This window comes from Oryza brachyantha, chromosome 3 (genome assembly GCF_000231095.2).
Source record: "Oryza brachyantha chromosome 3, ObraRS2, whole genome shotgun sequence".
In the NCBI taxonomy this organism is placed as follows: domain Eukaryota; kingdom Viridiplantae; phylum Streptophyta; class Magnoliopsida; order Poales; family Poaceae; genus Oryza; species Oryza brachyantha.
In genome coordinates, this window is record NC_023165.2 from 24,385,883 (window position 1) to 24,523,241 (window position 137,359).

At 42.7% G+C, this 137,359-nt stretch overlaps 19 protein-coding genes across 26 annotated transcripts; 10 read left to right on the top strand and 9 right to left on the bottom strand.

The window, feature by feature from the left end:
* The first annotated feature begins 461 nt into the window (after positions 1-461).
* On the top strand, positions 462-2,196 carry LOC102701430. Its single transcript, XM_040522561.1, has one exon. The coding sequence runs from the start codon at positions 584-586 to the stop codon at positions 1,946-1,948; it is 1,365 nt and encodes a 454-aa protein (XP_040378495.1). The 5' UTR covers positions 462-583; the 3' UTR covers positions 1,949-2,196.
* Positions 2,197-6,720: 4,524 nt separating this feature from the next.
* On the bottom strand, positions 6,721-16,324 carry LOC102722665 (GTP-binding protein At3g49725, chloroplastic). Of its 2 annotated transcripts, none has more exons than XM_040522833.1 (14): positions 15,821-16,324; positions 14,070-14,134; positions 13,110-13,172; positions 12,903-12,992; positions 12,672-12,784; positions 11,813-11,881; positions 11,578-11,722; positions 11,392-11,447; positions 11,258-11,308; positions 11,101-11,155; positions 9,953-10,009; positions 9,637-9,756; positions 9,027-9,539; positions 6,721-7,191 (listed from the first exon to the last, which is right to left on the bottom strand). In XM_040522833.1, exons 1-13 carry the CDS (start codon positions 16,224-16,226, stop codon positions 9,027-9,029), a joined length of 1,803 nt encoding a protein of 600 aa, XP_040378767.1. In that variant the 5' UTR covers positions 16,227-16,324; the 3' UTR covers positions 6,721-7,191. The 2 variants fall into 2 exon arrangements, with proteins under 2 accessions (XP_040378767.1, XP_015690048.2); XM_015834562.2 differs by having other exon boundaries at positions 6,721-7,199.
* A 1,543-nt stretch (positions 16,325-17,867) lies between these two features.
* LOC102701709 lies at positions 17,868-23,332 on the top strand. The gene is made up of 7 exons (XM_040522430.1): positions 17,868-18,425; positions 19,026-19,067; positions 20,152-20,283; positions 20,556-20,791; positions 21,790-21,826; positions 22,569-22,626; positions 22,731-23,332. Exons 1-7 carry the CDS (start codon positions 18,294-18,296, stop codon positions 22,808-22,810), a joined length of 717 nt encoding a protein of 238 aa, XP_040378364.1. The 5' UTR covers positions 17,868-18,293; the 3' UTR covers positions 22,811-23,332.
* A 3,149-nt stretch (positions 23,333-26,481) lies between these two features.
* LOC102701989 (pentatricopeptide repeat-containing protein At3g49730) lies at positions 26,482-29,074 on the top strand. Its single transcript, XM_006650470.3, has one exon. It carries the CDS (start codon positions 27,026-27,028, stop codon positions 28,826-28,828), a length of 1,803 nt encoding a protein of 600 aa, XP_006650533.1. The 5' UTR covers positions 26,482-27,025; the 3' UTR covers positions 28,829-29,074.
* A 3,842-nt stretch (positions 29,075-32,916) lies between these two features.
* On the top strand, positions 32,917-35,928 carry LOC102702267 (ABC transporter F family member 4-like). 2 transcript variants are annotated; one of them, XR_005811408.1, is made up of 3 exons: positions 32,917-34,358; positions 35,394-35,493; positions 35,576-35,928. XR_005811408.1 is itself a non-coding variant. In XM_040522488.1 (2 exons), exon 1 carries the CDS (start codon positions 32,945-32,947, stop codon positions 34,331-34,333), a length of 1,389 nt encoding a protein of 462 aa, XP_040378422.1. In that variant the 5' UTR covers positions 32,917-32,944; the 3' UTR covers positions 34,334-34,358; positions 35,576-35,928. The 2 variants fall into 2 exon arrangements, 1 of the variants encoding a protein (XP_040378422.1); XM_040522488.1 differs by lacking the exon at positions 35,394-35,493.
* Positions 35,929-38,333: 2,405 nt separating this feature from the next.
* LOC102722948 lies at positions 38,334-40,680 on the bottom strand. The gene is made up of 4 exons (XM_006651708.3): positions 40,396-40,680; positions 39,734-39,929; positions 39,555-39,641; positions 38,334-38,725 (listed from the first exon to the last, which is right to left on the bottom strand). The coding sequence occupies exons 1-4, from the start codon at positions 40,623-40,625 to the stop codon at positions 38,579-38,581; spliced, it is 660 nt and encodes a 219-aa protein (XP_006651771.1). The 5' UTR covers positions 40,626-40,680; the 3' UTR covers positions 38,334-38,578.
* An 880-nt stretch (positions 40,681-41,560) lies between these two features.
* Positions 41,561-50,604, top strand: LOC102699392 (DEAD-box ATP-dependent RNA helicase 16). The gene is made up of 15 exons (XM_040521989.1): positions 41,561-42,003; positions 42,199-42,363; positions 42,620-42,709; positions 42,796-42,924; positions 44,236-44,336; positions 44,835-44,949; positions 45,206-45,337; positions 45,950-46,015; positions 46,530-46,709; positions 46,940-47,035; positions 47,148-47,285; positions 48,245-48,327; positions 48,620-48,657; positions 48,743-48,963; positions 50,205-50,604. Exons 1-15 carry the CDS (start codon positions 41,629-41,631, stop codon positions 50,280-50,282), a joined length of 2,007 nt encoding a protein of 668 aa, XP_040377923.1. The 5' UTR covers positions 41,561-41,628; the 3' UTR covers positions 50,283-50,604.
* A 180-nt stretch (positions 50,605-50,784) lies between these two features.
* On the bottom strand, positions 50,785-54,520 carry LOC102702544 (transcription factor bHLH74-like). Of its 2 annotated transcripts, XM_006650471.3 has the most exons (11): positions 54,444-54,520; positions 54,268-54,320; positions 52,917-53,134; positions 52,707-52,822; positions 52,403-52,594; positions 52,239-52,304; positions 52,092-52,160; positions 51,932-52,003; positions 51,672-51,845; positions 51,500-51,587; positions 50,785-51,404 (listed from the first exon to the last, which is right to left on the bottom strand). In XM_006650471.3, exons 3-11 carry the CDS (start codon positions 53,095-53,097, stop codon positions 51,382-51,384), a joined length of 981 nt encoding a protein of 326 aa, XP_006650534.1. In that variant the 5' UTR covers positions 53,098-53,134; positions 54,268-54,320; positions 54,444-54,520; the 3' UTR covers positions 50,785-51,381. The 2 variants fall into 2 exon arrangements, with proteins under 2 accessions (XP_006650534.1, XP_015691086.1); XM_015835600.2 differs by having other exon boundaries at positions 52,092-52,304.
* A 10,076-nt stretch (positions 54,521-64,596) lies between these two features.
* Positions 64,597-67,097, bottom strand: LOC102702830 (probable zinc metalloprotease EGY3, chloroplastic). Its single transcript, XM_006650472.3, has 5 exons — positions 66,315-67,097; positions 65,977-66,174; positions 65,639-65,863; positions 65,290-65,528; positions 64,597-65,201 (listed from the first exon to the last, which is right to left on the bottom strand). The coding sequence occupies exons 1-5, from the start codon at positions 66,858-66,860 to the stop codon at positions 64,691-64,693; spliced, it is 1,719 nt and encodes a 572-aa protein (XP_006650535.1). The 5' UTR covers positions 66,861-67,097; the 3' UTR covers positions 64,597-64,690.
* A 2,023-nt stretch (positions 67,098-69,120) lies between these two features.
* LOC102699675 lies at positions 69,121-72,786 on the bottom strand. The gene is made up of 5 exons (XM_015834564.2): positions 72,349-72,786; positions 72,141-72,268; positions 71,938-72,050; positions 70,118-70,303; positions 69,121-69,441 (listed from the first exon to the last, which is right to left on the bottom strand). Exons 1-5 carry the CDS (start codon positions 72,684-72,686, stop codon positions 69,412-69,414), a joined length of 795 nt encoding a protein of 264 aa, XP_015690050.2. The 5' UTR covers positions 72,687-72,786; the 3' UTR covers positions 69,121-69,411.
* Positions 72,787-75,817: 3,031 nt separating this feature from the next.
* On the bottom strand, positions 75,818-78,870 carry LOC102703106 (thioredoxin-like protein AAED1, chloroplastic). The gene is made up of 8 exons (XM_006650473.3): positions 78,472-78,870; positions 78,135-78,181; positions 77,883-77,997; positions 77,533-77,577; positions 76,800-76,859; positions 76,606-76,701; positions 76,342-76,501; positions 75,818-76,093 (listed from the first exon to the last, which is right to left on the bottom strand). The coding sequence occupies exons 1-7, from the start codon at positions 78,754-78,756 to the stop codon at positions 76,382-76,384; spliced, it is 768 nt and encodes a 255-aa protein (XP_006650536.1). The 5' UTR covers positions 78,757-78,870; the 3' UTR covers positions 75,818-76,093; positions 76,342-76,381.
* A 1,069-nt stretch (positions 78,871-79,939) lies between these two features.
* Positions 79,940-81,558, bottom strand: LOC102703380 (prostamide/prostaglandin F synthase-like). Its single transcript, XM_006650474.3, has 7 exons — positions 81,216-81,558; positions 81,053-81,099; positions 80,836-80,950; positions 80,681-80,725; positions 80,535-80,594; positions 80,351-80,446; positions 79,940-80,234 (listed from the first exon to the last, which is right to left on the bottom strand). The coding sequence occupies exons 1-7, from the start codon at positions 81,510-81,512 to the stop codon at positions 80,115-80,117; spliced, it is 780 nt and encodes a 259-aa protein (XP_006650537.3). The 5' UTR covers positions 81,513-81,558; the 3' UTR covers positions 79,940-80,114.
* Positions 81,559-104,052: 22,494 nt separating this feature from the next.
* Positions 104,053-107,925, top strand: LOC102699949 (growth-regulating factor 6). Its single transcript, XM_040521564.1, has 4 exons — positions 104,053-104,671; positions 105,653-105,865; positions 106,008-106,371; positions 106,785-107,925. Exons 1-4 carry the CDS (start codon positions 104,293-104,295, stop codon positions 107,608-107,610), a joined length of 1,782 nt encoding a protein of 593 aa, XP_040377498.1. The 5' UTR covers positions 104,053-104,292; the 3' UTR covers positions 107,611-107,925.
* A 2,917-nt stretch (positions 107,926-110,842) lies between these two features.
* On the top strand, positions 110,843-111,900 carry LOC121053961. The gene has a single exon (XM_040522667.1). It carries the CDS (start codon positions 110,890-110,892, stop codon positions 111,637-111,639), a length of 750 nt encoding a protein of 249 aa, XP_040378601.1. The 5' UTR covers positions 110,843-110,889; the 3' UTR covers positions 111,640-111,900.
* A 286-nt stretch (positions 111,901-112,186) lies between these two features.
* Positions 112,187-115,806, top strand: LOC102700229 (ribosomal RNA small subunit methyltransferase E). The gene is made up of 8 exons (XM_006651712.3): positions 112,187-112,426; positions 112,748-112,821; positions 113,138-113,280; positions 113,370-113,416; positions 113,500-113,608; positions 113,686-113,747; positions 114,059-114,173; positions 114,936-115,806. The coding sequence occupies exons 1-8, from the start codon at positions 112,265-112,267 to the stop codon at positions 115,094-115,096; spliced, it is 873 nt and encodes a 290-aa protein (XP_006651775.1). The 5' UTR covers positions 112,187-112,264; the 3' UTR covers positions 115,097-115,806.
* Positions 115,807-118,771: 2,965 nt separating this feature from the next.
* Positions 118,772-121,486, top strand: LOC102700515 (ACT domain-containing protein ACR3-like). 5 transcript variants are annotated; one of them, XM_040522292.1, is made up of 8 exons: positions 118,772-118,968; positions 119,092-119,238; positions 119,376-119,508; positions 119,599-119,644; positions 119,728-119,842; positions 119,938-120,692; positions 120,802-120,906; positions 120,988-121,486. In XM_040522292.1, the coding sequence occupies exons 3-8, from the start codon at positions 119,438-119,440 to the stop codon at positions 121,408-121,410; spliced, it is 1,515 nt and encodes a 504-aa protein (XP_040378226.1). In that variant the 5' UTR covers positions 118,772-118,968; positions 119,092-119,238; positions 119,376-119,437; the 3' UTR covers positions 121,411-121,486. The 5 variants fall into 5 exon arrangements, with proteins under 5 accessions (XP_040378226.1, XP_040378224.1, XP_040378228.1 ...); XM_040522290.1 differs by lacking the exon at positions 119,092-119,238; XM_040522294.1 differs by lacking the exon at positions 119,092-119,238 and having other exon boundaries at positions 118,773-118,968; positions 119,376-119,442; positions 119,556-119,644.
* A 146-nt stretch (positions 121,487-121,632) lies between these two features.
* Positions 121,633-125,987, bottom strand: LOC102700791. The gene is made up of 3 exons (XM_006651714.3): positions 125,000-125,987; positions 123,844-124,031; positions 121,633-122,369 (listed from the first exon to the last, which is right to left on the bottom strand). The coding sequence occupies exons 1-3, from the start codon at positions 125,895-125,897 to the stop codon at positions 121,950-121,952; spliced, it is 1,506 nt and encodes a 501-aa protein (XP_006651777.2). The 5' UTR covers positions 125,898-125,987; the 3' UTR covers positions 121,633-121,949.
* Positions 125,988-129,657: 3,670 nt separating this feature from the next.
* Positions 129,658-131,563, bottom strand: LOC102703665 (lecithin-cholesterol acyltransferase-like 1). The gene is made up of 2 exons (XM_006650475.3): positions 130,904-131,563; positions 129,658-130,816 (listed from the first exon to the last, which is right to left on the bottom strand). The coding sequence occupies exons 1-2, from the start codon at positions 131,362-131,364 to the stop codon at positions 129,874-129,876; spliced, it is 1,404 nt and encodes a 467-aa protein (XP_006650538.3). The 5' UTR covers positions 131,365-131,563; the 3' UTR covers positions 129,658-129,873.
* A 4,251-nt stretch (positions 131,564-135,814) lies between these two features.
* Positions 135,815-136,851, top strand: LOC107303803. The gene has a single exon (XM_040522666.1). It carries the CDS (start codon positions 135,863-135,865, stop codon positions 136,319-136,321), a length of 459 nt encoding a protein of 152 aa, XP_040378600.1. The 5' UTR covers positions 135,815-135,862; the 3' UTR covers positions 136,322-136,851.
* The last annotated feature ends 508 nt before the right edge of the window (positions 136,852-137,359 follow it).

Here is a 137,359-nt window from a genome sequence, read left to right on the forward strand (position 1 = left end):
GGCCCATTACCTGCCATGTCCGCGGGAGAAAAAAAAACCCAAACCACGAATTCGAAACCCAGCTCAAAACTCCCGCGGCGCGGGGCAACGCGAAAAAAAAAAAAACCCACCCCACGAAACGAATGAAATCCACTTTCCCGCTGATGTCGCCTCGTTTTGTCCCCCCCCCCCCCCCCCCCACCCCCCTCGAACCCACCCCACGAAACGAATGAAACGCGAAAATCGCCGCAACGAAGCCACCACCCCCCGCGCGCGGGCGCGGCTGGTCGCGGAAAGCTGGGCAAAAACATAGCAATTGCAGTACGCGGAGAGAAACCCCAACCGCGAACCGCGCGCGGGGCGCGGCCGAAAAGGCGAAAAACCAAACAAACGTACGCGCGCAGCGCCGCGCCGCACCGCGGCCGAAATCTCAAACGCGCCCACGCCCACGCCCCCAAAATTTTCGCTGCCGCCTCCTCGCCTCCGTTAAAACGAGCCCGGGCCCCTCAACTCTCCCCCACGTCCCTCGCCGCCGCGCCGCATCGCCTGCCTCTCTACCACGCGGACATCGCGCCGCCGCCGCCGCAGCATTTAGTACTGGGCTATGCCGTCAGCCGTCGTGGTCCGCCGCATGCGCGAACGGTCGCAGTCGCCGCCGCCGCCGGCAGGGGAGTTCGATTCCGCGCGGCGCACGAGGCCGCGGCTGGAGGAGGAGGGGGAGCGCGGCCGCGGCGGGAAGGGTCGGGCGGCTAAGCCGTCGTCGCCAGGAGGAGGGTCCGGTTCCGCGTCGCGCGAGTGGGTGCGGATCGCGGAGGGGGAGGAGGACCGCGGTCGAGGTCGCGGCGGGATGGAGGGGCGGGAGGGGACGGCGGCGGCGCTGCCCGATGATTTGCTGCTCGAGGTGTTCAAGAGGTTGCCGCCCGTGACCGACATCGTCCGCTGCGCGGCGGTGTGTCGCCGCTGGCGGCTGCTCGTATCCGGCGCCGGCGGGCTCCCCGCGCCGCCTCCGTACTTCGGGTTCTTCCGCAACTACGGCCCGTCCCCGCTGCCCCCGTTCGTCCCTACAGCCGGCGTCGGCCTCTACCTCGGCGCGCTCCCGGTGTCGCGGGCTTGCGGTGCCCTCCTTGTCGACTGCCGCGGCCGGCGCCTCCTCCTCCGCGAACTCGGCGCCGGGTCGGCGAGAGAGCTCAAGCTCCTCGTCTGCGATCCGCTGAGGAAGACGTCCGTGCTCCTGCCCTCCCGCTTCGTCGCCGGGCACCAGGTGGCCTGCTGCGCGCTCCTACCTGGGGAAGGCACCGCGTTCCGCGTCGTCGTAGTGCTCTTCGGCGCTGCTCCCGCCCATTTCGACATCCTGGTTTACTCTTCCGCCGCCTCCGCATGGGAGCCGGCCACCGGAGTTCTCGGCAAGTCCCTGAACCCTCGGCAAGGCCCGACGGTCGTCATCGGCGACGTCGTGTACAAGCTTCAGAGCGATGACAAGTACATCATGGCGGTCGACGCGGCCGAGATGACGCTCTCGGCGGTGCCATTGCCCAACACCGGGATGCTCCTGTACTCCGGGAACCACTGGATCGGTAAGACAGGGGAAGGCCGCCTCTGCTTCTTCGCTCTCCGGGAGCAGCTCGTTCTTGCGAAGTGGGTCCTCGAATCGCCGGGGAAATGGGTGGAGCGGCCGGCTGTGGACCTGCGGGTGCTGATGGAGCCAGCCACCGTCGGCGACCTCTCCCTCATGAAGCTTTCGGCGAAAATCTCCGACCAGCTGCGCGGTTGCAAGCTCGTGAGCTTCGGTGGCTTCTGCGAGGGCACCGGCGCGCTGTTCTTCGTCATGGCCGACTGGGTTGTGGCGCTGGACCTCACGACGCGGAAGTTTGTGAGGCTATGGCGCAACACCGACGAGTTGAGGCCGCTCGGCGACGTTTTCCCGGTCGAGATGATGGTTTGGCCGCCGGCGCGCCTCAACGATCTTTAGCAAGATGGAACGAGGCAGAAGGTGTTCGACGAAATGTCAGATTGGTGATCGGTTGGATAGAAGGTGCTTTTGCTGTAGGCCTGTAGCGATGGAAGGATCACAAATTCACATCTCCGTTTTCTCATTTGTTAATTGCCACAATTATTATTCAAAAAGTGATTAACAGTGTGAAGCATTTCACCTGATCATATGGAATCTTCTCAAGATTTTTTTTTGTTTCACTTAGCTTTGGGACTTCTCGTTGTTGAAAGAACATTACCTTGCATGATTTTGTTACATCATCGAAATGTGATAGCTCTGGTGACGATTTAGCTACTGTGGCATCTTAAACATCATGATTCATTATGTGAATAAACCTTATTGATGGTAGGACCATAGGAGTGAAGCTGACCGTTTCTGCCAACTTTTTTTTTTCATTTACTAGTGACGCATTCTTTGCCTGCATTTACCACTGAACCATAATGTAAAACTTGAATTTTAAAAAAGAATGTCGAAACTGCCTCCTTTTTCCATTCAAAAGAAAAGGGAAGGTAAGCTTGTTTAGTTCAGGAGAAGTACAACCTCATTTTTTTTCACTTCTACCTAAAATTTAAATATTCAATTTTAAATTTAGATTATATTTTAAAGTTTTTATTATATTAGTTTTTATTTAAAAATATACCGTCATCTCTTATATGACGATGGTAAAGCAGAATTCGCTAGTGTAACTAGAATTGTAATTGACTTTGACCTTTTGTAATTGCCATGGTCATAACCAAGGTGTACTCATTACACTCAATCTGTAGCGGGAAAGAATTTTGTTACTCGTTATGTAATAAAAAACTTTATTTTTATCAAACAAAAGAAGATAAATATAAAGTCCTTTTGGATAGACATAGGACTACTCCAAGTACAACAGTACGGAGTATGCTTTTATGTCCGCAGTAGTCTTAAAATATTGACATGACCAAGCTGTCATCTCAGATTATTAGGCAGTGTGGAGATAGCCTGGGTATAAATGACTAAATTAAATTAAATGACTTTAGAAATGCTCTATAAGAAACTTTTATATGAAAAGAACTCTACACAAACGCACCATTTAAGAACTTGAACTGCATGCTACAAAAATCCAAAAGTGGAAATGAACGCAACAGCCTTCATCACCTGGTAAAATAATTATGTAGTTTGATCAGAAATAAGTATAGTGTTCTAAAGTAGTAGTAACCGTTTAAAGCGACAATAATAAATAGTGGAATGCCTATGGTTGCATGTGTCAGCATTGCACTTTCAATCATCAAATGCCCTCTCTATCCTATAAAGACAACTGTATACCAGTATACATTAACTAACACATATTTTTTCCTCTAAATTTAATTTATTTTAAAATTTTCACCATTAAAAATCTAACCATATTATACGCATGCATATATGTACTTAGGTAATCCAAATGATGGTTATAACTTTTTCTTTGTCTTTTAGCGGTAGTTACGTCTTACTTCCTTTGTCCCATAAAAGACCAATTTTTCGGTTTTTGTGTTAAGCATTTGACCTTCCGTCTTATTTGAAAATTTTTTAAGAAATTTAAAAAAATTAGTCATTCAAATTTTTAAGAAATTTTAAAAAAATTAGTCATATATAAAATACTATTCATGTTTTTATCATCTAATAAAAATAAAGTTATTAATCATAATTTTTTTAATAAGACGAAGAGTTAAACATTGCATCTAAAAATTGAAAATTTGATTTGTTTTGGACGGTGGGAGTAGATAACGTGAGTAACATTTATGTTCAACCGGACTTCAAAGCTATAGTTAAAACTTGTGTTCATTAATTTCGGTAGGTGGGAATATTCTCTATTAAAATATCCCATATTAATAAGAAATTAGAAATGGTTGGTGGATAGGTAAAAGGCATTAAAAGAAGAAATTTTCTCTATTCATAAATAAATGATACTTAAGAATATAGAAAAGTAAGTTTGTGAATGGAGAGATTCTATTCTTACGTATGCTTGACTCGTAAATTGAGAAGTTTTATCCCTTCAATATTTCTTATCTACCCACCCATCCATATAATTTGCTTTCTATTAGTAAGCAACTAAGCAACACCTTAGAGTGTGTTTGGTTTGAAGGTTGGAATGGAATGGAACAGAACCAACCCATTCTTGCATGTGTTTGGTTTGAGAGCCAAATGGAATGGGATAAACCCACCTAGAAATATTCTGGTTAGATTCGGGACAAGTTGGTCCGCCAAAATCGGCCGGACCGCGCCGTCCCACCTCAGCCTGCGCAAGTTAAGCCATCGCATTTAGCTCAAATCCAAATCGGCGTGCATGTGGCGACTCCGTTCGGCGGCGGCTGCGGCGACTCTGTACGGCGGTTGCGGTGACAGCTCCTGGATCTGGCTAATCCCCCGCCTCCGCCCCCCCTCCTTGATTGCCTAGCATGGCGACGGCACGAGCGGCACAAGCCTGGCACGACAACGACGCGAGCAGCGGGGGCCTCCCTCCTCACTCGCGAGTAGCTCAGGCCGGTGCCTCATCCATTCTTGCCTGCGTAGCCGGGCTTCATTCATCCTCGTTTGCACTAATAGTGAGTTTATAAGATAATGATACAAGTCATGCAGCGTGCTGAATTTTTCATCTTTAGCCCTCATGTATTCAGAACTGCAACTCTGATAGAAGCTTCAGAATTTTGCAGCTCTTTTCATGTAGTATTTGAGTGAGAAGAACATAATTTGTAACAGACTGATCATTGTTCCTGATACTTTTGTATTATACTTCTTTATCCGTAGTTTCTAGTTTTTGAAACATGATTAACAGTTAAGGGAAGATTTCTGAAATATGATTAGCACTTAACAGAAGGTTTAGGCGGTTCACATCTAGCCATCCTACCTTCACCCCTTGAATCAAACATGTCACAGGTTCACCCTATTCCATCTTATTCCTCCAACCAAACAGAAAACATGGTCCAATCTATCCTTTCAACCAAACAGAAAAATGGAACCAACCTATCCTGTAATCCAGGAATAGAACCGACCCATCCTACCTCGTCCACGAAACAAACACATCCTTAGCTATTTCCCTTTATTAAAGTTGCTTTGAATACGATGGGTGCTTTTATTTTGAGACACATAGAGCATGTGTTTGTGTGTAATTTGGTGTATTTTACAATACTTGAGTCAATGCACAAAATGTACTTTATCCGTGTCAAAATATAAACATTTATAAAATTATTCATAATATTATTTATCATATCAATCATGTCCCATGAATTTTTTTCCTATCTTACCACCGGTACCATTCTCGCCATATATCCCTCTATTTATTATGTGACATCAAGTTGTTTACTAAATTTATACTCTCATAAACAATCTAGAAATGTTTACATTTTAGAAAAAACAAGAAAATATATATACTACATATACAAGTTCATATAGGGTGTGTGATAAGTATATTGATATGATGGTGGTCATGGATGCATGATTCTATCCATTACAATGATTGTGATAATAAATATTACATATACGTAAGTGTGCTCTTAATATTAATCTAGTGAATCATGTATTTACCTTGATTAGGTCTCTCTGAGAACGTGTTAGGAGGTGATCTTTGAGCATGTGTTACAAAGACACATAGGTGTGCGCAACATGTCTTTAGTGTGATATATATGCGTGTCTTCTGCGTAGTTATAAAAAGTGTTTTCGTTTGTTCTATAATACAATGCTAATAAATCTATCTAGGTATATATATATATATATATAAAACATATATTGGTATGTACCTGAATATATAGGCACAAGTGTTACCATATGAAACGAAAAGAGGATACACTTGCACGTAAAAATCCCTAGTGAATTGACTCAAAGTTGTTTATAACCGTGGGGGTTCAAGAGTACTATCACAGCATTTTTACTCTTCGCTTTTTAGCTCAATATAAAAGGCTGATTTGTTACTTTGTATCACTATAATATATTCAATGGTGAATGTGAAACTAATTTGATATTATAAATGTTGCTACATTTTCTTAAGATTGACTTAGGCCACGTTCGGCACATGGGTATAAGTTAACTTATCACTGACACGGAAAACGTAGTAATAGATTAGTACATGATTAATTAATTATTAAAAAAATATAAAATAGATTAATATGATTTTTTAAAACAACTTTACTATAGAAATTTTTTTAAAAAACACAGTTTAGCAGCTTGAAAAACATGCGCATAAAAAGAGAAAGATAAGTTATCTGAGGAGGGCTGCCGAACACTGCCTTAGAACATACCAAAAATGACGTGTAATAATAAGGCACTGGAGGGAGTACTGCTTACCGATTGAGTGAAATCATGTTTACTATAGAGATAAACTGCTATTAGTCAATTAGCTGAAATTTAGGGCCCAAGAGACAACATATTATATTGAAAGAGCTCATTGATGCATAAGAGCAGATACAATAGCAAGCTATAAGCTGATTATAAACATATTTTAATTAGATAAGAAAATAGAGAGGAGCATCAGGCTACTAATTTATAGCCAGCTGCAGCACAGCCTTCAAGACGCAGTGTATGTATGACAGGTGGATGTGTGTATGACAGGTGTAACATAGTAGTATATGTTTTGTAGATAAAATTAACTATTAGATTGACTATAGATGAATTGGAGCCAGTAGTTAGCTATATATTAAACTTGCTCTAACAATCTAAATCTCGATTACATCATGTAACAGGCCACAAACAGATGGCCAGCAAAGTATTACCTGTTGGAGGAGCTAGATTTCCTTAGCCATTCGCTTTGGCCAATATACTCCTGTAAGCACAAGATTACAGACATGCCGAAATAAGCCTTTCAAGTAATGTCTTCGGCTAAACTTTTATCTTGGGAATTTTCAAGCTACCGATGACTGCTCTGCGTATCATACATACACAACAGCTTTATTATATCCGCATCATACAACCAAACCCTCCAGCAAGTGAGCAAAAAGCCTTGTAAAGTAGAACCTTGAATACTGGAGTGATATTTATAGACAAACGATTACAAGTGCTCTTCCGAACTTAGAAATTTCACAGGATTTTCACGAGAACCATTTCAATTCCTGTAGGCACACAGAAAAAAATCCCACATTCCAAAGAGCGCTAACTTCTGCAAAAACTGTTTCTCGTATATGGCAACATGTCATGGACATTGCCTTGATGGGACAATTCAGGTGGCAAGCTTCCGGCCTGAAATGTCAGGCACATGGAGCGAGAAGAAACCAGCAGGGATGTGCCTCGTACTGTGCCCCTTGCCATAAGAACCAAATACTGAAACGTTAGCGTGCAAACTCCATAAAGAATATAACGGTAACATGTCAAAATACATTGAGAACTTAAAATTTTAGCCTACTGAGTAAGGCGCCACTAAATGCCATTTGATATAAACTTTTGTTAGATAATATGCTAATCCAAATCAGAGTTATGTCACATATACACAGCTTTCGTTTCAGGAGATGGGCACAGCAATGGGGCTTTATTATGAGTGTTTTGCATCGATCCTAGTCCATAATTGAATTAAGAACATCAATATTTTTATGAGAAAACCAGAGTTTTCCTCACATATGTCCGAGTCATACTAATCCAAAGGATACTTAATGAAACCTGCAAACGTTATTTACTGGTGGAGGCCGTGATCTGGTTAAGGCTAACCCCTTGCGTAGGCCCACATATAGGAGGTTGTTCGGTTAAGTACCATAGATTAACACACCACATCTTAACCATGCCACAGTTCATTAGTCTAGAGTTTGGTTGCTTGTTTTAATTGTATTGTTTCACTGAAATTAAGCATAAGCAAAACAACTTATTAACAATTAAAAAATAATTTATGAGTAAAACTTTTATATTCATGTTCTTAGATATCTAAAAGCAAGGGGGTGGAAACTAAACTATGATGAAAAAGAAAACTAAAATTAACTTCAAATTTAAGTTTTAAAATTTAAATTTTTGCTTATAAGCATAAGCAAAAAGACATTTGCCTTTGTTGTTCCATCGGCCCTACATGACATACAATCATTTATAGCCAAACATTGTCACACTTGTGGCCAATAAATTGTTGGCCGCACTTGGGTGTTTGGCTGCATGCCTTAAATTGCCAAGCCAAACCTTCAGCATACCACACTTTCTTAATCAGCTGTTGACATAGTTGTGGCTAGTCACACTCTTTAATCCACATGACCCCACATGTCAGACATTTCTTTAGCCAAACATGCCTAAGGTGTGGTCATCATTTTGCTAGCCACACCTTTTGTGTCAAGCCATACTTTGCCTAAGGTGAGATTTTGGCAAAGTTAGCCATGAACCAAATGTGCGTTATGCCAAACTTGTGGTAAGTTGAGTTGTGATAATGTTAGGAATCAACCAAACTGGCCTACACTAGTTCATTGCCAAATATATGATGATGAATTAACTAATCTTAAGGGTTGTTTGATTCATTGCCAAACATTGCCTATGGTTACCACTCCTCATGTTAGGCACGTTTGACCAAGTTAGCACCTTGTTTGGTACATAGCCACGCTTATGGCAAGATTCTCTCCCAATTCTCATGGTCCCACATGTCACACCTCAACAAATTGTAGTGTAATCTTATTTTTGCTAGCTAAAGTGTGGCTCACTTTTTTGTTGGCCACAATGTAGACAAGTATGGCACAAAAGCATGGCAAATGGTGGCAAAAGTATAACGTCCAAACAACCCTAAAGTAATTTGGGATGTCATGTCATCTGAGCTATACTATGTAAATTTAGTCTGTTTTTGTGACCCTAAAGTTCATTTACAGAGGGAACATGATAATAATCCCTCGGTCTCAAAATATTTCATCTCAAAAAATATATACTCCATCTAACTCCTCATCTCAACCAATTACAGCCATCCCCTATTGAAGTCCACCTTTCTTAATCTCTGTGTAAAATCTTAGAGGTAGCAGTATTTTGAGACAGAGGCAGTATTATTGTGCAGAACTAACATCTAACATTTCTCAATCTGTTTAGACAGAACTGAAAAGAAAACACCCAAATTGCATATCCATTGCATGTAAAACCCGAAAAGGATGGCCATATTTAGAAGAAGGCAAGAGCATACCTACTGTTCTGCGGCCTTTTCACCATCCATAGAACAAGATGGTCTCCATTTTCTATCAAAAGGCCCATAGTTTCTCTCCACAATAGTTTGCCGCTTGGTTAATTTCTCATCTATTAGTGACAGTAACTCTTGCAATCCTGTCCCTGTCACAGCAGAAGTTTTCACATGACAAGTAGACATGGGTTGTGTTGAACTGCAGCCATCTGTACTAGTAGCTTCTGGACCACGAAGTTCTCCAAAACAATCTTTTGATGATGATTGTTCTGAGTTCATTGCTTTCATCTCGGTAGGCTCAAGGGGGGACTCTTTGTATGATACTTCACCATTGTTGTCCAAATTTTCTTCTGATAAATATTCTGAGTCTGTCCCATCATCCAAGGATTCAAATGATGATTCTTCTGCAGGCACACCATTTTCAGAAAATAATTCTTCCTCTTCCTCGCCTTCAGTCAGGAAAATCTCATCTTCAATCCCATCAGATACATCATTATCATTATTGTCCACAATATCAATCTGAAGAAACCCCATAAAAAGCCACTTTACATGAAAACTCATTTTACCAGCAATTCATCATACAAGTGGAACAGTCAAATCAAATTTCACTACTTACCTTATTCCAAACTTCAATCATACTGTTGATTTTATTCTGTGGAACGCCAATCTGTTGCAATACTTGCAGAACAGTAGAACGATGCTCCTCAATATTAGGAGCACTAGAATCCAGCACATGCTGCACCAATGCAAGTAAAGCCACATGAAATCAACTCACTTTCTAAAATATTTTATCTTAAAACGAATTCTGGAAAGAAAAATGCACATGGCAAAGAACTATTTGTTATTAACTAGCAATGGAAATATCGTAAAAACCATCTACAACCTATGAGTGTCAAGCAAAAATGAATGGGAGACAAGTTAATTAAACCTACCACTAACATATCTGCTTCAACAACTTCTTCCAGAGTAGCATGAAATGCTTCCACTAGCTGCACAGGAAAGGTAAATATATTAGATAACTGTCACAGCGATGGCTGAGATAGGCAACGTCATTTAGGTTCCCATAGAGGCCCAACTGGCATAATGGCGCTGTGATTGGCAGCAACACCATCAAGGGTAGGGATTGATGGAGCAAGGAATCTATGTTGACTCTTGTTTGACACTTTATGAGATATGACCACACTTTAAATAGTGCTTTCCTACGATAATGCAATCTAAGAGATATAAGATAATAGAGAAATGCATGCAACTAACAGAAGGATCGTTTGGCAGCACATTTACTTTCTTTTCCTGAGGGCTTTGGCAGAACATTTGCTGGTTGTTGCTGCATGCTTATCTAATTCCCAATACCCATAAAGCCAAATGGCAGCGAGGGATATGCAGGAATGCTACTGTTGTGACTTGTAACATAACATTCGGCCCACATGGTTTATAAGTAAAGTGTCTGCAGATAACAATAGAAAACTTGACATGGTACAGTCTACATTCTACAAATCAGTAAAAGAATAAAATAAAATGCTGCTTTGTGATTTTTTAAAGAAGGCTCAAATGTTTGCAAGTAGAGAAGTTGTTTCAAATTTTAAAATTGTTATAAGTTCTAGTCAAATACACATCATCCAAAGATGCAGCATATAAAGTTATGCAGAAGAGATGAAAGCTAAATAAGCACAACTGAACCAAATGTAGGTGAAACCAATATATAACAGATTACAGACAAATGCATATGGAAGTCAACGTTAGTGTATTATGATTGCAGTGAGTTCTCCTCTATTCTATTGTCAACTCTGACAGGTCTAACCATATTAATCACATGGTGTAATACAAGATTATAATCCCCTCCAGCATTATTTTCAAATGTCAAAACATGTATTAAACTAAGAGTTATAATAAGGTGAATGTTGGGTTTAGTGGAGGTCAAGACAATAGCTGGTTTCTCTTTAAATCATACTAGCTGTGATGTTGACAGAGTATACAACTGTGCAAAATTAATTACTAACCTCTATGTGAAATGATACAACAATAAAACCACCTTTTGTACCAAAACGATCTGCAAAGGAAAAATTAAATCAAGAAAGATTACCTGCACAGGTAAATCTGAGATGAAGCCAACAGTGTCGCTAAGAAGTGCTTTTCTCCTGAATAGCATTTTGGCGAACAAAAGATTATGTGGCGAACAAGCACTAATCACAAATCAAATCTACTGACATGATAGACTGGTGAAAAATCTACTATGGTACCCTGATGGCAGGATCACACTGCGTAACCGGGGATCTACTGTAGCAAATAGTCTGCATGGAAACATTAAAATGAGTTGGCTACAAAGTGCATATTCAGATTAGTAGAGTTATACAGGGAGAAATTCTCAACATACCTATTGTCACTGTATAGATCAGTTTCAGAAAGTGCACTCACTAGAGTGGATTTTCCCTGTAAAAGATAGCATCAACGGAAGGAGTTTGTAGAAAGCTCAGATATGTTTTTTCTGTATTTCTAGAAGAACATGGAAAATGGTGGTCCAAGATTAAAGTGCAAGAACTGCAGCGGTAGATCAACGTACTGCATTCGTGTAGCCAACAACAGCAACAGTTACAAGCTCTTGACCAAATGAGTCACCATGCCTTTTTCGATTTGAACGTTGTATCGCTCTAGTTCGACGTACGTCTTCAATTTGAGCTAACAATTTGATACGGCGTTCCTGGATTCTACACGAGATGTGGTGAAAAGAAAAAAAAGCTATGAGAAATCATTGGTAGAATGCAAGTGCAAATAAGATTTTATCAACTGTTAGGCACCTCCTCCGCTGTAGTTGAAGTTCTGTTTCACCAGCACCACTCATGGAGCCACGTCCCCCACTTCCTCTCCTAAAGAACACAGCAGTGAATTAGTCAAGATCAGGACAGTAAACACAAGAAAAAACACATTTTAACAATGGCGTGTTTAAGATGGTCACAAGCCACAACAACAAGAAGATCAGCACAGTGATGACAAAAGGAAACGTACGTCAACTTCTCTTTTTATACAGTACCTTCATTTTTTTCCATGTGAATTCAAAACATGAAACTGTGTATGGTAATAACAAACAAAACAAATAATAATCCATGAAGAATGACATGAAACTATGCCCATTTCCTTCATGTTACCAAATACACGCAGCAAATTTATGAATTCAACTAGCAAGTCACACGATACACACATCAAAACGAGCATGCAACAGCTGACAGAGTGCGAAAATAGCAATCCTTCTCTGATAGTGTGAATTTTATATTCTGCAGTTTCAACCATACCAGGAAAATGCATGGTTTCACAATAGTGCATGACAACAAAAACGAGCAGATAATTACAAATGATGTAAATCCATCAGACTCCTTGCAGGAATTACTGAGAGAACCTATCCCTTTCCTCATGAAGAGCAATACCAATGTCAATATAAAATGTATAAGTACAATAAAAAGTTCCAAGTATTCAACATCTTACAGGTTGAAATCAACTACAAACACATGTAAGTCTACCATGTTTCAAAATGCAGAGCAGCAGAAGTGGAAGTTCATGCTTGACATTACGATCTCAGCGTACCAAAGATGGCATCCACATTAAATTTTGACAATCAAATGATGCTTTACCACTGCTGGCTGCAATAAAGAGAAGACATACCCTCTTGCACTTACAACTTCAGCTTCCCCACTCAAACCGAAAGTTAGTCGTCCACCTGGACCACGAACACGGACAAGCCTAGTCTTCATATACATAAGAGCTGCTAACTCCGACTGTGCCAAGCAAAACAAAAATAGAACAATTAAACAAATATCCAAATGTTAGCATATTTCCATGAATATTAAGATCTGACAAAAGCGACATTTCGGTCATCTATCAACTAGAATGAACCTGTAATTTTGCTTCTTTTGTTTCAGCATGAGCATTAAATATCTCAATTATAAGCCCAACACGGTCTAAAACCGGCTTACCCCAGGCAACCTGGAAAATAAGATATCATCACGAACAAAATGGGCAGGAAGCTCAGCACTGAATATGAATGAGCGGTATTTGAGAAATTTGAATAAAATCTAATAAAAAATCAGCAGGATCACTTGCCTCCAAGTTCCTTTGTTGGATGCCAGAGAGAGTTGCATTAACAAAAACTGCATCGACTCCTTCCTGTTAAAATCAAAGGGAATCAAAACGGAAAAGGGAATATATAAAGCCAATTCCCTGTGTGCCTATGAAATACCACGCGATCCCTTCTACACCTCTGAAATTTGCTTTATCCCTTGTATACCCCTAAGTTTTTATTTGGATCCTTACTTGGATCCTTACATGGCTATTCCGTTAGTTGACCATTAGTTTGACATTTTGTTTGTGTAGAAATGTCCTTATTGCCCTTGGTATATTGCTAAAAGTTAGATAGTTTCACGTATGAATTATTTGGGTTGTGGAAAGAAATAAGGGATAAACTACTGAATATTCTTTAAATTTGAAAAGTACTTTTTGAACGAATATGTTGTGAAAAAAAGATTCATTGTAAAAAACAAAGGGGTGGAATTATTGGAACAAAAATTGGAAAAAAGATGAAATCAAATTTGATGATTCCGTACATCTTCCCCCAACATTTAAACCCAAATGACAAACAGTTTTTGAAAATTAATGTATGGATTTAATCACAACTTTATTTTTTCAACAATTAAAATTTTGTTTTCTAATTTGGCTTTAAATGATTCTATCAAATTTATTTTATTATAGGTTATTTTTTCATATGCGGATTTATGGAGTAGGTAGCACATAAGTATGAGAGGGGGTAATGTAGTCATTTTTAAAAAAAAAATAACAGTCAACTGATGATCAACTAAAGGAATCAGCATAGAGGGGATCAATATGAAATTTTAGTGGTATGTAAGGGATAAGGTAAAATTCAAGGGTATAGAAGAGATTGAGTAAATTATCAGGGGTATGTAGGGATTTTTTTCTCAATAGATATTGGGTCATGCAGGGTGTAAAACTACAAATGAGCTTACACCGTGATAATATTTATGTGCAAGAGGCAAATGAAGAGTGCACCTCTGATTCTGATGCCCTCAGATAACACTTGACATTATCCACAGTTCCAGGCCCAAAAAATTTATCTGGATGAGAAGTTGTCAAATAAGGTTAAACTTTATAATGCAAAAGAAGCTGAGTAAAAACTATACTAGGTGGACAGAACTATATAAATGATGGCAAAAGGTTCTAACAAATACAGTTACTTGACAGGACAGCTGCAAATTCCAGAATATTCAGTCTGGGTTATGAAGTTCAAACATCGGAAACTACACATACTTTGCAAGAAGAAAGTGGTTAACCACCCCAAGAGAAAATCATTTTGTTATTTGGAAGGATCAAAGATTCAAATGTACAAAATAACTTCACTTCTAAAAAAATGTACTGGAACCACATCTTCAGAACAAGGGACTTTGGATGATTTGCCATCCTCCCGGGAGGGGCATTCCCAAATGCCACTTTCTTCATCAACTTTAACTATTTGCCACTGGCCCCACAGGTTTTATTAATTCAGTGCCACTTTTGCTTAGTTTTGTAGGATTATAGCTATATAGGATCTCTTATCTTGATAATAATTATTATTTTTAATTGTTAATTTGAATTTAAAATTTTCTAAATTATATTTTTACGTGGAACCCATTTACCTATATTCTAAGTTGTACTTGTTCATAAAATCTTTTCTACATAATATTTAATTTATAATTCAAATTCTAGATGCTTCTAAATTGTATTTATAAATTGACCTTTTCTCTTAATTTACACATGGACCCTTTTTTATTTTGAAATCTTAAATTGTATTTCTAATTTGATTATTTTTAACTGAAATTTTAGTTGCTTACAAATTGTATTTATAGATAGACTCTTCCCTCAATATCAATTTCAATATCAATTGTTTTATTTGTAATAATTTTCAATATATAAATACAATTTAGAAATATCTAGAATTTGAATTATAAATTAAATATTATGTAGAAAAAAGTTTATGAACCAGTACAGTTTAGAATATAGGTAAATGAGTTCCATGTAAAAATATAATTTAGAAAATTTTAAATTCAAATTAACAATTAAAAAATAATTATTATCAAGATAAGAGATCCTATATAGCTATAATCCTACAAAACTAAGCAAAAGTGACACTGAATCAGCAAAACCTGTGGGGCTAGTGGCAAATAATCAAAGTTGACGAAGAAAGTGGCATTTGGGAATACCTCTCCCGGGAGGATGACAAATCATCCAAAGTCCCTCAGAACAACATAGAATGCCAATAGGTGTCTTTCACAGAAACATGGGCATGTTTTATACCATTTCAAGTAACAACTAGAATGTCTATATAGAGCATTACATACTAAGTGTATTATAACCTTAACAAATGCAATTAGGAATAACCTCAAGTCAATCTAAACAACCATATTCCACAGTTTCTCAAGACAGAAAAATAAGTATAGCATATTCCACAGTTTCTCAAGACAGAAAAATAAGTATAGTAACACCGTAAAGGCGTATACACAGGCCCCCAGTATGTGGAATCCAAAAATATCCGTCCGCAAGTCAATCCAAGCAATCAATCCAAGCTTTGCGATTCGTCCTTCTAAAAGGTGCTAAACTGCTAATCATAAGAATCTTATCGCAAGAGAAACCAGACATGCTCGATGTGTGACCTAAACCTTCGAAATACAACTGCGATCAAATTAACCTTGACTCCAACATAGCCCAAAGGCCAAAACACTCCAGTTAGTTAACCACCGGAAATGAAACAACAGATTGTCGGATACCGGCATAGGAGCGGCCGCGGGATGACGGGTTCTGGACGACGAGGTGGGGCGGCGGGCCCCTGGCAGCGAAACCGCCCGGGTAGAAGCCGTCGCGAGGCTCCTCGAGAGAGTTGGCGAGGTTGAGGGCCTCGGCGAGCTTGGAGTCGAGGAGCGAGCCCGGGCGGAGGCGCGGCTGCACCACCACCAGCCGCGGCGGTCGCTCGGGGTCGCGGGAGAGCAGGAAGAGGCCGCGCAGGGGGCCCTCGTCGTCGGAGTCGGCGGGCGACGCGGTCGGGGAGGAGCGCTTGCCGCGGCGGGTGGAGAGGGCGCGGAGAGGAGCGAATGCCACGGATGGTAGGCCGCCGTGTGGGGCGTGAGGGCGGGGGTGGAAGTGCGCGCGCAGGCGGGAGGCGGCGGCGCGGAGCATCGCGGCGGCGGCGGCGATGACGGCGCCCGGAGGGAGGTGTGGTCCACCGCCAGTCGGGTGCGGTGATGAGATGAGAGAGCGGTTGGATCCACGATCCGTGGCCGTGGGACGATTGGGTGCGGACGATGCGACGATCCGTGCGAGGGAAACAGATCCTGCTTCCGGTCTGACCCTGATTGGCTGGGCTAGTTTAGTTCGTAAAAAAATTTGGATTGGGTGTCATATTCTAATAAATATTATTTCAATGTCTAATTTAAAAACTAATTATACGAGGTGAGATGTTAAGAAACGATGAGTCAAATTTTTTAAGTCTAATTAATTCGTTATTAGCACATATAAGATATTGTAGCAGTTATGAATAATCATGAACCAATTAGGCTCAAAAATTTTATATCGCAATTTTTTTAAACTGTGTAATTAGTTGTTTAATATTTTCTTAAACTTTATTTAATGCTTTATACGTGTATCAAAGATTCGTTGTCACAGACGAACGCGAAACTTTTTACGAATCGCACATGGCCTGATTTGATTAGTTGATCCTACGCCTACTACTTTCTTTGTTTCGTAAAAAACAAATCTAGCGTATGACACATTCTACTGTATATGTAGGATGTGTCACAGGATTAGATTTTGTTTTTTTTTTTTACAAAGTGAGTAATGGGTTAGGACAGCTTCTACGTGTATTTATTACAAGGAAGATAGCACTTTAAAGTAAGAGAAACTCTCTTACATATGCAAGATGAGTTGGAATGACAAGAGCGATAAGTTAATTCTGCACTTGTGCTTAATAACATGATATGTTATGGTAAGAAACCTATGAATCGTTCACTTGAAGTGATAAGGTAAAAACATTAAAACATTTTTTATAGTGCGCTGGCAAATATCAGCAATAATTATTGTTACATTGAAATAGAAAACTTAGGACATTATTATGTTATACAGAGTCTTGTCTGAGTTGTTCATGTATTTATGTATGCAGTAATTAAGTGATTTTGGATTTTTTAAGAAGTCATATGAAAGAGATGTCCCATGTGAATTTATATTAAAAAACTTCATGTATGGGTATATATGCAACAAATAGAAAGCATAAAAAATAATATATTAAATATGCTTATATTCAACCAAATAGATAATATATTATACAACTAGGGCATTTTAAAGAGAATAGTTAAATTTTGACCCTTAAAATCTAAATTTAGTTATTATTCGACAATATGATGTACGCTCCAACGAACTTTTTATCACCGCTCTCCAAAGTTAGCAAGGAGAGGATGACTGATGGCCTCAAGATCCACGTGCAGCAATCTCAATTGCAGAAGAATTTTAGTCATTTATAAATGACATGGTATTTCAAGAGACTCAATTTCTCGAAGGAAATTTTTTTATAAAATTACTAAAATTTAAGTATGAGATTGAGATGTTATGATATATTTAGCTATCTATCTATATTTATTAAATAGATAATAACATCTATATAGACTATTATGCATGCCAACAACCATCCGGACTACTGTACACGCAGTAATCGATTGCAATCCGTATCGAAGAGCAACACACAACCTTCCGCAATTACCAGATAATAAATCTAATCTAACAATTAAACAATCAAACCTAGCGTCGGAAAAAAGCAAATCTCCCCGCCACCGCTGTACACGAGCGTCCGTCACCGTGTTGATCCAACCTTGCAGGCCAAGAGACAGATACGCCACGATTTCTCTTCACCCGTGCCACGCCACGCCGCGGTCGGTTCGCGCCTCCCGACGCGACGCACGGCGACGAGACGGTCCCCCTTCCCTCCCGGCCTCCCGTCCCCGGCCGCCTCCCGCCGTCCGGCGCCGCCCGCCCATCAATCCAACTCCGAATCCTCCTCCCCTAAACCCCCCCGCGGCGCCGCAACCGACCAACACGTGGGAGGAGGGCGAGTCGAGCGTAGACGAGGTGGGGAATTCGAGTGTTCGACCGGGGGCGGAAGCATGAGCTTGGCCTCCCCCGCGCCTAGGCGTCGTCGAGCTCGAATCGGGAGATAAGGAAGCCAGCGGCGGGCGCGAGCACCTGGGGTGGGGGGAGATGGCCTCGCAGGAGGATGACCGCGCGGGCGGCGGCGGCGGCGGAGGGAGGAAGGAGCAGGAGCGGCGCCCGTCCAAGGCGTGGGGGATCCTCCTCTTCGGCCTTATCGGCGCCACCACCGCCACCTTCGCGGTGAGCAGAGCACCCGCCCTCCTTCCCTGGTTGGTTGATTGGGTGCTATGCAGCCCCCCAGCTTACTACTAGCTTGCTTGTTTAGTTTCACGCCTTTCGTGATGACTGATTCCATTTAGTTTGTGCTTTTGATGAAATTTGCTCATGTACCTGCCATTCGGTGTCAGATGCTCCAATTTGGCTGTTTGCATCGTTTCATGCCCAAGAAAGTGGTGCCTTTACTCTAGGATTTAGTGCATATTGCTATTATGCAGCTCCTTGTGACATATAAGAATTTCGTTCCTCAAACCTGTTAACAGTAATGCTCTTGGGCCTTGGCTTCATATTGGTCTCTTTTTTGACCAAAGTCCAAAGTCGTAAATGTGTTATCTTAAGATTGCAAGCACTGCTAGGCAGATACTACTCATCATCATGCTTGCAAGGTGTGTTGCTAGTAATTATTGATATTATTGGAAATTCTTTGGTATCTTCGTTCAACTGTGAAATACAGTTATATTACTGCTGGAAGCAAACCCTTGGTGTAAGCTATTGTTACGACTTACAAGTTACACGATCACCAGTGCTTGACCTTTCTGTTTATTCTTTCCATGCAAATTTCAGGTTGCTCAAGTTCGCAGAAGTGTTGATTGGGTCTACAGTCAGGTACTCAGATTAATATATATCTGTTTGTTGATTGCTCAAATGCAAATCCTTGCACTTCTTTGAATGTAGCCATCCAAAAGTAACCGCTCCCCTTCGAGTTTCTTATCTAATGATGAGTGTTCTATTCAAGTAGAATTTATTCAAGTGAAGCACCCAAAACTTTGTGGTTTTGAGTCTTGTGCAATATAGAGACATCAGACATGATCTGTGTTGTTGGGTGTTTTTGTGTGTGTTGGGGGGCAGGGGCGCGCATTAAAACACGACATATGGCCTTTTGACATTTACTCTGTCCCAAAACTAGTAACATGCCGATGCATTACAATGGGCCAGGCCCATAGGATTGGGGATGGGCTGGGAGTATAGAATTGAGTATATCTAACTGGTTCTCTCATTAACCGCTTATTTCTTTTTTTTAGTTTTCTTAGAGGTGGTGTTTGCGGTTTTTTAAGGATGGTGGTTGTACGAGGTGGGTAGGAGGATGAGCCTGTTTTCAAGTAGTAGAGATGAGAGTTCAACCATTCATAAATATATAGGTTAGCTACAAGAAATAGTATTGAATTTGGCTTACAAAATGCTTTCATAGTATATAAATTATCAATCTTGATTGTATATTATTATTGAAATCCACAATCAATGCTTTATTTTGGAGACTGCCAGAAACTACTTACATTTTGGGTCGTTTGGGTGTAACGGATTGTTTGCTCAAATGAAGTAAACTTTGGCGATTACAAATTTGATGTGTCAATACCATAGAACAAGATGATTATGATAGGCTAGTAGGGTAAGCGCCTCTCCCTCGTCAATTCTACTCCATTCAGGGATTTGCGTAGGAACATAGCTGCACTCATTTCCTTGCTGTTGCATTTGATTATTACTCAAGTCTTCGTGCTGTATGCGAGAATCCCTTTGGTTCTAAATTGTTATCCCAACAAAAACACCGTGATGTAGTCAGTAAGCTAGCCAATATCAGATGACTGATTCATCCTCCTGCATCTCCACTGTATGCTTATACTTGTTTGTATTTTGAGTTTTGACTCTTTTCATCATTTACTTATATGCTCCTTTTATGCCTTCCTTTCAAAAGTTGAATAAGATACAGACAACATCTTGGAGGAACGCAAGTAACAGCTCTAATCGTGGAAGTTTTAGTGAGGATGCTAGGAGAAGATATTACCAACGTATGCAGCAGGAATATGAAGAGGAACAAGAGAGAGTTGTGAGTTTAATAATGCAGAATCTTTTTAACTTCTTTAAATTTCAAGACATGCATTTATCTTTAAACTTTGAATTTGGTAGTCAGACATGAATGCTATCTATATATTGTAACTGCTGTTGTAAAGGTTTAGAAATTATAGTGAGCTGTATTTTAGTTAAAGTTTCACACATTCAGAAGTAATAAATAAATCCTATTCCATCACTTAACTGTCTCAATTCAACATCTTCTCAAGACCTTTTCCCTTCAGTATGCTAACCCCCTTTTTTTTGCAGCAAAGAATAAGACACATGCAAAGTGTTTTCAATAGAGAGAGGAACAAGTTTAGGAGAAGTTATGAAGCTTGGAGGGAGAATGGCCCTCCAGGTGGATATAATTATGTCCCACGGGATGACTGGTACTGGCAGTCAGATACATCACACTCAGAACATAAAAATAGGCGGACATATACTCCTGCAGGACCTAGGGCATATTCTATGTCACATCACTATACGGTCCTTGGTCTCGATAGGTATTTGTTTAAATCTCTAGAACTAGAACTTCTGTTCTGTTCATCTGTTAATATAGAGATATATTTGGCTCCCATACTCGGTATTAAAAATGATATCTGGTTGACTGTATGTTATACATAGTTGAGATTGGGGTTTAGTAGTTTGATTTAGAGGACTCTGTTAAGCATTTCATTTGGTACTGACCCATTGACTTCCTTTTTTATGCTATAATCTGGCTAACACACTAGTCAAATGAGCATTCCTTTTATTGCACTGAGTTCTTGTGTTTGGTATTGAACCTGGCTACTGCATTTTTTTTAATTGCTTCAGTACTGCCATTCTTTGAACCCAGCATACCTGAAGTCCCTAATTAAGTGGTTCTTTGATAGTAGTAAACTGTCATAAGCATATTTTAATCATCTGGCATGTGAGGGTTTTGATTATAGTGTCATTTTTGCATTACTATGTTTTGCCATATAATCAAGGTTAAATTGACATTGCTATGTTTTTCCATATAATCAAGTTAGTTATATAGATTTTTTTAGCAAATTCTGGTTAGGTGAAGCATTTCTAGCAAAACAGATTGTGAATTAGTTGGTACCAGAACATTACACTTGAAATCCTTCTGTAAATCAACTCAAGTGACGAAAGCACACTGTAATCAGCACAGAAATGATAACTTGTGATCCTTAAAGAAAGGATAATCCTTCCTCAGGACAGACATTAAGGCCCACAACCTGAGTTCAGTTAACTAGGATATGTTGATGTACAGACAACTCTATTTTGTATTGCATTTCTAAAAGTTACTTCTTGCAACCTAAATGTTGATACTTCTCATGGTTCTTGATGGAAAGAAACAAATAAATAATTATGTCGAACTTGTTTGATTAAACACAATGATGCTTTTATCCCTCTTTCTTTTTCCTAAATTGTATTTGTTTGACAATAATCTATCTTCACAATAGTATGATGTGCTACAGATATATCAATTTGTCCTAACAAGCCATGTCCTTTGTAGGTCGCGAACAACACCATATACTGATGCAGAAGTCAAGGTATTTTGTTCAAATATCTGTCATCCTATTATTTGTCCCAATGGTTTAAATACTTGTTCATCCTGAATGGAAGGTTATGGCATGTTCCAGCTTTCTTTGTTGCTTTCCACTACCTCTTTTTTACATCCCTTTGTTGTGCTGTTGCTCTTCTGATTGATTAATGAGCTATAGTAATTTTCATGTCTTTTCTTACTAACAAATGGAAACATTATGTCTGAATTGATCATTTATTTGTGTTTCATATCACTGATCAAACATCCAAGTCAACTAAAAATCCTTTAAGTTAGCTATCCACAAATTGTACCCTATTCATTTGTATGGATGATGAAGATTGTCTTGTTCCAAATTTTACTATGCAGGAACACCTCTTTGAGTGTATTTGTCAACAAGTATTTACATGATCTGCGGCATGCAAAAGTCTTTGCTCATCATTCGATTATACATGATCTCATTGGATTCCACCAATCAAATACTTCATGTTTTATATTCTTTCCAAAATTATATATCAATATATCAAGTATTTAAGTTGCTTTTTAAGAAGATCTGGTTATGAAGGGATGGCTAAAAAATGTCCAATTCATTAAAAAAATTATAATTTCCTCATTTCCTTATTCAAGAGATACCCCCAAAGTCTTATTGTTCTGGATATGCAGACAGCGAGTTCTTTGTTTTGGTATAAATCAATGCTCGTTCTTTGTGATATGTATATGAGTATCTAACCTCAGAAATTTACTTGCTGCAGAATGCTTTTAGAACAAAAGCAATGGAGGTTCACCCCGATCAAAATCAAGACAATAGAGGTGGGTAACAACTCCATGCCTTTTTTTTCGTGGATAATGTGTTCCGTCCTATGTATTGTGCTGTGATGTATCAACGAATACCATGAATATTTTGTGTTGTGCAGAGGCTGCAGAAGAGAAGTTCAAGGAGGTCGTCAAATCATACGAAGCAATAAAACTGGAGAGAAAAAATGATGAAAGATGAATGTGAATACGTAGCTTCACTGGAGCTCATTGGGAACATAGAAAGGATTAATGAAAACAATACCATATCAGCAGACCTTGCAATCAAGTGGATGATCAGTAAGGTTCGGCTGTGGCTTTTGATAGCCTGTAACACAAGTTATATTTGAAGTTTTTGCTTGGGAGCACACGGCCCTGATGTAGAGTAGGATATTTTGTCGACAAAGGTGCAAAAGAAAATAGCTCACTGCGCTACTAATCTGAGGTGCATAATTTGGACAGCGGCTGAGCATTTTTGTTGTGTATGCCTGCTGATTCAATTTTTATTACTTGTAGAAAGTAGAGTGAAGATTGGATCGAAAATAATATAGAGCCATAATACTGTAGCAAAAATGTTTATTACTCTGTTGAGCAGTAGCTGTCCTCTAGTGCACAATGGTACTGTCTGCGCTAATGATGCATCTATGGACAACCATAATCCAATTAATTCGGTTTGGTACACCTGATACTGTTGATTCTGCTTAGACCAGGTACAATAGCAAGCTATAAGCTGGCTTTAAATATATTTTAAAGAGATACAAGAAAAGCAGTGGACTACTAATTTGCTGCTAGCTGCATCATGGGCTTTAAAACGCAGTGTGTGTATGATATGTGGGATCATATATTAATATTTTGTAGTTAACTATTATATGAATTGGCTATTAGACTGAGCCAGTAGTTAGCTATACTATTGAACTAACTTGCTCCTGGAAGGTCGACGACATCAGCTTGGAATTGTGGGATTGAGATCTATGACATATGCAGTCATAGGTAGATCCGCAAGTTTGGCACTGCACATAAGCAAAATTTGGATCCCTAGAGTTACATTAAACAGTTGTAGCATAACTGCGTATACAGCAGTCACACTAGGGACTGCACTGAATCCAAATCTAAAATTGGGGTAGGGCATGTGCAATACAAGACCCTCTAATTGAGTGTCTAGAGTGCCACGGTGGCTAAGATCACTTGTTTCAAAATTTATTTATTTTTTTTATATTGTGAATGGTTTTAGTTGTAGCTTTAAGTTTTCATGTCGGTCTTTGATATATTTTATTTAAACCCTCATATTTTTAATTTGCATATAAGTCCAATATTTTGCAATCACCCTCCAAAATCAAAAGAAATATAAAAAACCACATCCAGTTCCCCTATCCTCTCCGTCGCTATCTCCCCCGTCCCATTGATTTCCCGTCGGCTCGGTCGGCTTGTCTCTATCCTCTCCCCCCCTTCTCCAATGGGTAGGGCAGGCAATAGATTATGCGGCAAGGCCTTTCTTCTCTTCTCCAACCGGTAGTGTAGGAGGTGATGGCACTAGGAGAAGGTGGCGACATGTGGATATGGTATCGTCGACAAGACGGTGGTGTGGTGACTACGTCTCGCTTCTCTAGCAGGTGTGGCATCAGATTGGGCACAAGGGTCTTCAGATATGCTCATCCCCCTTCCTCCTCACTGTCATTGTTTGAATCTAGCCACAACACCAATATTCAGAAGGTCATGGTGACACTACAAAGAGGTCATCCCTTCCTTCAATCTGGCGTTTCTCTGACTAGCACAACTCCTCAACCCTTTGAATCTAGTTGTCACCGCCTCCGTCATCCTCCCCCACCCAACCACCCTAGAGGTCGACAAATATAATCGTCGATGTTGTTCATTCGGGGACTCCGTTGTCTTGGCCATCACACTTTCAGCATATGTAGTGAGGTAGAGGAGGAGACCACAAGCATGTGGTGAGGCTTGCTCTTTCTCCATCGTGTGCCTTCAGACGTGGCTTTTAATGAGAGAACCTTGGCCTGCAGAAAACACTATAGTCCTACATAAGACACTCGATGGCCACCCCTTCTATTCTCCAAATCGACGTTTTCTCTACGTGGATTGGCAAACCCATTTGCCGCCGTGGCACATTGTACATACCCTTAGGCCATTCATAGTGCATTGGATCCTTATCGAGGATTCTCATCCTCCAACTACGATGAAACCACTCATCCAAAAAACATCTCATATGGTGCAAGTGGCTTCAACTGGTACAACTAATTTTCATGTATGCTCATACACTTTTTTATTTGACTTCTCATATTTCTCTTATTTATATAGAAGTCCAAATCTTTACAATAAATGCCCTAAAAATAATAAATTAGTACTAAATCTTCTCATCTTCTCTCTCCATCATGTTCCCTCTTTCCTTCACCTCTATCGCCTCTGGATCCTTCTCTCCACCGGTGGCTTCTCCCATCCTCCTCTTATCTCGTCATCGGTGGCCTCTCCTCCTCCCCTTATCCTGTTGTCGGCCTCTCCCCTCTCTTCCCCATATCTCGTCCCCAACTATTCTCCACCAACTCACCTTGTCGAGACAGATCGAGCTGGGCAGTGTCGCACTAGTTGCGTGGCTGAGGAACTCCCGTAGGCGTAGTAGCGCCCATGAGCTCCCGAGGCGTGGATCGAGCCATGCTGACACCGTAACCTTCAAGATACACAGATCGACTCAGGGCAACACTAGGCCTCATCGTTGCTGCGTCAGATCTAGCGGCGATGGCGTGTGACGATGCAACCAGGGAGGGTTCCCTACCCCTCCTCAACTCGACGATATGGCTCAGTGAGTTTTGAATCTTATTCCGTTACTAGCTTCTCTCACTCGTTATCACCCCACTTCGGTCGCTTCCAGCACTTGTCTCCTCTCTTACTCTACTATCAGTGATTGTCACTTGTCGTGATTAGCAGTGGTGATCCTATATATACTTTCCCAGGGTCCTCGGACCCCGGGGAAATTATCCAATTCTTACTAAATTATATCATATTAATTAGTGTACAAGTATAAAAATTAATAATTAAGTACGTATTAGACCCACAGTAATTTCTGCTCTAGGTTTGCCACTGGTGACTAGTCAGTAACATGGCTGTAGCCATGACTCTCCTAATGCAGCTCCCTATGAGTAGCTTCACGGGTTGAATTGACGAAGCTAACCATGATCTCAACCTCCTCTCTCTTCTAAGGGCAGCTCTAACGTGCGTGCTAAGGTGCCAAGAAGAGAGAGAAATGAACATGAGAGGTGCTATACGTTAGAGCAAAGGTGCTAGCTTGGAATTTGAAAGCACATGCACTTCTCCCAGCACCCGGTGTGAAAGACTTTTTGTCAAAGGAGTTAATGCTACTGTTGTACTATAAGTCTACCCACCAAATAGTTTTATAGTCCGCAGGACTCATCTTAGCATAGACTATAAGGGCAACTCCAACCCTTGGTGCTTAGTGAGGTGCTTAAAATAGGATTAAGCTAAGCACTACACTTAAGAGTCTACTTGGTTCAATGCTAGAGTCTTAGACAAATGCTTAAAATTATGATTACCATTTGTATCACCCATCTAAGCACCAACCCTCTCCAATGCAACAGCTACTGCCTCTCTCCCTGTCACCGACTACCAATTTAATTTTGTCTGAACCCAGCTCTGTCACAGCCAAAACTTACTCCTCTCCTCTCGAACGTTCTACACTCTGCTTAATGCTCAGCCACAAGACCCACAACCAGCACTCATGTGAAATGTTCTTCCCTGGGCTAACTGTGCTGCCTCCTCTCTCAGCTTCTCCCCTCAACCTCAGCCGTTCTTCCTCCTTCCCCCATGCCAAGAGTATGCTAGATGGAAGGAGCTAGAGCCGGTGGGCACGCGCGCACAAGTCCCACGCCGGTCCGCCCAGCCCGGCGTTACCACCGCACGCAACGGCGACGGGTGGAGCTGGAGCTGCAAGTGGAAGAAAGCGGAGCTCGGCTGGATCCATGCCAGATCCTTCCTCCTGGACAGTGCCCCCTCCCCTCTCCTCCCCATCCCCCCTCCTAGTGCTGCAAGTGGAAGATGGTTGGATCTGGGCTGGATCTGGATAAAACCATGTGAAGGTGTCTTTGTTTCTGTTTAATATCTTTGCATTTTTAGTTACAGTAGATCGTCTTGTGTTATTCAGGAAAAAAAGTGTGCGGGTAATTAAAAGTACACACTATTACAAACTTAACTTAGTTTTAGAGCAATATTAAACTATGATGCTAATGGCCGATGTGTCCTCCCGTAGCAAATTATAAAGAAGTAAACGCTAAAGTTGCCCTAGATACGGTCAGGTGGCGAGTTGATTGTGCCACACCCACCACGTGTCGGTGCACTGTGAATGCCTTTGTGTGCTATGTGACTGTGCCACAGCTGTGAGCCCCTGACGAGCACCATGCGGCGCCTCCTCCTCTCCGCTCCGCTGCGCCGCCGCGGCCTATGCACGGCCGCGCCCGACCCCGCGCTCGCCTCCTCCGCGGAGCTCGCGTACCGCCTCCTTCGCCGCCACCACGCCGACCCCAAGAGACTCACCGCCGCGCTGTCGGGCTCGGGCCTCGACCCTTCCTCCCCGCGCCTCCTCGACGCCGTCCTCCGCCGCTGCGGCGCCGCCTCCGCCCTCGCGCTCCACTTCTTCCACTGGTGCTCCCCGTCGCTCCCGGCGCCGGGGCCGCTCCCCTCCTCCCTCGCGCTCCTCGCCAAGTCCTTCTCCCGCGCCTCCTCTGCGCCATCCCCTTCCCTCCTCGCGTCGCTCCCCGCCCAGCTCCTCTCCCCGTCCCTGCTCTGCCCCGTCCTCCGCCGCCTCCCGCCCCCGCGCCTCCTTCCCTTCGCGCACGCCCTCCTCTCCGCCCGCCCCGACCACGACCACCCCTCGCTCTTTCTCTCCCTCCTCGAGTCCCTCACCAAGATCGGCCATGTCACCACCGCCGAGCAGCTCGTCGAGGAGCTCCAGCCCAGGCTCCCTCTCTCGCTCCGTCACTACACGGCGCTGCTCTACGGGTGGTGCCGCCTGGGCAAGCTCGACGAGGCCAAGCACGTGCTGGCCCGCATGAAGGCCGCGGAGGTCGCCCCGGACGTCGTCGTCTTCAACACCCTGCTCACCGGCTTCGTCGCCGACGGGCGGTTCGAGGACGCGTTCGAGCTGGCGCGTGAGATGGAGCGGCGTGGCTGCCCGCCGAACGCCGTTTCGTACACCACCCTGATGCAGGGGCTTGGCGCGAGGGGGCGGGTTGATGAGGCAATGCGGGTGTTTGTGGAAATGCGCAGGAAGGGGTGTGCCCCGGATGCTGTCACTTATGGCACTCTGGTTACTGCGTTCTGCAAGGCTGGCAGTATATCACGGGGATATGAGTTCTTGGACGCCATGGCGAGGGAGGGCCTGCGGGTGGATGCCGGCGTATACGTCGGGTTCTTTGTCGCGCACGAGAAGAAGGAGCAGCTAGAGGAGTGCTTGGAGTTGATGGAGAGGATGAGGGAGTGCAGGTGCCCACCAGACCTCAGCATCTACAATGTGGTGATCAGGCTGGCCTGCAAACTAGGGGAGATGAAGCAGGCTGTGGCATTGTGGAACGAGATGGAGAGTGGCGAGCTTAGTCCTGGGGTTGACACATTTGCTATCATGGTGAATGGTCTCGTTGGCCAAAGCGCGCTGGTTGAGGCGTGCGGTTATTTCAAGGAGATGGTTGGGAGGGGACTCTTTGTTGCACCCCAATATGGGGTGCTGAAGGACCTCCTCAATGCATTGGTCAGAGATCAGAAACTTGAGCTTGCCAAGGATGTTTGGGAATGCATCATGAGCAAAGGTTGTGAGCTCAATGTTGGCGCATGGACAATCTGGATTCATGCGCTGTATGCAAAGAAACATGTCAAGGAGGCCTGCTTGTATTGCTTAGACATGCTTGAGGCTGGGCTGATGCCGCAGCCGGACACGTTTGCAAAGCTGATGAAGGGACTGAAGAAGCTCTACAACAGGCAGATTGCTGCTGAAATCACCGAGAAGGTTAGAAAGATGGCAGAGGAGAGACATGTTAGCTTCAAAATGTATAAGAGGCGTGGGGTGAAGGATCTTGAAGAGAAGCCTAAGGCAAAGGCGAAGAGAAAGGAAGGACAGAAAAGGAGTCGCTGGAGGCAGGCTGGTCAGAGTCGATCCAGTAGGCATGCTGACAAAACTGACCTTTTGGATGATTTTGATGATGAATAATTTCCTGCGATGACTCCTTTTTGCCTTCTGGTAGTATAATTTTTATGTATAGTTTCAATTTAGAAAATTATTACCCTAGATCATTCTGCATCAAGTTTAATATTTTTACCTGGAGATTCACTGGATTGTACTGTTGGCCATCCGAACAAGACTGTAAACATGTCAAAAAAAATATAGTGGTCTTTCTTTCTATGCAAATTGAGCGAACTGCAAAAATTTTTAGGTGCAGAGAAACAGATGCTCGTCTCAAACAATCTACTTTGTGTCTGACATGTTGTTATGTGGTCTGCAATATGATTGTGATGATAAGTATACCTCATTTTATTTGATTTGTGATAACTGATAAGTTGATATACGCTGTCAAATACTACTACGTAGCAGTATCTTTTTCCAGGTTCGAGAAACATAGAATCTCTCTGTTTGCTTTATCCATTGCAGTTTAAAGTATCGCCAATAGTGTTAATACTTTAAGCTACATCTTTTAATTACTCTCTTTATTTCATATCGTAAAACATTTTTAGAATGCCTAGATTTATATTGATTATTGATTTTTATGCGAAACCTATGTAGTATTTCTTCAGTGTTCTTTACTCTAGGCAGCGAAGAGCCGAATAAACATGGTATGGGTTTTCAATTGTTCTTTTGGCCAAGTACATCTCTAACAGCAGCATGACCAAATTTCACTCTCCAAATATCTATTTCGTCACTCTCTATTTTATTTTTCTTTACTTCAACAGTTTCTTCATCACCCCTCTCTATTTTAACTATTTTAAGTCTATAACAACCGACCCACATGTGAGCCTCCTTTACCCTTTCTTCCTTTTATCTCCCTCTTCCTCTTTCTCTCCATCCAACGAGATTTCGACGGCCGCGGCGGTCTCGGGGCGGGGCGGGCGGAGACCAACAACGGCGGCGAGCAGCTACACGGGGCGGGCGGCTGCTCTCCTCGGCAGCTCGGCCTGCACCAGACCGAGATGGACCTCGCCGCGCCGCCGCAAGACAAGCGCCGCCGCGAGCTCACGCTGCTGCTGCAGTGCACGGAGGAGCCTAGGCTGCAGGATCACAAACTCATTCTTTTTAGCTACTACTACATAGCTGTTTATGATGAACTCACTCATTCAATTCATTCCCCTGAAACCAATCAATCGATCTACTAAACTAGTTCCTCAAGCATATATGCAGTTGTGTGGGCAATAAAAAGTTTTTAATCTATGTTTAACAGCAAGAAAAAAGATGAAGAACAACACAATCACCATAAAAAATGGATTAAATCTCCCCTGAAGGGGTGGGGAAAAGGAGAGTGAGATTGAGTAAGAGAGAATCCTCAGATCGATCATCCAATCCAGTCAACACCGCATGAACAAAACAAACAAACAAACAATCTATCACAGTGAATCGTAGGCCAGATGCGCGTGCACCAGATTGTCTTGCCGGCGAGAAGAGGAGCGCTCTGCTTGGCGTAGCCTCCAGAGCCTAGCCTGCAGTGCGCGGAGTTGGTGAACGCGGACAACCTCGACGAGGCGCACCGCGCGCTGCTGGAGATCGCCGAGCTCGCCACGCCGTTCGTCACCTCCACACAGCGTGTCGCCGCCTACTTCACGGAGGCCATGTCGGCGCGCTTCGTCAGCTAGTGGCTCGGGTTGTACGCGTCGCTGCCCAACCACCTCCCGGCGCGGCGCGGGAGCCGGAGCGGGCGGGTCGGCCCGACGCGGGAGCCGGAGCGGGCGGCGAGGGAGGCGGCGCGTCGCCAGAGTTGGCGAGAGGCGGCGCCTCGCCGGAGCCGGAGCGGCTCGGGATGGAGATGACGTCTGCCACAGCTGCTCGGGAGCGGCGGCGACCTCGACGACCTCCAGCGGCGGCGGCTGCTGCCTTTGTCTCCGACGTTTGCATCTTCTTCCCGGACAGCTACGGCAGGGAGAGGGCTTGAACGGCGCCAGCGCTGGCGGCGGCCTGGTCAAGCGGCGGCATCGGCCTGGCCGAGCTGGTTGGGGGCCGCAGAGAGCAAGGATGGAGATGTGGGGTGTGTGGGGCCCACAGATGGCCACTCTGTAATGGCTGGCCAACTTTGGTAAGTGAAAAGGCAAATTTGACCGGCCATTTGGCCATGCTGTTGGAATGTATTTTTAATTAAAATAAATAAATTTTAGCTTGGCCAGCATTTGACCATGCTATTGGAGATGATTAAGCTATATAACGATGCCCACTCCATGAAAAACAATCAAAAAACATGTTATGTTTTCCGTAGTAAAAACGAATGAACAATATATAATTTTAAAAGAGTAACATTTAGAGAACCTAAATCTAAAGAATAAACCATCAAGGGTGAATGTCCTTGGTGAATGTCCTTGAACTTTTGCTTCGAGTCTGTCCGCGTCCGCCCGCCATCGTCCACCGTCGCCCGCCTTCTCCATCGTCTGCCCGCCTCCGCTGACGTCGCGCTATGCGCCGCCACATCGCGCTCTCGCCGCTACATGTGGCACGCCTCCACTATCTTTGCGCTCAGATACGCCTCACGTACCAGCGCGTACCTGGTACCAGATGATACACTGGTGTGATACCAGGTGGTATCATCTGGTATCATAGTGTCGAGCAACAAGAGAAGCTCAAAAGGATACAGATATCATATGGTAACAGGTTGTACCAAGCGGTACCATATAGTTCTAAATGATATCATATGATATCAGCATGTATCAACATGTACTAATAAGTATCGATAGTTATCGCTTGATTCACGTATGGAAACCTGGATGATACCGATTAGTATTAACATATGTTAGATGATACCAAAAGATGCTAGAAGGTATCAACATATATCAATCCACTAGGTTCTAAATAGCACCACATGGTATTAGAAGGTATAACAGGTATCGCATGATATCAAAAGATATCAATATGTATCAGATGACGATAGCGGCAACCAACCCCCACTTCATGGAGAGAAAGATGCATGCATGCGATTAATTGACTACAGAGTAATTAACATTCAATAAATGACTTACGATGGTACGTGCCTTGATCTCTTCCACGGCGAGCAGCGGCCGCCCCGCCGCGTCCTCGAGCGACGCGAGCACGTCGAGGAAGTCGGCGGTGTCCCTCCGCTCGCCGGCTTTCCTCAGCAGCCGCCACCGCTCCACTCTTTCCTCGACGACGGCGGTGGCTCGCCGAAGTGGCGCCACCCTATGACCAGCATTAATCGTCCCGTTCGTACGGTATCCCTTTCTCCGCTTTTCTATTATTAAAATATATAATTATTGATTTATTTCGTTATAATTTAATTTATTACTAAAGTAACTTTAAATATGATTATAATTTTATATATTTGGATAAAAATATTAAATAAGACAAAGAATCAAATATAAATTTACAAGTCAACGACGTCAAATAAAAGATCAGAGAGAGTACAATAGAAAACAAAAACAATAGCTACTGGTTTTAAGATGAATGGGATTATAGTTGGCCATAAGACTCGAGACCCGACGGCTCGGCCCAAGGCACGGCGTCGCGGCCCGGCCTAAGCACAACATGGCCTGGTCGGTGTCGGGCCCGAGCCGGCCCGGCCCGACGGTTGGGCCATGCCTGGGCCGCACCCTCGGCACGGTGGGCTAGCCCGGTTCAATAAAAAAATATTAAGGATCTTAAATAGACTTAACTTATTCATGTAAGGCCTAACAAAAAAAGAAGTATATAAAATAGACTTATTCTAGTCTTATATAATCACAACCCAAAGAAGAGGGAGCGAAAATAGACTTATTTTAATAGCCCAAAAAAGTGATGGGTGAAATAGACTTATTTTTTAAAAAAGCACGATGGACCATCGTGCCTTCGTGCTTTGCCAACACGACCCGAGTGGTATTGGGCCATGCTTGGGTCACCGGTGTTGTCCGTGGGCCGACCCGGCATAGCCTGGCATGTTTGATCGGGCCGTGCTGGCCCGACGGACTTCGGCACGAGCCCGACCGTGCCTGGGCCATGCCGGCCCAGCCCGCCCATTTGGCCATCTATAAATATCCTAAAATAGCCAAACAGGCCCTTGGCCCTTCCCCCCGAAAAATTTGAAATCCTTTTCGCTCCCCTCTCCGCGACCTCCTGATTCCCCACTCCGGCTGCAGGGCGGCGATGGCGGACGCGCCGCCGCCGGTGCTGACGCTGCAGGTGAAGAAGGGCCGCCGCGGGGTCGAGACCAGGCAGTGGCGCGCGGGCTCCGTGCTCCGCGTCGGCCGCGTCGCCACCGGGAACGATCTCGCCGTCCGCGACGCGGGGGCGTCGCAGCGCCACCTCTCCATCTTGTTCCTCCCGCCGCCGGCCGCGCGGTGGGCTGTCTCCGACGTCGGCTCCTCCAACGGCACCCTCCTCAACGGCGTCCCCCTCGTGCCCACCGTCCCCACCCTGCTCTCCGACGGCGATGCCATCAAGATCGGGGAGTCCAGCGTGCTCGCCGTCTCCATTGCGCCCGATTCGGATCCCAACCCTGGCCCAAGGCGCTCCTCGCGCCAATCCGCAGCAGTGGTGGTGGAGCAGGAGAAACCCCCTCCCGTGACCCGCCGTGGCGGACGGAAGAATGCTGCTGCGGCGGCGGAACCGCCCGATGCGGAGAAGGAAGAGCCAGAGCCGGAGGAGGCACCAGTGGTGACGCGCCGCGGTGCTCGGAAGAAGGCCGCCGAGCTCCCTAAAGAGGAGAAACAGGAGAAGGGGAAGGATAAGGGACAGGAGAAGGTGGACGACGACGAGGAGGAGGAGGTCGTGGTGGTGACCCGCCGCGGTGGACGGAAGAAGGCCGCGGAGCCCCATAAAGCGGAGGAGGAGCACGAGAAGGGGAAGGATGAGGAACAGGAGGAGAAGAACGAAGGCGAGGAGAAGGAGGTGGAGGTGGCGGTGGTGACACGCCGCGGCGGGCGGAGGAAGGCGGCGCCGGAGGCAGTGCTTCCGCCACCGCCCCCAAGGGCAAGGTCGACTAGGGCAGCGGCCAGGAGAGGCAAAGCAGCAGATACAAACCTCGATGATGGGGAGAGTGAGATGGCCGGAAAGGGACGGGGAAGGGCCACGAGGTCTAGTTCAAGGAAGGCTCGGAGTACTGTTCCTGAGGACAGCGACGGCGGGGAACGGCAAGAAGGCGCGGTGTCCGACGCAGAAGAGCAGGTAGCGGATCAACCGAGGGCAGTGGCAGCGACGGATGGTGAGGAGCAATATGATAAGGTGGAAGCCATGGATGGAGAAGTGGGACAGAATGCCAAGACATCGGAGGCGCCAGTGGGTCGGGGAGGGCGGGCACGAAGAGCTCCAAAGGGGAAGAAGGCTAAAGCTCAGCGTGCTGCTTCTGCCAACGGGGCTGAGGAAGAAGACGGTGGGAAGAGCAGCAGCTTGGAGACCATGACACTGAGGGAGTGGTTTGGGAGGATGAATGTGTACCTCCCGAGGATGATCAATGAGGCCGCCGAAGAGGCGCTTTCGGCCTTGCGGGAGAGGCATCGGCGTATAGATGAGTACATTTCAACGCTTGAGGATTAGCTGCGATCCTGCGTGAGATTTCTTGGTATGTTCAGCTCCAAGGGAAATGTTTATTTCTGTGCAGCAAGTTCAGTTTTCTTTGTGAACTTTCTTACTGCTGGCAGAATGTCCTATTATTTGCCAGGGCAAACAGATAACTGAACCTTTCGTTGTTATGTCACTTTCTCGTTAGTGATTGCCATTTTCTAGCGATGATCCACATTCTGCAGTAATTGGTAGTTCATTTTATTAGGATGTATGTGTTGAGAATTGTACCTGAATGTAAGCCCCTTGCAGCATAAATTTACCGGTAGTAAGTTTTAGATATTGTGCCATGCCTATTGCATTGTTGCTAATTATCAATCTGGATCTGTGTTAACATTTTGTTTTGAGTTAAAATTCTGTGGCAGCAATTTTGTCCACTTTTCATGTTAATTGAGAATTTTTGTATATACCTAATAAATTGGTACTGTGCTCTTGTCATCTGCTACTTTTGTCTTCACCCCAAATGATTAGACACTCAGTAAGTCAGATTTTATAATTTCTCCCCCAACATTCAGAATGTCAACTGGCTAACCACTACCGCAACCATTACTCAATATCCTAGTCTCCTACTACGATGGGTACAATGATGATGTAGTCGAAAGTTTAAGTTTACATAATTACTGTTTTCTGATCAATTCCAGGTATTCAAGTGTAGCAATTAAAATATGCAATTAGAAGATGCTTCGATCTGCAGATTGTTCATTGCTGAAATGTTTTCCTTTTACATCTATTTCATGTAAAAATTGTGCCTGTCAAGACTTACTTCGATACTGTTCTGACGACCCACATAGCTGATCTGCTCTTATGGGCCTACAGTTTCATGAATAGCCAAACAGATAATAGTTAAGCTGCATTTTGTTCTTTCTGACATTTTGCCACAATGAATGCTTGAACTAAAATGATAATGTTGAATATATTTTTTTGCACAACTCTTTGAAGGGTACCCAATTGCCGTATGGTGATACATTCAGCTTATTAGCAAAAATTGATATTAGTTAACACAGAGAACTCTTAAATAGTTTTTTCACAATTTCAGTGTTTCTATCTGAGATGCTGAAAAGGAAGATACATCTAGCGGGCCATATTTTTCTGTGTAATTATTGCTCCACAGCACCACCCATTTAACCATGACAGAAGTATGTTAGATCTTCTATTCATCTACTAATTCTTGTGTTTAGCTTCTATCATAAATTGTTTAAACGTGCCATATGTCTACAGGATAATCAGGAGCTATTTGGTCAATCTGACAAAGGAATGATGCATGGAGATGACATTAATCGGAGGAAATGCTTTGCTGAAGCAGCACAAATAACTGGCTGATGTCACTGAGATTATTTCCAGATTTTTAGTTCCACCAAATGTCACAGAAATCATTCATGTAATATATAGCACTCTTCATGTTTTCGACAAGTTATGTTGTACCAGTAGTTTTGTACTCTGCAAAAGTAGGGGGTGCAAGTGCGTCAAATGGCAACCTGTAAATGACCTGGGTTCATAGGCTAACCCACTTAACACCCCTAAGTTAACTTGCTAAGTTATTCAACATGCATCCTGCAGGTTTGCTGGTGCAAACTGCCTTTCTATCTTGAAAATAGAGCATCCCTAACAGTTCATCTATTCCATACTCTATCCTGAAAATAGAGAATAAAGACTATAAATTGAGCTTCAACAGAACGACTATCTAATCATCTATTTTTAGATGTCATTCGTATTAGGAGAGAACCTTTATAGGGCATGTTTGGATCTCCAAACTTTTTTCTGGTCCCTGTCAGATCGAATGTTTGGACACTAATTAGAGGTATTAAACATAGACTATTAATAAAACCTACCCCACACTCTGAACTATTTTGAGAGACGAATCTATGGGATATTTAACTATTTGCCACTATTAGAATTGGCAACTCTCCAAATGCCACTGTTAGATTTGTTCTTATATTTTTGTCATCGGACAGAGAATACTCGTTTAGTTTTTGCCACGTTTGCCTACGTGGCACACCACGTCGCCTGTCCAGCGTGGTGATGCGTATGGAGCCCACCTGTCAGACAGTGAACGACGACTCGGCGGTAGCAGCGCGCACCACCGCGTGTTCCCGGATCCGCCGCCTGAGGAAGCTCGCGCGCCGCCGCTCCCCCACCACCGTTGCGGCCGGCGCACCGGTCGATGGCGAACCCGACGACGCTGTCGGTGGCCACGACGCCGCGGAGGGAAGTGAGCAACAGGTGGCGGAGCGCGAGCCCGCGCCTTCGTCTGTCTCCGCCGCCTCGGCCACGCCGACCGGCACGACGTGGAAGACCACACCCCTGGCGCCACGGCCGAGCACGGACAAAGCCCTGAGATCCGCTAGGCTCAGCTGCGACGGCGCCGCCGCCGAAGTCGGCGAAGCCTCCTAGGCGGGCTTGGCGAGGTGGACATGGTGGCGCCGGGAGCGTGTGGTGGTGCATGCCACCATCACCGCCGAGTTGGCGCGCGAAGAGGAAAGCGCTGGCGAGCAGGAGCGCGGAGGCCACGACCACGGCGATGGCGAGGGAGTGGCGGTGTGCGGGCTTACCGGGGCGGCAGATTTTGAGAGGGCTTGGCAAGGTGGACGCGGTGGCTCCAAGAGCACGTGGTGGTGCGCGCCGCCGTCGCTGAGTCGGTGGCGAGGAGGAAAACACCGGCGAGCAGGAGTGCGGAGGCCACGGCCACGGCGGAGGAGTGGCGGCGTGCGGGCTTCCCGGGGCGGCGGATTTTGGGAGGACTTGGCGGGGACTGCGGGATGGACGCGGTGGCTCCAAGAACGCGTGGTGGTGCGCGCCGCCATCGTCGAGTCGGTGCGCAAGGAGGAACACGCCGGCGAGCAAGAGCGTGGAGACGACGGCCGCCACGCTGGACAGGCGACGTGTTGCGCCACGTAGGCAAACATGGCAAAAACTAAACGAGTATTCTCTCTCTGGTGGCAAAAATATAAGGACAAATCTAATAATAGCATTTGAAGAGTTGTCAATTTTAATAGTGGCAAATAATTAAATATCCCCGAATCTATTGAACGTAATTAGTCCATGATTAACGAATGTGATGCTACAGTAAACATTTGCTAATCGTGGAGTAATTAGGCTTAAAAAATTTGTCTAATGAAATAGCATTTATTTATGCAATTAGTTTTGTTATCAGTCTATATTTAGTACTTCTAATTAACGTCGAAACATCCGATATGACAAAAAACTACAAAAAAAGTTCTTGTATCCAAACAGCCCCATATTTGGATGATCTCTCTTCCTGCTCCAAAGAGATATAAAGGATGTCACATATGGATGATCTAGTGGGGTACATAAAGATACGAAGGATGAAACTAGTTTAGATGATCATCCAAATAAAAATATGGATGATCAAATTTAGATGAGTTGTTGGGATGCTCTAAGGTAATGTTAAGTCATGCTAATTTGAATGTATATGTCGTTTATATCATTTCTCTGGCTGCTATTGGAGTTTCTTTCACCTGGTTGCTCAACACAAGAAAGCTGTTTGATTGATCCGAACTGATTATTTTGCCCCATTTCAGTTACATCTTCCTGGATGACCATTATCAGCTATTGGGAATTTGCTGGCGAAAATGAGTTGACATGCTTTGATACTAAATCAGACCACTTCCAGTCTCAAACTCTCAATGTCCCAGTTGACAAAAATGTACAGGACCTGTTTTATATTGCACTCATCCTCGTATTGATAAAAAACAATCTTTAATGGGATCATTTGACCCTTGACGTGTAACAATCCCTGATGCAAATGATCAAATGCTCAGTTTTATCTTTATTTTCAATGATACGAAGCCTATAACGCAATTTCATCTCCACAACATTAACTTGTTTTAGGTTATAAGATGTTTTGGTTTTTCTGACATTCATTATTTTATACGAATGCTAGAAAAATCAAAACATCTTATAACATAAAACAGATGCAGTAGTATTAAATTGAATTGAAAAAAAACAGATGCAATCATGAAAAAAAGAACAACACACCGAACTCCTTCCTTAACAAGCGTTTTACATGGTAGCATCTGGCATCCATGTCCCGTGTAGACATGTACAAAAGGGTTAACATGCTCATCGGGAGCATGCAGTACACATTCCTTTTGCGGGTCCAAAAGCATTCTTAACTTACATGGCACACAAGCTACAATGAACAATCCAAGCGCTAAGACCTACCATCAGTAATTCCTAGCTCAGCTAGAACACTGGCAGGAGTCATCGTTTTCTCTTGCCATGTGTCTTTGACTTGTTCTTAAGGTCATCACCCGGTGGCGCCTTAAGAGACTTGGATGCGATTGCTGAGCACCACAACGCTCTCTCAACATCAGAAGGTGTGAAAATTTCTCCCCTTGAACTCAATTCCTTGAAGAGAAACAGAAAATACGAAGCAAGCATCTATAAAGCACTGCATGTGTTGATCTTCCGTTAACAGTACTAAATGTTCTACAAACTGAGTATAATTTTGATATGGAATTCACAGCTTTACTTGATGTTATTGAGCATAAAGTTTGCAATGTGGAATAATATGCTTGCATTGTGCAAATATAACATAAACCATAGTACCATACAAGCACATAAGTACATAACAGCTTATCAGTATACTACCCTATTGTGCCAGCTGCTACCTGGAATAAACAGGCCAACAGCTGTAAGCTTGGCATACGATTTATGGCTACCCTGTAAATTTATAAGCCTGATGTCTTTGATCTTATTGGACGTCATGATTTACAGGATCAGAAAACAGCAAAAGGGTGCTCTTCTTTCTGCACTAGTTCATGAACAGTATGATAACAGCATTTTTTTGGTGGTATGTTCTGTTTCAAAGGCCAGATAAAATCAATTCCTCTAAATGACTCCACACAACGAGCTATCTTTTAAAGTCCCTTTCAGTTTATTTGCATTAAATCAACCACATTTGAATTCCCTTTCAGTTTATTTGCATTAAATCAACCACATTTGAAGTCCCTTTCAGTTTATTTGCATTGAACCAACCACATTTAAAGTGTATCAACCAAAAATCTCCACAGGTGACAATCACTGTAGAACATCAACTAAGTTCAGTTTCGCAGGTGCCTGACTAGCCAAACTGCCCAAGAATACTGTACAGACACTTCAATCCGCACAATCAAGTGGAAATGCTGCCTTAGCAACATTTCATCAGACATATCAAAATCAAATACAGAAGCAGTACCTTCGATTTGGTCTGCAACTTCTCAGCAAAAGCAAGATACTGCTTCAGAGTGTACTCCTTTGCATTGCCTAAGGTTGCCACCATCGCCTAAACACAGCCCATCCTCATTTACAACATCGAAGATGCATCCATCTCAATAGGAAATGCAGAACTTCCAAAAGAAATTTCAAAAAGCTCACCTCATCAGACATGAATGGCGCAGCATCAGGCGCATAGGCAGCGAGAATGGCAGATGCTGTGGCAGGGCCAATGCCCTTGAGCGCCGTGAGCTCAGTGATGGCCTTGCGGAGGTCAGGCAGTGCTGCGAATGCCTTGCGTGATGCTGATTCTACCACTGCATCCTCCAAGCCCTTCACAAAATCCATCAGCCTTGGCCTATGCAAAAGAAAACAGCAAAGTTAGCTGAATTTTGTCCAGCGAGTTGGATAGCATTGGATCAAATAACAATTGTTGAACTATCAACTATGACTCTAAAACTAGTCTAGTCTAATTTGTGCCTATAAATATACGTCACTCTTGTACATATAATCCAGTACTGTTATTAGTGGATTTTATCTTCCGTGATTTTCTTCCTCCACATTAAAAAGGTTTTTCACAACAAATTTGTATCTCCTTTTGTCTTATTTTCCTAACAGTTTGGTAATGATTTGCCAAAAAAGATCAATCAGCCCAAGCACCCAAGCCGATGAATATTGGCATCACTAAATTGATCTCCGCATTTGGTAGATTTGAGCGAGAAGCTCTAAAGCATCACGCGTTCACGCCTTGGGGAACCAGAAGTTTCATGCAGGAAGAGGAATGCGAAAGAAGCTAAGAGTAGGGTGAGAACGGGGGAGCCGACCTCCACTTGCCGCGGGAGAGCTTCCACTGGAGGAGGCGCACCAGCTCGGGCTTGGCGAGGAAGGGGTCCGGGTCGCGGCGGCGCAGGAGAGGAGGGAGGTCGTGGCGGTAGAAGGAGTCGACCTCTACGAGGTCAGGCTTGCCCAGGGCCGCGAGCCGGCGGTCGTACGCCGCCAGCGCCGCTCGCCACTCCGCTGCGTCGCTGCTCGCCAAGTCCACCGTCTCGGCCATCGTCGGTGCCGGAGTCGCCGAGTCGGGCGCGGCGGCGGCTGAAGCGTTTGTGCCTACACAGTCTGCAACGGTGCAAGGGGGTCATTTCAGCGCCTCAAGGACAATGAATTTTGCAAAATTCATCCACATTTCTTAGTACAAACTAATTGAATACTCGCTCCGTTCCTGCTGTTGATTTTTTTATACACGTTTGATCATTAGTCTTATTAAAAATATACTTAATTATTAATTATTTTTATATCATTTTATGTATTGTTAAATATATTTTTATGCATATATATAGCTTTACATATTTGATAAATTTTTTTTAATAAGACGAATGGTCAAACACGTATAAAAAAAATCAACAGCGTCAAACATTAAAGAACGGAGGTTATTTGACAAACTAGATTATCGCATATATTTTAGATTGTACATCACAAATTTACATATTTAATAATAAATTTATCCAACAAGTACAAATTTAATCTTTTATATTATCATATAAGTTTCTAAAACATATTTTCCAAATTGAGAAAACCTTTGCTCAAGATAAACCATGCGACTGACGTGGCTAGACAGTACAAATTTTATAAATAAGTTTTGAGACGATTTTATTTTAAAATGTGTATATAATAAAAAAAATTCAATACAATAAACTACATGTATAACGCCATTTTTACCACAAAACTATAACAACTGAGTGCTATGGATCTAAACACACCTCGTCACTAAACATATAGTTTTATAAATTTAATATTGAATTTATAATTTTATGATATACAGTAAAGTATTAATCGGTACTTTTATGCATTTCAGGAAAGTTACTCAAATTCGATTCTTTCGTGCCGTTCCTTTTCTTTTGTGGATGGTGTAATCCTGCACGTTGATCTATATTGGACGACGTAGATAGCATCCGCGGCAAACTTTGCCACTATAACCGAGCTACCCATCCGCCGGCGGCTGCACCTCCCGGTCTTAAACCCTAGCCGCGTCCGCCGCCGAAACCTCCTCGGCCTCCTCCATGGCGAAGCAACGAAGCTCGCGCAAGCATCGCAAGGCCGCGGAGCAGGAGGTAGAAAACGACGACGAGGTCACCGTCGCTGCGGAGAAGGAGGAGGATGGGGAGCTAGCGGCGGCGCCGGCGGCGGCCTCCCACGACGACGAAGAGGCTGACGGCGCTGTGGAGGAGGATGTCGAGCGGGAAGAAGGAGCCGGGGGCGGCGAGGAGGAGGCCACGGACGCCGCAACCGGGGGAGGTGAGGAGGGCAAGGAAGAGGAGGAGAGGGAGGTGCGCTTTGACGAGCTTGGCTTGGACGAGCAACTGAAGAGGGCTCTGAGGAAGAAAGGCTTGGACAAGGCCACCCCGATCCAGAGAGAGGCCATCCCGCTCATCCTGGTGCGCGATTTCTGACGTCCATGCTCTGTTTATCTTCGTAGTATCCATAATTTGCAGAATTGCAGTATGCATTTAGGCAAACTAAAGCTGTAGCTTCCGAGTTCTGCCAATCCCCTTATCTGATGAACGATGTGCAGCCATTTACGTTTTCAGTGATTTGTGCAACTGCTGAGCAGCCTAATTCTGTGATTCCAGGAAGGGAAGGATGTGGTTGCGAAGGCCAAGACTGGCTCCGGAAAGACCTTTGCTTACCTTCTCCCTATGCTGCATGAGCTATTGAAGTTGTCTTCAGAAGGGCGCATCCGAAAATCTGCACCGAATGCCTTCATTCTTGTACCAACTCGCGAGTTATGCCAGCAGGTATGTGCCTCTACTTCTTATGAGATGATTTTTGTGGACAGTTTAATAAGCTATGACTTAAGTAGCTCAATGATCTATGTCAAATCGATGATTGACATATGAATTGATAGGCTACATGGAAATGGACATATGTCGATATCTTTTAGTTGCATATCAGACCTTCATAGTACTCCATGGTTTAATCTTCAATGTACTGCATCATATGGTCATAATTCTTAACACCTTTGTGATTGCTTATTTGAATTGCTCGTGCTAGGTTCATAATGAGGCGGCATCTCTCCTTGAGTTCTGTACATCCAAATTGAGGGTTGTGCAAGTGAATGCGAGCATGTCAGACAAAGATATTGTGAGAAGTCTATCTTATTTTATTACTCATGATTTTTTAGTATGTATGCTGGCAAAACTAACTTGTTTCTTCCTTTTTTTGTGCAGAAAGTCGCATTGTCTGGTCCCCCAAATATCCTTGTTACAACTCCAGCTTGTGTTGCGGCATGCATATCGAAGGGCATTATTCGTGGATCATCTATCAAAGAATCACTATCAATGATGATTCTTGACGAGGTGCACTTGTTTACCTTTTCATGATTTATTTTAGTTTTAGTTTGACACACTTGGGATTGGAAAATATTTTATTTCCATAAGGGCTGAGAATTTTTTTATGCATAAGAAATACAGCTGTTTAAACTCTGTATTTTTCTACTTCTTTTATATGTGTTTTTGGCTGTCAAGCTAAAAAGGAGCCCTTTGTCAAGTTAAAAAACCTTCTGTGATTTCTTAATCGAGTATGGAGTTTATTTATTACGTTGTATGAGCATATAATTGTTGACATGTGCTCCTGTAACAGTGTGAAATTTGGTGTGCCATTGTAAATTTTGACATTTTTATGCCACCACACAGCCATGCCTTTTAGGCCCTGTTTGATTCAGTTTGGGATTATTATAATCTGGCTTATTAGGAGTAAGCTGAAACAAATAGATGGATTTGTAACAGATTATTATAATCTAGAGCCCAAATTACTATAATCTGATAAGCTCATCTAAAGGTGCTTTTTAAAGATTATTGGGCGGCTTTATACCCACTGCCCTTGGATATTTTAAAATAAGGGGCAATTTCGTTCTTGCCCTTGTTTCGATCTCTAATATTGATTTTACCCCTCTTTTTTAGGCTTTTCATTTTTATCCTTGTTTTTTTGGACTCAATCCACATGTTGCCCCTCTTTTGGATGGAGTATACTAATGGTGTTAAGTTAGTCATTAAAGTACCATTTTACCCTTTATCGAAAATCTCATTTTTATCATTGTATTTTTAATAGTGCTTCTGTTGATGTATATATATTTATGTAATTTAGAACGGAGGGCAAAACCGCAAATGATAAACATACAAGAATAAAAATAAAATTTCCACAAAGGGTTAAATGGTGCTTTAACGGCTGACTTAACGCCGTTAGTACCCTCCATCCAAAAGAGGGGCAAACTTTTGATTGAGTTCAAAAAAATAGGGGTGAAAATGAAAACCCTAAAAAGGAGGGGTAAAATCAATATTAGAGATCAAAATAAGGGTAAAAACAAAATTGTCCCTTAAAATAATTATCTACCTTAGCTTATAATAATCCAGCTTACAATAATCGGACTCAATAATTTAGATTACAATAATCCCTAGCTGAAACAAACAGGGCCTTAGAAGCTACCATGTTTTGGAATTGCATATTTTGATTTTGTAAGCGCCAAAGTTTTGTTTACTGTGCACTTTCATGCCTAATATGCTGCCTTACTCTCTTAGTATTGTATATCCATATTTGACGCCTTTTCTGTGGGTACTGCTCAGTAAGTTTAATTCCAAGGAGGTACCAATCTATTGATTGTTAGTTTTCAGGCTGACCTCCTTCTGTCCTATCGCTGTGAAGATGACTTGAAAGCTCTTGTTCCACATATCCCAAGAAGCTGTCAATCCATTCTGATGTCTGCAACGTCAAGGTGAAATCTGGTTCATCTTCCTTACTTTTCTTCAATTATTCAATCTGTTTTGATTTGGGGTATACATGTATGACTCTGAGCATTAACATTTTAATCAAATGGAAGGAGCCTGGTAATTACCGAAATTCGGATTATTTTTTTTGCAGCTTTAAATTTTTACCATGCTAATCTCTTGGTGGATTTTTCACAATACCAACATGTTTGTGCCATTGCATCTATTGATGAGATTTTGCTAGCAGTTCAACATCAATTTAGCATCATTAGTCTAGAGGCTGAATCCACAATGTTTGTGCCCTTGGGTTGATAGAACATACTCCCTCCATCCCAAAAAGAATAAACTTCTGGGGATGAATCTGGACAACCTGGTGTCCAGGTTCACCCCCAGAAGTTGGTTTTTTGGGGGACAGAGGGAGTAAGCTAGTTTGTTTCCTCTGTGCCATTGCTTCCATTTAGGTTTCATATATTTGGTCTTACAACAACCTTGACTTCATTTTACAGCGCTGATATTGAGAAGCTGACAAAGCTACTTCTGCACAACCCTTTTATTCTGACTCTTACAGAGGTTGGTCATGCAAAAGAGGATGTGGTCCCAAAAAATGTGCAACAATTTTGGGCAAGTACCTTTTCCTGCCTTTCGCAATCTTTCCTTCTCTTATTGTATTGGCTTTATACTTAAACATATCAAAATTCCTCTTGGATATCCATAAATTCCCAACAAACTTTTTAATTATCCTATGGTTTCATGTTCCTGTATAGTCTTTTTTCTGGGACGACTCTTTAATGATGATTAATTCTACCTTGCTGATTTTACCCCAAGCTTTCTTGCTGTCGCTTATATCTCATCTACTCCCATTCAATTTTGCCAACAGATACCATGTGATGCTAAGGATAAGATGCTTTATATCCTTGCACTCCTAAAGTTGGAGCTTATTCAGAAGAAAGTTCTAATATTTGTCAACTCAATTGACTCAGCGTTCAAATTAAGGCTGTTTCTGGAGAAGGTAAAATGGAACCACTACCTTCTTAAAATAGTCTATAATTAAATAAGTATGGCTATTTGGTTTCTTAATTTGTTATCTGTAACTACTTTTCGTTGCTTTATTTCATTGTATTAAGTTGTGTTGTCTAAACCTTAACTTTAGGCTGTGGTCTGATTACTATCTGAACATATATCAAGTTGAAAATGTTATGCTAGTCTAGATACTTGATACCGGAGTGACGAGCTTTTCTTGATTGAGTTGTTGCATGAGAAACAAATAGTTATGGGGATGAATGTTAGGATAAGTTTCTGCCAAGTTGTTGAACACTTGGAAGATTCCACAGCATACTGACTTTGCAACATTACTTTGTTTAATCCTTAATTGCTTGTGCTGGAAAAATAAAAGTGTATAAAGTACTGAACTAACAACACCCAACAGTCCAACACATTGTCTTAAGTTGCCATACTTGGGAGCATGTTGACTCCTCGCTCTAACATATTTGGAGGGTATGTTTTTTCTGGCAGAATACTTTGTCCAACCAATATATTCCTTGATTCTGGCCCCATTTTTTTACAATAAATGTGCTTACGATGAAAAATTATCCTTATGGTGAATATGTTATACTTTTTACAGTTTGGGATAAGATCTTCGGTGTTAAATGCTGAATTACCACAAAATTCGCGGCTCCATATTATTCAGGTAGCATCTCCACAGTGTGTATGCTTTATGTATGCAAAATAATTGATGGTAATTTCCAGAGTAAATATATATTTTTCTTTTAAATGTTTATTGAACAGGTAAGCCGTTTGCTATGTTTCAGTAGTTTTCATCTTGTTTTTGGAAAATCTTTAGGGAAATGGAATTGTGTTCATGTAAATTTAAATTTTAAGCTTACCACATCAAAGGTGTTAATAATGCGTTCCAGAAAATGTTTAAGCTCAGGTGCTCTAAAGAAGTCTGGGTAAGAATATATTTTTGTGTTGTTCAATCATGTGAACTTCAATATTATTCAGTATTTGAAAACCATTAAAATAAAAGGGTTAATGAGACAAAGCTCAACCTGACATTTGCAGTCGTTGAGGAAAGTCAAATATCATGCAATGCTAAGTTTTCCAGTTATTGTTTCATAACTTGCATGATAGGCTTAATCCAATTACTCGCTTTGATAAGTTGGCTCTGGAGGTGATTGAAACTATCTCTTTATTTCTTTTAGGCATTCAATGCCAGGCTATTTGATTATCTGATAGCAACGGACGACAATAAGTCTAAAGTGGAGATGCAAGCCAATAAGGGAAATAAAAAGGATTCCAAGGTATCGCGCAAGCAGTTGCAGCAAACTCTAGATGCTGAATTTGGTGTTGTTAGAGGAATTGACTTCAAAAATGTATTCACGGTAAGTTAATAAATTGATGTACACAAGCATACCACCAGATCCCACTGTGACCAAAAGGTACCTGAGCATAGAATTGCTTGGCATTCACTGATATTGTTTTGTTTTAAAATCAGTATTTTGTCTTGAACCAGATAGTAAAGTATTTGTTATTATTTTTTGGTTCCAATGTGACCTGTAGTTTCTGGATAAGGTTGCAGGATTGAAATTTTTAATATTTGTCCTTTTTTTAGGTAGTTAATTATGACATGCCTCCAGATCCTGCTGGGTATGTTCACAGAGTAGGACGAACAGGGAGAGCAAATAAAACTGGTGCGTCCATATCGCTTGTAAGTTCAACTTTTATGTGGTTCAATCACAAAACTCATCACAAAGATGGTTAACTTGTTTGGATTCTGTCTGTTCTGTTACTTATTCCTTCTTTGGCGTTGACCTTTTCAGGTTTCACCAGAGGAGAACGACATTTTTGAAGACATTGAAAATATGTTAAAAGATGTTGAAAAAGGAGACACCAGATGCATTTCTCCTTTTCCACTACTTACAAAAAATGCTGTCGAATCCTTACGCTATAGAGCTCAGGTATGGAGTGTACACCATGGATATATTCCATTTTTTATTAAAATACATTTTCATTGGTATTTTTGCCTCTATTACGGTGTTAGAATAGAGCATGATCATCAAAAGAGAAGTTAGGCATGTGGTATTTCTTTGTTTAGTAGCAAACTGGTGTTCCAGCTAGAATTCCGTGTTTTTTGGGCCGCTTTCTTGATAGTAGTATTCTTAATTGTCAAAATGTAAACTTTTGAAACCAAAGACTGGTCCGGTTTCTCAAACACTGGTAAGGCATGGGTCTAGATATATTCTTATATTCACCAATGTCAAAATTCATCTGGTAATGTCCTATGTCACCCTATCCAACTGTAGGCAGTAGTGGTTTATTGTATTTTATTTCCATGTATGGCTACTGGTTTTTCATGCTTATTTAATTATCTCAAGGTTGTGTCCCATTTTATGATTTCTTTCAGTCTTTACCAAATTCTCTTCTCTCATTTGACCTAACCCCGTCAGTAGCCATTTAAATATTGTGTATAAATCTCGATTAGCATCATTATGAGATTGGTATGGTAGGTCACTCCCATCGAACATGAAATATAACCAAGAGATTTCTATTTTTTATTAGTTTTGGGCCCTCCATACTGTCTAACTGTGTCCAGCTGTTTTAGTAATACAATGCCTGATGTGGCTTTTAGCTGCAAGAGGGTTTTGATGACGAAGGCTATTGGGCCGATAGTAATCTGGCTCTACATTAATCATATTATTGTTACCGGAGTTTATTTTTGCAAAGTTATGTTGACTAATGTTCATTTATCAACTGATATGGTTATTGAGTTGATTTATTCTTCTTGAATTTTGATAAATCATACTACATCTTGGTGGCTTTTTTGCTTTCTTTCTTCTTTTATAACATGCAGGAACCTGGCTGCCATTTCATTAATAAGGCTTCTGGTAGCTAATGCTAATTGACATTTGTTTTACAGGATGTAGCTAGGAGTGTGACAACCCGTGATATAAAAGAAGCACGTCGCCAAGACATAAAGAATGAAATCCTCAACTCCGAGAAGTAAGAAAGGGGTTGATTGTTAAGCAAATGCACATGTCATGGTGATAACTGAACCGCATGCATTAAGAGGGACTGGGACATGCATATAGCCTCTCATGTAGAGCTTCATAGCAACTTACTAACTAAATTATGCATGCCACATCATCGGTTCCAAAAATCGAAGCAAACATTTATTTATGTATATACAAGGAAACACACACATGATTTTTTTTTATTTACCTTCTTTCATTTACTGGTCATTTTCTGCTGCATGCTTTTCTTCTAATAGTGAAGCTATGTCTTGTCATCTTAGGTTGAAGGCTCATTTTGAAGAGAATCCGAGGGACCTTGGTTAGATTCATTTTGTTAAGAACAACAACTCTAATATTTAACTTGCCTAAATTAATGGGTTTGATGAGTCTATTTACTCTTTCAGATTTGCTCAAACATGATAAGTTACTGAGCAACAAGGAAATTCCTGCACACCTGCGTGATGTCCCTGAGTACCTAATTGACCCCACAACAAAAGAAGCAAGCAATGCGGTCAAACTTTCAAGGGCTGCTATGGGTATCGATAAGCCACGGAGGAGGAAAAGAATGGGATTCAAGGGCGGATCTGGCAAAACTAGTGATCCCCTTAAGACTTTCTCTGCTGAGGTACATCCATTCCATAACCAAGCAATATTTACGTTGAAATGATATTGCAACTTTGCAGCCTACAATGTTATGAACAATCAATTAATCATACTTTTATTAACTGCTGCTTACCTTTTATGAATGCTTTATTTGTGGCTACTGGTCAGATATTGATGCCATGGATACTAGATTCTGTTACAATTTGGGATTGCAGTTAATTACACGAGGTCATTGATGAACTGGCTTAAGTTATTGTTTACTTGGCTATTTCTTCCCAGCAATGAGCAAAGTTTTACAAAACACATTGTGTTTGGTAAAAGTATCGCAAAAACTCAATTTCAAGTAACAGATTTAGAGACTGCACTTTGCTTTGATTTCTCACAGAACTTTTTTAAGCATCGACTTCATATCCAAGGGGCAGTCCCAATAAATCATTCTCATAAAGCCCACTCCCTCCGTCCAAAAGAAATTCATCTTTCTCACATCCCACATATATCAAGACAAAGCTAAAAGACCATAATGCCCTTTACTTTAGCAAAGCTACAATGCAAGTGCCCCCTAATTTAACAAATCCCAATACATATGTTCCTCACTTCTACAAACTCCAATGCATTTGTTACTTACTTGTACCAACTATGTATTCGCTACAAAGATGAAGTCTTGGTGGAAGGCACGGAGGGAGTATTTCCTTTTGTTCGGATAGTATTCACATGTCAGTATAATTGTGGCAAATGGTAGGGTGAAATGCTTTGAAATTACTCTTTCATTCAGTCACATCCTGTCATGTAGTTAAGGTAACGTTTCAACATCATCTGTCATGGTAAATTGGTAATTGTTCTATGTAAACAAAAGGAAAAAGGTTAATCTTGTGATGTCAGGTGTGTGGGTCTGGCCTTAAGGTCCTATGGAAACACTGTAGTGCTTAAATGCAATGGGCCAATGGTTCTATGAAATGCAAATGGAAGTGCTGTTCTTTCCTTTTTGGTTAATTTTGTGACTCTTTTTACTAGGGCATCATGAATTTGATTTTGAATATATATATATATATTTATATAAATTCTTCTTTTCCATCACAACTTTAAAAATATGCACGACATAACAGCGTCAAATTGAGCCGTTGTACTTTGAATATACGAAGCATCAATATTTCAAATGGGTTTTGTTGATTATAGATATTAGCAATCCATATATTCTACCACCACTAATCAGTTCTACCGTTTGACTGAAACATGATGCTCTGTTTATTGATCTCCTGTTTCCAGGGGAAATCACGGAGGCGAGGGAGGAATGAAAGAGATGGAGAGCAGGATAGACGAAAAAGGAAGAAGGTGGAAGGCTAATTTGTTGTTGACTTGTGAGGCGTTCACTATAAGCTTGCACAGTTTTGTAGGCTTCGTATAAGCTTTACTGAAGGTGGTGTGCGCAATGCACACCATTATATAGACGGACGACTAGAGATTTCGTTCAGTTTCAGACTCGGTTCTTCCAGAGGACGTGCATAATTGCCCTTCCTTATCTATTGGAGGAATATCAGCGGAGAACTTTGTTTCAATGTTTTGATTTGTTGTATAAGAAAAATCTACGAAAAGGTGATGCTTGTGTGCGCCAGAAGTCATCAAAAACTTAAACGAGGACCTAGTAATAATATCAAACCATTTCATCGTAATAGCCGTGGCGTCATTACAAGGTCGGGTTAAGCTAGCTACCGTTAACTCGCATTCGAACAAAAAAAAGGGTTAAAAAGGACTACAGGCGAGTTTATATGCAATTGGCTGCAGTTTAATGCAAGGCCGGTTGCCAGTTTGACTGCAGTTTGATTGATCATTCCAAGCAGTGTGGAGCAAGTTGTTGACCATTAATTTCCTTCAGGCACATAAACTTCTTGCTCTTTTACTCCTTTTCTCAATTGGCATCAGCCTGTGAATATCAATTCAGCAGAAGTCGATCAAATATAAGACAATGTCTTTCTTTAGTTCCCAAGATGAACATATCCAGGCTGACTGACACCTCCTTCACACAATCACATGTTCACATGCACTGGTAACCTGCAAGTTCTCGTTGCAAATAGTGTGTAGATCATGAACTTCCGATAGATTCAATTCCTTAAAATTTTTGTACCAAAAGTCCATCCTACCCGTTTGCATGCCCTAAGCCCATCAATACTTGGTCCCAATCTTGGAGCTCATGAATAGTACAAAGGTTCCCATTTCCACAATCTAAACACAACAGTGATTTACAGTGGAATCAGTTTTTTTTTTCAGCTCCAACTGTACACAATCTTCAGATGCCATATGATAAAACCATACACTATGGGGAGCCAAGATATGGAAACCGGCAATGGCAATGAATGGTTAGGCCTCCAGCTATACAAAAATTGATACTGCAAATGCTTTATGATTCACCGAGCAACTGAGGGAAGCTTTACCAGGCACCAGCTGCTCACTTTTCAATCTTCATGGAACCTGCAGTTTGCAAAAGGAACAGTACAATGTGTTGGATTGATCACTCAGACAGTACTAACATATGTAATTTTAAGACAGGAGAGGATCATATATACCAGCATTGTTGGTGCTGCTATCTGCTGCTGCACCAGGGTTGAAGTTCATATGAGGAATGTTCTGAAGGCCTTCCCACATAGCAGGTATCTAGATTCAAGGTTTGAGTAAGTCCATTGCTACAATTTAGTTAGTTCGTGTGTGATTTCGCTATCTTAGATGACCTGAAGCTACCTGATTAACTGTGGAAATGTCATGAATTGTTGTTCCCTGCAAAACATCTACAGGATCGGAAATATTGCACATCATTTCTGGCTGCATGATTCCTTGGTTAAAATGAGCAACTAGGGCGCTTGATCCTGGGTCGACTCCATAGAAAGCAAGATGTCTATCTTGTGAAAGCATCATCTGAAAACAAGAATTCTGTGAACAAAGAAGATCCAAAACAACTTTGTAAACATTAGAAATTTAGAATGATCTGCAGTAGTAATTACTTGTTTCGACAGAATCTGCTCGATATCAAAGCTAAGCTCAGGGTTGACAGTTGCAAGTTTCATCGACAAGAACTGCAAGTTACAGATTGTGTTAGATAACAGGGTGAAATTCCAACTGTCCACACACACAAGAAATAATTGAATCGAGCCCTAATAGTACCTCGACTTGTCGTTGTAGTGACTGTACATAATTGATTATCTCATCAAGCATGACTGCCTTGCCAGTGATCTGTGAGGGAACAATATTAAGTTGCACAGCACAAGATAGTCTCAGATAATTTTCTTGCAGCAAAAAGAAGAGATTTACCTTACTGCAACCTGGTACAAGATCTTGAAGCAGCTTCATCCTCTCGCTTATCTTTTTTCTCCTCAGCTGCAAAGAGCTCCATCAACTCAATAATGAGTAAAGGAAGATCACAAAGCAGACTGAACTGGGAGCTCAAGAGTCAGGAGTACTACTCAGAAGCTTACTCTTTCTGCAAGGCTGTGGCTATTAGTGGCTTGGCCTCGCTTTGCCCGGACATGAACATAATCTTCCTTGGTGCCATCACCATCAGAAGAATCTTCCTTGCTTTGCATTTTGGAGCAACTCTTTTGGTTGTCCTCCTCCATTGATACCCTTTCTTGCTGAGATGAAACCTCTGTCGGTTGATCACCAACATTCTAAACCAACAATATAATTCAGTTAGCTATTGCTATAAGAGAAGAAACCATCGACATATATAATTCCACACAAAGATTATATAACGTAGATAGGATAGGAAAGAAAGTATACTTGTATCCTGCTACTTGCAGAAGTGTTCAACAAGCGAATGCAATCATCTACTCCTTTCCTTTTCTTCAGACCACTACTATGATCATCACTCATTTGGATGTTTTGACAGAATGCGCCTATGAGATTATTGGTTGCCATTAGGATTTATCTACAGAATCATTACTTCAAAAATCTCTCCAACTGCATAATACTAAGTTAAGAATTACTAACCGTTGGGAGATCTATACAGCCCCTCTCTATCCTCTAATTCCAACGGGTAGCCTTGAAATCCAAATGGTCCGCTGTTATACCCCATCTTTTGATGCATTACAATAGAATCCCAGTTCACCCCCAAGAACTCTTTGCTACTATTTGGACCAGGACATTGATCAGATTGCTGGCCTGAATGCATCTCCAACTGTTCAGAAACTCCAGTCTTTTCTTCTTCCCTGTCCAGTACAGAACAAAAAGGAGAAGATATATGAGAACAGCAACTACATTGCCCCCAAAAGACACCAAAAGTTCAAGAACACCCACAGGAAATTTTTATCAATCCTGGGAAACCCTTTTATTCAAATGAACAACTCAACTGATAATCCTCATACAGAGGTGAAATTTAAAGGCAACCAGTCCCTTCAAGAACAACTACAGTATCCTTATCTAAAGATAAAAGAAGGCCAAAAGAAGGATCACCATCCAGGAAAAGGTCTGCTGTAACAGCTGGAGATATGCTTCAGAGCCTTAAGGAACAAATAAATTCTGCCACTAAAGAAGAACACAGGCCAGAAAGTGAGACTTTAAACCCAGAGCATCTCAAAGGGATGAGAAACACGGGAGAAATGACTCCATCATTAAGCAAACAGCACTCACTAACTTATTCTTTTGGAGCAAAGTGATGAGACCAGAGTAGAGCCTGCTCTTCCTAAAAGACTCAAAAACACCAAAGCTAATTGGAAACAGCAAAAGCCTACCAAATCTTCAAGAAATAGGCATGTACTACATTACCACCATTGAACTTTAAAGAAAAAAGTGTTGTTTCACTGGATGTACAGCTTCCAAACAAGTTAGGAACTAACCAAGAAGTGCGTTTCCTTTTGGATATGGCTAGGCAGCTAGTCCCAAGAAGCTCAAAAGAACACCTAAAAATGCCCAGAATTGAACTGAAAAACCTATTTGGATGATGAAATCATCAAACTAGCACACTCTGGGGAACATGGAAAGATGAACATCCCCTCATTAAGGTTTTGATCAGCCTATGAAATCTTCATTACCTATGAAATCGCAAATACGAAGCTAAAGTAAGAACATTAGTACTACTGCACATCAGGAAAGCTTATAAAAGGAAGCAGAGTGAGCAAGCTAGAAGTTCAGACTGAACTGGTGAGGGCGTGAGGCCATTTGAATGCGTAGGTAGCTGGACTAGGATCTGTGAGACATTACTAGCGCAGTGTTGAAGCTTTCCAAGAGCAGGAGGAAGGAAAGCAACAACCTTTGACTACTCCACCGCGTAATAGGCGCGGCATAAAGATCTTGAATGGAACACAGGCAAAAATGTTCAAGACATTAACTGTTTGAAAATTACCTGACCTCGCGAGATCACATGAACACTGCAAGAGCCCACCACCACCAATTCACCTGCAAATGGAGACATGTGAGCGTGCTGAAATAATTCAAGAAGGCCAAAAAGAGCATAGCTTGATGATCTTCTTCCTCTCAAAAATTTCATTTTTTGTTCTCTCTTTCTTTACAGCATCTTACCTGGTGCTGGTGCGCATTTGGACACAGCTCAGTTTTCTCGGCCGCAATTTGACCGCAGGGGGGAGAGGGTGTTGTGCTGAAAGATTTTATGGACAAGAGGGAGCAAAAGGGCAGGAAGAGAGCTGCAGCTAGGTGGTGTTTGTTACCTGCCACTGAGGTGAAATGATTCCTTCTTGCCCTCTGGCAAAGGGTTGTTAACCACTGCAACTGCCCCCTCCCTCTCTCTCTCTCTCTCACTCTCTCACATCGCTCTAAATATTTCCAAAACCTTAGCGTAAGCTAACACCTAATCAAAAGTTACAAGAGACTAGTGTACCAGTAGGAGTAGTTTACTGCTTGCTCTACTTTAGTACAAAAAGAATAGCTGTATCAAGGAGAAAAATAAAGCAGGGAGTAAAAAATAGTAGCATACACTTCTCACCTGCCCAACCTTGCATACCCTCACTGTCTAGTGGGCCCCGGTTTGGCTGTAGAAGTAGAATGTAGATAAGTTTGGACGAAGAGGAGGTGCCCTACCCTACTGTGATTTTCTTTTCCATTGTTGTTTATTGTTTTGGCTCTGCAGCAGTAGAAACACTGGACACAACCGCAACTTTGAAATAAGAGAAAATATTTTGACCAAGTAGCAATAGTAGGTTAGGTGATCACATAAACTATAGCAGACAGCAATGCTTCTACCATGTTCTTAAGATTTTACACAATGTAAGGCATTGTGTAGTTTCTAAAATTTTTTTCAAAAAAACTCACATCGAATTTTTGGACATATAAATAAAAGCATTAAAATATAGATGAACCGAAAAACTAATTGCATAGTTACGAAAGAAATCTTGAGACGAATCTTTTGAGCCTAATTAGTCCATAATTAGCCATAAGTGCTACAGTACCCAACATGTGCTAATGACGGATTAATTAGGCTCAAAAGATTCGTCTCGCGGTTTCTAGGCTAACCGTGAAATTCGTTTTTTCATTCGTGTCCGAAAACCCTTTCCGATATCCGATCAAACATTTGACGTGACGCTTCTCCCAAAAATTTTCCCAATCTAAACATCACCTAAATAGACCATTTTGTGGACAGATACAAGTGCCTTTTCATAAAAAAATAAAATATTTTTGATAGTATTTAATATTATAAATGATAAAATGAACTACTATAAAGTGAATTTATTCTAGAATGATAAAATGATAAACTTCAAACCTCTTACATAAAATGCACCCTTTGGCATTTTGGAAGCGGGTATGTAAAAACCAAAAAAATATTAAGAAAAAGTAAGAATAGCACAGCCAAACACCTCGTCATCACAACTATTTTTGCTTTCAACTTCTCGTACACTATGTTCCCTCCATTCTAGATGGTAACATTCCTATCTTATGACTTGACTTTTGCTTTTGTTTATAAGCCAAAACTTAAATTTTTAACTTTAAATTTGATGTTTTTATTGTAGTTTATTTTTCAGCTTTGGTTTTTAGATCATTATAAACATGTATATAAAAGTTTTATTCGTAAATTATTTTTCGTTTACAAATATGTCATTTGACATTTTCTTTTAAAACCCCAAAAGATGACCCCCAAGACTTTTTAGTTCTATTCATTAATCAATACATATTTATATATATATGTTTAGATTCAATACATATTTTTATATATATGTTTAGATTCATTTACGAAATCTAGTTAAGACGTAGAAGTCTTATACCGTAAAACGGCTATTTGAGACAGAGATAAAATCTCTTGAGTTCAATTATACACTTTATACTAGTACTAGTATTTTTGTTGTTGTAGCAGCATTATATTGTTGCCGTAGTACTTTAGGATTAAACTATGGTGGTTTTGTTTTTAAGGGTGGGGGGGAGGGAAGGTGAAGGTGCTTCTCTTCCACACCAAGCTTTGAATGAGGGAGGAGGAGATCTCTTTCTAACTGACATACTGCAATCTATTTGTACACTTGGGCTTTTCTCTCCTTGCCAGCCTACCTACAGCCACTCCCTCTCTCTCTCTTCTGCCTCTTCTTCCCTCTACCAGGGGTGATAGGAAAAGCAAGAAGAATAGGAAGCAAAAACATAAGGAATCTTGTAATCTTTTCACCTTCTTTTCCTCTACAGTCTGAAATGCAAGGACTGGCTGGATTTGGGGGATATGGTCAAAGCAAACACTGTAAGGCATCCTGCTGCTTGCTTGTATGCTGAGGTGTCTCCATCTCCACAAGGATCTTTCTTTTCCTTTGTTTTCTTTATTCTGGATACAAGTAGAGCCCCAAAATTTGACACAATAATAGAGATTGAGTGACTTCAGAAACAAATCAGCAGAGCTCTACAGAAAAAAATGTTTAATCAGCTAGGGCAGCAGCAGCAGCAGATGGGAGAGACTCTCATGAGTTGGATGACTTGGCCCTTGGGAGTATATTACCCTCACCTAGACACCCAATTTGCATCCCCAATAAGAGAATCTGGGGCTTGTATTATGTGTCGGTGTGATTGGCTGTTTACATGCTTGCAGTAATCTAAGCAGGTATACTTAACTACGGTCCTGTCCAAAATTGGCTGTTTTTAATATTGGAGCCATTAGCTGTTCCTGATCGCCTGTTCCATCGATGTTTCTTGCAAAGCCAAAGTGACAGAATCATGGTAGAACTACATTTGACGTGACTCTGAGAATTGATCACTCGTGCCAAATTCACAGCCCAACTTTTCTCAAGATTTGAGAGCTGGAATGGGAACGACTAGTCATAGTCTAGTTTTCACGCTTACCAAGTGTGCTAGTGCAGTAGGCCTAGTGACATCACGCATGTACTGGGTAGAGCTCACAAGTTTTTTTGGGTTGTTTAGGCCTCCCAAAAATTTTCCCTTTAGACACCTAAATATAAGTAGAATATTAAATATAGATAAATCGAAAAATTAATTACACAGTTACGTGAGAAATCGTGAGACGAATCTTTTAAGCCTAATTAGTACATGATTAGCCATAAGTGCTACATAATCCACATGCGCTAATGACGGATTAATTAGGCTCAAAAGATTCTTCTCGCGATTTCCATGCCAACCGTGAAATTCGTTTTTGCATTCTTATCCGAAAACTTCTTCCGACATCCGGTCAAACGTTTGATGTGACACGCAAAAATTTTCATTTTACCAACTAAACGCCCCTAGTTCCTAAATTTTTTTCCAAAAACATGCGCATCGAATTTTTATACACCTAAATAAAGCATTAAACATAGATGAACCAAAAAACTAATTGCATAGTTATGTAAGAAATCTTGAGATGAATCTTTTGAGCCTAATTAGTCCATAATTAGCCAAACGTGCTACAGTAACTAACACGTGCTAATGACGGATTAATTAAGCTCAAAAGATTCGTCTCGCGCTTTCTAGGCTAGCCGTGAAATTCGTTTTCTCATTCGTGTCCGAAAACCCCTTCCAACGTCCAGTCAAACATTTGACGTGACACTTCTTCCAAAAATTTTCTCAATCTAAACACCACCTTAATCGTTGAGCAATTTTACGGTAGTCGAAAGATATCAGTAGGTATCATTTTTTTAAATGTAAATTTTGGTACCTCTTGATACCTTAGATACTAGAAGATATTTAAGAAGATATAAAAAAATATCACTTTTCTTTATGTAAATTTTGATACCTTTTGATATCTTAGGTACTAAAAAAATATAAAAAATTTAATATAAAATTTGATGCCTAGTACCTTCTTAAGAAGGATACAATTGCTCTTAATCGTTCCATTGTTCCAATGGTGTACTGTACTACTGTGCCTTAATTTGGCAGAATCTATTGCTTGATAGGAGTATTTCTTTTTAAGACCAAAATGCAAGGTACATACGATGGCTTGTAAAAAGAATTTAGATTAGTCGCTCAACTTGATTAGATAAGAGCAAGTTCACCAACTAATAGCTCCAATTTATTTATAGTCGATCTAATAGCTAATTTATATAATAGTCACCTATAAAATATTAATACATGGTCTCATATGTCATATACACACTGCGTCTTGAAGTTCGTGCTATAGCTAGCTATAAATTAGTAGCTTACTGTCCTCTCTCTACTCTATTATCTCTTTTAAATATGCTTATAGCCTACCATTGTACCTACAATAAGCCAGCTATAATCATATTTAAAAGAGATAAGATGGAAGAGAAGAGATGTGGACTACTAATTTGTAATTTGTAGTAGTAGCCAGTTATAATACGGACTCCAAGACACAATATGTGTATGACATATAGGACAATGTATTAATGTTTTGTAGGTTAACTATTGTATGAATTGACTATTAGATTGACTATAGATGAATTGGAGCTAATAGTTGGCTTATTGTAGGTACAATAGTAGTCTATAAGCTAGCTATAAACATATTTAAAACAGATAAGAGGGGAGAGAGAAGAGAGGTATGCTACTAATTTGTAGCTAGCTACAACACGGACTCCAAGACACAGCGTGTTTATGACATGTGAGACCATGCATTAATGTTTTGTAGGTAGCTATTGTATGAATTGACTATTGAACTCCGCTTCGCTCCGTCGAAGTCGGTCTCCCATACTAGGGATTTGGATCATAACTCAACACAAAAGTAATAATTAGTTAGCAAATACACTCCCCCCATGACAAATATATAAGAATAATAAAAACGTGTTATTCTGTAAGTGTCAAGTAGTTAAATATCCTCCCCAACCAAACAAATATATATACCAGTAAAGAACACATTATCTAGGGCCGGAAAATACCGCCACGAGGGTTTAACTCTCCTATTTGGAAGTAAAAACACACTCTTAGCTGGTTTATTGAAAACTGAACGAAAACTATAAAAAACCGACAATTTTCATAAAACTTTGTACGGAAGCCAACCAAAACCGACCAGTTTTTAGAATCCGGAGACTGTTGGTTTCATGAAAACCGAGCAGTTTTGTTAACCCTTAAGACGAGGGGGAATTTAACTTTTTCTCATCTTTAGGTTTGGCAATTAGCCAAATACCCTTCTTAGAATTGCACTTATTATTTCGTCATTAGAGAGAAGCTTTTCTAATTTTTTTGCCACCGTATGTACTATAGGCTGCCACATGTGCATATCAACATGGAATAGACGTGCAAAATTACTAATCTACCCCTGACTAAAATAGTATGTAAGCTTGGTTTAGTGGAGACAAAATTAGAAAATAAATTGAAATATAGAAAGTAATTGGTAAGACAACTAATAATATGATAAAATTAAATAATTAGATGATAATATGATAGTGTTAAAATTAAATAATATTAAATAATAATATGATAATGTCAAAAGTTAAATAATAATATGATATTGTTAAAATTAAATAATAATATGATATTGTTAAAATTAAATAATTAGATGATATTATTAGTTGTCTTACCAATTACTTTCTATATTTCAATTTATTTTCTAATTTTATCTCCACTAAACCGAGCTTATATAGTATTTCAATCAGAGGTAGATTGGTAATTTTGCATGTCCATTCTATGTTAGCATGCACATATGGTAGCATACAGTACACAAAGTGGCAAAAAAATAGAAAATTTTCTCTCTCCAATGACAAAATAATAAGTGCAATTCTAAGAAGGTATTTGGCTAATTGCCAAACCTAAAGATGGCAAAAAGTTAAATTCCCCTAAGACGAGTAGTGGTAAGCTGAACTGCTGAAGCATCCAACTCCAACGGTAGTACAAGGCTCCAAGCTCGACTTTGATTTGAGTCACAGATCGACGAACTGAATCGCAGGCGTACAAACAACAAGCTCTTCTTTGATTCATCTGAGCTAAGCTAATTAATTAAGCTGCATGCCCCTGTTGATCGAAACGCTGGGTCGGGAGACCGTCATTAGCAACTGAAAAACACATGTTCACCTCCTCTACCATCGTTATTACATTTCCGTAGACCTTAAAATTAATTAAGAATCGCACGTCAGTAATTATAATGACAACATTGTTATAACGATAGAGGATACGTGCACCCTGCTAATTAACTAAACATGCTCGATCAATTGCAGGGCGGCATATATACGGTGAATTGTATGATACGGCAAGGCACGCGTAATGATCATATGGTTGCCTCTCCCCCGCCCCGCGGGGTGAGATCGATTCGATCGAAAGCGCGGTGTGCGCTCGCTAATCAAGTGGTGCGTCGTCGAGAGCGAGCGAGTTGGAAAGCATGCACGAATGCCGCCCGCCCATCATGGAGACGACCTCTCGCCCATGCCTGGACGAAGATGGAGCTCGATTAGATTAGCTAATCCCGGTAGACAATCATAATCATCCGGTCGGCTTTGGCGAGCACTGCACAAATTAAGGCCAGGTTTTTATTTTGATTCGTGCAGGTAAGTACGTTAGGCTGCATTTGTCCAAACAGATAGAAGATGAAAACTTATCTAATTTTTATGATAATTATTTTATGATATAAAAGATAAAATTCATATCTGCAAAATTGAAAATCTACGATACAAATACGATGGTCAAATTTTATGTGCATATATTTGTTTAAAAGAAAACACCGTTTAATAGCTTAGAAAGTGTGTGTGCAAAAGCCGATGAGAAACATAACGTTGACTTGGTGCTATGCGAATGGAGCTGCTCTTAGCTAGTTAGATTTTCTACGGGAAACACGTCCTTTCGAATTAAAGTGTTAGATTTGATACGTTTACATGTATTTACGTAGTATGTTGACAGCAAGATATCTATAATAACCTTGTTATTCTCAAGAATCAAGATATATATCAATGGGTGGGTACGTGTGTTATATAAACACGATTTCGCAGATGAGAAAGTACGAGTACTATGCAAAGATTAAGTCAGGTTCTGAATTTTGTATTTCGGTTTGGACTTCATAATGATTTGCTGCTAGCTAGGCACGAAAACTTACGATAACTTGAGGGTCTGGGAGATCGATTCCTACGGAGGAAAATTAATTAATTAATGGATAAGAAACCAGGTTAACAGCAGTACTGGTTAGTGGCCGTACAAACATGAAAATTTAACGAGGCCAAAGTGGTGGATGAAGTAAAGTTAACGAAGAGATCAATGTGGTGTGCAGGCAACAGCAGCTAGATCTGCTCGACATTATTACTGGCGAGCTAGTAAGTACTTTGAGAAAGAGGAGTATGCCTGCATGCCCAAACAGATTTCTTTAGCAGAGAGGATCACGAACGAAAGCAAGCACTTGCAAGTTGAAAAGTGTACATCCAGGACACCCAGTACCAGTACACCGTACAAGCTAGCAGAAGCAGGCAGGCAGCTACCGATGAAAATCCAACTCTCCACAACCAAAAGAAACCGTGGAATCCAGGGCATGCCAAAGGTAGTGACTATGTATCACTATAACTATAATATAATTACAGTGTAACAATAATTTAGCTACTCCCTTTGCCTAGATTTATATGAATGCTAATGAATCTAGACACATATATAAATTATATATATTCATCAATAAATAAATTTAGACAAGATCAGAAAATCTTACAATATAAAACGGAAGTAGTAGCATGTATTATATAACTATTGTATAACTAACATTTAAGTCTCTTGTAGAAATTAAAAATTATACATATAGCTTTATAGCAGTTACACTGTACTGGCTATTCGTACATGCTAATTCCATTAGAATTACCTGCTAGCTAAATGTAATTACACTATAGTTATATTTGTGTGATTATAAGAAAATCACGAGAGTGATTTATAGTAAAACCGCATGCGAAATTGCCAACTGCCAAATCCAACGTCTCAGGTTAGCCACTACTTGGACTCTTCTATCGGATCGCTGCATAGAGAGCCAATATTTTGGGCCAAACAAGCCTAATTTTGTACCCGTCCTGAAAGTTGAATTAAGTCGAATTGAGTCAATATGTTCATTTCATTACTATTCTCTTTGTTCCATATTATAGGTCCTTCTGGTCTTGCCTAAAGTCTATTTGACTCCTTCAGTATAGGCTGAGTTCCACTATTAGAAAAAAAATTAAGTACAAAATATTACTCAACAACCCATGCTGGGTCAACTTTCCTCTCTTGGGGGTTTGGACAATGGCTTCTTTGTCCATGGCACTACTGTGTAAGTGAAGGGCAGCATGATGGTTGTCCAGCAAGATTAAAATTTTAAAATAGGACCAACCTATTAGTTAGGGAAAAAGTAGAACCCATATGTTCCCTATCTCCTCTCTTTCACTCTCTATCTCCTAGGCACCACCCAATGGTGTAAAGTTTGCCGGTGACATCGACCTCCTCCCTCGCCTACTGTTCTTGTAGCTACTATCACTTGTGCTCGTGAGGCTTAGGCAAGGAGTATCTCCCGCAGCTTAAGGATGGTGCGATGTCAATAGTACATATGGACTCATGGAGGCTGACCAGATCCAGGATGACACTATTGCCAAAGTTGTCTCGTCACCAAGCACGGGATCTCCTTGTGTCGCCAAACTCTAACACTCTAGTTGTGACCTAGCTAGCTACTTTCTGCACCACCAACTACAACCAAGTTGAGCAACGTGGTATTGACTGAACAACCTAAGCAATGATGACACTAACATCCTCCATGGTCCCGTTGCCCCTGGTATCCTCCTTCTCACAACCTCTCCTCAACCCCCGATGGGAATGATCCTAGAGGTGAATTTTGGTGAGGCAAGCGCGCATCCTCAAGGTAGTCTCAAGGGGTAAACTCTAAATGCAACATGTGTGAAATCTCAAGAAGACGCCTATTGAGGTTGTACACCTCGGGTCTAGACCATCAACAAAGTCCTTCATGAAGTCTAGGTGCACGAGGATGGGCCAAGGCTCCCCTACCTCCCTCGACTTGTACTTTTGTCCCCATGTGTCATCGCTCCCTTCCTGGCTGAATTTAGTGGTCGACTTGTCGTTCGAATGCTCCGATAGGCTATGGTAGTGGTGACTGTAGGAGGACGACGAGCCACCTCCCTCTCCTCCATGTTGTTTTCTCTATCCCCATTGTGGTGTGGTTCAAAAGAAGACTCCATAGGATTGTTGTTTGAGTTGCCCAGGAGAGTTAGGTAGGGAAAGAGAGGAGAGGGGGACATATGGTCCTTTTTTTTTAATCTTTTTCTATCTGACAAATGGGCCTTGCTCTATCCATTTCAAAATAGAAACATTTCTCGGTTGCTTAGCATATACCAGAGAATGTCAAAATATTTTCTTTTAGTTAGTTCAGTGGTCAACTTTTGACTTTTGAATTGATTATATTTCCTTTCTAAGCATATGATTGACCGTGAAATCATTAGAATAATTTAAATCATGAGAATCAGTAAAAAATGCTTATATGATGGTACAAATTTCAAATCCTAAAAATGCTTAATTTAGGACAGAGATAGTGCTAGTTTTTTAAATTATCTGTGTTGACTAGACAATCATCATACTATCGCATACGAGCGGCGTAAGTTAAAACCATCATATATATTACCATGTACTGTAAGCGTCACGTAGAACAAAAACTGCTGTGGGAGGTAAGTTGACTTCATACACGGTTTTATTATTAGGGGATAAGAATCGGACTCGGCCTAAGTTAGGAGTCTAGATGAACCTTTTCCTTGTCAGAGTCCATTTTGTGGGCCGAAACTAGGCCCAATATTGTTCATTGGCAGATTGGGGGAGAGCTCCCGTAAGGAGAGAATACCACAAGATCTCACCAAAATACACAGAGGTTAGGTTAGAAGGGGAAACACCAAAACAGTTTTTAGCACGTGGATCAAAAAATATGAAAAGATGGCTTAATATGAGTTATATCACTTTACAAATATGTATTTAAATTTAACTCTTATAAGTCGTAGATAAAACAAATTAAACTGAAAATAAATATATGCATATTGATAATTATTGATAATTATTTTTGTTACGACATGTAGAGGTTGAATTTGAGCTTGCATATTTGTGGAGTAATATAACTCATATTAATCTATCTTCTCAAAGAAAATTTATATTTTTTATTACTATTTAGATGACTTGCAAGTAATGGGTGAACATTCACCCGTGTGCTTAAAAACCGCTTCCGGTTAGTACGCTAGATGTATAGTTTATGAAGTTATTTATATACACATCCCAATCTTTTCGCTTCTGCATATGCTTATATAAATCAATATTTAAATTTTGAACCTTAAATTTAGAGTTGATTTTAAGATTTTCTAACCGAAGTTTATTTTATAGCCTTAACTTTTAGAGTGCTAAAAATACGTATATAAAAAACTATAAATTATTTTTTTTACAAATACGACGTTAATCGCCCTCTTATACACACGGGTTGAAGCCTAGATGCCGCCGCGGAAGAAGGGCGTGCCGAGGAAGTCGCTGGAGTAGGTGCCGCCGCCGTTGGGGAAGAGCGTGAGCAGGCAGACGACGGCGAGCACGAACCCCCACGCGTAGCGGTCGTCGCCCAGCGGCGTGATCTCGTCCTGCGCCGGGATCTCCTCCCCGCCGCGGACGAACGTCGCGAAGAGCCCCCACGCCAGGCACAGCACGCTGCCGCTGATGGCGCCGACGCCGAGCAGCACCGACGTCGCGAACGACAGCACCGCCGCCGTGCCCCGCCCGAACAGCGCCTGCGCGATCCGGCCGCCCTCCAGCCTCCCGCACGGCAGAAGGTTCAGCGACGTCACCACGATGCCGAGCAGCCCAGCGAACGCCAGCGGGTCCACCGGCACGCCGACACCTTCCACCGCGTTCGGCAGCACGTTCCCGAGCTCGTCGGCGTACGGCCCGATCACCAGCTGCACGAACGACAGCAGAGGGTTGTTGTAGAAGAACTCCGGCCGGATGAACCTGCAGTGCAAAAGCAGAGAGCAGTCAGATGGCATTGCCCAGGGTCGCCGGAGCCATGGCCTGGATTGGAAGAGCCATCGGAACTTACAGGGCGTTCTCGCCGCCGTTGAAGCTGCCGTCGGAGATGAACGCGGAGACGGCGAGAGCCAGCGACGTGAGGTACGCGCTGGCCGTGCGTGCCACCGGGATGTCGAACAGGGCCTTCCTGTTCGGCAGCAGCGACTCGTAGTTGTTCATCACGCCGAGGCACCCAGTCCAGTTGGACGGCACCAGGAACGACGGGCTCAGCTTCACGCCGTGCCTCGCCGCCGTCAACCTCGTCGCGATCTGCCATGGATTGGACGGTCCAAGAAACCATCGAGATCAGCGTGGCTGGCCGGCGCAGGAAGGAGCAGAGTTCAGTGGCAGATCGATCATAGGAAACATCAAACACGTACCTCGGATACGCCGAGGATGGAGATGAAGCCGCCGAACAGAGGGAGCACGTCGGAGACGTAGTCGTCGAGCGTCGCGCCGGGCTTGAGGAAGAAGCCGCTCACGATGGCGATCGTCCCAAACGTCGTCACGGCCAGCGCGACGGCGCTCAGATATCCCCATGGTGTGCTCAGCTTAGTGATCTCCAGCTGCAGGTCGATCTCTGCTTTTGGCTGCACCATGCAGACCTGAATCCAATCACAGGAACACCAAGATGATCACTTTCAACGATCTATAGATCAAAGCCGTAGAAAAATCAGTGATCAAACACAATCGATGACAAATGGTGGTGAATTGGTACCTGCTTTGTGATGTCGTCGCTCTTCTCCTCCATGAACCAGAGGGTGACGTCTGTGCCGGCCGCCTCGGCGATCTTCTTCTCCAGCTTCGGCCTCACCTCCTCCACGGGCTTCCTCAGGTTCCCGATGAAGATGCCGCCATCGCCGAATCGCCGAACATCCACGGCGAAGAACGTGTCGTACCCGAAGCAGCTCTTGAGCTGCACGCGCACCGATCACCGATCAACCAAAAAATTAAATCTTTTTTACTTCTCGTCTAATTAATGATCTAAGAAAATTGGCGGCACAAACTTGCACATCCAATTGGTGAACTGAGATGACATTGACGCCATTGATTTACCTTGTTGAGGTCAAGCGCCCTGAAGGTCTTCTCGGCGAGCTCGAGCCTCTCCTTCTCGCGGGCGAGCTGGTCCCTGGCGAGGCCGCGGAGCAGGCCGGCGAGCGGGTTGGCGTCGGGCTCGCGGTCGAGCTCGCGGAGCTTCCGGTCGGCGCGCTTCTTCTCCAGCTTGATGGCGGCCTCGATGGACGGGTTGCCCATGAACCTCTTGAACTCCTCGTCCGTCTTCCAGTCCACCTCCTGCTGCTCCTCCTTGCTCTTCTCCCCGCCGCCGTCGCCTTCGTCTTCCCGGCCGGCGAGGTGCAACTCCGTCGGCGCCGCCTTCTGCTTGCCCGGAGCGACGGGTGTGGAGGAGGCCTCGTCGGCCTTCTCCTCCTGCTGTTGCAACGAGCACCTGACCAGGAGGAGACCACTTCCTCTCCCGAGAGGCGGCCTAAGAGGAGGCCTGCACTGGTTCTTGGAGAAGAGACGGAAGCTTCTCGTGCTCCTGCTAGTTGCAGCACTGCTGCTGCAGAAGAGAGAGGCGGCAGGAGAAGAGGACGACGCCATTGGCCGGCGACGATCTGAGCTAGACTGGTTGTACACGTGCTTGTTCTAGCTTCCAACGCTACTGTTCTTGGAGATCCGAGGAGCTGGTGAGGTGGGGAAAGCTTAAAAAGCTTCGGGAATGGAAGGAAGGGAGAGTTCTAGAACGTCGAGAAGGCGCGTGGAGGAGTCGTGAAGACTGCGAAGGCCGGAGAGGAGGCGAGTAGCGGCGGAAGACGACGACGGAGTTGAGTTGAGACCAAGGTGAGGGCCTCAGCTTATCCAACTGGCGAGCTGAACTGCACACTTGGCGGCGCCAGCTCGTTTGCTACCCTTTGGGCAACTGTCGTGTGGGCCCTACATTTGAAAGGCTCTCACTGACTACTTGCCACGTTTATTAAACTGAAGCTCTGAAGTTGGCTCATGTCTTCGATTTTTTTTTTAAATTTTAAAACTAAACTCTCTTAAAACTTATATATATTTCTAGATCTGAATCTTTTAGTCACGCTTACTTAAGAGTGGTAATGGGCCAAGGCCATTTGATTCTTCCATAACTTTATTTAACTCTTAAAAATTTTAGCTCAAAACTCTATATAATTTTATTTTTAACCCGTTTTAAATTCGGCCCTTAAATTTTATAGGAAAATGATTGGACCCATTACCACCCATACGCTTACCAGACTCACATGCTAGTGTTATTTGACAGCTATTAGAAAATACTGTCACGTAATAACGTAATTGTTTATGCCGTTGCATTGTTATTTAGTCATACCATAATATGATAAGAAAGGTTTAGATTTGAAAATATGTTTTGAAAGAATTCAGTTTCAAAAATTAAAAGCAAAAGAGTTTTCTTTTTAAAAATAAAAATTCCCTGCATCCCTGCTCCAGGTTCCAACACAAAATATAACCCCATCCTTTCACTTACAATAAACAAAGTGAAGCGGTTTATTAGCTATTAAAAACAATTCATGATAAAAATTTCTTAGCTATCTAAAAGCAAATAAACTACAGAAAAATAAAATCAACTCTAAAATTATTTTTAAAAAATTAAATTGTTGCTTATGCATATAAGACATTAGTAAAACGATAAGGCAACATGGACTGTTTTGAGGTTTGTAGAGTAGTCTTTTTTCACATAAGATTTTTTAATTTTTTTCTAGATTATCTGATTATGAACTGTTGAATTAACTATTACAAAACTAAAATAATGCTTTACAATTTTGTACACGAAACAAACCATGTCCGCACACCGTGTTCCTCCCGCCACGTGCCGGGAGAAGCCACATCGGTTCCGTGCGCATCCGTGCGGTCAACCTCGCTGATTAGCTGATTACCTCTCTCTCCACTGTCACGCAATACCTCGCCGACGCAAAACACCGCCAACACCGCTCACTAGGATAACACGACTGAGTCAGTGGCTCTTGGTGAAGTAACAGGCTTAACGTGTTTAGCATAAGGTGAGTGGTCAATTGATACCGAACTATACTAATATCATTGCTACCTGGTAACATCAGTAGCATCTGGTAGTAGACGATACCCTCGACGCTAGCAACAAGGAGGGCAGACGCGAAGCGCCAGGCAGACAGCAGATGAGAAGCACAGCACAGAGAGACGGAGACAAAGCGCGGGGGAAGGCAGGCACCGACGCACGAAGCTAGCGCGGGGGGTGGGGGGTGCAGTCGGCAGAAGAGAGGCTAAGCACACCGGTGGCGAAGGCAGCATGAAGGGCATCGCATTTGTTCACTGAAGAATCTCATCAGGATATGAGTACGTTCAGTACACTTTATGTTTCTAAATACTCACCCCATCCCACGATAAAACAACTCTTCGGTTTCCGTGTCCAGCATTTGACCGTCTGTCTTATTTGAAAAAATTTTAAGAGAAAAAAATTAGTCACATGTTAATTACTATTCATGATTTAAAACAAAAATGTTAATTATATTTTTTTAAAAGATAAAAAATCAAACATTATAAGTAAAAGGTGAAAAATTGGTTTGTTTTAGGACGGAGAGAGTACCTATCAATATTAACCGATACTATTTTAATGAACATATATTGTATAGTTATATTTCGTGTAGATCATACTTCAGTGATATAAGTATATTTAGTTATTTGTGAATTTATAAAGAAAAAAGAGTGGTCGAGGATTGATCTAGATAGTGTCCAGTGACCAGTGGACCGGAGATAAAAACAAGTATGTAATCTGGTACAGTGTAGAAAAAGGAGTGTGGTGGGTTAAATACCGGGAATCGAATTCAGTAGCTGTCAGGTGATTTTCCTATTTTTCTTCAAAAAAAAAAATGAAACGTAGCCAGGAACAGTGTTACCAGTAGTAATCAGAATAATTGGGCCAAGCTACACATTGAAGAGATTGTCAGTGGTTGATTTAGTAGCACATCTTTAAGATTAACATATGTAACACAGCCTCGCACGATCTTGTCACGGTATGCGATTACGGATGTGTTTCCAACTATGATCTAGCCTTCTCATCTTCACCTCCAAAATTGTACTTACAAGATACGATAGTAAAACCTAGCGGTGGACGGCACTTGTCGCCTTGACATTTGAAATATCACCACCTCCGCACAAGTGATGTGAGCAACTGTCAAAACAATAGAAGTTAATTAGCACTTCTTGCAACTACATTGAAGTTATTAAATCAGCAATTTCTTGAAAGTAAAAACAATTATCAGTAAGAATGTGATTTTAAAATGGTTTTTGACAGAAACTACAAGAAGCATAGAGCATACCACATAATATCCTTCATTTTTTCCCCTCTATAAAGGCAAATAATTCAGCTCTTCTCCATTTTATTAACTTATGAACTCTTCCTACCTCAGTGAGCTCCTCTAGTCATAATTAGTTTGGGACATGATGTTGCAGATTGGTTACTGTGAATTTTTTGTCAAAAATACAGGGAAGTAGCCAACTTATTCCCAAGATAATATTCATAAACATGGGGGTGCAACTAATTATTTGATTTCACCATTTTGCAGTTACACTGATGTGTGAGGATTGATAGTATTGTTCAGTGGTCGTTGGATAACACTCTATAGAGTACATTAATCAATAAAATGTAGTTTCTAATCATGTGAGTAGCATTGCATCATCAGACCACAAAACTTAAAATGGTTATATATGATTGCACACTCTTTTACTAATTGCTCTAAGTGGAACCATTTATAGGACAGCAAAGTATAGCCTAGAACATACTTTTTCGCGCAAACTAGTTGCAGGTATCCAAACATCGTGCCAATAAATTCAAATTAATTTCTAACCTCAAAAAGCTCAAAAGGGCTTCCCCGCCTATAGACATCATCCTGCTGGCTCTGTCCAGTGGAAAACAGTAGAGAAACCAGAGCTCGCCATCCAGTCAACAAGACCCCAGTACTTCCCATGGCTACCAGGATAAAAGGAGTTGGTGGAATATGACCAGATGACAGTGCTCGAATGGCAAGTCCCAACTAAGAGGAGAGAGAGACAGAAATCAGAATTAACATCAGATACAAAACACCATAAAATACATCAACATTAACTAGATACTCTGTCAATAAACTTCAGGAACCAATCACATGTAGAGTTCAGAACAAAAACAGGTCCAGATGTTGAAAAGTGCAAACACTGGGCATGTTTGGCAAATGGGATAGATAAATCATTTCCCACCCATGTAGAGGTAACATTGCATCCTAGCCATCTATTCTTCCCACCTCATTTCATCCAAGTCATTCGTTCTTTCCACTTTCCAATCCCACCTCTCATAACCCATTTGCTAAAGAAGCCCTATACTACAGAACAGTGTCCAACCAGATAAAATAGGATCTATCATTTATGAAGATGTAATACATCAAGAGATTATATCTTTTAAAACATGACTGCCAGGGGGGGGGGGTGAAAGTCACATGTCCATCCATTTTGTGTACTCTACCCATCTCATTTGAATTATTGGCTAAAGCATTCAAACAAAATATAACTTTTACAGATTGTCAGTAACTTGGTCTTGTGCTGACAAGTAACTGCACATAGAGGCACTGCTGGTTTCGTTCTGAAGCCAACAAGAATTTGTTTTGGTGAACTATTTTGCTCGTTAAGAAGATCCCAATGTTATTCACATGGGTTACACACAAGGACATTGTCTGTATTATAGTATGTAAAAGCAGGCGTCATATAGTTTGCACGAGAGTATGTAGATAGTCCCTCTCAGGGTAGATGAAACTGGTGGTTTCTGGTTTCTCCCCGCGGTTACCGCAATTATTGCAGCAAGCGGAACCACCGGAAACAACGGAAAACCTGCAATAATCGCGCTCCACCGGGCGGCTGTTTCGGAGCTCTCCACAGTAAAGTAAACCCTGCTACCTCTAGTTCCATAGTTCTTGTCATTTTGGACAAGGGTGTGATCAAACTTTTTAAAAATTTTAATATTAATAACTTTTAAAATATTTAGTTTGAAAACACTGGGAAAACATGTATAGATAAGTCATAAATAGTGCTTTAATAAAAATAAACATTTACTTATTTTTTGTATATATTTTAATAGAAAATCAGTCAAAAATAGACTTGGAAGACTATGGCTGCGTTCGCCGGGGGTGATAAGTACCCTCGTTTTCAGCGCGCACGCTTACCGAACTGCTAAATAGTGTATTTTTTGCAAAAAAATTATATAGGAAAGTTGTTTTAAAAAATCATATTAATCTATTTTATTTTTTTAATAATTAATAATTAACTTATCTCTACCCCTCCTGAACGCGGCCTATGTCATTGTCCGAAACAACAAAAATTATCAAAATGGAGGGAATGCGATGCAACACATAGATAACAGAATGTAAATGTTTGGGTATTGGTCCAAGACTACAAGGTAGCATCAGCCGGCTGTCAAGTGAAGGACATACAGCTTCAGTGTAACGAAAGAATTGGTACCCATCAGTTTAAGCTATTAGTTAAGACACTCAAAGATAAAAGTTCCCAAAATAATAGAATTCATTTGAAGTGTTGACCTATGATGGTAAAATAACGCCACAAACTAGATGAAGATACATGCACATGCACATCCACATTCCAATCCCAATCTCATCTTAAATTTTGAAACAGAACTGATATTTACCGGTATCCCAACAGCCCAGGATTTGGCCGCAACAATAACAGCTTTGCCCACACCATTGCGACCTTTCGCATCGTCCCCAAATCCACCAAGGAGGTAGGCACTAAGCAACCACCCTGCACAATGCCCGATTCTGTAAGCAATCCTTCCTCCAAAAGATGATGATAGGCCACGTCAAAAAAAATTAACCTGACAGATTTCCTCACCAGCAATGAAGGGATCGGCCGTCTTGAACGTTTCTGCGTCAAGAGCAGGCAGCCCATGGCTGAACCTTCCTATCGCAGAGAAGACGAGGAGGCAGAGCACATCGCCGCCGGCAAGAAGCCCCAACTTCCTGTAAACGCAAGCACACCGCTCAGCAAACCGAACCAATTCAGCGAGCACGGGAAATGGCTCGGGACTCCTAGTACGTACGCGTAGGAAACGAGCTTGGATTCACCGGCGGCGTCCCCGGGCTTGTCAAACTGGATGACGCCCTCGAGGGGCACGCCCTCGTCGGTCACGCCGACGAGGACGGGGTCCTCGGCGGCGGCGGGGGAGCCGGAGGGGCCCTCCCCGGCGGCGGCGAGGGGGCCCCGCCGCGCGTCGGCGCCGGAGAGCGCGAGGCGGCGGCGGCGGCGGCAGTGCGGGAGGAGGCGAGGGGCGGCGAAGAGCGGGTACGGGTTGGGGCAGCCGCCGTGGCTGCCCGGCGGCTTGGAGGGCAGCCGCCGCGCGGAGACGGAGCCGTTGGCGGCCTGGCTCACCAGCAGCATCTCCTCCTCCTCCGGTGTTCCGTCGCCGGCGGCGGCGGGGAGATTTTCGGGTGGGAATTGGGAGGGAGGGAGGGATGGGGGGAGAGGAAAGGATATTTTGGGTGGTCTAAATTTTGCGGTTTCGCGGTGGATTAATAGGGGGGTGGCGTCAGCGGCGTGGACGAGAGCGCCGGACGCGGACATGCCGCTCCGCACGACGCCGTCTACGTCGCCCTCAACGGCTCAGCTCCTCTCGCGTGCGATGGGCGATGGGGATGGAACGGAACTCATGGAAGTCGTGTGTCCGTCCATTTTTGTGTACTCGATGATATTTGTTTATTTTGTTGCTTGGACTTTAGGATCAGCCGTGGAGGATTTGGAGGTGTTTTTTTTTATATAAATTAGTTGGATATTAATTCATATGAAAACTATTAAAGAACACCTCATATATCACCTACCCTTGGGATTGCTCTCTAATAAAACGATTTTGCATGCACGCTGGTCGCAGAAGAATTAGGTTCCCCTAATTGTATGGCTCCCAATGTTTTAAGGGTTTATCAGAAAGTTGAAGGTTATTGAATGATATTATGGGAAGTTCAGTTAGACAATGTTAGACAGACGAAGAGGGGTTAGGCCACCCTGACCCGTCCACTCAAGAGGCAAGGTAGACATGCGGCTAGGCAACCCAAGCCCGAATCTTGCTAGTGTGGTAAAAGGGCGCCGGCGCCGGTATATGTAGGGCCAGTCAAGGGAATGTTTTGAAGCAAAGGAACCCTTACTTATTGCGTGTGCTTGGCGCTAGACATGTATGACATGCTAACATACTCTGACCTACGCGGTAGTATTAATTAAGACAGAAAAGGACAATGACATATCGTGGGCAAGTGTGGGAAAACGGGGATACAACCCTGCTATGTCGCATCGGTCCTATCCTCATCATCACTCTCAACACCCGAGGATTGACGATTGCCATTAACCAGGGTAATGCCCAGCCGACGTGGTCGTCGCCCCGTCGCAGGAACTAGGCATGCCTATTAATAGTTTCCTTAAGACAGGAGTATTAATTAGACTTCTATATCCATATCCTCTTGGGAGCACAATGTTACCTAAAGACTGTAAAAAGACGACCATACACAACTAGGGTGGTTAAATCCTCCAAATTGGTTTTGTGCTAAACTCAGTTGTGTCTAAGACACTCAGCCGTTGTATTCCCTTAAAACCATAAGAACATCATAGAAGTAGAGTGTCACCCACTGCGCGATCTAAACCTCTATACTTACTCGGCGCTAGTGATCTCTTCATACACTTAGATTTTATCACATCCCAACGAACAACTTCTCCTATGCGCCTGGGCGAAACTCGAAGGGGTCCCACAATCTCACACTAAAGGAGTCCATCCTCCAGCAATATACCCCCATCTAGTTCACCTTGGTTTAAGATCCACCTCCACTTGCCGTTGATTGCCTTTTTTTGGCATGTCTGGTTGTATTTCGATGACTTAACACGTCTCTTGGTTGACATGTCTCATTTCGTGACAAATGTTACACTAAACTCATATTTCCCTATTTTGAATCTAACAAAGAAACTAACATATTGTTTGGGGATTTTCTAGTAATTACAGTTTCTCATAGAATCTACGTAAGTCATAAGACATGTCAAACAACATTTAACTTTTATGAATATACAGTCGTTGAATCCAAAAAATAAACCAGAAACCAGAAGTTAAACCTATTTTTACCTATTTTTTTAAGATTCTAATAAGTTGACTTCTTACCAACTGCTAATTGATCATCTATTTTTGTGATTCTTCTTTTTCGTTTTAATCTAAAACCCAGACTCGGGATGGGGAATATGAAATAGATAATTTTATGGGGCAATCTAAAACTCAAGGTGTTTTTTTTTTGCAGTTTTTCCTTTATTACTCAAGTATATAAACGAGTGAATTACTATTTTAGAGCTGAAAATATATTTCAAGCAGTGAGCTGAAAATATATTTCTAGCAGTATTCTAACACATTCATATAAGTTTTTGCAAAATCGCACTATTTATGATTACTAAATGCAACCATTAATATATTCGAATTTTGGATTATTCTGAACTGTTCTTATATTGATGCGTAAAGATTAAAAGTTTCAAACACAATATAAATGTTAGACCGATGGTAAGTTTGTTCTATATTTATATAAGTTTTTCTAACTTTTTTTAGTTTTTGTGTGCACGCTTCCCAAACTGTTAAACAATATATTTTTTCAAAAAGTTTATAAATAAAAGTTCATCTCACATTTCTAAAGTAGATTGTTAACTTTGTAGTAGTTAATCCCATCGGCTATACAACTAAATAGCTATCACAGAAGTCAAATAAAACACAGCCGTGCATGAGCTGCAAGAGTAACTGGTTTTGGTTTATGAAGCCAACAAGAGTTGTTTTGGTGAGTTGTGTTTTGCTGGTTATAAAGATCCCAATGTTATTCACATGAGCTGCATGTTCATGGCAGTTTCCTAGGACCTGAAAACACCAAACTTGCATTTGGATGGAAGGGTCATAGCCTAGGGATTTGACCATTTGATCTCCAACGCAGTTGTTGCACCAAACCACCTTTTAGCTTCTCCCTTGTGTTTAAATATGACGTATACCAGATCGTGTACTTTGGAATTTTGATATCTGATGCACTCATCAAGAAAAATATAATTTATCATCTGGCAATTCACACGTTGCCGAGGGGAAAGTAAATTAAAGCAATATATAGTAAATACAAACCTAAAGGTTTTGTATCATATTGTTCAACCTATATTTTTCTTCGAAAACATTTTGGAAGTTAGGGGCAAGAAAGATAAACACGATACCAACCAACTCTATGCCGTATAGTATTATTGCATAAAAAATATTCCACTACACTGAAACATAACATAATCAATATTGATCGTAATGGAAAATCGCATGGGTGAACAAAATATCGATAGAAATGGCTGTGTGGATTGCAATTATAATGATACATGGGACACACGTTACTCTTATTTGATATGGATCGTGATTTGATGATTTAATTTTACAGTCCCGATACACATCAAACAAATTTCAAAACAGATTTATTAATCAAAAGATATGGCCATTTAACACATGTAAATATAAAACTGAAAAGAGTCACGAGCCCTCCGTGGTCTGCCAACCAATAGAAGCCAAGTCCATTCAAGCATGCAAGTCACAAGTTGCAACACAGGTAGATGGCTGTGATGCTAGCAGGAATGAGAAAGCCCTTAAGTTTTCCTAACATATGTCAAGTTTACAACTGATAGTATAGGAGTATTACATATTATCAACAGCACGGTACATCACACGTACAGACAAGGAGATACTATCCTTGAAGAAGTTGCCCTTCCAAAATCAAGTGATGCTTTTTCTGCATACAACTTTGGGACATGAACCGAACCTGCACAAGGGAAAGCATAGAATACCACGTGCAGCTTGCAAACAGAGAAAAGAACATGCTGATGGTAAATGATAATTGATGATGAAAACACTAAGCATTGCATAACAAAGGGAGTATATTCTTATTTTCCTTTAAATTCCTTTTCTGTAAACAGGCCACCATAAGTTAGCATGAAGATGGAATTTCTATTTTGCAAAAGAAAACTCAAGCTATTGTATATTATGGTGCAAAAGGAAAGTCCGTCCTACCAGGATGTGGAAATTCTCATGGGACATTGATTATACAATATCATGCCACAGGAACTTTACAACAGATGTTGAGGACATCATCCAGAGGTGCGTGATCACCAGTGCCCTCATCTTTCCTTGCATATATTAATTCTTTCCCTTTGAACACAAACATTCCACCCTAGTACACACAAGTAGTGTAACAGATCAAGATTCTTCGTAAAATCCTAAACATAAGTTCAGATGATGGTGAAGAAGCACAAATGTGTGGGCATATGATCTAACCTGTTGTAGAACACTTGCCCTGTCATCTGGGGTGGCTTCAACTGTATAGTTTTTCACCGCCTCCTTGAGGGAGTCAAACCGTGAAAACACTTTTGCCTTCAAGTAAATATGTTTAAGACAATGTCCAAGCATTTTTCACGACAAAACAAATATGCAAGTTAATAACAGTCCCATAAAAATTTAATGATGCTTACACTGGCTGGGTTGAAGAAAGTGCGACCGATACCGAAATACAAACCCAAGAGATCATAGGCCTGCAGGTGAAAAGGTTTGACATTAGTTGTAAACTCAGTAACAAAAGAAATAAAATGATTATTGTCAGCAACAAAATTTCCGATGTACACATAATTGATCTTCGTGTGTATAATGTCCAATCTGACCATGAGTCTGCCTAATTTGGATATCTAATATATATGTTTGGACAGGAAGAAAATAAATGCATAATTCAGTACCTGGAAACCACCTTTTTAATTAAATATTTGCTTGTGCAACAAATTTACATACTGCACTTATTATAGTTGAAGACATCAATTTTCAGAAAAAAATAAGGAAGTAAAGAGAGGTTTAGAAGATAGAAACCAAGTTCTACAGCTATTTGAACCTTCCATTCGTCAATCCAAGTTGATGACACCAAACGTTTCCTGTTGTCAGTTGACATAAGTACTGTATCTTATGTGTTCCCTTTTTTATAGGATGCATCTTATGTGTTCTGATTTCATCCAATCAGGCGCAACAGAGAATATCGAAAAATATTTTCTCCAAGTTAGTAACTATACATTCTATGCTACAAATTCTGTTAGTGCAGTTTAGACAATTCCAAGGCAAGGAGGCACTTAGCATATGGGTTTACTCTTTAGCATACAAGCAAGAAAGACCTGTCAAGGTATAAAACACATTCATAAAATAGGTGGGCACAGGAATATGCACCTTGCGCTCAGGATCTGCGTAGAGGTATTCCAAAGGAAATGGCAACTGAAATGAGCAAATTTTGGAGAAAGGTCATTAGGGTATGGGCACATGAAACAATGTAAAAAATTGTTTTCCATTGTCCAGCGAGCTGTGAGATTAAAGGGACAAACTAGACCATCAACATGATTGGCCAGTAGCTGTCATGCCAATTGACAGGCAAATATATATGTTTCATCTTATATCAGACCAGGGTTTAAACAGTCAAATTCCAGTTTGAAATAGTAAAATCAGGTTTTTCATAATGAAGACACAGTTCATCATGTATGTGTTATAAGCTACTAGCATATAGGTTGAATCACACTACGTACACGCTCAGCAAGAATACGGGCTTTATCTGGAGTGCCAACACCAACAGCAATTAGTTTGACGCCAGCTGAATCAAATCTCTCTTTTGTATCCCTCAACACAGAGGCCAACTCCCAACTTCAAAAGCACAAAGAATGTCCATCATTACCACAGGCGAAGAAATTAAACAAATCAGAAACAAATTGTTATCAACGAGGTCATAAGTTTCAGGAAACAGATATCCACAAAAGGAACCAGCAGTATCTCTCTCTCACCAGCAAGGGCACCCAAAATGCCTTAGCAGCGCAACGACGGCCATTCCCTGCACAACAGAATTTTTTTTCCAATTTATTTCTCTAATATGCTCTTCTCACATAAAATTCTCATAGTGAAACAAAATCCTCCAATGTTCCGCAATTTTTTCAATCTACAAAAGGACTCTGGTTTGCCCAAGCAGCAACTCACCTCATCTTCTTATTTTGAAAAAAACCAGGTGTGCAAAATTCTGATCCAAATATGAAGACAATATTTGCTAGTTCAGAATCTCGTAGCAATGACTAGTAGGCTTAGGCAGATCGAGCTGATTGGGGGGAAACCGAGGTGCATCCCTACCTCGTTCTGGTCCCACAGGTCGCTGAAGAGGACGGGCTCGCCGGTGGCCGCGGAGTAGATGGCGACGCCACCGAGGGCATCGCCGACGCCCGACCCAGCCTCCGGATACGGGGAGGGCACGGAAGGGGAGCCCGCGGCCGCGGCAGGTACTACTACTGCTGGTGAGCCGCGGAGACGGAGGTACCCCTGGCGGCGACCGGGGAGGGGGGCACCGCGACGGGGAGCGGCGGCCGGGCGAGCGACCGGCGGGAGGGAGACGCGCGGGAGCGAGGTGGACGTGGCCATGGCTCCTGCGTCGTGGACGTGGCGGAACCCTAGACGCGGGAGACGGAGGCGAGCGAGCGGCGGCTTCGCCGGGGCGGAAGTCGTTACCGTTTGGCGGGAGGTGTCACCACATGTTTCTACACACACACAGAAGCAAACGACAGCCTGCGCGGTTCCTTCCCTTTTTAACTGTTGGGTTCAACAGCTGAGCTGTGTACACGTATTTTGAATTTTCATTTTCGTTCCTGCTTAGGTTTATTAGTCAAATTTTAAATTTTAAATCTTAAATTTAAAGTTGATTTTAAATCATTTTATATCGTAGTTTAATTTTAAAATTTTATTTTTAGATCGCTAATAACCAGTATATAAATATTATTTATAAATTATTTATTGTTTGCACGTACGTTATTTTGTTTGTTTTTTTTCTAGAAAACCAAACGACGATCACCAGAGATGATTCAGGATACCAATTCTAAAGGTCCTTCGTTAAATTGCAAGATGAATATGCATGGATCATTTTGTTTCGATTTAATGCGTAATATTTTTGTGTCATTTCTCTTACATCATTGGAAAAGGAATTTAGACATGCTGTTGCATGCCTATGTAGGTTTTCATCTTCATCTTTTCAATTCTGTTTAGACTTATAAGTTAAAATTTAATTTTTTTAATATTAAATATTAAATTTAGAGTTGATTTGAGGGTTTTTTATCGTAATTTATTTTTAGATCACTACAAACACATATATAAACATTGTATTTATTGTTTGTAAATATATCATCTTGTTTAAGCTAGCAAATGCGGAGTACTTTGAGATGAAAAAAAGTCCATGTACAAGGACGGATCTCAAAGTCTATCAGAAGGTTAAAACACCACGTAGATATCCACCCCGCGGGGATAAAAACTTTCCTCAAGCCACTCCCATTAGATATCTGATCCAAGCGGATGCTAAGGGCACGTTTGTTTTCTTTTGATTTTTTTTAAGTCCCTGTCATATTGAATGTTTCAATACTAATCAGAAGTATTAAATATAGATTATTAATGAAACACACCTTATACTCGGACTATTTCGTAAGACAAATCTATTGAGCCTAATTAGTCTATGATTAGTGAATGTGATGCTATAATAGATATTTGCTAATCGTTTCTTAATTAGGCTTAAAAATTTTATCTAATAAAATAGCCTTATTTATATAATTAGTTTTGTTATCTGTATATTTAATACTCTTAATTAATGTTCAAATATCCGATGTGAGGCACTATGGAACTAAGTTCAGGTACATGAGCAGTCCAACAATTCCAGAACTGTTAAAACTAGATGCCCTCTGATTGACATGCTGAGCATTACATACACGTCTGGCTGCTAAAAAAACCTCAAGTGGTCAAGCAGCCGGAGCTTTGCAGCAAACGTTGAGGACATCATCCAGAGGAGCATGATCGCCGGTGCCTTCGTCTTTCCATGAGTACAGCAGCTGTTTCCCTCTGAACACAAGCATTCCACCCTGAAGAAAATCAATGGATTGGGATAGTAAACACAAGATCAATTAGGACATAGAAAACAAAAAACTCTGAACTTATGTTTTGTGCTAGTATGTGCAAAGAACGGAGTCCCAACAACCTGCTGCAAGACACCCGTCAGATTTGCCGGTGTGCCTTCCAGCGTGTAGTTCTTGGTTGCCTTCTTGATGTAGTCAAGCCTCGAGTATATCTTTGCCTTCACGGACATCACAGGTTTAGTGACATTCATGTTCAGAATTGCGTTGTCAGAAGTTTAGCACTACTGAATTAATTGTGATGCTTACACTAGCTGGGCTGAATAATGTCCGACCTACACCATGGTACATCCCCAACACGTCGTAAGCCTGCAAGACGAGTTATTTATCCACAGTAAATACGTGAATAATAAATACTTCGTCATTAATCCAATGTCCATTAGACTTTCTTTCACCTTGCGATCGGGATCGGCATACAGGTTATCAATAGGAAACGGCAGCTGCAATGCACAAAATCCCATAGAAAGTCAGAGAACGGAGTGAATATTGTTACTGATCATGCTCAGTACGGTGCTAGCAACAACACTGATACTAAAGCGTAAATGCTTACCCGATCGGCAAGAATGCGAGCTTTGTCAGGAGTGCCAACGCCGATGGCGATCAGCTTGGCACCGCCCTCCTCGAATTTCGCCATGGAGTCCTTCAGAACAGAGGCCAGTTCCCAGCTTCGCGATCCATTTGACCATGGCGAGAAACGCTGATTAGCAGGACGAGCAACACAAGAAACGGTGCAAACACATGGAAACCCTCGGTTCGATCCTCCTCACCAGCAGAAGCACCCGAAATGCCGGAGCAGCGCGACCACCGCCACACCCTACACGCAAGAGCAGCAAGAATTCGTCGTGTTTGAGTCGGTGCGTGCCTAGGTGATGCCGACTCGCCGTCGCCGAGGAGAGATTCCTGCGAGGGGCAGCGATGGAGGCGGGTTACCTCGGTTGGGTCCCAGAGCTCCGTGAGCGGGACGGCGTCACCGGTGCCCGCGGCGAGCACGGACACGCCGCCGAGGGCGTCCCACACGCCGGGGGAGCTAGCATCCGGGGTGGGCGACGGGGAGACCGGAGGGGAAGCCCCTTCCGCCGCGGAGACGGTCAGCGACCGGCGGCGGCGGCGGCAGAGGGATCCCCGGGATGCGAGAGCCGGCACCGCCGCGGGCGCTACCGCTACGCGTGCAGCGCCGGCGCCGGCGCCGGCGAGCGGGGCGCGCGAGAGCGAGGCGGCCGTCTCCATAGGCACGGCACGGCACGGCACGGCGAGACGGAGAGAGTGGCGGCGTGCGAGGTGCAGCCGCGCGCTGAGCCGCCGAGCGTGTGTGTGGCGGGCGGCGGGGCGGGAGCGAGTGGCTGCCGCTGGCGCGCGCGGCGTGGCGCGACCGCTGCGTCAATTCTGCCTCGTGTGGCCGCGGACCAGATTGAGTGGGCCTTCGTTTATGTGGGCCGCTTGATGGCAGGAAATTCACCGGCCCAGCAGCCCAGATCCACGCTAAATCCAAAACGACGAGTAGGGGCAGATAACAAGCCAGCAGCTCGGCTCATGAGCTGCTAGTTCATTAAGCTCGTTAGGCGTCTTAACTAGCTATATTTTATGTAAATTATCTCTATAATTTATATTTGTTCATTCCATCATATTTAACATAAGAATATATACTAACTAATAAATAACTCACTATTAATAATACTCCATTCGTTTCATAATGTAAAATGTTTGACTTTTTTGTCATTTGTCTTATTCAAAAAATTATGAAAATATTATTTATTTTGCTTGTGACTTTCCTTATTATCAAAAGAATTTTAAGCATGACTTATTATTTTATATTTTTACTAAATTTTTAAATAAGACGAATGGTTAAACGTTGCAACCAAAAAAATCAAACATCTTATATTATAAAACGGAAGTAGTAGTTTAGATGTAACTATAGAACTAAGCACTAGTTAAAGTTCTAAATATATAAAAGCATAATAATATTAAGCACCAATGAGCTAAACAAGTAGCTCAAGAGCTGGCCCGTTAAACTCACGAGCTAAAAGATAAATTTGATTCGATTCAGTACGATTATAAGTTTGAGCCGACCCAAGCCATGAGCTTCTAAGTTCTTCCCACCCCTAACGACGAGAGAGGGAGAGATCGAGCGAGCCCGTCGTCAAACCACTGGAACTTGCGAGTGCTGGAAGCTTGTCGGTTAATGGCACTTTCGGCCACCATTGTTAGAGCAAAGTATAATAGCAGGCTATAAGTCAGCTAAATACTGATGTGCAAGAGAGAGAAGAGAAGAGAGGAGAAGCTGGTTATAAGCTTATAGCCAGCTCAGGCACAAGAACCAAGATATTATGTAAGAGAGACATGTAGGTCCTGCATTAAAGATAAAGAGCTAACCACTATATGAGTGGGCTATAAGAAGACTATAAAAAGTCTTATAGCCAGATTGTTGGCTATATTATTAACTTTGCTCAGGCTTCCTAGCTTAGCTTGTTTAGTTAGGGGCAATTTTGTATTGCGTTCTCAAGGTAGGCGATGACGTAATAAACTAGTCCATATGGACATTCCCAACCCAATGACTAGGATGATGTTCATAGCATTAAATAAGTTGCCACCTAGGATGAAAAATAATGTATCAAGTGAATAAATGAAGAAAGAGAATGAAACCATGTCTTGCATGAGACATGTTTTCTACACAACATCCAATATATCATGTGAGATAAGTAACATTAAATTTAAGTGTGAAATAGTGGTGTTTGCATTGGAAAAGTAGTGTCTAGTACTAGTTTCTTGATGATAAGAAATTTATAGAAATCATATCTAGTGTCATGGGTTAGGAATGCCCTATTGCATGTGTGGAGAGGCTCGAGGGTACATTGAGAGATGTTTTGCGTGATGGTGTTACCTAGGAAGATGTCTCCCTAACCCCCCCCCCCCCCCCACTCGGTCTATGCCTAATTTTGCTAGCCACGGTAACCGTGCTATATATGCTACACATACACAGTCTATATATATATACGATCTGCTTTAGAGGATCCTAGGGCTCCCTCCAGGTTATATGTGTTAATGGGAAAGGCGATGCCCAGACATGCACAATGTCAATACATCTACAACTGCTACATTCGTCTCTCTCATGCTTGCATGGCCGTCAGATTGGCAACCAACGACCGGGATCTCCCTACCCACTGACCACTAATTCCCATTTTTCAGCTAAACCATTGTATCATTCCTCCTCTGCAATGCTACTGCATCAGTATTAGTAGTAATTCAGTAATCACCCAAGGATGCCAAAATTGCCACCAGCTGTTCAGCTGGGGCTGGATGATTAGTAGTATACCGTATACGTAGTAATAGTAGTAGTAAGGTCCATACGCGAAAAGAAAATTTGTAGGTGTTATATCGGATATCTGACCGAACGTCGTAAGGTATTTTTTACACGAAAGAAAAGACTAGTTTCAGAACTCGACTAGAAACCGCGAGATGAATTTATTAAGCCCTAATTAAACTTAGAAATTAAACTTAGAAAAATAGGCTCGCGATTTTCGTGTAAACTGAGCAATTAGTAGTTTTTTTATCTATACCCTGTCAAAAAAATTGGATGTGATATTTTTTAGTAAATTTTTGTGGCAACTAAACAGGCCCAAGTAAGAAGAGTACTCCCCCGTCCCAAAATAAACCAATTTTTCACTTTTTACCTATAATTTTTGACTCTTTGTTTTATTTAATTTTTTTTACGATTAATATTTTTGTTTTTATTAGATGATAAATCATGAATAGTAATTTACGTGTGACTAATTTTTTTATAATTTTCTAAAAATTTTTTAAATAAAACGAATGGTTAAATATTGACCACGGAAACCGAAAACCGGAGAATTGGTTAGCCACAGAAACCGGAGAATTGGTTAGAGGCAAAGTTTTCTCCATCAACAGTAGTAGTACAGTAGGAGTGTGGGGGGCGGTTTTGTGGTAGGAGGCCAGGCAGTGATGGAGCGGTGTAGTCAATGGGCACGGTCACACAAATCCCAAGTCCCAAGCCCGTGGGGACCATGCAGAGGGTTGTGTCCCACGCGGCCCCGTGTAAACAAACCGAGATTCCCATGCCCTCCCCATGTGAGCTCGTACTAGTACTAGATGCAGATAGGGATAGACAAGCCAAGGCTAGGCTGGGCTGGGCATGCATCATTCCTCGGTTAGCGAGAAAACGGCCTCCCAAAGTAGGGTTAGAAAGGGGTTAGTTGGAGTAACACACGGAGGCACAGATGAGTATAATCATGTCCTAGTAATTTCTATAGCTAGGGCTTGCGTGGAGCTGAGCCTAACCGCTGTGTTTTGGTGTTTAGTTACTCCAAGTTGTTGGGGGGTGATTATTTGGCTAGTGTATATTTATAAATAAACTATAATTTATACATATATATATATTATTATTAATGCTTTAAAATTTAAGACTAGAAAATAAACTTCGGTGAAAAAACCCCCCTAAGATCAATTAGGTTGGAAATTCATATTTTGGTTTATAAGCATAAGCAAAAGTGAAATAATGGGGATGGTTTTGTTCGTCTAGATGATTTCTTTTACGTGATTTTGGTTAATAAGATTTCAGTTGCTCCTACTCATTGACACCTAAAAAATATTTTTAGCAAAAGATGGAAATCAATGGATACTCGTGGGTGTTATGATATAAACATGATGGATGAGGTTGCGTAACTATGGCTTCCATCATTTCGCAGTTGTAACTGATTATAAACCAAATTTTAAATTTTAGAATTTAATTTTGTGATATTTTTTTATCATGGTTTGTTTTTTAACATTTGTTTGTGATTCACTATGAACTCAGTTTTACCTATATATATTTTTTTGTTTATAACAATGTGTTTTCGTTTTTTCTTCTAAATCGTGAAACGATGGGAGCCATAAGACTCCACCACTACACTAAGTTGTTTACCGATCCTAATGCATGTTACTTTGCTTTATTTGTTCACATCGGAAGGTATAATGTCGAGTTGAATTTTGCATTTTTCATACAAGAAATGTGAGAAAAAAATGTTACAAAGGTGGCCCGGGTAAAAGAAAGTTGATGCAAAAAATGACAATGCACTTATGCACACCCTACAAATGCATACTCCTACTACTATGAAAAGCTCAACCCATTTTACTACTATGAAGCAAGACATTTTGGTTTGTTTGATGGACAAATTAATATCCCAGTACATAAGAATAAATCACAATTTTGTGTACTAGTAGAGCATATAGGAGTACGTAGGAATTAAGACTGAATGTAATTAATGTACAGTGTACCGCTCACATTAATTTTCTGTTTCTTTTACGCTGGGACGCGCATTAATTTTCTGATTTTTTAAATTACATATATTTGCAGTTCTACTGTGTCTCGCAGTGAAATTTCACTGCCCATCATAATGCTGTGCAAGTGTGCACACAGTACTGTACACCACATTTTGAGCATGTAGGATCTCTTCAGTATGCGCAAATTAAGGTATTGCTTTGGAATTATTCTCTCTCCCATAGTAAGGGCAAGGACAATAATACAGTAAGCATCTAACTATTAGTATGCTCCACGTCATCTGTAGATGACTTAAAAACAACATGTACAGCAAGCTAGTATGGGTTGTCTCTATGTCATCTTATGCTAAGCATAATGTATCAATGCTTAAGCTATGCTTGCTCCATGCGTCTTGTTGCTCGCGCCGGAGCCGTCGATTGCATGAGCGCTGGCTTCCTTCTCTCTTCCTTTCTCTCTCCTCTAGCTCAGATTAATATGACGTGGACTGGCTAATAGTAGGCTGATTAACTCTTATTGTACTTGCCCTAAAGGACCAGGGCTGCATCATGTAAATATTGTCATTTATCCCCTCTAATTTAAGATTGGATTAGAGGATTAGTTGTTGGTTGGCATCTTGATGTCTTCTTCCTCGGATGGTGTAAACAATAGGGCCCCGGCAGCATCCGTTGGGTTCCACCCAATCTCGCTCGCAAGACTTCTCTTTTGTTCTCTTCTTATCGAGCTAGCCCTTGTCATATGCATCCCTATCTCATTTGTCATTCCTGCAGATATATTCTAGTACAAATTCGCGTTAAAATGACCAGCATATATAATTTGGTGTAAAGTATGTTTGGCGTGAAACCTCTCAAAACTAAAACTATCCCCTGCATGCAAGTATCAAAAGAATCAAACCTGAGGGTAAATTAAACTGTCTACGTACACGTACTCGAGATCTGCAGAATTGTACTATATGGAGAGATGTCCTGTGGCCAATAGAGGCCAAGGAGGGGCCTGGCCTTTGATGCTGGTGTTGTTTGCTGCAGTGTTGGAGCTTGATGAACGATTGGAGAGGAGTAAAATGTTGGTGAGTAATGTCTGGTTTAAGTTGACCTGATTAAATCACACGTCCAAAACATGTCAAGATAGCTGATGTGCTCAAAGGTTGAGGGCCTTGCAATTGATACCCAACGCAAAGCTGGGATTTGCCTTTGGACGCAATTAGTTTTTTTTTAATAGAAAACACTCCCATTTGCTGAGAAAAAACAACCCACACGGTGATCTAGTGATCACCAACTCATATATTGCACATATCATTGTTTGTTATCAATTATAAACATAAAACATTTTAATCATATGCTAATCGAATATGTGAGCTATCCTTTTGAATAACAGTGGCTTGGACTAAAAGGCAACCTAGCCCACTTCGGTTATAAATCAGTGACTTATTGATTTTGAATGTTAGAGTTAAATCAACACGAACTCTAACCATGACTGTAATCGTCTTGCATGACAATATGATGCATCAAACTAATAGTTAAACCTCTCCAAGTTAATGTGTAAAATTTTCAGCATATTCAATTACAGATAGAGATATTTGTGTAAACGGAGTCTAATCCATCAAGGGAATATCTACTTGTTTTTTGCATGTCATCTAGTAAAACTACTAGCAAGATAGATTAATATGTGATATATCACTTCACAAACATGCATAATCAGATTGACCTTGATAAGTAGTAAGATACAAAACAAGTTAAACTCTGATTATTGTACGCATATTAGGAGTCTTATTGTCTTTTTTATAACTTGTAACAATTAAATTTAATCTTGCATATTTGTGTGGTGATAAATCATACATTAATTTATCTTATTATTATTATTATTATTATTATTATTATTATTTCTATATCCATTTAAATAACACGTAAGAAACGAGGAGTTCCCTATGTTTGCTTCCATTTGGGTATTGGACCATGAGGAATTTTTTTAAAAAATAAGTGGAGTGTTTGGGATGCCACACCTAATGTTTGCCCAATAATGATTCGTATAATACTTCCTTCGGTTCTAATCCATAACGTTTTGAATGAGTTTGGCATCAAATTTTTTAAAACTTTGATTATCACTAATTTTGAAAATATTTAGTTTGAAATGGCTAGGACAGTCATAGTCTCAGATATCTTTTAAAGACGGTATCGTTGTCCAAAATAACATGATTTATCAAACCAGAGGAAGCATTAGGCTACTCTCTCTCAAAATACTACCTCTAAAATTTAAATATGTTTCATGGTACTATTACTTCTCTACCTACGTAACATCTCAACCAATCACAGTTTTTTTCCATTGAATTTCTCACCTACTTCATCACTTAAAGCAATTATAACTGCTCCTTACATCTCCATAATTTTTGTTAGTTTTGGATAATGGTACAGTCAAACTTTTAAAACTTCGTTTATTAGTCATTTTTAAAATATTTACTTTGAAAACACCATAACAGCATGTATGTCTAGATGAGTCATAAAGATCAATAAACGTTTATTATATATACGTATAAGTAGAAAACTATAGTTAAAGATATATTTTATTAGATTATGGCATTGTCCAAAATAACAAGAAATATCAAACTAAAGACAGTATTTCATAACCAATCTTAATTCCATTAGAAAGAAATGACTTACTCCCTCCGTTTCATAATTAATGTAAGATATTTGATTTTTTTTCTTGCAATGTTTGATCATTTGTCTTATTCAAAAAATTACGGAAATATCATTTATTTGCTTGTGACTTACTTTATTATAAAAAAAACTTTAAACATGACTTTTCATTTTTTTATATTTGTACAAAATTTTTAAATAAGACGAATAATCAAACGTTAAAAAAAAGTCAAACATCTTATGTTATGAAACAGGGGGACTAACTTGCAACATAGGACTAGATAATTGTAGGATACAAATTCGTAAATTACCAATAGTAGGATTGTATAGGACTAGAATGGCAGGCCTCTGTACCTGGGAGACACATCGTGCGAGCAGCTGCCATTTAAATTAACCACACGATCAATCACACGCCCCCAGCCAAATGCCACAAAATGCCAGAGTCTGCAGGCAGCAGCTGCCGGCTGCCGCTAGCGCGCTTCTCTTGGAAACCTTCCCTGTCGTTTTTCGCCAGGCATGCAGGATGCAGCTAGTTGCCGCTAGTTTTTCTATATAGCTCCTGCAAGCAAGCCAGAGCTAGCTAGGCGCAGTCTTTCGTCACGACTGACAGTGTATCGCAGCTGTGCACTCGTACGCACGCACGCACCAGCAGCATGCATATGCACCCCCTTTGGCCATGCCATCGATCTCATCTGCCACTCTCGGCCTTAATCGCAGGCTGCCGCTTGGCTGCGTCCTACCGAGCAGAGTACGAATAAAAGTTTTATATACATGTTAATAATGATCTAAAAGTAAGGACTAGAAATAAATTAGTGATAAGATTTAAAATTCAATTTTTACGATATAAGTATAAATAAAAAAAATAGGAGCACTGAGCATCAGATATGTAACCGTGCGTACGCGAGATCGCCCCCACGGTTCCGTCTGCGCGACGACGACGACGACGACGCAATACTGGGCTCACGCGGGCACGCGGGGAGGAGCAGTGCACTGCAGCGAGCTGCCCGTCTCCACCCGTTGCTGCTACGGCGGGCGTAGCACAGCACGGGGCCCGGTGCGGGCGGGACAAAAGGCACGAACATGTGCATGGGGCCGCGCGTGCGTGTGCGCGCGCGGCCGGCGGGGGCATCGGAATGATGGAGGGGGAGCGAGCGGACCGGGGATACGTACGCGTAGGATTCAGCTGCCGCGGCAGACGTAGGTAACCCTGGGGTCCTGGGGCTCTGGGTGGGGTGGTGCATGCGTCCAAACGACACGCACGGCCCGATGCAAAGACGTCTGCCCGCTCGCGACGACGGACGGTGCCGCCGCCCGGCCGGCGCGGTGGCTGGTCACCTGGTCAGCTAGCCCGGGTGGACGACAACGTCTAAGCCACGACGGCGCCGCGGAAACCCAGATGGGACGTAGGCCCTGTTCTTTTACCCGAGTTAAATAATTTAGATCCTCCCTTTTCCACGAACATGTTTTCCAAATTGTTAACATGAGTATTTTTATAAAAAATTTGTATAGAAAAATATATTTTAAAAAGTATATCAATCTATTTTAAAATTTTTTATAGCTAATAACTAATTAAATACCCCCTCATTCCCTAAATGTTTTATATTTTTTTATACACGTTTGACTATTTATCTGATTCAAAAATTTACATAATTATTAATTATTTTTATATCATTTTATTTATTGTTAAATATGCCTTTATGCATATATAGAGCTTTACATATTTAAAAAAATTAATAACACGAATAATCAAATGTTTATAAAAAATCAAAGGCGTCAAATATTTAAGGACGAATATAGTATATGCTAATCCACCGTTACGTGTCGGTTACTTATCATACATAAGATAGGGTAATACAACGTCTAATACTATAAACTGGCCCAACGCTGCACGGTCTTCCACAGGCTATGTGGCTATATTATCTAGCCTGGTGTAAAAGTGTCGTCGACGACGTGCGTCAAACTGTGAATTGAGCTCGATCGACCGGGTCGTGAACCGGTGTGGGGGAGAATAGGAGATGCAAAGGCAGAGAGGAGGACCCATGTTGCCATTAATTTCTGAAACCGACTGGAGTCACTGGACCGGGGGTATCTATCGTCCTAGCTTACGCCAACCATATTTTATTCCAGTAGTAAGCGCGGATTTGACCACGTCCAGGACGTGGTCGATGTGAACGTATGGGTCGCTTCAAGACGACGCCGCTGCAGGCGGATGGATGCCCCTTTGAACAGGAAACACCCACTCCGTCTGAATTCGCCTACTTCTGCTTCGGCCTTTTGGGTCATCACGCCGTGGCTCAACAATGTGTACGTAATACGTTTCATACACGGCCGGGTTACACACTCCAGTCGCATACATACATGCATTGTTATACTACAAATCAAAGGCGCTTTGAAGCCGTCTCTTGCTGCTGGCGTTGACCTCGATCTACTAGCATCATACCATGCACCACGCGTAACACTAGTATCCTTTTTGACGGGCATGCATGTTCTGTGATGCCCGAGAGGGAGATCGAGATGGTGTCGTGGAGGTAGCTAGGGTCCCCCGGGCCGTACGTACGTAACGAGAAAGAGGGCAGGAGTTGGCAACCAACCAACCAAGCAAGCCGTACCATAATGACCGAGAAGAGGACAAGCGAAGGCACCGTACCACCGGTTTCCTGCCCACGCCCATCGCGTTGGAACTTTGCCCGTCTTAACACCACCCACGCGCGCATGATGCATCCTTTGCATACGGCAAGGGCGCAAAGGCTACCGGATTAATCACCGGGGCAAAACGAACGCCGAAAAACTACACAGATGATACAAATCGATGTACTCCTTCCTCCAATCATTTTTACATGTCGTTTCAGACAGCAAAACCGCGTAGCGCTAACTCATATTGTTGCTAAGTGACGACAAGTGTTTCAGTCTCGAGATAGTAGTATAAATTACTAACTCAGTTCTATAATAATTTTATTTTCGTTTTTCCGTGTCGAACGTTTGACCATTCGTCTTATTTGAAAAATTTTAAAAAATTAGTCACATATAAAGCACTATTCATGTTTTATTATCTAGTAAGAAAAAAATTAATCGTAAAAAAATTCAAATAAGATAAATATTCAAAATATTGTATCAAAAAACTAAAAATGATCTTATTTCGGGAGTGAGATAGTATTGTTTTGGTGAATTGATCGATACGGGTGTATATAGGCCGCGTTCGACCCATGGATAAGTTAACTTATCCTTATCGTTTTCCGCACGCACGCTTCCCGAACTGCTAAACGGTGTATTTTTTTAAAAAAAATTTATAGGAAAATTATTTTAAAAAATCATATTAAACTATTTTATATTTTTAATAATTATTAATTAATTAATCATATACTAATCTATTGCTATGTTTTCCCTACCAGGATAAGTTATCTTATACCATGGAAACGAACACGGCCAGGACAGAGGCAAATTAAAAGAGGGAAAGAAAAAAAAAACTGCATGCCGTTCCGTGGTGTACTGAAAAATACGAGTAGTCCCACTGCTCCTTACTGTACATACCTCTACTATTCCAGTAGATCGGCGATGCCAAGGCAACCCAGGGCAGTAGTACTGGTCCATCGAACTCCATCCACCTCGCGGCCGGGCTGGCTGCGGGGAGTGTGGGGGCGACGGATGTGGCTGTGTCCTTAGCTCGGATGGGACGGGACGTCGCGCGGCAGCGGTAGCGGCGAGAGGCGACGCGACGCGATGGGCGGGCAGGCGGCAGGTGTCCGTGTCGGCCACGAGGAAGCCGTCTCCCTCTCCCTCTCCCTCTCCCTCTCCGTCACATCTCCTATCTCTTCTTGTCAATGCATTATGCATCCGGCATGCATCCACCAGATTACTCATATAATGTTTTTTCTGGGACGGGGGGAATTCGCCATGCCTGGACCGTACCACTAACTATACGTGCAAATCCTTAGATTATGCCGGTGCCATAGTACATGTGTTCGTGCCTGTCTGTATCTATCCGGCGTGGATAAAACAAAATCGTTTCTGCTCTTTACTGCAGTCCTACGAGTGTGAACTGTGATGAGAGCCGTTCATGTACGTCCGACATCTGGAGAATTTCAGGGACGTGTGCATGTTTTACAAGGGCTCCTTTGGGCCGAAAGGTTTTAGGAGGGGAAACAAAATAAAGGAGGTCAGTTGAGACATTTAGTTCATATAATTGATTAAACTCTCACAAAAAAATGTCGGGGTGCCTAGGACCCCCTCAAACACTTAGCTCTGCCCGGCGTGACTGTAAAAAAGTTACTCCACATTTCAAAGAAATTGTGGCACGATGTAATTTCAACGCCAAAATCTAATAATTCCTTAGTTTTAGATATAAGCATATGTTGTTTAGCACATATTAAGAAGAAAGAAAAATTATCTACGTGCCTCTTAATAAATAGGAGATGTTAAAGTGGTGCAGCGTGCTTAATGCTGGATGGAAACAAATTTAAACAGAAATTGATTGATAGCGAAACAAAGTTTGAATTTTCTACAATTTTGCAGTGGATGGAGTACGTACCATTAGATCGAGTTTATATATTGCAGTGCGTGCGTGTCCGACCCGACCCGAACGGATAGGAATCACGTAGTACTGTATGCTACTCCTAGTATGCCGCATCTCTGTCTCGTTGTGCTGTATCAAATCAGAACAATGAAAAAACAACAATAATACAACGATTTGCCCTCGTGTTCGTCCTGCATGCCTGCGCGTATTTCTTTTCGAGAATCTCCCAATCCATTTAAATTTTCGCGTCACGTCCATGCACTGATGCACTGGCGGTGGGAGGAGTATTTTAAAATAGGGAGAGGCTGCACCTGTGTCATCACCCATGCATCCTTATCCCGGCCGTAGAAACAGAAAAAGCTTTTGGCGATCGACGACAGATCGATGCCACCTGTACGGCTGAACGTGCTCACGTTCGTGTGTTCCTCGTCTTCTCAGGATCACCTGGAAGCTGGAATGGCCCCCCGATTCATTTTTTTTTTCTTGAAGGATCGACCCCCGATTCATTCATATAGAATCGATCGTTCCATTCCCGCCGGAGTTGCCCAGAGAACACTATCACTTTTCGATCGGTATGGATCGAGGATTTGGTTGTGAGGTTAAATGAGATACGACGATTCGTATTTTTATTGGATGTGATCGTGAGGTAGAAAGTGTCTTGATATGAAAATATATAGAATAGCGTGTTCACGAAAAACTGAAAGCGGGTAATTTTAATTTGCTGATTAGGAGTCTGTTTGGGGAGCTTTAGATTCTGAGAAGCAGCTGTTTGGTAGCTAGCTTCTGAGAATCTGAAAAAGCTCCTAACCCCAGCTTCTCTAGATTCGAGATTTTTAGTCTCCTAACCCCAGCTTCTCTAGATTCGAGATTTTTAGTTCATTTTCTCAGAAGCTGTAGACCGTTTAGGGCAGCTTCTGGCAGAAGCAGCTTCTGGGAAAAACTGCTGCTGGGAGAAACTCCCCCAAACAGACCGTAGGACAGGGGCAGTAGATGCTTTGACTAGAGACCAAAGAACCAAGCCAAACGTATGGAATGTTTCGTTTAGTGCTTCTACTAACGAAGTTTAGTGAGGGTGATTCATTCGCTGGTCTCGTCGAACCGAATCGATCGACCTAATTGAAATCGTTATTTGCAAGCGTATTGAACATCACATAACATATTTGAACAATAATATTAGGTTGCGGCAATTATCTCGATGACTTGGTGCCATGTATCGCTTGATCTATGTTATCATCTCTCTATGTCAAAACATGTCCTAAACTAGAAAAAATGTGGCCAAAATCTATTGGTGATTCCTGTGGATTTTTAAGATCTTCTAGAATAGACCCGTCATTTGGGTCATAATCGAGGACAGAGCCGAACTTATATTATTATGCTTTATAGTGTATTATTACCTATCGATTATTAAAAAAAATTCCTATAGTTATATAGACTATGATAAATATAGATATACATAAACATAAATATAGTTACTGATCCATAAACGAATATAAGTACATACGCACTGTTATAATATAATATAGAACTGATGAAGTATTAGTCTGGTTTTCATATTAAGATGACCAACTTTTTTTTTAAAAGAAAAAGAGGAAAGAAGAGGTGAATCATTTAAGATCGATTCAGCCCCCAAAGCAAGAACGAAAGAAACAAGATCTATAATAAAATATATATATATATATAATAACTCAATGACTCTAAGTAAGAAAAACTTTTATCAGATTGAATTCTCCCCAGTCCACAACTACAACTACTGATCGAAAAGAATCGTACTAAAACTGAATGTAAAATTTATTGGTGATACCGAATGCCCACCTGTGTAGCCCTGCCGTGCCGGCATATATGCTCTCCTGTCCTTCCTATCGTCGGGGGAGGTTTGATCGCGTTAATTCATCGCTCGGCCGCGCGCGCGCAGACGCAGGAGGGCCTACACACGCAAGCCGGCCGCCCGCTTTTCTCGTACAGCTTTGGTTGTGAGGTCGGTCACCTGTTCGGTCGACGTGATCTGATTGCGGTACGTGGTTGAGACAAATTCTCGACAGCGGCAAACGCTAGCTAGCTTGCCTTTCCAGCTTAGCCAAAAGGAGCACTGTTTCCCAGGGTAAGGACATTTCTAAGTCAATAACTAGGATGATATCCATACCATTAAATAAGTTGATATTTAGGATGAAAGTTGACGTGGCAAGTGAATAAATGAGGAAAGAGAATAAAATCATGTCTTGCATGAGACATGGTTTCTACACAACATTCAAGATATCATGTGAGATAAGTAGCATTAAATTGAAGTATAGAATACTGGTGTTTACATTAAAAAAGTAGTGTCTATTACTAGTTTCTTGATGACGTGGAGTTTATGAAAACTATATCTAGTGTTATGGGTTGGGAATGCCCTAAATGAGCTACCACACATCTCCTAGTTACTCCGGTAAACAGTACCATCACTCTAGTAGCCAATTGTGCATATTGTTTCAGTGACGATCTAGCCAACAAGAGCAGGGAGGGCTAAACAAATTAGATACAGCTTCAGTCCTTTTTTTATTGATCTTTGGCATAAAATTAAGGGTCTTTGTGGGGGCTCCAATAACTTTAACGGGGTCATGCCAACATCTGCCCCTGGATCGTTTGGTTTTTTCTATAAAAAATTTCAAACGGTTTGTTTAAAAGCAAAAAATAATTTTTTAAAAAAATGTATATATATTTTTAACGATCTAAAAAGCTAAGGTTGGAAAATAAAATTTGGTGTGAAAACCCTAAAATCAACTCTAAATTAAAAATTAAAAATTAAAAAATTAGTTTATAAGCAGAAAAAAAATACAAGGATGAAAACGTGCTAATTAATTTCGCTCCCGTCTTTGGTTCGTCCCGGCGGAGTCTGTCTCGATATATCGACCGGTGAAACGGGGTTGATATCGATCCACTCATCCACACATCAACTGGACGCGTACGGGCCGGCGAACGTGCGTGTTGCCGGATCGGGGACATGCTTATGAATGTACCAGCAACAACTATCCGCTTGCCACTTCCACACGGTACGTATACGTGCGCAACGCATCGATCCGGCGAGCTAGCTAGCTTCTTCCGATGAATTCTCCAGTGCAGCAGCAGCAGTACAAAGCAGCGACCGAGATGTGGTGGTAGTGGTACGTACGATACGAGCCGCTCACTAATTGCCAACTACTATTGGCCAACTAACCCGTCGTCCTCGCTCGCCTCTCAGTTCCCCCCTACCCCCTAATTATTGAACCGTCGCGGCAGGGGGAGGGGGACGGATGGGGGTGCAGTACAGGGGTTAGGTCGCGCTAGCTACGATCTGCCTCATTTTCGCCAACACACTACTCCCTCCACTTCTGTGGCACTCCAGCTCAGCTTCACTGAAACTTGATTACCTTGTACGGTTCGGTGTGGTGTATTTTCGATCGTTTGGAGATGTGTTCTTCGAACTTGGTTTAAACCAACCAAAAATTTTCACCGGGAAGATTAGATGAGAATCACCAAAGGGAGATGCGTCAAGTGGAGTGCTTGCTACTGCTCACTCCTTTTTTTTTATTGTTCGGTATATTTAGCTATCAATCTATACCGATATAATTTGGACCCACAATGATCTAACAGTGTGTATTTTTCTTTTTTTACCGATTAACGTGGTAATTTTTAGCCCGCGAGAGACAACGTGGAGACTTGTTTTCCTATTACTTTATATATATAATAGATTATATGTTTATTTATTATTTTGTTGTGATTTAATGTATTATCATAGGAACTTTAATTATAACCTATAATTTTATATATATGATAAAAAAATTAAATAAGATAAACGGTCAAACATAAATTGAAAAGTTAACCGTGTTAAATAAAAAAAATCAGGGCGAAGCAGTATACTGCGTGCGTGCGACTACCTACTGTGCGTGAGTACACACCGATTCCATGAGACAAAACGAGCAGCGAGGACTTGAAGAGCTGCCTCGCGTTTCAATTCGTTCGAATTGAAAGTCCCAAGTCGCTTCCAGCGCGTACTACTAGTAGCTCACAGTATAGTCAATAATGCTACTCGTGGCCCTCACATTGCTTTGATCATTCATCACACCCATTTACTTCGCCGGGGGTTTCAAATCAAAACCTTATTTATTCACGCTTATTCACGGCTTACTACAGAGTTTACAGTTTACAATTTTACCATATGATCGGCTAAATCTAGCTAGCTCTCACCTCACCTGTAACGCTAGCTAGCAGCTTTATTTACCTTTATTTTGTTGGCTTGTGTGAGAGGAGAGAGAGAGAGTAAAAGAAATGCAGAGAGAGTAGATGAACTGGCTTTAATCGTTTGTGTGCGCAGAGGAGACAATGGCGTTCGGGAGCTGGATAAGTTTTTTTTATCTCTCTCGTTTTTCGTACGCACGTTTCTCGAACTGTTAAACGATATATTTTTTATAAAAAAGTTTATCTATGTCAGAAACGAACGCGGCCAATGTTTGATTACTCGCTCTAAAGTTACATGGTAAAGGTTACAACTATAAATCCAGCAGAAGGTAAGAACAACAAAAAAAAAGGCAGAATAATCAAGGAGATCGAAGAACAAGCTTTACGGGTAAAAAAAAAAACACGATCGATCGAGCCGATGCTTTTGTGGGGGGTTGAAATGATCGGTCGCTTTGCAGCTTCGATTTGATTGTAACGCGGCACGTTTTTCCTCCCTAGCTACCATGCGCGATCGATCGGAAGAAGCATCCGATCGATAGAGATGCGTGTTTTGGTTATATATACTCGATGGAGAAAAAAAGGGGGCTTCAGGGACCGCATGCAAAAGCAGGTTTTGGAGCGCATAATTGGCCGGCCTGCCCAAAAGATCAATTAGAGCTTACTATAGCTTGCATTGCTACCTGCCTGTGTATTTTTTTTAAAAAAAATCAAACGATATATTTATAAATAAAAAATAATCTATAAATAAAAGTATTTATGTATAATCATCTAAAAAGCCAAGCCTGAAAAATAATCTTTAGAAAAAACTCTAAATTTAAGGTTAATGATTGAAATTTTAGCTGATAAGTATAATCAGAAGGATGGCTCGTCTTTCTTTGACATAGGGGTCCATCCGTTGAACACAATTGCTGCTCTCGGTAGCTGCGCGTGAGCTTGGATGCCACAGAGATAGTATTGCTATGCTACAGTGAGAGATGTCTTCTTTGCCCAGTCACTAGCTGCCTTTGGAGCCTTTTCTTTTGATGAAGCGTGTTGCAGGAAGAAAAACTGGGGTGTCATGGGACATGCTGTTTAATTGACAACTGTGACGACTAAAATGATGTTTGACTAAAGAGAGCTTAAACTAGTGCTAATAAAGAGGAGATGGTGCATGGACCGTTTTAATATAGGTGCCCAAATGTCAACATACATACTGGACTCGCGAGGGTGCAATTGATGGTGTGAACTGCTGCCTTTTTGCGCTAAACTTTTCTTAGGGCATGTGTGACTGATCAATTGATGAGACATTTTATGGTACTTGCTTTGTTGATGTACTCCAGTAAAATGATGAGAGCTGGATAGAAAGAGAGACACAAGCTAGCCCTCTCTCGTGCTCTCTCCATTTAGAAACCATTCATTTTTTTCACTCTTTGTTTAACGTGCAAAGATTCCATATTTACAAGTTACAACTATTAATATATTGGAGTTCAGTAGAGTGAGAAACAACTACGTTTGAGTTTTCTAAAGTGCTGGGCAATTGAAATTTGCTAAAATGTGTTCTAATCTTGGGGCTGACTCTGATGCATTTTACTGACTGTAGAATTTAATTCATACCGTTGATTTATTTTTATCGAACGATTGTAATTAAATTATACTACCAACGATATTAGGTGTAGCAATATAGTAGAAATTTAAAGGGATAATATCATCCGTTTTAATGTGATCTTTATTATAAAAAATTACAAATATTACTAATCAAGTAATTAATAAAGTAAAAATTTCTTTTTACTGCTAGTATAATACTAGCCATAAATATATCGGAGAGCTGCTCTCTAATCTTTGTATTGGTACGTAGGTAGGTGTTAAAACCCTTTTCTGAACGAAAGTAGGACTACTGGTACATAGGAGTATCACAGCATACTCGCAAGAGATAGCCTAGGGCTTTGATACGAGAAAACGTTTTTTTTTTCAGCTTTTTTCCCGCTCACTTGCGGCGCGAAGACAATGGAAAAGAAAAGATAAGTTAATTGTACTGTATTAAATAGTAGTATCATTAATATCTCTTATGTCTGCAATTATCTTTGCATTGGCTGTCTCCAACATTTTATTTGCCCTTATAAAAAGAATAAATGCGTACAATTCCATCGTTATGTAAGAAGACGAGGGGAGTACGTATATGCTACTCCGTGCATTATTAATTTTGACAAGTCTTTACCGTTAGAAATACAAATATATACGGTTAGAGATTACATGGTCGAATAAAAACTCTAGAGATAAAAGATAAAATCCAGAGAGATACGGTAGAATATCTAACTTGTACTATAAGTTCTATATATTGTTTACGCTATAAATATACTCACGAGAATCAGTGACAATACCATAGGATTTCTCTGAAATTAATATTTTCTACAATTACAGCTAAATAATTAACCTTCTGTGGAATCCATAATACAGAAACCTATTCCAGATTTGTACCACGAACAACTAGGGACCATTTTATTCCCTCCTACAAGGCCTGCCTAATTAATTTATGCGTAACCTTAAAGTTAACTCTAAACAAGTACAATGCCACCCATGGATCGATCGATCTCATTTATAAAATAACCTAACAAAGCATTATGAGAGGGCCCTCCTAGCTTGCTAGAATCTTACCATTTCTTTGACCAAGATCACGACCGCCCAAAAAGAAATAGCTCCGTGACAAAGCTCGATTAGGCAGAGGTTAATTAACTAGTGTCCCCTCCATCCTAAAAAAGACTTCACTTCTTACCTATTTCACATATATCTACGCAAAGCTATTAAGACCGAAATGTTTATTTTTAATTCACAATACATATACCTCTTTTTTCTTAACTCACAATAAATTTATCTTCTATTCTATCAACCTCCAATGTAATGATTAATAAAAAATTAAAATGATAAACACACAGTATACGTTAAAAATAAAGTCTTTTTAGAACAAATGGTACCAGCTTCGTATATTATTTTTGATGATTAAGAAAGATGAGCCTCTCGTGATGGGCTTGGGGGGATGGCACGTGAGGCAGCCGTGCTCTTGGACCACGCATATCGCTACTTGATGGTTTTGTAATGCCCTAAGTACATCGAGGAGGGGTTAAACAAATGCGTAGAGCTAAAATATTTAGGATGGGAAAGGGGGACACCTACAACAACTGGCATATGTTTGCACGAGTATTTATTTTGGAACATAGTGCTGTTTGTGTGCGTTTTTAACGCCAACTGTGATGATTATGTCATGCTACTGGGTTTTAAAATTCCGCCTGATGTTTTACCTCGCGGTGATAAACTGATAGTAATGTAGAAAAGTACTTTTACTGTGGTCTCTGTCAGTAGTATTACGCTACGGTAAAATACGATAAGTAAAAAAGATTCAAAAAGTTAAGAACGCATTCAGGGAAACAACTTTCACATCATTTCGTTTATGTCTATCGGTACGGTTTGTTAAAAAGAAAACTTGATAGGTAAAACTTTGCTATAAAACAAAATGGTACGAAAACAAAACCAAAAATAACCTTTAAAATTAAAATTTTAGGTGACAAGCCTAAGCTCAAGGGTAAACAAAAACTATGCAACCTTTCTACTGGAGCTGCAGAGGCATCCCTGAAAAAAAAAACAGAGAAAGAATTGTAGAGACAGTAATTAATCCGTGGTAGAAATGGGTTTCCTTTAACCGAGCACGGTTGACCCCGTTGTTGGGGTCATTTTTGGTGGGAGGCGGGAGAACATTCCCCCCTCACTTTGCATTGCCTTGCCGCGAGCGAGCGAGCAAAGCGAACGGAGGTGAAACTGATGGAGGTGGTGAATCTCTCGATCCCTCTCTTTTTTACGGGCCTTGATTTTTACTTGTCTCCGGGTGAAAGAAACAAAGAAAAGGAAGCAGCACAGCAGGAGAGAGAGGTTGGAGAGCGCACGCAAGCGAAGGGCGAAAAAGCGGGGCGGCGTACGGGCGAGCGGAACTGTTCCGTGTTCCGATCGGGTCTGGTCCCTCCTCCTCCCCTCTCTCGAGCCTGGACCCATTGGCGCCCAAGCGAAGTATACTGCTGCGAGTAGGAGTACCCAGAGGAACGGACATGCGCAACAGTAATATTCCCTTTCAACAGATGTTATGGTTGATTTTTAATAAACTTATAACCGTTTATTCTATTCAAAAGTTCTATACTTTTTTCAAAAATATAAGTTATAATTAAAATATATTAAATAATAAATTCAATTAAAAAGGTAAATGGTAATTTATGATGATTCTTTAAAGAATAATTTTACAATTTTTAATAAGGTTCCAAGAGGTACCAAAATTTTAGTGTAAAATTTATTACATCGTAGCAAGGTACCATCTCAAAGACCGTAGAATTACTCTTTATTAAATAAGATTAATGGTCAAACATGCGTTAAAAAAATGGTGGTGCCAAAGAGTAACATTTTGTATAGGAGAACTGAGCTGCATTCTTTACTTTTCATTTCTCTCTCTCTTTTCTATGCTCGTTAGAAAGAAATTAGCAATAGTGTCAGCGGATCTGTTGCCCTATGTATTTTTATAGTCAACTTAAGTGAATAGCCGCAGAACTTTTATCACATATAAAATCAAAGTAAAGTAAATATTTGTGTGGAGAAAAATACAACACATTTTATGAAAACATTTTAAATTTATTTTCAGTAATATTATAATATATTTTGTTTTAATAACAAAACACGGACATTTAGCTAACCTACGTATGCCGCTGCTTTCTTATCAAAGCCATCTTCACGGAAAGTTTAGCATTATGCTATCTTCATCTAAACTGTACATATTAACCGTTTTTTCTATTATTAAATTTATTTCAAAATATAATTATTTATAGAATTCGAATTTTGTATCACAATATAAACATTCATGTGACGATTATCATTATTCTCATCACATCATTGATTCCCCCAACCAATCAGAAGCTAGATTGGAAAGAGAATTTAGACAATTCAAATTTAAATATTGACCATTGAAGTGACTTAAAAAAGTAAGTCTTCATCGAATTTTAAATAACCTATAAATGCTTATATTTTAAAACCGAGTACAATTATCAGCGTTTAATTTTGTCACCACGGTTGTTGGTCCGACCTAACTAGAGAGATCCAGGATTCGTCCGCTTTGCCTTGCTTGTGTGGTCGTTCTGCTAGCTAGTAGCAAGCTAATCTCCAACCAAGATTGATACTCCTGCGATCTTGACCATGATATATTTCAGTTGCATGTGCGCAAGAAATATATACAGATACATGTAGCATGGACCGATCGATCCATGCATACGTGCGTCACGCGTGGATGCGATTCCATGCCCTAATAATATCTTAATTAGCACCGGGAGAGAGTACTACCACCAGCTAATTCCCTTGCCCAGCTAGTACCGGCTGGAGCCAAGGGAGTGATCGCGTTGGGTTTTTTTTTAAAAAAAAATAGCCAAATGACATATTAGTAGACGAAAAATAATTTATAAATAAATTTTTTATATACATATAATTAGTGATCTTTAGAGCTGCGAAATAAATTTCAATGAAAACCCCAAAACCAACTTTAATGACTAAAATGGTATCCATAACATTAAATAAGTTGTCACATAAGATAAAAAATGACGTGGCAAGTGAATAAATAAGGAAAAAGAATAAAACATGTCTTGCATGAGACATGGTTTCTACACAACATCCAAAATATCATATGAGATAAGTAGCATTAAATTTAAGTGTGGAATAATAGTGTTTGTATTAGAAGAGTAGTGTCTAGTACTAATTTCTTGATGATGGAAAAAAGTTTATAGAAATCATATCTAGTTTTATGGATTGAGAATGCCCTAAGTATAATCAAAAGCGCAAAAACGAGATCACGCTGCAGCTAGCAAACTCACGTGTAAACGAAAGCTGAATCTAACATCAATTATGAGCTCTAGATCATGGCGGCGATGTTAGGTATCAGCAAATCCTACACCGTCACTGTGGTACCTGCCGTTCCTTGTCTAGGGTGATAGCTAGAGAACGAACGGAGCACACCAAATGTTGGTGTTAGTTGCTCTTGTTGTTATTGTCAACTATCAGTTTCTCGTGCAAAGAGCACTTGTCTGGTTGGGTCTAGAGGACAAAATGGTGGTTTCGGCTGAGCTATTTCAGTACAGTTTTCTCTTGGAAAGATAATGTGTTTGTCATTCAATCTTGTTAGTAGGATTTATATTCTTCTTTACCGGGCAGTGCTGTTGATTCTTCTTGGCAGCTGTATAGTATAAGTACAGTAGCATTTGGAGCAACTTTACGATGCTAAGATACCGGCCCCCAACTTCAACGGGAAAAAAAAAATTCCAACCAGCAAAATAAAAGCATACTCCTGGTACCACACACTGGCCAGTTCTTGCTGCTAGAGCCTACAACTCACTTGTTATTTACTGCTTTGAAACGAGTTTACCCTGCTGCCAGTGTTTTTTGGTTTGGATGAAGAGATGTGCGTATACGTTAAAATAGATAAATTTTAGTTAAAAGTTTTTTCATAGAAGTATGCCATCCTTTTTTTCAATCTCGATACGACTAACTGAGTTCCGGATGAACCCAGCCCCGCTCCTACTACTTCACTGCTACAGTCGAGTGCACTACACAGAAGTTTTTAGAAAAAATGTTTTCGAGAGGATCTGGCCATGCCAAAGTTACCATCTTCGATTTTGCCGGTGCTGGTAGATAAGGCCTTGTTTAGATTGCAAAACAATTTTGCAAAAACATCACATCAAGTTTTTAAACACATATTTAAAGTATTAAACATAGTTTAATTATAAAATAAATTTTAGTTTCCATCTAGAAACCACGAGACGAATCTTTTGAGCCTAATTAATCCGTCATTAGTACATGTTGGTTACTATATCACTTATGGCTAATCATATTCTAATTAGGCTCAAAAGATTTGTCTCACGATTTCTCACGTAACTGTGCAATTAGTTTTTTATTTTATCTATATTTAATACTTTATTTAGGTGTCCAAAGATTCAATGTGATGTTTTTGGGAGAAAATTTTTAGAAACTAAACAGCCCCTAAGTAACAAAATGACTCGGTTAAAATATGGTGTAAAAGAAATCCAAGAGGAGTTTACCTCATTACCCCTGGGTGGTGGTGGTGTACTACTAGTAGTACAGGGGCTACTCTTTTGTCTCTCCCCACACTCTGCCCCCAAAAGGAAAACCGGGCCGGTTTCCCGAACGCGAGCCGCAGCAACGAACGACGCCGCATCCACCGCTCCCACGCCGCGGCCGTGGGCGACGCGACGGCGAGAGAGAGAGAGAGAGAGAGAGCACGGGACTCCGGAGTGGGAGAGGAGGAGAGGGGATGCCGTGGCTGGCGCCGCTTGGTGTTGCTGCGGCGGCCTATGACCGAGGGAGCAGACGGGCGCGCCAGTGGTAGAAGTGGGAGGTATGGAGCTGGGCGGCGGGGTGGTGATGGCCGCGGTGGACGGGGGCGGCGGCGGGGAGCTGGGGGGCGGGCTGCTCGGATCTAGGCTGCTCAAGCACGGGAGAGGGGGCAATGCGGGGGATCAGGAGCACGGGTGGAGGCCGCCGGCGAAGCAGGCCCGGTCGGGGGACGCATCCGCCGCGGCGGCGGCGGCCGCGGCCGTGTCCGAGGCGGTCAAGGTGGCCGCGCCGTTCCTGCTCGGCGCGTCGTGTAGCCCCGGGCAGGGCGGGGAGCAGATGCTCAGCTTCTCGTCCTCCGCGTCGTCGTGCCCCTCCGGCGCCGCCGCCGCGGCGGCTGGCGGGGCGATGCCGTTGTACTACGGCACCCCGGCTTCTTGCTCAGGTGGGGATGGTTCAGAAACCCTTCTTCCTGATTTTTTTTAGCTCTGTCCTGCTCCCCGATTTCATTTTGGTGATTGAAAAGTTTCTGCTCCTTTTGAAGTATTATTGCTGTTTGATTCATCTCTTTTTGCTATAGATTTATTTTAGTTTTAGTTTTTTTATGCTACTTCTCTGCCTTTTTATTTGTTCCTATGCAGCATGCTTGCTCAGTTGCTTGCTTGATCCTTTGCTCACACTGGGATGGAACTGATTCAGTTTGAGTTTTTTTCCCCACTTGGTTCTTTTAGTATTGTGGTTAAGATTCGAGTTTGCATCTTCCGAAGCTACTGTTTTCTTCATATTTTTCGTGTTTGGATTCCCTTGACTAGATCACTGACTGCGAAGAGCTACATATATAAACTGTATTGGATCGTTCTTGAAACTTTTCGATATAAGTTTCATGTTCTTTTCAGTGACATCCACAAACGCTTTCTTGTCCTCATCGGTGTGATCGGGCGTATTCTCTTTCGTCATACCTTTTGCCGAAACTAAAGGAAATAAAAAGGAAACATAAATATGGATGAGAAAAAGCCGTGATCTTTAGCAATATATCACTACTAGCTGTATGATTTTTTCTCGCTATGAAAGAAAGAAAGGTTAAAGTAGAAACACACGCAAGAAAGGTTTTCAAGTAAATAATGCAGGATACGCATCAAGCTTTGCTGCAACGGATCGAACATGTGGTTGTTGGTGGCTTTTTATGCACACGCCACCTACAAATCTGTGCTGCTTCTGATCCTTGCAGCTGCTTTGCTTCAGATTTTTGTGTGTCTTTTGCTTGCCCCTATCTGTGTATATCTTGCACACAAGGATCGTGTTTAGGAAACACATGCATCTGGATGGTGTCGTCGTCTCGTCTCTATAAAGTACATGTTTTTTTTTGGCTGTGCCTTCTTGGCTTGCACTGCCTTGTTGCTCATCTCCTTGGTGTATCTGCCTGCAGGATTGAGCTCAGTGAGCTTGAGCAGCAGCTTGCAGGGTGCAATGGCCAGGGTGAGGGGTCCCTTCACGCCGTCTCAGTGGATCGAGCTGGAACACCAGGCGCTGATATACAAGTACTTGGCTGCCAATAGCCCTGTACCTCACAGCCTCCTCATCCCCATCAGGAGGAGCCTCACATCACCGTACTCACCTGCCTACTTTGGCTCAAGCACATGTAAGACAAGAAATGGGAAAGGAAGCAGATCGTCTGAATGCTTTCTTGGCTTTAGTTCCTTTTATCATGGATTGTTATGATAAAAGCTGTCCCATTCCCTGATCTTGGTTGCATTGCCCTTGGTTGGGGTTTTGCTTTGCAGTGGGATGGGGATCTTTCCAGCTGGGCTACTCCGGCAGCGCGGATCCGGAGCCCGGGAGGTGCCGCCGAACCGACGGCAAGAAATGGCGGTGCTCGAGGGATGCGGTCGCCGACCAGAAGTACTGTGAGCGACACATGAACCGGGGACGCCACCGTTCAAGAAAGCATGTGGAAGGCCAGCCTGGCCATGCCGCGAAAGCGATGCCCGCGGCAGTGGCAGCTGCCGCTGCTTCTGCTAACCAGCCTAGTACTCCGGCCGCCCATGGTGGCGGAGCTGCCTCTGGCCTCGCTGTCAATCATCATCAGCAGCAAATGAAGAACTACACTGCAAATACTGCCAATCCTTGCTCTCTGCAATATAGCAGGTATAATATTGGCAGCATTTCACAAACTCCAACCATTGTGTTTCAAGCATGACCAATTGCTTAAGCTCAATGCGATAAGTTCTGCTTTTAACATGTCACAAGAATATTCCATACATATAGGTTCCTGCCTGCCTAATAGTAATAGAACGTAATTTAGTTACCTAGTTTATTTAGTTACCACACATATTAGTAGTTGATCGGAGATGAGCCCCAAAGATAAGCCCTTGATCATTACCAGCAATTAAACTTGTCCATTCTTTACATTGCTCATATATGTGTTCTGGTAGCCCCAAAGATACTTGTATTTTGAGTAGAAAGGCTGTTCAAGCACTGCCATACTAAAAGAACAACTGTTGTATGCTCTACTATTAACTGCTTCACTAATGAATCACTTGTTGATCAAACTTCTACAGGGAACTGGTAAACAAGCATAGTGAGAGTGAACAAGGGCAGGACTCGGACACCCTCTCAATGCTGACTTCCATGAACACGAGAAATACGAGCAGTTTGTTTCCATTCTCAAAACAACAACATAATCCTTTTGAAGTGTCTGGCTCAAGGTCAGAATTTGGCCTAGTATCACCTGACTCACTGATGAGTTCTCCTCATAGCTCCTTGGAGAACGTCAATCTGCTCACATCGCAGAGTCTTAATGAACATCAGAGTTCAGTTTCCCTTCAACACTTTGTGGACTGGCCCAGGACACCTGCACAGGGAGCTCTTGCATGGCCTGATGCTGAAGACATGCAAGCTCAGAGAAGCCAGCTCTCAATATCTGCACCAATGGCGTCTTCTGACCTGTCGTCAGCCTCAACATCTCCCATCCATGAGAAACTGATGTTGTCACCTCTTAAGCTGTGCCGTGAATATAGTCCTATTGGTCTCGGGGCTGCAGCAAATAGAGATGAGGTGAACCAGGGAGAAGCAAATTGGATGCCTATGTTCCGTGATTCTTTGATGGGTGGGCCATTAGGTGAGGTTTTGACCAAGAATAACAATGTGGAAGCAAGGAATTGCCTGTCAGCATCTCTAAACCTTTTAAATGATGGTTGGGATTCAAGCTCAGGGTTTGATTCATCCCCAGTCGGTGTTCTGCAGAAGACCACATTTGGATCAGTCTCCAGTAGCACCGGAAGCAGTCCTAGACTGGAGAATCATAGTGTTTATGACGGTATCACTAACCTGCGGGATGATCTCGGTTCAATTGTTGTAAATCATCCAAGCATCCGCCTGGTATGAGCTTCTTGATCAACAAAAATTGCAACAAGATGGCAGGAAACGATTCAATCAGCTTCATCTTGTTACATATCAATATGACACCCTCTAGCGTGAGCATTTACGTCGGTACTTTGTCATTCAGACTAATCTTGTGTTCTTTTTACCATTTCTGCCGTGTTATTTTTTTCCCCGTTGCTTTGTAACTTTCACCTTGGATCTTGACATGCTATGATGTGTGGTGTGGATGGATTTGGTGCTCCGTTGTGACATATATCATCTTAAAATATCCAATGTGCGATGTCATAATCGTGGATGAATGCGATCTGATTCTTGTCTGTCTTAATGACTCTCATTAGCCCATACGGCATTTCTAAATTGTCTCACTGGTAAATTCTTGTCCACGAACCATTCTGTCTCTCTCTATTGTTGAACCATATATTTGCATAATAAGTAATAATAAACATCTCTACTTTGTTTGCAACCAGTAAACTAGAGAACTATAGGCAGGCAAGTTTAGATGAGGCCATGGAAGGAATCCCAAGCAGCATCTAAATCTGTGCAAAATTCTGACCAAATAGTTTACCATTGCCTTTTGAAGCCTGAGAGCATTCTTTCTTTCCCCAGTCCAGTATTATTGCCAGACAGTGGACTAGTGGTCTAATCCAGTTCTCGTTGTTGTAGCGCAACCAACAGCCTCACCAGAATACAATGATACAATTTCAGGACCATTCACCAGCCTTTTCTTCTTTTAACGGCTGCCAAACCTGCAAAAGAGACCAGCCCCCCCCTCTAGCTTGTGTAACTACCCAATGTTCACTGCATGCATGCACGCATCCATCCAACATCCATGGCCAGCATCTACCACCACAGCCAGCACTGTGTGGTTTTCTCCCTTTTGATGATTTGCTCTACAGTAGCCTACAGTAGAATGATTCAGAAGCAGCAGCAGCAATAGCAGCTAGCTATGCACTGGTGTGTGTGTGTGCGCGCGCGTGTGTGTGATAGAGATGAGAGCCCTGATGCCATTTGCAACCTTCTTTTCATGCATCCAAAAGACTAAAAAGTGATCCATTCATACCACAGTCATGGATGATGAATACCTACTGTTCTTTCTCCGGGAAGTCATCTTGACTGCTAATCTGCTAGAGATGCCAATCTTTTCATTTTCTTTGGTTCCTTGTTTTACTTCTTTTTTTTTTCATGGCTGGTTCTTCTTCCCCTGTTGATGTGAAGGAGAAATGCTCACTGCTGGATGACCAATTGCTGGTTTTGTTTGGAGGCACAGAAAGGGAAAAATCTTGGCTCAAAGTGGTTTTGCCCAGTTTTCCTGCCTCCCTTCACGTGTGCTATGCTAAGGTTGTGTGTGGATAAAGTCACGCGTGTGCAATACATTACTGAAAAGCAATGCACTCGTGTGTACTGCATGCAGTACAGGTAAAAGCTTCTGTGAGTTTATATCTGAATTTGTTCTTTTCGTACTTGCCCAGCATTAGCGTGTGCTTAGCCGCAGCATCATCAGGTACAGGTACACACACTTCTTCCAGAAAAAATGCAGTACTGGCAGTACATGAGTTCACCGTGGCGAGCCTTCAGGCTTCTGCACCACTTCCCATTTCACGGAAGCTCTTGCGTCGCGTGTGTTCACGAGAACACCTCCGCTGCGACGTGCTGCTGCTGCAGATGCGAGAACCGGACGAGAGGGCGGAGATGAGTACCGTCGTCAAGTTGCACTTGCACGCATCTTCTTCTACGAGACGCGAGTGGTCATGGCAGAAGTAGCATAGGGGCATGGCGGGGTGGTTTGGGCTGGGGAGGTCACATCTCCGGCTCTCGTCGTGCCCCGATCGGGTCCCACCCGTCTACGACCGGAGAAAGGAGAGGGAGCGGCGGTGGCAACCGGAGAAAGCAGGAAGGAGGGCTGGTGGCCGGAGAAAGGGCACGAGGTCTGTTTTATCTCGTCGAGGTAAGATCCGGCGCGTCGATCCGCCAGATCCACATGTGGCCGCCGCCTCGATCAGCATCACCCCGAGCGCCACGCCGTCCGGTGAGCTTGACTGCCTGAGGGGAGGAGAAAGTGGTTTGGAGATATTTTATATCAGTTTTCCGTATGAGAGGTGCAGAGCGTAAAAGTTGGGTCCGCTAGCGATTAAATATTTGAAAATTTTAACTTCATCAATCAAATCCGGTTGCTATTGTTGATGATAATCTAAAGACGTACATGCAAGTCAAAAAACTCATGCATGTCCTCCCTGGTCCTCATGAATTGCGTGCATGTTTAACAGAAGAAAAAAATCAATAGCAGTAAAAGTTTAGATTTGTCTATAAATGATAAAATATAGCGACTATAATAGAGGTTATTAGAGGTTGACTTAAAAAAATGAGCCTACTCCTTAAAGCTCTATGCAATGTATAAGCACCAAATTTTGAATGATGGTATACACCTAGGGTGCATAATTTTATAAAAATAATTTTAATAAATAATTTTATTACGGAGAAAAATATTTCTACCATATAAATATTTTGGTTACGTCAATATTGATGACGTGGCAGTTACGTCAGTGTCGGTGGCGTGTTGTCACGCCACCAATAATAGTGTGACACGTCTACCACGCAAAAAACTCTGCATGGTAGTGTTGTTTTGGCACGCTAATATCGGTAGCATGGCCAAAATGTTAAAACGGTCAAAATATTTTTTTCCGATGTTTAGTAATAAAATTATTTATTAAAAATGTTTAAAAAATAAAAAAAATCCTATACACCTACGTGTTATCTGAGATCGCTCAAAAGGAGTTTCACGCACCGGGAATACCCTAAGAAGAAAACGACCCTTTTTTTTTTTCTGAAAGCCTGAAGAAAGCGACCTGAACCGACGCCAAATTCGCCGAGCCGATCACGCAACGCAACGCCACGAACAGAGGCGGCGGCGGCGCCGGTGGTGTACGTGACGACGTGACGGTGTCCTGTGATGTGATCATGTGAGCAAGCAGTCGAGTCGAGGGTGCATGGCTCGTGTAGAAACGCAGCGATCTCACGGGCGGAGCAGTGGTGGCGGTGGTGGTGCGGGGAGCAAGGCGCAAAAGGAACAGCAACGACACGTCCACGCCTCCCCGTTGCTCGCGCGCCAAGGTAATGGTTACGTGCCACGCGCCACCAACGTCACGCTGCGAGAGGCCGAGGTGAAGCTGAGATCTCGCTCGCGTATAAAGAAACCTCGACGCCGGCGATCGAGGTGAAAAACTTGGGAGTGCATCGTCGGTTGATCGCCGGGGTGAAGCGAGGACGGGGAGGGGAAGACGAGAGATGAGCCGTCATAGGAGCGGCGGCACGGCGACGAGCCGCCGGACCAGGCGGGGCGAGCAGCTGCCGGCGCTCGCCGCGACGGCGGCGGGGAGCGTCGTGACGAACTCGAACCCGATCTTTATCTGCGAGGACGGCTCGGCGCCGGCGCGGCGGCTGATCAAACCGGGCGGCGGCGGCTACGGGCCGGGGTCGCTGCACGCGCTCGTGCGCGGCGGCGGCGGCGTGCCGGACGACGACGCCGCCGCCGCCGGTGAGGACGACGGTGGCAAGCGGCTGCCATTGCCCTTGCCGCTGCCCCCGAGCAGGGCCCACGGCGAGGGGCGATGTGGGGCCCGGATCCCGGCCTGGCACGATGGCCCCACCATCGTGGTGGGCCCGCACGGCGCGGTCCTGAGGATGCGCGCGCCGCCGCCACGGCAGCATGACCCGTTCCTGGCCGCCTACGTGGCCTGCACCAAAGGCCGCGCCGGCGCCGGCGCCGGCGGCAAGTGCTCCGGGCAGCCAAGCAAGAAGAAGACGAAGAAGAAACCCAAGGCGGGCGCGCGCAGAGGATGCGGCATGTGGGATGGGTGGGCGGCGTCCGGGGTGATGTCGTGCCGGCACGGCAGCGCCGTCACCGTGCTGCAGGGCGCCGCTCCTCTTCCCGGTGCCGCCGCCGGCGCCGCCGCGGAGTCGCCGGCGCACCCCACACTGGACCTGACCCGCCTGCCGGCGGTGCTGCCGGGGCGGAGACGGCCGCCGCACTACTGACGATCGCGTCGTGTTGTAATCGTACGTGGTGCGTGCGTGCCCATTGTTGTGAACTTGTGATACCTACCAGTGTTGCCACGTGTAATTCAGGGGCATGTTCGGTTGTGTACCTACCAATTCTTGAGAGTGTCAAAATTTGGCTAAATTTTGATACTACTAATTTATATTGGTAGGTTATAGTTGTATTTGAAAAAAATACTAATAATATGGAGCCAAATTTTAAACAGGGTGAAAAAAATTATAGAATTACACCAAACTGATTAGGGGTATTAATAACAATTTGGCTTCAAACCAAACCATCATATCCAGTATTTACACAATTTGAAATCGATCCAAATGGGCCCTTTGCCCAAATGTTGTGTGTCTTAAAAAGTAATTTGGGCCTGAATACTACTCGGTGTCACAATGGGCCGAGAATGGCAATTACCGGAGCCCATGATCCGTTGGGCCAGATTTTGTGAGGCTCAAACTGCAACGCCGCTACCACCTTGGCTTGTTCGTCTCCGCTCTGCTCCGCTCCGCTTCATCTGCTGGGCGGTGGCTCGGCTGCTCCGGTGTGGTTGGTAGCACTCGGCACGAGCGACTGACAGCCGCGCCGCCGCCCCAGGCTCGGGCCGCGGGGGCGATGTCTCCCGCCGCCGCCTTCTCGGCTCTGCTACGCGGGCCGCCGGCGCAGCGGGGCAGGCGCCTCCTCGTCGCCGCAGCGCGAGCGCACAGCACAGCCGGCGGGAGCCGCGCGCGCGGCGGGCTTCCCCGTTTCCACGCCCCGACACTACCCTCGTCGAAGGTAGTCGCTTTGTTTCCCCTGCTGCTCTGCCCGGTTGCTCGATGCGTCCGTCTGGGTCGGCGTGGACATTTCGTCGAACACCCTGTGCTCGATAGTTTGTCATGCCGTAGGCTTTCTTGATAGCTCCTAGGCATGTGAAAGCGACATGAATGTTAGTCCCTGTTGTTGTGGGAAGACACCCTGTTGTTGTGGGAAGACTTCGTTTGTCGTGTAGACTGTAGAGCGCTGTTCCTTAATCTACCAATAGGCATTTTGCCGATCAGGGGGCGTGCGTGGGCTATTTTCGTGATAGCTATATCTGATATACATACTGCTTTTCAGGGTGAAGTGGTTCGAATCCAAGGAGACGAATTTTGGCACATGGCAAGAGTTTTGCGCCTTGGCGTAAATGACAGGTCTATCTCATTGATATGCATGAGTGTAAATTATTTCAACTGAACTGCAGCTTCAATTTCGTCAAAGTTAGATCTTTTGGTACATATTGATCCAGCAGTGGTCCTAAGAGAGTGAAGACTGCTAATAAGTTGATGGCTGTATATGCAATTCACTCATATCAGCTACTGCTGCCCAGCTTGGATGTTTATATGATAAGCCTATTTTATTGTGTAAAATTATCAGCTTTTACTTTGAGGCACTATTTTTTTTTAATTTTTTCATTTGTGTGATCACTACGTGTGCACATATTGAAACTTTTATCTGAAAACTTGGAAGGGTTGAACTATTTGATGGAGTGGGTGGTTTGGTTGAAGGATCGATACAAACAGTTGACAAAGGTGGTTCAGATGTGGAGTTGCTTGAGGATTCTAGACTCATTGCTCCTCAAGGCATTCAATGGCATGTTTATGCCGCATTTGGTGAGTCCCGTAAATTATCCACACTTACTGTGAATACCAGGAAGGATTCTTTTCTCCATAACATAACATTTTATAATTCCATTCCCCAGGGACACTGAAAGGTGGACGCGCAGATTGGCTTGTAGAGAAATGTACTGTATGTTACGTACAATTTTGGGTGTCCTGTTTCTTCACATTCTACTTCTAAATACTTTTTCTTTTTATCTTCTTTCTATTTAGGAACTTGGAGCTTGTAGCGTTACACCTCTTCTGACAGAACGATGCCATACAATAACAGAAAATAGAGTTGACAGATTACAAAGGCTTGTGCTAGCTGCAGTTAAACAATGTATGAGTATCTGTTGGCACCAATATACAAGAGCAAAATGAACTGAAATAAACTAACAGTATTACTTGATTCTTTAGGCCAGAGAATACATGGAATGTTGCTGAATCCCCCAATTCAGATAACTGACCTTCAGCCTGCTGTGAGTATTCACCTATGTTTTGTTATATTTACGCATAACATTGTACATTTGTCATCCAGTAGTAGTTCGTATATTGGAGAGAAATAATTTTCTGTTGGATTCAGTGACTTAATTTTTTTTATATAAATTGGGCAAGCATGATATTGACCCTTGTCAATTAAAAAATATTCTAGGTCATACAACAGTCATATTTAGTAGTTAGTAGGACGTGAACTATCATGATGCATCATGGAGAATGATTTTTTTTTGTTAAGAATAAAAATAGGAAGAAATAATTAATGAAGGGTTGAGTTTTGTCTTTTACCTATCAGGTGTCACAGTCAAAGCTTGCTTTCTTAGCTTCAGCGGAATCACCTCCTGTTTTAAGCATTCTGCCGAAGTCCTGCAATGAAGAGAGAGGACTTCTGATTGTTGGACCTGAAGGAGGTAAATCTAACTTTAGACTAGACTCATACCTAGTTACTATTAAAGAGTAGTAACATTTGCCATGGTAAATATGTGATTTTCAAAAAGATGCTTATTACTTGCTTGCATTGAATACACAGTTCACGAATTTCATGTGATACTAGTTGCCTACACTTTATGAAGTGAATGATTTATATAAGGCAAAATAAAAACAACATTGCTAAGATAGCCATAGTAGTATTTACTACTCCCTCCGTTTCTAGTTATAAAATGTTTTCGTTTTCTCCTGATTTATTTATGAATCAATGTATATGTTATATATATATATGTCTAAATTTATTAGTATCCATATGAATCTAGGGATAATGAAAACATCTTATAAACTTAAACGAAGGTAATAATGCTGTTCATACATTTATTGAAACACATGATCGAATTACATTGAATTTCCTACATTTATAAACATGGATTATTTGGAGGATTAAACTATGCGAATGATTTCGGCCATTGAATTTGGCCCTAAAAATCTTGCGTCTAAAATAGACCAATTTTAGTAGTCCAAATAAAAAAAAAGATATTTCTTAATTATTTTGTTGTGATTTATTTTATCATAAAGGGTACTTTAAGCATGATTTATAATTTTACAAATTTGCACAAAATTTTTGAATAAGACAAATTGTTAAACATAAATTCAAAAGTTAACGACGCTAAATAAAAAAACTGGAGGGGGTATTATTTTACTGGATCTGATATGTTTTGTTCTCTCACCCTCCATTTCACCAGACTTCACGGAAAAGGAGGTAAACGTTTTGAAATCAGCAGGCGCTGTTCCTGTAGGTCTTGGCCCATGCAGATTGCGAGTTGAGACGGCCACAGTTGCGCTGCTATCTGCGCTGATGCTATGGTCAGATGCTCATCGCCAGGAAATACTGAAATGCAGCTAGTCAAATGCAGAGCTGGCTGTCACCCATGTGCTAGTTTATACACTCATTGTGTCAAACTTTTGAGGTGATAGCCTCTTAAACATAACCTTTAGGTGATCCTTTTTTTCTTTGCCTTGAGATGTTATTCAAAACCTAGTTGGGCTTATCAAGGAGCAAAATCATGGAGAGAATCGTCCCACTGGATCTAAGTGAGCATCTCTGTAACAGCATGACCATGATGGGCTGGTCAGTGGCACTAACAAAATCAGCCAAAACGCTGTGGAAATAAACTAGGGGCCAATTTGTTGATACTATAGTTCACAGTTGCATCCCGTTGGTTAGTCGTATGTTGGTCTCGCTTGCATGAATGAAAGTGACATGGCAGCATATTTGATTAGTACACCAGCAGCCTCCTTTTTTCTGAAGACGACGATCATAAGACAGAAATCATGATTCAATTATGACCTTGGATCTCTCAGCGTGTTGGTTGAATGTGGCTTTGAGACAGCTATAAATTCTTGTCACGTTGCGATGGCACACAAGATGCACGGCTAGCAGTCAGACAAGTTGCGTATGCTATATATTCCGTTCGCGGAGACGCGAAGCTGTTCCTAAAGACTAGTGTGAGTTTTCTAAGCCAGGAACTCGGGTTTTTTGTGCACAATTTGCCCCGTTTGCTGTATCATTTGCCCATGTGGAGCAGTCGAATTGCTCTTGAATTCCGCTACATTTTTTGGGGGCAAGATTATTTCTTGATTTTTTATACATGCTTTTTGAAATATTAAACTGTGTATTCTTTATATATATATATATATAAAGAAATTTATCATCTCACTCTTATAAAGTTTTTAATTTTATAATGGTTAATTTTATAGTTTATACTATTACATGGTTATAAAAAAAAATTAGGCAGTATTCCGGCTTTTATGAACCAAAGGAACACAACCAGGTTGGGGCTCTATCTCGATTAGCCAGTAGGCAGCAGAGCCGTTTCAAGTCTCGAGACATCCCCTCATTTAATGTATGATAATTTATACAGGTTATAAAAATAAAGATAAATTGATATGATATATATCACCTATAAATATATACGTTTAAACATGACTTTTATAATTTATTATAAAACAAATGAACCTAGGCCAGGTTAGATAGGGAGAGGAATAAAGTAACTTATACGGCGCGGAAAATATAGTAATAGATAAGTACATAATTAATTAATTATTAAAAAATATGAAATAGACTAATATGATTTTTTTAAAGCAACTTTACTATAGAGATTTTTTGCAAAAAATACACCGTTTAGCAGTTCGGGAAGCATGCGCGCGGAAAACACGAGAGATAAGATATCTTATCCGGCTGCCGAACGAGGCCCTAGTATATACATATTCATAGTCATGTTTGTTACTTTTATTATATTTTGTAGCTTGCATGTTTTATACAATTTAATATTAATCTATCTTTATAATTTTTTAATAATTGGTCGGATGATATATCCAACGAAAAAATTTTACTATTGCTTCCCCTCAGTCTCAACCCACGGCAAACACTGGGAAGAAAACGAAGAGCGCACGGCCGCCACACCTGTCATCCCCGGAGGCGCAACAGCAGCGTGCGGCCACCGTACGCCACGGCTGCGCCGGTTTTGTCTGATCTGGCCGCCACGCCCCTCGCGGAGTCAATCCCTCCCCGACATGCGCACGCACGCACGCACGGGCGTCACCGGCAGCCACCCGCTTGCAATTGCATCTTGTTTGCGACCGCACGCCGTCTGCCGGCGCCCCCGCGTTGCGGCCGACGCATGTACGTACGCGCGCGCGACGCGACATCGGCGGCCGGGTTGGTTCGATCGCGTACGCAGATGCTACGAATCGTGCCGGCTGCTCCTCCACGAAATATGTAATTAGATTTTCGGTATACAAAATATGTAGAGGTATTACATTTATTAAAAGATGTGTTATCTAATATTACTTTTAGAATGATAAAATTACTTTTTAGATTAGGTTTGCTTGTCGTAAACGCGTGCTCAATTAACAAGAGTATCTCCAAGAAAGCGTTAATATTTACCTTTTCAAAGCTATATATTGGGTCCATAAAAAAATATATTAAGCCTAAAATTTACCCTTGCTTCAAAAGAAACGTCCCGACTAAACTTTTAAATCAGGCAACACCGTTTTAATTTATGATTTAAAGTGCTATACAGTAAAGATGATTCTAACCATATTAATTTTCAACTTCACCTGTCTCTAGAAGCAACACCGCACGACGATTGGGCATGTCACCGTACGCCTCATGCAATTCATCCGTACGCACAATCAAACCTAATCATCATCATGACCGGTGTTCCAAATCAATGAAAAATAAATCCATCCGTATCAAAAGGTTCTAAGAACGGACCGACAGGACCGCATCCGTATCCCCACGATGCTCAGCAGCAAATGAATCGTAGCAGCCTAAGCTAGTGTGGCGGCTCGAAGGGCTTAGCAGCGATCCTGTCACGAATACAGTTGAATTGGTCGAAGCAGACGAAAGCTTAAGCTGCCATGGGTGACGGATAGATTTGGCATGGTTTCATCTCCACGCACGCAGCCGCGACCGCCGACAGGACCACGCGGGGATTTCTTCCGTTCTAGTAGCTTGATTAACGGGGTGGACGATCTGATTCACCGCTTTAGTGGATCTATGTGATTTTATAATGAGAGCCGCTATATATACGATCGTTTGTATACGATGTTTGTATCAACAAACACTTCTCTTCTCTCAGGGTTTATTACAGAAGGTATGTTACATTTCAAAAATAAAAATGGATTCATCGGAAACAACACACAAGAGACAAACCGTACTAAATTTGTAAACAAACATACTAAGTATTTTATCTATAACGTAGTCGTATATTTTTATAAGCAATCTCACCAAAAGCTGCTCTCTCCTTCCCCTTGATTCTCCCCTGATCCTCACTGATCACTCTATTTTCCTGTCGTCTTGAATCATATACAACTCCCTTGAGGCTTAAAAAGATATCTGCACCACCGATTTTTTCTTTGGAGCCGGCGACATGGCTTCAAGCAATTACGGCGCCTTAGCCACACTGACAGTTTAATAACATCATGAATTTTTTTTAGCTTACATCTTAGATGGGTTAGTCCTAAGTTGGTTACATAAAATATAAGAGTAAAATACATGATTGTTTCTTAAACTTACGATCAGCTATGTGTTTTACTCTAAAATGCAATAAAAATATTTTAAAGGTTTTGTTTTGGTGGTGTGTGAGGGATCATTCTTGTACTCAATAATCCTCGCTTCAATCCATATGGTGGGAGATTTTAATGTATTAAGTTCAAATTCTTTAGGGCTGTCCAAATTCATAAAAAAATTAGCAAAATATTCAATACAAAACAAATACATCATCAACATATATTCAACGGTGAATTAAAGGAAACTAATTACACGTTTCAACAAAGTTGATAAAAAAACAAATTTGAATTTAAAAACGATTGTAAATCCGTTACAAAATAGCCGCAGTTTACGAAACAAAATCACCAAACATCTTCGGCACCACGAGGAATTGAGGATTAATCGACGATCCAGCACCGAAAATAGCGCGCAAAGAGAAAGCAGCAAAAATAAAAGTTAAAAAAAAAACCCGGTGATGAACCAGACAAGGGGTCACGCTAGCAACCAGGCTGCCCCCGCCACGTGCCGCGCTGCCCGTCCGACGTGGCGCGGCGGCCGTTCGCGCGCTCAAATCCTCGAACGCCGCCGATCCGCCGAGTTGCAGACAGAGAGAGAGAGAGCGCGCGCGCTAAATAAGCGGCTAATCGAGGAGCACCGAAACCTGGCGCCCCGCATCGCCCGCACGTGGCCTTCTTCCTCCTCCTTCCGAAGTCGCAGCCAAGGTAATCTCCTCCTCCTCCTCCTCCTCGTCGCCGTCGCCGTCGCCGTCGTCGCTGCTCTGCTTGCTGCCTTCGATCTCATTTCAAGAACAGCAACAGAAAGGAGCATCCTTTTTTTTTCTTCAGCTGGTTCTCCGAGCTGCGGGAAGAAAGAAAATCTCGCCATGTGATCTCTTCTCCTCTTTCCCCGTGCACGCACGCCCACTCGACACCACGGCACCGCCTGCGATCCCGTTGCCTGCTGCGTGCATGTGACCATGGCCGGCTTTCCCCGTGTTGTTGTCTTCCTCGCCTCCTTCCCCTTCTCGTGTTCTTGGTTTCGCGTCGCGTCGCGTTGCTGCTACCATGTTTCAGAATTCAGATTGGATCTTGTTGCTGCGCGCCTTACCGCCGTGTGCCCCCCCTCTCAGATTTCCCGTCCCGGTGAAGGACGCCATTGGCGGGGCGGTGACATCGGGAGCTCTCGTCGGCGATGAAGTACGTGTCCGGGCCCTACTTCGAGCCGGATTTCGATCCGCTGCTCTACCGCTTCGGTACACCTGGGTACGCGCGCGTTCCCGTGGCGAGTTCTTCCGGATTTCTTTTTTCAGGTTTTTGATTGTGACGGGAAGCTCTGCGTGCGCATGGCTGCAGGGTCGTCGTCGACAATGAGACGCGCGAGGACTGCACGCTTGTTAAGGTTCGTTTCATGGTTGACAGTGAGGATTTGCATTCGTTTTGTGGCTGATTTGATGAGTTCCGGCTGGGTGGGTCTTTGGCCAGGTTGATAGCGTCAACCGCGACGGCGTGCTGCTGGAGATGGTGCAGCTGCTCACCGATCTCGACCTCGTCATCTCCAAGTCCTACATCTCCTCCGATGGCGGCTGGCTCATGGACGGCAAGAACTGATTTTTCTTCCATGTGTTTTTTTTCCGCGTCTTTGTTTCTTTGATCGTTAGAAATGGGTTGAATTGTGGTGTTTGTGCAATGCAGTGTTCCATGTGACGGACCAGATCGGGCGCAAGCTGACGGACCCGTCGCTGCCGGAGTTCATCCAGCGAGCGCTCGAGCCGTCGCAGCGGCCGGGCAACGGGCCGTCGCCCAAGTTCACGACGTGCCTCGGCAACGTGGTCGGGCCGGGCGGCCCCGACGTGTCGGAGTGCGCGGCGCTGGAGTTCACGGTGCACGACCGGCCGGGGCTCCTGTCGTCGATCGCCCAGGTGCTCGCCGACAACGGCTGCCACGTCGCGTCCGGGCAGTCGTGGACGCACAGCGGGCGCGCCGCGGGCGTGCTCTACGTGACGACGGCCGACGCCTCGCCGCCGCCGCCGAGCCGGTGGAAGCACATCGAGGGGCTGGTGGACGCCGTGATGGGCGCGCGGGAGAAGCTGACCGGGGAGCGGCACTGGGTGTGCATGTCGGCGCCGGAGCAGGGCCGCGTCCACACGGAGCGGCGGCTGCACCAGCTGATGCACGACGACCGCGACTACGAGTCCGGCCCCGCCGCGACGCCCGTCGACGAGGACCACTTCAGCATGGCCGACAAGGCGGCCGCCACCGGCTGGCCGGCCCGCCGCGTCGAGACGCGCGTGTCCATCGAGAGCTGGGAGGAGCGCGGCTACGCCGTCGTGAAGATGACGAGCAGGGACCGCCCCAAGCTGCTGTTCGACACCGTGTGCGCGCTCACCGACATGCAGTACGTCGTCTTCCACGCCACCGTCGGGTCCCAGGGCCCCCTCGCCAGCCAGGTAGATCACACATCATCTTGTATCCTGCCACCCATCGCCGTCAAACTAGCCGGCGCCGCCCTTACCTTGCCGTCGTCGTCGTCGTCGATGGCGCCATGAATGGACGCAGGAGTACTACATCCGGCACAAGGACGGGCGCACGGTCGACAGCAACGCCGAGCGGCAGAAGGTTTCCCGGTGCCTCGTCGCCGCCGTGGAGCGGCGGGCCTCCCATGTCAGCCTCGTCGCACTTGTCGTCTTCCCCATTCTGTTGGATCCTCACTGACACGCACGGTGGTGGCGATGTTTCCGGCAGGGCGCGAAGGTGGAGGTGCGCGCCGCCGACCGGCCGGGGTTGCTGTCGGATTTCACCAGGATGCTGCGGGAGCACGGGCTGTCGCTGCTGAGGGTGGAGCTGAAGCGGCGGAAGGACGAGGCCGTCGGGACGTTCTACCTCGTCACCGACTCCGGCGGCGAGGTGCGCGCCGAGGCGCTGCACGCTGTGCGTGCGAGGGTCGGCAAGATGGGCATCTCGTTCGAAGTGGCCAAGGACGCGCCTGGCTGGCCGCCGGTGAGGAAGACCAGCGTGCCGGTCCCGCCCGCCGATGCTGCGGCACCGGCGACGGCGGCGGCGGCGGCACCGGCGCAAGGCCAGGAGAGGCCGAGGTCCTCGCTGGGGAGCCTCCTCTGGTCACATCTTGGGAAGCTCTCCAATAACTTTGGCTACATCAGTTCTTAGAGAGTGTTAGCCAGGTCAATTCACCTGTTGGCTGTTGCTAAGCATGGCCTTCCATTTGTTCCTCTCATTGCAGTGATTTCTTGCATGTTGAGGCAAGTAGTTTCAGGAAGCAGTACAATTTTGTATATAACACCCAGTACAGTATGTTGTCATTGGAAATACAATACTCCAGACTGGTATCATGCTCTCTCTGTGTATATACTGATGTGCAACCCTTTGGAGACCAACCAATGATAGAACTTTTGTTGTCGAGAACTTGTGGCATCACAAATGCTTTTATGTACACAGATTAAAAAAATAAGATTACAAACCGTGACGCTGCTGACCACAGTGCTTCCATCGGTGCAGCTTGAACCAAAACAAAGCAGCTCTACTTTTCACTGCTTCCCATTCCAACCGGGCAGCTTGAACCAAAACAAGACGGCTCTACTTTCACTGTACAACTTTCATTCTATTGACAAAACGATTTCAACCTCTTCCCTTGTACAGTAGAAAAGGAAAGTTTCCAATACACAAACCGAAGTTGGCGTTGAACTGAATCATTTCTCATCATCGTCCTCCAAGTCACTGAAAGACACATCTTCTTCATCGCCTATGGGAATTGTTGTGTGCCCGGCGAGCTCCGCCTCCTCATCGAACCAATCATCTATGTCATCATCAAAGCTTTCCTGCAAAACATTTGGGGTCTTGCTATCCTTGGTCAGCTGCTCTTTGATGACTGATTTGTCCACTACTGCAACTTCAGTTACTTGGATAGGATGCTTTTCGGTCTCAAAATCTGTTATGGGGATGACAGAAGCAGTCTGTTGTAGCATAGATGGGAATACTTCTGGAATATCTTTAGAGGTATCCTCCTCTGAATGCATGCCGAAATCATCTTTACGATGATATAGTTGCTCCGTTTCAAGCTTTGACTGGTGCTGCAAACATTGCATAAGCATCGCTCTGGCATCAACAATCTGCAAGAACAAAAAAAGGTTTATAGTTACCTGCTAAAGAGAGTTTAGCTTAGGTTCTTTTATGCAGATATTGCCAGTGCTTACTGCTTAGTTGGCAAAGGGAGGAAAAACTTATCAAGCATTTATCACAATGAATACATTAACAAGCAGGTTTGCTGTGTTGTTTATGCAGCAGGATCCTCATTTAAACCACATGTTCCTCTATTCAAGCAGTTTTGGTAAGTGGTAACGGGACAAAACTATTGCTATTTATTTAGCCTGATTTCAGGAGGGTCTCTCACACAGGAAGCCTTAGCCAAGATATACAAACATGTTTAAGATTTCTGATTAACTGATCATAGTAGGTAGAATATGCCACTTGGTTGGTAACTCAAGGACCAATGAGTGCTTTAATCAATTCCAATATCTGCCCATGTAATTTTCTAGAACTGCCAACTCCTAAATCTGCATGTATGGTCAAATATGCTACCTTTTGTAACAGGAGTAACTAACAGCTGGGTTAGCTTCAACGATAATTGGAGGCAAGGCTAGCTTTGCTCACTTTCCTTTGTGACTGAGCACTAAAATAACACATCTAGAATCTGTGTAGTGTACTGGGCATGAAGCATGAAACTTTTCACCAATAGTCTTCTTAGGAAAGCTGATTTACCAACACATACGAAGAATGCAACTGACTGGAGGACAGACATCCACAACTACTATCAACAAATACAACCTAACCTGGATTGGGTAAGCTAAGCTGCCTAACGGGTCAGGGGCATAGAAGGCTCTCTACACTTCTACTGGCAAGTTTTTTGTCCACATAAAATTACATAACTTGCTCGATTTATCAGCACATACTGATGTCTGTGGTTGACATTTCTAGGGTCAGCAGCACTCCATGCATGAACTGCTTCAATATGGCTACTGTTCAGCTTTCAAGTGTGGGTGCTGTTCACATGGTTGTTTAGATTAAATTGATTTTCATAATCTCAGAGATAATTTTTTCAACAGTGAAGTCACCCTATAAGTATGGGTCATATCTCTGTTCCTTAAAGCAAGAAATAAAAAAGAGTCTTTACTATTTAGTCTCTCCCTCTTCTCCCCTGCCATTGCAGTGCAGCCTCCATGGTGTCGTCATGCCACTTGGGTGCAGACACATCAAATAGGACTAAAGGCCCTTATCCCAACCATGCTCGGATCTTCCCTTTAGCACATTCGTAGCACGTATACAAGTAGTGACAATTCAAGGGCGAACTGATTCTGGTTTCCAAATCTATGCCATTTTGGCTTTTCAGAGGGAAAACTTTCCATTGTTTGTTGTTTACAATTAGTGGTGTTGAAGTAACCAGTGAGTAAATGTTCAATGCTAACACTGTTGAGTAAAAGCACACAAAAAAGCCACTTCATACTCTACTGAATTGAATTTGTTATGGGGAACAGTTGATATTACAAATAGAGAAAAAAATCAATAGCAACAATGGAGATCATTTACCTGTGGTGTTGACAGAAGCTCAGCATCCTGCTTGTTCAGTCTAGGATGTAGGAGCACAAAATAAATTTTCCAAAAGCATTCTTCACTCATATGGATTGGGCATAGTTCAATCCGCAAAGCAGCTAATCTGGGAGCAAGTTGCTCAATAGCCAACGCATGCTCTTGCTGAGCATTCGACATGTCAAAACCTGAAGAATGACAAGATTATTGAATGTTAATAAACCACTTTCAAAGTGCAGAGAGAAAATAAGGTAAGATTAATACACTAAATACGTCAGACTACATGCCTTTCTATTAAAATTAAGACACATGAGTTCCTTAACAAAAACTAAACATTGACACTTGCTGTGTCAGCACAATCCACATATTACAAGAGTGGCACCCAACATTGCAGAAGACACTTGAAAACATTAAGAAATCAATGCATACAGAGGGTTTTATGAATTTTTCTGATAACCAGTGTGCTCAGCATGTTGACAGAAAACCATCTCCCATGCTATTATCCTATCCGTTAGGGAATTGTCACTCTAGGCTAATATTCCTTGGAGTAATGTTCAATGTCCTATGACATGCAACAAGCTGACCCAGTGCGCACCTTGGACCACAATAATTTGGCAAAATATTTCTTGATATAAAATACCAGTACTACGAATGCATTATCACTGTAAAATCCATGCACAACTTTATGACCCTGATATCCTAGATATGGGAGCTACTCAGTAAAACATTCGTAGCAACAGTTTAAGGTGTCAAACATAAATGCAAATACAATGATGACATCAGCAATCACAAGGTAATTTATCAGTGAAAAAATAATACATATGATTATATCTACTGCTTACACAATTCATTATCCTGTTTAAGATAGTCAGGTATCATACACCCGATTACCCCAAATCTCCATCAGTGTGTTGCCTTGTTTTCACTGTAATGTGCGACACTATCAATGCAAAACAGAAACAACTAAATGTCTATTATAACCACAGTATCTTTTAGCATGCCTATACAATCCTGAGAACACTTAGAATAGCATAATGCACCTACGGCGCATCTTTTCATGGTCAAACAAATACATAATATTTCTAACTGGAGCAATTCAGTTTACCTAAATATGTAAGCTATAACTTGTACTAGTAGTGAGGAGAGAATAAATTACATGAGAATGGTCCATCAGACTCATCATCATCAGGGAGAAGCGGGAAGTCAAGCCAGGTCTCCGGGTGCCTGGCGATGTTAGTGGCGAATGCAAGCACCTCCTCGGTGATTCCTATCACATCCCACTCCTCTTCGACCTCCTCCTCCTTCTCATCATGTCTTACCGTCTCCAACTCCAACTCATGATCATCCCGCTCTTTATGCATTACCTGGCCGTCATCCAATTCATGTCTTAACCTCTCCTCCCACTCATGCCTCCCCTCATCGTTGTCCACCTGAGGTCTCGCTTCATCGTCGCCCACCCCATGCCGTACTCTCTTTTCCCAATCATGCCTCACCTCGAAGTCCTCAGCCTCATGTCTTGCCCTATCCGCCGCCACCTCCTCTATTGGAAACATCACCCGTTCCTCCTCACCGTTCCTCACCGCATCCGGCAATTCCTCCTCATCGTCGTCTTCATCGGCGAAGAAATTGGAGGCCATCCTAGAGAATCCGGACACGGCCTTGTGATTCGAGATCCGCGAGATCCCGCTCTTGAACCTCCCGCCGATCTCGGCGAAATCGCTGCGGATCCCGGCGATCTCAGGCGGCGTCTGGGCGGTTCCATATCCGGTCTCCGCCGATGGCGGGGAGGGCGAGGGCGATGTCTCCCCGGGCGGGGGCGCGAGGAAATTGGCGACCCCCCAGAACTGGCGGGTTAGGGTTTTGGACAGCTCGGTGAGGTCCTCCTTGACGCCCTCCGCCGCGCCCGAATGCGGAGGTTGGGGAGGCACGGGTGGCGGCGTCGGCGGCGGGGTTCGCGCGGAGGGAGACGGGGTGGCTGCGGCGGTGGCGTCAGGGTCGTCGTCATCGCCGGGGATGTTGAGGGAGGTGGCGAGGGAGCGGGCGAGCCATGACATCTCCGGCGATCGCCGGCGGCGGCGGCGGGTCGCGTCGCGTGGGGTTGGGGTTGGGTGAACTTTGGGTTGGTTCAACCGGGCTGCTTTCGTTTCTCCGGGCTCGCGTTTGAAACGCACACGGGTTGACACAAGAGACAGAAAGAGACGGGTGGCTTGCTGCGCTGCCACTGGGCCCGGCCCTCCCCCTCGTGTCGTCGCGCTTGTTACCCCAGCTGCCATCCAGTACGGCCCGTGCGGCAGTTCTTGAATCTGGTTCGTCCAATTTCAATCCGAGGGTCGCTTGATGTGGTGGGTTGGGCTGTGATGGGCTTAAAGAGTTAGGACGTCCACTTTAGAGGAAGAGGATCGCGTATGTTATGTCAAGGAGACTTTTGTCACTGTGCTCCATTGTCTATGGGCTAACATGTCACACGTCAGAGAATCTCATTTTCACTTTAGGTCCACTTAACTGCAAACGTTTGAGAATTGAAATAACTTGGATGAGCAACTTTTTTATAGAAATTCTTTTTCACAAATCACTTCATTTAATAAATCACTACATTTAGGACACGAAACATTCTATTTAGGAGCTTGAAAAGGATGTCGATAAAAATCTTAAATTTACAATTAAAAAAACACAATCTCGATGGTTTTGAGAATGGTTTCAGCTGATATGACAACTTCGTGGTTTATTTGACTTGTTTTCCTTCTATATGGTGTTTACGTGGTATTGTAGGAGAAATAACAAACAAAAACAATACGTGGGGCCCTATATACAGCCACATAAAAAGCATGGAAGATTAAATCAGGTACCCAAGAGTAATTTGATCATGATGACACCAAAAAAATTTATCAACATATCCTAGATTTTAACATTTTATAGAAAAAAATTTTAACATCATTAGGCATAAGATGACGTTACTAAGGACCACGAGCTCTATTTTTTTAAGGTAATGGAAGGCCACATGTTCTAATGTTGCAAACCAGGACACAACCTAGATTTGATTTGCATTGGTTTTAGAAGCCAAAGAACACTATATACCCGGTTTATACAGTATTATGGGACCTAAAGAAGACTTTTTTTTCCCCAAGAGTTTTAATTTGAAGTATCTCGAGTGGGTCGTCCCACTTATTTTGACTGCCCAAAGGTATAATCCCCAAAAAATATTTATGAAAATGAGGGGGGGGGGGGGTGTACCGATGTTAAATGACAAAATTTAAGCAGTTTAATATATAAGTCTAAAGATGAAATGAAACAAGAAATCTATAGATTTGTGGATTATATTTATAGAATAAAAAATGTTATTAATTCTAATGTTGTGATCATTGTCAATACATCACTGTTTGAGCAATAATTTGTCGAAAAGTCATCTAGTGCGACAATGACAACTAGGCACTAATGTAAGTGTCAACATCTCACTCAAAAAACGTAATCCGTCCATTATTACTCCTAACGTCAAATATTAATGATAGGGGTGTCAGGAGGGAGTAGATTTCTTTTCCTTTTTGCAAAACTTGCCCAGAACTTAATTTTACCATTTCATCCCAGAGAGAACTACAAGATTCCTAAAAATGAATTATGCATGGACCTAATACAATATACACGGGTGAATTCTTACGAAGTCCTCTGATTTAAAGGATCTGGCCAGAAATTTCCATAATAATCCTTCCTTTCATGTACTTTTGGGAGGATTTCAAACATAAGTTCAAACCTTTGTGGTTTTAATTTCAGGGAAATTCAACTATTTGCTACTGTAGGAGATGACGCTCTTCAAATACGATTTTAGTGTTGTCCCTAATTGTTTTGCCACTAAAGCTCTCTAAAATATCCACCATGCCCCTTAACTCTCTCACTCCACATCTTTTTCATTATTCTCTAATCAAACCATATGTGTGGTAACCACATGACTTGGGCAAAGAGAAGGTGGTGGTGGAGGAGGAGCTCTCAAAGAGAGACATTGACGATGATGGTGGAGAAGCGCAAACCCCTCACCTCATTTCACTACTCCACCCTCTAGAGCCTATGATGCAAAGTTCGAGAGTTCTCCATTGGTGAGTATGGTGATATTGCCAATGGAGATAGGGTCATGGGCTCACAGGAGAAGGCCGATAGGGGAGGAAGTGTGAGTGCATTTAATTTTTTTTGCAGCTGCTATAATGCTATGTTTATATATGTGCCACTCTATGTCAAATGCCCCTTTATATGTGGAAACTCTCCAAATGCCTCAGTTAGTTTTGGTCTAACAAATTTTTTATCGAAGAAAGTCGTTCTCTTAACTATTTGCCACTTTTGTCTATGTGGCGTGTCACTGTGAAAGGTGACATAGGCCCACATACCAGGTCTTCTCCCTACCACCCGCTCCTCTTCTTCCTCGTTTGTTCTCGTCGATGGAGGAGGTGAGGACAGTGAGACGTCGAGGCAAACGGTGAAGAGGCGGAGATATGTGGTGAGGATGTAGGAAGCGCGGAGACGACATCGACGATGGCAACGCCAGAGACGGTGGGCATCAAGCAAAGGCAGCGGGTGCCGCCGTTGAGGAGTCATGCTAGGATCTCAAGGTGATGGACCTGCATGTGTTCGCCGATGAGAACAGACAAGAAAAAGAGGAGTGGGTGGTGGCGAGAGGACCTGACATGTGTGCCCATGTCGCTTTCGATTATGGCGATCCACGGTGGCACGCCATGTAGGTAAAAGTAGCAAATAGTTAAAGAAATCGACTCTCTTCGATGACAAGTTTTTAAAACCAAAGTTAATCAGGACATTTGGAGAGTTGTCAGATATAAAAGCGGCAAATAGTTAAATTCCCCTCTGATATGCTAGAGTTGTTTTATGTACGGGCTCAATTAAGCTGTAGCTGGCCCACTAAATCCATTTTTATTGATCTCTACGGGTAAAAAGTACAGCAGTCAAAAACGAAATTTAACAAGGATCGTAATTGCACTTTGTACTCCTTAATCAGATTTTTGCGGACTTTAGGACCGTAGCTGATTAGATCACGCCTTGCTTTATACCATGTACTTTGTGACTTGATGCCACACTGTATTAGTTGCAACCAAATGTAAATGCGAATTCAGACTTGAATTGTATCTTAACTCTTAAGGAAGCCCTTTTCAATTGTACTCATGCATTGTACTGTAGATAAATTCAATTGCTTTAATGAATGAAAATACTGGCAATGCAAATCTGCCAATTTGATACTACTACTATGGCGAACAAACAAGTAACATCTGAAAAGAATGACCCCGAGTTTCGTAAGGTTAATTAGATCCATCCCATTATAAATTTATCTATTTTAAAATGTCATAAAGATGTTATATAATTTTAGAAATATTTAAGATATGCCATTAGAATTTTTCTTTGACCGAATTGCTCTTTGCACCTACAAAGGGGTAGTGAACAACAGAGTGGCAATATGGTCTAATTTTTTTAAAAAAAATGTACCAAAAGAGTATGGAGTGACATATTTTGAATAGTTGTGCAATTATAATGACATCCTTACAATTAATCAAATAGTAATAACATATTTCAAAACTAACAAATTGATAATGACATGAATCTAATTAACCCAATTTCATACCGCTAATCTGATACTACTATTACTCTCCCACTGTATTACGGACGACACAATTGACTTTTTATTATTTGATCATTCAGTTTATTAAAAAAGTTATACACAAAAATATAAGCTATAATTAAAACATATTTAACAATAAATCCAATAACAACGGATAATTAATACACATACGTTTTGTAAATAAAATAGATAATTAAATATGTGATAAAAGTAAACAATATTATCTATTAAAATACTACTCTAAGATACAAAGTAAGTACTAAACAAGCATGTTTTAATTTTCTCTTATTTGTGGCTTCTGCTAATTGGCTTGTCAACGTGCAAAAAACATGCACCTGAATCCAAGCCCCAGCGAGCTAGTACTAGCTAGCTGAGCAAGCAAATTCTCAACGATTTAAAGAAGCAAATTTCAAGCGAGTAATCTACTTGTACAAAACATCCTGAGACGATCGATGGATAGAGGGGCTCGTGGCGTTCAGATTGATGGCGTCGATGACCCTCAAGATCTGGTCGAGCGCGTTCTTGTCGTTGAGGATGCCGGAGTGCGACACCTTGGGCAGCTCGACCACCTCCACCACCTGCTCCGGCGAGCCCGACCACGCCTTGATCGGGCCGACGAGGCTGGCGAGGTTGACCGTCCCGTCGCCGTCGCCGTACACCACCTTCTCGGGGCCGGCCTCGAAGCCTTCCTCCCCGTACACGAGGCTCTCCACGGTGTCGACGCCGGTGCCGACGAGGCACGTCACCGGCACGCCGGGCTCCGGCAGGGCCTCGACGAGCGGCCGGATCCGCTCGCGGTAGGGCTCCACCCCCTCGGCGAACCCGATGTCCCGCAGGAACTGCGTCATGTTCTTGGCGGAGTAGGACCGGTTGTGGTAGCGCGACTCCACCAGCGTGGTGTTGCCGAACACCCGTGGCGCCGGGAGCAGCCAGAGGTTGCTCTCGGCGGACCGCTGCTCGTCGCGGATGAGCGACGCGTCGACGAACGGCACGCCGAGGGTGTTGCCGGAGGCGAAGGTGAGCATCTCCTGCACCGACCCGCCCCACGGCGCGGACAGCGTCACCAGCCGCCTCACGTGCTCCGCGCGCCACGCCGGCGGGCTGCGCGCCAGCAGCTGCAGCGCGTACAGACCGCCCAGGCTGTGCGCCACGAGGATCGCCGGCCTGCCGCCATTGGCCGCGCACGCCGACTCCACCAGCTTCCTCAGCCGCTGCAGGAACGCGCTGCCCACCCGCGATGGGTGCCCCGGCCCGGCCAGCCCGTACCGGAAGTCGTACGGCGCGCCGAACAGGTCGAACCCCTCCTCGTACCCGGCCTCCTTCTCCAGCGTGCTCGCCAGCACGTTCATGTACCCCGTCAGTAGCCTGCGCATCCATTGCATTTTGCACAAATCGCGCCATTGATCGAAATGGTAGCTTCAATTTGGTGCGCGTGCGCGCGTGCGTGCTTACTTGAGGTTGGGGTCGAGGTAGCGGAGGGTGGAGGTGGAGCCGAAGTCGGAGACCCTGGTCTCGACGCCGGGGGTGTTGCGGTAGTCGTCGGCGGCCCGGTCGTAGTGGAGCGTCATCCGGTCGGCGAAGCAGCGGGTGAGCGGCGCCACCACGACGGACAGGTCGAACCACAGGCGGAACCAGCCGCCGCGGCCCCGCACCACGGGCCACACCCGGCACGCGAAGCTCGACGGGCTGTACTCCTCCGTCAGCCGCGCCTCCAGCTGGTTCCCGCCGGCGCCGGGGATCAGGATGACCGGGTGCAGCTGCAGCCGCCGCTCCCGCCGCCGCCCCACGCCGCCAACCCTCGCCGCCGACGCGCAGCAGCAGCACGGCGACAGCATGGCCGCGAGCAGCACGAGCGCGACCACGGCCGCACGAGCCACCGATGATGCCTCAGGCTCAGCCCCACTCCTCCCCATGACGCCTCCTGTCCTGTGATCGATCCGGCTCTGGTTGTCTCTTGTGCTGCTATGGATTTGGGTGACTCTTTTCTCTTGCTTTCGTGTGGTGAAGCTGCATCCGACTGAGACCGACCTGGATCGCTGGGAGCCGCTAAAAAAATGGCAACCGGAGGAGACGGTGGTGGTTACGTCGTCCTTCCAGCAGCAGGTACTCACAGTCACAGTCAGCGTTAGTGTCAGTACGCACCAGGACGCGCGCGAGGCTGTGATTAGCCGCGCGGGGAATATTGCACGGGCGGCGCGCCTGCGGCTCTCTCGCCGGACACGACCGCGCGTTTAGGATCGGATGGACGTACGAGGTTGAAGGGCGGAAAGCGCGGATGGTTCAGATTTCACGCCAAGTGAGGGGGAAATTAGGCGGCTGAAAGTTTGACGATTTAGCCCTTTCGATAAATTTATTTCAAAAATAAAACAAGTTTTACATCACTAATACAAATGAATGAAAATCGAGGCACGAGAGATCGAACACAAGAATACAAGACCTTAACCAAGAAACCAAATGTCCAATATTATCGCTATGCTTATGTTTATAAGCATTTTGAATTTTTAACCTTAAATTTAAACTAGATTTTAGGGTTTTTTTATCGTATTTTATTTTTCAGCCTTGACTTTTGGATCGTTGATAACATATATATAAAAATATTATTAGCAAATTATTTTTTTATTTACAAATAATCTGTTTGATTTTTCTCTGAAAAAAACCAAACAATCATCCTCCAAAGTAGCAAACCACTGAGCATGTTAATCCTTCTTGAACGTGGCACACCTATCTTTTAGGTGGTACTCCCTCTGTTTCATGTTATAATATATTTTTATTTTTTCTAATTTTATTTATGAACAAATGTATATGTGTTATACATATGTCGAGATTTCATATAAATTTAAAAAAAGTTAAAATATGTTATAACTCGAAATTGAGGTAATACTGTGCATAGCCCCTAGGGATTCAACGTTTTTTTAGGCAGAAGGGATTCAACGTTAATACCCTAGGTATTGAGAGGTTGGATCTTAGAGCCAACCTATAATCTATTTTTTCTTTTTGAAGTTTTAGGCTGGGCTTACTTTTAAAATAAGTTTTCGGAAAGGGCCAAAGTGCTAAAATTTCAGGGAAAGCTGCTTGACTGGTGCTGCGTTGATCGGGGAATGTTAGTTGCTACGCAAAAGCAAAGCCGTTAGCTAAGCTAACTTATTAATGAGTTACTTCAGGAATGTACTAACCGGGAAGAAGATAATAGTATGGTCCATAGCGTGATTGCATTGTGCTTTTCAAGCAAATTAAATCGACAGGTTGCTTCGAGTATGGACATTTCCAGTATTATTCCACTATCTTCTCCAAGTCGCGATCTGCAATTAATTGGTAGGGAGATTTGATCGAACGGCTCATCATTAGACCAGTCTCACACAAATCTAGTACAGCATTGTGTACGAGCTGGTAAGATATACACACGTTTCCCGAAATGTTTTGCCAAGTTTCAAAATTTATTCAGAGCTTATGCATTTTGCCTACCATCGCACTGGTATTTCTCCCCATGTAAACATATTATGACTGTATGGGCTCTCAACTACACGGAAGCACATCCCCTGACTTTAAGTCAAAAGATCTTGCTCCCAACTACAGTCACTCATTAAACCAAATTGTACTTAAATCCTAACAATTTTAAATGAACTACGACCTCCCCTTTTAATATATAAGTATTTATAAGATCCAAATCATGGTACTGGTACCATAACATAAGTATTTCTGATATTATTCATAATAATGCTTGTTCTATTAATTAATTTTTGTTTTATCCTAACAGAGTCTTCCACGCCGATTTATCTTTATTTACTGAGAGACACCACAATCTTTTTTTCTTAACTTAAACACATGCTAAATAATATAATATTGTTTATATTTTTGAAACAAATAGATTAGATCGTATTTCACATAGCAGCTGCATTAATTCAATAATCTAACTGAATATATATGGGAAAGTATTCTAAACCCTCGAGGGAATATCCACTCATCTATTGCATGCTATCCAAATAGTTATAAAAAATTAAAAAAAATGAAGATAGATTAATATAAGATACATCACTAAACATACAAGTTCTACAATCCACAACAAAAATAACAAATTGATATACATATATTCATAGTCATATTTGTTTTTTTGTTATGTATCGTAGAAGTCATATTTGAACTTGCATATTTGCTAGTGATATATCTCATACTAATCTATCTTCATATTTTTTTTAAAATTTTTTGATGACTATTTGGATAGCATGTAATAAACGAGGGGATGTCCCTCGAGGGTTTAAAATCCACTCCCAATATATATCACTCTGAAATGAACACATAGCCTGCACAAACCTAGTAAGCCATTCTGCTGCAACGCTCTCGGCTCTTCTGCTTTCTGGTTGCAATCTGCTCAAGCTCAACCGCGACCCCTCGCCCAGGCACGCCGCAGCCGCAGACGCGTTCTTCCTCGCGCGGCCGGACAGCGAGGCCGTGATCGCGTATTCTCGCCTGCTTCCGTCGACTCGTCCTCGTCCTACGGCAGGGCCGCATCCGGCCTGTGGGCTGAACAAAATCAAGAAAAGAAAATGAGCTTCATTTAGCTAATGGGCCTCTGGTTAAAAGGGAAACGCAAACACCCCCATTGAGGCCTCCCCTTTAGGCCCACGATCAATTGGTCAAAGAAATACGTACTGCCAAAAAACTCTTGTCAACAGGGTCATAAGCGTTCAACTTAATCAGGCTCACTTTAATTGACACAATCACATCACTGACCACATCAGGGTACAAAGCTATGCGTTCAACTTAAGCACGCTCTTAATTACATTCCCTTGTACTCCCTTTGTTCCCCAATACAAGCCATAACTACCACTAACCCAAATATCAATAAAGAGTTATAACTATCTTTCCGTACTGCATGCATGTAACATAATTGAATATTTTGATGATAAAAAAATATGATGGTTAATGCATACTCGCATGCACGACTTATTTTATGGGACGAAGAAAAATATGATTATGTCTTATATTATGAAATAGAGGGAGTACTTGGTATAAAAAACAAGTCAAGTCAGTTGTCTTGGTCCACCAGGTATAACCTTGTTGCACTGACAGCAAATGCTTCATCTAATAATCTACTATATCCATTCTAAAATAAGATTATTCTTACTTGTTTTGACTTGACTCAAAATAATTTGTGTGAATAATCATCCTATTGGAGTTATAAAAGCAATAAATAAATGTACATAACTAGAGCAATTGCATTGAGATTAAACTAGAGAACAATTGCATTGAGATTAGTATAGCGAATGATATTGTAGTCTTTTTTTTTCCTTCTGTATTGGCACGCGTGTAAGGGGTGAAAAAAAATTATTTTGGAACGAAAATAATAATGCCCACCTAGCACACTTTGATCAAACTCAAGGCAAGCATTGTGCAAGGCTCTTGCAGGATAATTTCACATGTCATTAGCCAAATGAGAATGGTTGATCAACTCATAGGCAATTCCATAAATTTTCTTTTATACTCGTAGCTGTCAAGATGCACACTGCATGCGACCTTGACCTCTGATTTTATATATTCCCCCGTCTGATGATTCCAGCAAGTCAAACACTATATCGAGGCAACCGAAAAGCGAAAACTATTTCTTTCTAACATCGCATGACGCGCCAAAGAATTCCAAGCTAGCGACGGGAGAGCCCGCTTGATTTGATCCAGCCAAGCCCCCACGGCCGAGGAGACTAGACCAACAACAGGGATTATCTTTTCGGTTTTGTATAAAAAAACCAAACAATATATTCACAAATAGAATAATTTATAAATAAAATTTTATATATGCGTTCTTACCTATCTAAAAATAAATGCTGAAAAATAAACCATGATATAAAAAAATCCTAAAATCAATTTCAAATTTAAGGTTGGAAATTCAAATTTTGACTTGTAAATTATAAGGGTCATATTTTGTCTTTTGAAAAGAAAAGGACAAATGTCATATTTACAAATGAAAAATAATTTGTGAATAAAACTTTTATATATATATTTATAATGATCTAAAAGCTAGTGCTAGAAAATAAACCATAATAAAAACACTTAAAATCAACTTCAAACTTAAAATTAAAAATTTAAATTTTTCTTATAAATATAAGCAAGAAAGTGAGGGTGATAAGCCTAAGCGAAATAACGAGACTGAAAAGAAAAAGGGTAAGCCCCGTGGGTGAGGCCGTGACAGCCGCGTCCTCCGAACAATCCGGCCGGTCCAAGCACCGGTGAGGTGCACCACCGATGGCGACGGGTCAATTTCAAACAGCATCGAGCGCTTCGCGTCGCTTGGAACGAGTCGCCCGCCTGCGTCTCGCCTCTCTCCCTACATAAGCGGAGTCGAGCAGAGCTGCGCAGAGCAGAGGAGGGAGTTTCTCGCCGGTTTGGTCGTCCGTCGTCCAACTGCCGGAGCGCGCGTGCATGGCGGCGGCGGCGGGGACGGGGACTAGGGGGATGCGGGCGCTGGCCATGCTGGGGCGGTGCGTGCGGGCGCCGTTCCGCGTGCTGGTGCGCGCGCGCGACCTGTACGTGAGCCGGATGGCGGCGTGCGCCGGCGGCGGCGGGAGGGGCGCGGCGCCGGTGGGGCTGGTCGCGGTGCCGCGGTGCCAGAGCCACGGGTTCTACCGGTCGGCGGGGAGCAGCACCGACGACGACATACGCGAGCTCATCCGGGCGGCCTCCCGCGCCGGCCCGCCCAGGGCCAGGGCCACCGGCGTCGGCCCGCGGAGCCGCAGCGCGGCCGTCGGGAGGATCGACGAGGACCGGCCGTGCGAGTTCGGCGGCCTCGACGCCAGGACGCTAGTCATGGCTCCCAAGAGCAAGAGCTGCACCGTCGGGCCAACCGCCCGGACGGCGCACCGGGTTGGCCCCACCGCTTGATCCACATCGCCGGACTGATCCATCGCGCGCGGTGCACGCACCATGGCACCACGCGCAGTAACTTGTCATGTGTCATTGAAATCGAAACAAGAGCGTGAGCGTCACATCTGTTTATGCACTATTTAATTCATTCAAGAGCAAATTACGTAAATATACGGTTCGAAAACTATTTTCAAAAATGGCTTGTTTACTCTTGCCACCCCGAAGGCGTGAACATTCTTCATCTCCATACAAGAAGGACTGGCCCGGAGGTCCCTATTACCTAGGGATAGGGATGAGAACAGGTCGGGTTCGGAGCAGGCAGACCAATTACCCGCTCATTAACTAGAAAGCTACAAGCAGATAAAAAGTTACACGGACTCTAGTTTGTTTCCGAATCTATCTGCATGCTTTTAGATCAATCGGACTCCTTTTTCAATCCGATTCATACTCCATCAGCTGAATCCAAGTGGTTTTATTACACCTTTTCTTCAGTCCGATTACTCTTCTTTCTTGTCCGATTCGGTCATTTTTGCTGATTCTTCAGCGGTTATTTCTAAATTCTGGCGTTAACAGGGGACTTTAGGCCGATATTAGCTCCATGGGTACTGGTTTTACCCCATTTTCATATTCTAATAGAGTTTTTATCTATCGGATATCGGGTTCGGCGCCCATTGCCATCCCTAAGAACACCTCCAATACAGAGTGCTTAGTGAAGTGCTTAACAACATAATTAAACTAAATACTGTATTGATTTTTTTACACAAACATCTCTATTTAGCGCTGCATTAGAGGTGCATAAGTGACACCTAGGACGAACGCCATGACAAGGTCCACCCCAAGCCTTGGCATTGAGATAAAAGACCTAGGCGATTTTAAGGGTGATGTGGAGCAATACGCTTTATTTTTATTTTTAAACTAATTATTAAAATCTGTTTATTTTCTTAACTATACTTAAAAAATGATTAAATAGGGTCTATTTGGACTGCAGCGACGGGGGTCATCTCGGTTCAGGAGACGGTCGCGCCTTTCTTGACCGTGGCTGGCTATTCAAGAACG

Coding starts and splice junctions, on each gene's coding strand:
- LOC102701430 (XM_040522561.1), top strand. CDS start 584: ATGCCGTCAGCCGTCGTGGTCCGCCGCATGCGCGAACGGTCGCAGTCG.
- LOC102722665 (XM_040522833.1), bottom strand. CDS start 16,226: ATGCTCCGCGCCGCCGCCTCCCGCCTGCGCGCGCACTTCCACCCCCGC. Junction 12,993..13,109: donor TCCAACAAAGGAACTTGGAG/GCAAGTGATCCT, acceptor CTTATTTTCCAG/GTTGCCTGGGGTAAGCCGGT. Junction 11,723..11,812: donor CTTCAACTACAGCGGAGGAG/GTGCCTAACAGT, acceptor CATCTCGTGTAG/AATCCAGGAACGCCGTATCA.
- LOC102701709 (XM_040522430.1), top strand. CDS start 18,294: ATGGCCTCGCAGGAGGATGACCGCGCGGGCGGCGGCGGCGGCGGAGGG. Junction 20,284..20,555: donor AAGAGGAACAAGAGAGAGTT/GTGAGTTTAATA, acceptor TTTTTTTTGCAG/CAAAGAATAAGACACATGCA. Junction 22,627..22,730: donor TCAAAATCAAGACAATAGAG/GTGGGTAACAAC, acceptor TGTGTTGTGCAG/AGGCTGCAGAAGAGAAGTTC.
- LOC102701989 (XM_006650470.3), top strand. CDS start 27,026: ATGCGGCGCCTCCTCCTCTCCGCTCCGCTGCGCCGCCGCGGCCTATGC.
- LOC102702267 (XM_040522488.1), top strand. CDS start 32,945: ATGGCGGACGCGCCGCCGCCGGTGCTGACGCTGCAGGTGAAGAAGGGC.
- LOC102722948 (XM_006651708.3), bottom strand. CDS start 40,625: ATGGCCGAGACGGTGGACTTGGCGAGCAGCGACGCAGCGGAGTGGCGA. Junction 39,930..40,395: donor CTCTCCCGCGGCAAGTGGAG/GTCGGCTCCCCC, acceptor TCTTTTGCATAG/GCCAAGGCTGATGGATTTTG. Junction 38,726..39,554: donor AGTTGCAGACCAAATCGAAG/GTACTGCTTCTG, acceptor TTTCTCTTCAAG/GAATTGAGTTCAAGGGGAGA.
- LOC102699392 (XM_040521989.1), top strand. CDS start 41,629: ATGGCGAAGCAACGAAGCTCGCGCAAGCATCGCAAGGCCGCGGAGCAG. Junction 46,016..46,529: donor CGCGGCTCCATATTATTCAG/GTAGCATCTCCA, acceptor TATTTCTTTTAG/GCATTCAATGCCAGGCTATT. Junction 48,658..48,742: donor AGAGAATCCGAGGGACCTTG/GTTAGATTCATT, acceptor TTACTCTTTCAG/ATTTGCTCAAACATGATAAG.
- LOC102702544 (XM_015835600.2), bottom strand. CDS start 53,097: ATGCATTCAGGCCAGCAATCTGATCAATGTCCTGGTCCAAATAGTAGC. Junction 52,595..52,706: donor CTGCAAGTAGCAGGATACAA/GTATACTTTCTT, acceptor TTGTTGGTTTAG/AATGTTGGTGATCAACCGAC. Junction 52,004..52,091: donor CACTACAACGACAAGTCGAG/GTACTATTAGGG, acceptor TGTAACTTGCAG/TTCTTGTCGATGAAACTTGC.
- LOC102702830 (XM_006650472.3), bottom strand. CDS start 66,860: ATGGCGTCGTCCTCTTCTCCTGCCGCCTCTCTCTTCTGCAGCAGCAGT. Junction 66,175..66,314: donor GGGCGCTTGACCTCAACAAG/GTAAATCAATGG, acceptor GTGCGCGTGCAG/CTCAAGAGCTGCTTCGGGTA. Junction 65,864..65,976: donor GCGACGACATCACAAAGCAG/GTACCAATTCAC, acceptor GATTGGATTCAG/GTCTGCATGGTGCAGCCAAA.
- LOC102699675 (XM_015834564.2), bottom strand. CDS start 72,686: ATGCTGCTGGTGAGCCAGGCCGCCAACGGCTCCGTCTCCGCGCGGCGG. Junction 72,051..72,140: donor GGCCGATCCCTTCATTGCTG/GTGAGGAAATCT, acceptor GGCATTGTGCAG/GGTGGTTGCTTAGTGCCTAC. Junction 69,442..70,117: donor GCCCTTTTGAGCTTTTTGAG/GTTAGAAATTAA, acceptor TTGTTTTGACAG/TTGCTCACATCACTTGTGCG.
- LOC102703106 (XM_006650473.3), bottom strand. CDS start 78,756: ATGGCCACGTCCACCTCGCTCCCGCGCGTCTCCCTCCCGCCGGTCGCT. Junction 77,998..78,134: donor CATTTTGGGTGCCCTTGCTG/GTGAGAGAGAGA, acceptor GTGCTTTTGAAG/TTGGGAGTTGGCCTCTGTGT. Junction 76,502..76,605: donor GGGCAAGTGTTCTACAACAG/GTTAGATCATAT, acceptor TGTGTGTACTAG/GGTGGAATGTTTGTGTTCAA.
- LOC102703380 (XM_006650474.3), bottom strand. CDS start 81,512: ATGGAGACGGCCGCCTCGCTCTCGCGCGCCCCGCTCGCCGGCGCCGGC. Junction 80,595..80,680: donor ATGCCGATCCCGATCGCAAG/GTGAAAGAAAGT, acceptor CTCGTCTTGCAG/GCTTACGACGTGTTGGGGAT. Junction 80,235..80,350: donor TGACGGGTGTCTTGCAGCAG/GTTGTTGGGACT, acceptor GATTTTCTTCAG/GGTGGAATGCTTGTGTTCAG.
- LOC102699949 (XM_040521564.1), top strand. CDS start 104,293: ATGGAGCTGGGCGGCGGGGTGGTGATGGCCGCGGTGGACGGGGGCGGC. Junction 105,866..106,007: donor CTACTTTGGCTCAAGCACAT/GTAAGACAAGAA, acceptor TTTGCTTTGCAG/TGGGATGGGGATCTTTCCAG. Junction 106,372..106,784: donor TGCTCTCTGCAATATAGCAG/GTATAATATTGG, acceptor AAACTTCTACAG/GGAACTGGTAAACAAGCATA.
- LOC121053961 (XM_040522667.1), top strand. CDS start 110,890: ATGAGCCGTCATAGGAGCGGCGGCACGGCGACGAGCCGCCGGACCAGG.
- LOC102700229 (XM_006651712.3), top strand. CDS start 112,265: ATGTCTCCCGCCGCCGCCTTCTCGGCTCTGCTACGCGGGCCGCCGGCG. Junction 112,822..113,137: donor CGCCTTGGCGTAAATGACAG/GTCTATCTCATT, acceptor AAAACTTGGAAG/GGTTGAACTATTTGATGGAG. Junction 113,281..113,369: donor GCATGTTTATGCCGCATTTG/GTGAGTCCCGTA, acceptor TCCATTCCCCAG/GGACACTGAAAGGTGGACGC.
- LOC102700515 (XM_040522292.1), top strand. CDS start 119,438: ATGAAGTACGTGTCCGGGCCCTACTTCGAGCCGGATTTCGATCCGCTG. Junction 119,509..119,598: donor TACCGCTTCGGTACACCTGG/GTACGCGCGCGT, acceptor GCATGGCTGCAG/GGTCGTCGTCGACAATGAGA. Junction 119,645..119,727: donor AGGACTGCACGCTTGTTAAG/GTTCGTTTCATG, acceptor GTCTTTGGCCAG/GTTGATAGCGTCAACCGCGA.
- LOC102700791 (XM_006651714.3), bottom strand. CDS start 125,897: ATGTCATGGCTCGCCCGCTCCCTCGCCACCTCCCTCAACATCCCCGGC. Junction 124,032..124,999: donor GTCTGATGGACCATTCTCAT/GTAATTTATTCT, acceptor GTCATTCTTCAG/GTTTTGACATGTCGAATGCT. Junction 122,370..123,843: donor AGCTTCTGTCAACACCACAG/GTAAATGATCTC, acceptor TTGTTCTTGCAG/ATTGTTGATGCCAGAGCGAT.
- LOC102703665 (XM_006650475.3), bottom strand. CDS start 131,364: ATGGGGAGGAGTGGGGCTGAGCCTGAGGCATCATCGGTGGCTCGTGCG. Junction 130,817..130,903: donor TACCTCGACCCCAACCTCAA/GTAAGCACGCAC, acceptor ATGGATGCGCAG/GCTACTGACGGGGTACATGA.
- LOC107303803 (XM_040522666.1), top strand. CDS start 135,863: ATGGCGGCGGCGGCGGGGACGGGGACTAGGGGGATGCGGGCGCTGGCC.